Source organism: Plectrocnemia conspersa, unplaced genomic scaffold (assembly GCF_051122295.1).
Source record: "Plectrocnemia conspersa isolate PC_06_02 unplaced genomic scaffold, ASM5112229v1 ptg000002l, whole genome shotgun sequence".
Classification (NCBI taxonomy): domain Eukaryota; kingdom Metazoa; phylum Arthropoda; class Insecta; order Trichoptera; family Polycentropodidae; genus Plectrocnemia; species Plectrocnemia conspersa.
Window position 1 is genome coordinate 616,991 of NW_028277166.1, and position 144,179 is coordinate 761,169.

The following is a 144,179-nucleotide window of genomic DNA, read 5'->3' on the forward strand; positions in this document are numbered from 1 at the left end:
TTACGCAGAGTCCAATTAGAACCTAATCCAGAATTCTCAGGCAAACCTTTGATGTTCTTATTCTGATCTCTCATTCCGTAGATAGGTTCGCGTGGACTTCTGTCGCCGTAGCCCTCGCCGTTTCCGTCCGCGTGAAGGAAATTCGGAGCCGACATCTTACGTTGCTTGGTATACTCGGACGGGAGCATCTTGGTCTGCCTCAAATTGGCAACACTGGCTCCGCTTCCTTTGCTCCTTAAATAATGCGAAGATTGTCGCATCTTTTCGGCGTAAGACGCTTCCGAATAATACTGGCTGTCTCCGTTATAGTCATAGTGGTTTATATCTAAGCTAGATTTAGGCCTGGGCGGTTGTCTACTGGCGTTGCTTGCGTATCTGTTGGATACGTTAGGATCATACACGGGATTCTTCGATTCGTATTCTAAGAAGTCGGCGCTGTGAGGTCTCGGTACCGTATTACTCGGTAATATTGGAGTGGAGTTGTTCTGCGTCAACTTTTTGTGTCGCACATATCCAGATTGCTTTTGATATGATTGATTCTAAAATAAAATAAAATAAAAATATTAGTAAGAGATAAGAGAGATTACATTATACAATAAGACTATTTTTCAGAAATAAAAGTTTAATTTTATATATGAATTTAGTTATATATTTGCAACAATAAAAGTGCAAACTTGAATTAATAAAAATATATTACATCGTTAGTGGACGATGAAAATCTTTGGTGTGGGTTTTGTAGCATTGCTAGTTTTTCTTCGTACGATACGGGGCTCAACGGTCTTCGATACATTACATCGCCGTAATTCTGTTGATCGGCGGTGTTGATCTGCGGATTATTGTAAACGTCTTCATAGTCGCTAGATCTTCCTTTGCTGTAATAACCGGGCATCACGACCGATCGGCCGTAAGTGTCAGGCGTTCGTCTCTCTAGCGTTTGCTTTTCGTTGGTGGGATGCTGCTGATAATTATGCTCGTATTCTCGATCGTTATAATTGTGTTGCACTAATTTTCGATGACTAGATTCGTGGACTGAATTCCTGCCGTCCGTTTGATATTTGTAATTCTGTTGCTCCTCCTGTTGATACTTCAAGCTCTGATTGTCATTGTAAGTCGGGGACTGACTCAACCTATTTTCGGTCTCTTCGTAAGTCTTGTTAATGTTAGTTTGAAAGTTGTAAGGCGATTTACTGTCGGGCCTTTGACTCGGATGGTTTTGTACAGGAAGACGAGCGTTTTGAGTATTATATATAGATTCAGGCGATCTGGGGTTCGATTGGACGTCATAGTTACTGCTTGCGGACTTGCTTTGATATATGTTTTCCATCGGAGATGCTGCGTTATTGTGACTGTTCGATCTCAATTCGATTCTGCTGTTATTCAATACGTCTCTCGTCGATATGTCATATTTTGGATCGTATCTCTCCATTGACTTTTCGGGACTCGGAGAGTTATAGCCTTCGTTCGATCTCCTCGGTTTAGGGGGAGCGTTTTCGTACATCGGTTGGATTCCGCCACATATCTCGGGAGTGATTTCGTCCTTAAAATAAATATATATATATAATAAAAATCAGTTTTATGATTAAATAATCACTTACAATCGAACGTACCTGATCGATGTTATTGTTCATTATTCGATTACTGTTTTCTTCGTTCGGCGGCGATTGGTACACCTTGGATTGGTTATACGCATTACTGAAAGATTATAATGATTTGATAGTAACTTTTAAAAGAAAGTAATATGAATAGAAGTAGCGCTTACTTTCCCTCCTGCATGAGAGCAGACATAGTTAAAGCCTTAACCCATTGATTCATTTGGTCGCGGTCGGGTGCTGCCAAAATATAAGTTCTCATGTTGGTGTGTTCACATTTGAAAGCAAATTTCCTCATAACTTTATCGTCGGCTGAGCATAAAGATACTTGATAAGATGGTAACAAAATTGAACCCAGCAGCTTTTCTTCCTCTTGACCTAAACATATTTTATTAAATTATTAAGTGTCTTAACTACGGGTTGAATAACGGACGCTCTAAGACCCATTGAACATAGAGCTGATTTTTATCGATTAGTTCCCATGGCACAAAAGAGCATTCATTATCCGAACTATAGTCACAGTAAGAACAAAACTAAAGTTTAGCTAACTCACCTTTATAATAGAAGAGACAGTACTCGGTAAGAACGAACCAACGTTTCCTCCAAACTTTCAATCCGTCCGATCCTTGCTTGTATAGCCATCCTGCCATTGTAACCGGAGCAGATAGAGGTCTTTGTGCTATCGGAGAACGCAAAGCTTGCGTCGTGCCAGTGCTGCTTCGTCTGCTTTCTGAGCCGCTGGGGGATTTAGAACTTGGACTGCCGGCTAGTTCTCCGGACGCTTTATTATTGATCGAAGTGGCTACGGTGGTAGGAGATTGTGGCGTATATCTAGAATGGTTTTGCATAGACTTATCCGGACTGAACGCATAATCGCTAGAAGTCGGCGTGATATCGCTCTTGTTCATCAACCTCGAATTGACTTCGTTATTTTGTCCTTCTTTTTGATAGATGTTGACGCTCGAGTCGTATTGGTTCAGATTTTGTTGCGACTGCTGCCTGCTGTGCAAATGTTGGTGTAAGATTTGCCTCTGTGCAAACGTCTGCTGCTGTTGTAGCTGCGCTTGATTCTGATATTGGATCTGTTGTTGGATCTTCATCTGTTGCAGTTCGTTGTATTGCTGTCGCAACAGTTGGGTGTGACTGTGACCGGAGCTCAAGTAAGACGGTTGGTGCATTCTAGTGCTGTACGATTGGTATATCTTGGGTTGACCGGTGGGCGTGTATACGTTTTGGTGGTTTTGATATATTTGATCTAGCTGATGTTGGTTCCTGCGAAGATACGCTTGATGAACTGAAGCGTTGAAACCGAGAGGAACCGGCGCCGATAGGATGGGATCTCGACTGGGACTCGGTATGGAATAGGTGGAGTTCGCGAGGGGGATGGATCTCTGTTGGAGTTGTTCGTTCCTTTGCTCTCTGAGAGCGTAATGCCTGGAGAGATCATCTTGTTGTTTGGTTCCGTACAGTTCTTGGTGGTTTTCTAGAAGAGGAGAACGCAGTCCCGGCGGTTGGGCGTATCCTCTATTCGGCGGAGCTTGATGGACGATCCCGTTCGGCTGATTCTGTTGTTGAATATTGACGCCGGTCTGGGGATAGTGGTTCGACTGGACGTACTGCATCTCCCCCTGGGGAATCTGCTGCTCGCGATGCTGCACATATTGCTGAGCGATCCTATTCTGTTGGTGTTGAGGCGGCGGAGCCATCTTCTTGTCCTCCATCGAAGCGGAGGACGTCAGGACTGGAGGGTCCAACCTGAGAAGACACAAAAAACTCGTTAATACCCTTTCGAAAGAGCCGAGTCGCTCATCGTTAACCTTGCCGACCTTGCGACTCTCACTCTGAGACCTTTCGTTACTTTGCCTTTCACTTCCAATGCGTTTTATAAACACACCTGTGTTCTGCATGATGTGTTAATCGAGGTTCCGAGCGCTCGGAGCTTATCTCATCTGAGATAAGAGGCCGACTAGCTATCGGCCAAGAAAATGTGTTTTTCTCGAAAATTAATACAACACGGACAGAATTAGCTTCGCAGACAGCTGTCGCGAGTTAAAAAGTCTTGTTTGCGCAACGTCGAAATTTTGGCAAAGTGTTGCAGCCACTTTATAGATATGTTGCGGGCTAATAATACCAGAAAAACTAGTTTAGCCAACCGCGACTATGGAGCGCGCTTCGAAATTTGACACGATATCTGAGGTAAAAATCTTTCGGCTTTGGTTAGTCGACACCCGATTGCGCCATAGTTCCTGGAAACTTAAACGCTAAATAATGAATCTTGATATCAGGGACGTCATTTAATGAATCTTAATGAAACATAGATATTAAAAAAACGACTTTTGCTAAGCTAACCCTCAGAGAAAATCTAAAAAAAACAGTCTCAAATCTATTACGAAAATATTTTTTAAGATATGTCATTTCAGTGCAACTATATCGTAATACAATTTCACCGGTAGATACATATTTTTACAGGTGAAAATAAAGTTTATCTGACAGATGCTAATAAACTTATTGTATATGATTTCAATTCTTCCATACGTATCATTTTTAATTTACTTGCGATGTATAAATAGTATAAAGTTATATTTTCACTAGTGAAATCCAAATATATTTTTACTAGTATATATATTTTTACTAGCCAAAATATAATTTAACTGATAGGCGCAAGTGAAATTATATGCTGCTTTAAAATGTATATGAAACTCAATTTGTCAGTTGCGAAACGAGATGTTCAAACCCAAACCTAACCAAACCCAACTTAATATAATGAAAGTTTTAGAACTTTCATTAGGTCAAGTCCAAAATACAAACTAAGCCAACTCAACTCTCAGGGGAAAATAAGCAGAAGATAGTTTGTCCGCTCTTCGATATTACACTATGTTTTAAAAATATGATAGCTATCCTTACCGATATTACTATGGACTTTTGATATGAAAGGATTGATTAAAATGTATTCAAATCGAATTTTGGTGAATAGGAGGGCGCAAAAACAATTATCACTTCTCAGAAGTAAAAAATTCACGTCAAAGACAACAAAATCGTGTCGGAGCCGCCGCCGCCGCAGTGAGGACGCTCGGTAACGAGCGTTCTCACTGCGGATGCACGATTTCATTGCTTTTGAAGTGAATTCTAAACATGGACGTTAATTGAGGGGGGGGATTTGCCCCCCCCTTGAATTTGGACAGAAAAATGCATGTCATTTAACCATTTGAGTATTGAGTTAATTTATACACATTTGTTAATTTGTTAGTATCCACTTGGGAGTGAGTAATACGTATTTTTGTTATTTATTTATTATTATTTTGTATTGCACTTATAGTAAATTATAGAAAAAACAGTGATTCTCAACGTTTTATTGCTTTGATTTATTTTACTACAGTTTTTTTATTAGTATGTTTTAATAATTTTTAATTATTAAATTACAAAAACACTTATAATTATTAAATTTATTTTACATATATATATATATATATATATATATATATATATATATATATATATATATATATATATATATATATATATATATATATATATATATATATATATATATATATATATATATATATATATATATTATTCGGTTTTTGTGGATTTTTTATATCGATTCAGAGGCTCTCAATATTTTTTATAAAATTTATATAAATTGTTTTTTGTTATTACTCTTAAATTTATTGGTATTATTTTATATAAAAATCATTTGCATTAGATAAAATTAAAAAAAAATATTATACAAACATACTGTTTTTAATTTATAATTTTTTCAGTTATATACGTATGTAAATATCATATTTAATCTGTGGTACTTCAAAAAAAGATGAGATCGATCACCGTACATGTACGGCGATACCGTTCAGAGGTTTAATGAAATACCTTGAATCTGACTAAAATCGAAATATTGAAAAAACGACCACTAACTGGCCAATTTTTGTTCTTCTCCTGGAAAAAACTGAAATGACTTCTTTGTATAAGTTTAATAAATTATAATTTCCAAGTACTGCGACGTAATGACCGTTTGCCAATTATGCCACTACGCATATATAGATTAGAAAGTAAATTGCTGGAAAAGAAATCTCGCATAAGGTATGATCGGGCGGAAGAGAACGACCCGCCAAAGGGTTTAATGACGGCGTATAAAACCTCGGATGAACAAAAAGAGTACAAAAGTAAAAAGCACTCTGCTCCATTAGAGAGGGACTGATAAAACATCTTAATCTGTGGGCGTACGTTAAAAATAAACTTTCCAAGCGTAACGTCTTTAACTTTATAGCCGATTTCACTGTGGATGTTTACAATGTTGCTTAGAGTTCAAAGTCAAGGTCGTCAACGTTGAGGATTCGTCGCTTGAAAAATCTCGCCAAAGTGACCGGTGAGTCATTACGATAAAAATATATATATTAGGAATGTTGCATTCTGTGGAAAACCACAAGCACACACGTACAAGCCGAATAATGCCGATTCAGAGTCGATCGAATGCGCTCGGTGTATCGGATTTGCGGTATTGCGATGACTGTCTTGAGAGCAGATTAGAAAGGGCGTTAAAATAGCGCTATTCGTTCGAGAAACGTCCTTGTGAAACTCTTAAATAACTAGAGTACTAGAGAATAGACCCGATTAATGTTAAAGTTTGATTGGCTAATCAAACGCCTTATACAAGATTGTCTTACACTTTGCTATTGTAGCAGCAACACACTGTGAAGAAAGAGACAATAATAATCATTTTCATGTTAACTTTAATATAATACATAACATGTTGAGGATCAGAAAGAAGCTTTCAATAGATACAATAAAGAAAAAATGTAAATAAAAAACAATAATACACGTTGAAGATTAGTCACATTTCTTAGCTATTTGATCACTGATAATATTAGTCGTGGTGTATGTTTAAGCTTTGTTTATCTCAGTGGTATTCAATTTACGACGCAGACTAAAACAATAAATTAATAATCTCAAAAGTTGTAGATACTATAAATGCCTGGTTCATATAAATCCACTGCTTAAACACACTAAACCAGAAAAACCAGTAAAAAAGAACAATGGATGACAGATAAAATCATTAATTTAACGATTGAAAGAAAAACTTTATATTTAATTTTAAAAGCGACACCTGATATGAGGAAATCCATCTAGTAATTAAAAAGGTAAATATGAAGTGGATCTTTATAATGCACTTGACGCCTTCGCCGTACAAAAAAAAAACTTAAAAATTAAACATCACTTGAATTAAAATGTAAAAATTGCAAAAAAATATGATATAGAAATAAAAAACTGAAACGTTTGAAAAGATCTTCGATAATGATCGAGACATTTTTGAAGCAGAATGATAAAAGGACCAGTAACGGATAATGCTATGAAGTTGTTAATTAAAAAACGGAAAATCAGTTATATAGCGCCGTGTCTCCGATGTACGAATGTATGGCGTAAGGATGCTCCGTGAATACTACGACTGTATGATCCTGTAGCTCTAGCGACTAATGCTTTATTCATTTAATTATTCCGTATTTTAAATTAAAACGTATTGACATGATTAATGCGTCTCTATATAATAATAATTTGATATGTATTACACGTGTATGTAATGTATTATATTGAAAAAATACAGAGTATGATACAATATTGAAATAAATCTATAATAAATTTCGTGGCAACTATGTACATTACATTTAATTAAATATCACGAGCGTCTTGAATTTAACATGAAACTGAGATGTACAGAACAGGTCCGATATTAAACGACTAGCTTAAATTCATATTCATTACTCTGTGATGTTAAAAAATCTTTGTATTATTACAATATAAAAAAATAATACATATATCATGAAATACATAATTAAATTATACGAATCGGACCAGCTCCTCGTAGCTGACATTAAATAGAGCAATGTGCAATGCCAGCGTATTAAGGAGCCGAGTGGACATAGCCATAGGCACAGTACTGGTTCTAACGGGCATTAAAAGAGGACGCGATCGTGATTCTCGAAGAAATTCCGGATCTGCGATAACTCAGCGAATCATAACCAAATGTCCTCTTATAAAGATATGTGGAGAATTGTTTCTGATCTTATTCGATTAAGAGAAAGTATTTGTATACCGATTCAAGAATGCTGCGATTAAAAGTGTCATAGAGGACGCGCATAACCGACGGATCGTTAAAGCGAAAAGCGTTCCTCATAACAAAGAAGATTTATGTAGCGAGAACTTCCACTTGCTCTCAAAAGTGTTCTGAGATCTTTAGTGGAAGTTTCTTTAACCAGAACGTTTCCATCGGGATCATAGGAATAATCTAGGTTATATGAGGAATAGAGAAAATTAAGAGGAAGCTGCAAAAGAAAGATACTCGCGTTTATTGAGTATAGAGTAGCTGTTTATCTAAGATAATCTGTCTACGAAGCGTAGGAGAAGAATTCTTCAGTTCTTCAGACAATATAAACGACAAAGAAAGCCATATGCTTAACACCGTTAGAAGTGATCAAATCGTGTCTAGAATAATAGTGAAGAAATTCGGACATACGGTGCTTTTAGATGCCAATTCTTCTTGGACTACCGATTAATTCTGACGTTTAGAAATTTTCTAAGCTATCCTAGTAACCGCGAAGGCGTTCCGTTTTTGGCATTCGCCTCCGGCGATTCATTTGCACTCACTTGAAGAATCTCCGGCACTTCCGAACTGCGGATGCTGCAGAGGGGCGGCGATTATGGATAAACAGCTACTTGAAGCTTCCAAACAAGGACCGCATTAGCGGAAAACAACAGGTGGGCGTGGGTGTGCGCTTTATATAAAAACAACGGGAAGAAAGCGAAAACGCAAAGAATGCGGTCATTTCACACGATTCACGGTTGGCGAGTGTGAGAATAGGCAACCGAGCTGCTTCGAAAGGGAACTTAATCGCTAGAATAAAAGACGTTAATTAAGTCACAAAGATGGTCTCTGCGAATCGAGAACTGGGTCAGTGCGCCGGCTGTCCGAAAGTAGATTCGGGATAGTCTGAATGCTTCGGACCGGCAGAATCCTTGACCTCCAGAGGCGAAGAGAAGACACTGTGCATAATGGAATTCAAACGGTTGGAATTGAAATCCAAACGGCGTGAACGCAAATTCCTTTCCGAGAGTTGGCATAATGCAAGCTCTCATCTCCATAAAATGACGACGGTAGAACAAAGCTTTCGTTTGGTGCATGTGCATGAAAGATGTTTTAAACAGAGAAACCGAAACTGATGAACGTGTCGAAAATAAATGCGAAAATTATGATTAAAACTTTCTAGCTTAGAGTTAACATCATCTTTGTAGTCTTTCTTTATGTCGGTACCACTAACAACTTGCGAACTTAACTGCGAAATTCTAAATAGCTATGTAAATTAATTGAATATTATGTGTTGAGCTACCTAACCTCATTACAATTTATCTTGTGAGCTTAATGATATTTTAATGAGCCAGTTTTCCTAGAAAAAATATAATTATCTTCATCTTTAACCCTTAGTGGACAAAAACTTTTTTCTTATTAAATCCACTGCGGTTCAATTTATTACAAAAATTAAGCTTCTTACCTATTATTTATATATCATTTATTTAGGGTTCTAGATGTTGGGACCACTACCTGAAAAAAAAACACCCAAGAATATAATAATGACAAAAGAACGAATGTTTCGCTCTATCCTTGTAAATAGTATTTAGTTAATTGTTCACTAATTTCGTTCACACACATGGTTCTCAACATATTTTAATCGTACGGATTGTATTGTTGTTTTTTTTATTACTTTGATATATTATTTAATTACCCTCATACTTATATACTTAATGTTTGGTTATATTTGTCTGTCGAATGATATTTCTCAAAGAAATATGAATATATAATTTTTAATTACGTTTATTTTTCTTGTTAAAGTGAATGTGTTTTTTCGGTGAAGTTCAAATACATTTTCACCAGTAGCTATATATTTGTACTAGTGTAAATGGAATTTAAATGATAGGCGCTACTGAAATTATATGCTGTTCTAAAATGCAGTGGCGTAGCTATGGGGGGGGGGGGGGGCGGGCCGCCCCGGGCGGCACTTGCTTGGGGACGGCATATTTGCGATGGGATCGTCTAGTGTGGTTCTTAACCATGAGTGCACTAAAACATATATAAATCCAGGAATAACAAGAACTTAATAATAACCAATTTAATATTTTAAGAAATGCTGATTTTATGACTCTGCAAAAAATGTATGGGGGGGGGGCAATTTTAAGGATCGCCCTGGGCGGCACATACCCTAGCTACGCCACTGCTAAAATGTCTATGAAACAATGACAGTTGCGAGTATGGGTCGAAGTGTATTAAAATCGGTCAATAGCAGGGCGCAAAAATCAATTATCACTTCCCAAAAGTCAAAAATTCACGTCAAAAGCAATAAAATCGTGTCGGCGCTTTTAATATTAAGACTTTTTATAGCAATATTACGACTTATTGAGAATCGAATGAAGCATATCTAAACCAAATTTTGACCAATAGGAGTGCGCAAAAATCAATTATCGCTTCTCAAAAGTCAAAAATCCACGTCAAAAGCAATAAAATCGTGCCGTCGTCCTCGCAGTGATAACGCTCGTTACCGAGCGTACCCACTGCGACGGCGCCGACACGATTTTATTGCTGTTGACGTGAATTTTTGACTTCTGAGAAGTGATAATTGTTTTAACGCCCTCCTATTGACAAAAATTCGATTTTAATACACTTTGACCAATACTCTAATATCAGAAGTCAGTATAAACATCGGTAAAAATAGCTATAATATTTTTAAACAAAGTGTAATATCAAAGAACATAAAAACTATGGAGTAATATGCGAGATGCGACATCTATATGTACCTCTTCTTCCGTTTATTTTCCCCTGAGAGCAATAATTTGGACCTAATGAAAGTTATAAAACTATAATTAGGTTTGGGTTTGAACAGAAAATGGACGTTTCGCAACTGTTTCATAAACATTTTAGAGCAGCATATAATTTCACTAACGCCTATCAGTTAAATTATATTTTCGCTAGTAGAAATCTACTGGTGAATATGTATTTGAACTTCACTAGTGAAAATATTACTTCATGGAAAAAATATACATTCACTGTAACATTTATACATTGATGTCCGACCAAGATGTGAACGCTCATCGACACAGTATTGATAAGAAATACAATAGGGTGACCAGGTGAAATTACACGTTCAATTCATTTTAATTTAATTTGTTGAGGAAAATGTAAAACATAACTTTCTTACTTATTTAGTTTATTTATATACATATTTAACTCAAAAACATGATAGCAGTTTTGGAATCACTTTTCAGGTTGAATATCTGTTTAATACAATATTTAAGAAAATACCAATAGAATATTACAGAAATTGTTTTATTGATTACAAAATTACACAACATGACAATAATTTATAATAAAAATAAAGCATTTAATTCAATTTCCAACATATGGTTACCCTACCCTTAAAACAGCCCTGATTTAGTATTGGTAACGTTCTCCTATCGCGAACCCTTATTTCCAACACAACGATGATGAGCGTTAACATCTTGGATGGACTGTGTATATTATTACGTATGGAAAAGTTGAAATTATATAATTTTACTGGCAAAACAGGTAAAAATATATATATCTACCGGTGAACATGTATTCTGACACGATTTCACTGAAATGACATATTTAAAAAAATATTTTCAGGATCGGAATTAAACAATTCCAGGTATAATGGTTAGGAATTACTAAATATTTTTACCGTTATAAATTGATATCTTTGAGTAACTAATAAAATGGCTTCAAAAAATTAAAAATATATTAGACATGACATAGATGTCTTTGGAGTTATAAAGGTTAAACATAACAAAATGATAAAAAACATTTATTTACAAATTATGAGAAAAATATAAAGTAAATATAAGATAACGAATTATTTTGGTACATTTCCTCTTATTAATCATCAGCGCATTTTTGGGTGATGAATCAGATGGTTGTTTTGTTGATACATGTATCAGAAGAAAAAAACGAGACGCGTCCTCAAATGACATTCTCGATAACTTTCTGTCATCGCAATTTGAAACATTTGAAGATATATAGTATATATATAAAAAATGTTTCAGATGTTAAAATATCATCTCATTATTCATCCGAACAGTTTAGAATCTCACCACAACGTGGAATTCCTGTACTACCTGACCATTATCAACAGTAGATCATGTCTACGCTCAATTATCTCCCAATCAGGTTTTACCCGTTTCCCTGATTGCTCAGAGCGAATGCTAAGGTAATTTCATAAAATCGATGCGGGTACACAAATTATACCATAACTTTTAACACATGAATTCTGAAAAAAACCTTATCAGTGACTGCTTTTAAACCGTTTTTGTTATACAGCGGGTAAAGGTAAAGAATTTTTAGAATAGATAAGAAAAACCCGATAACAATATCTATTTTGTAACAGTAAAAAATGCAGTATGTTGCGAAATGGTACTTCAAAGACTTTTTTTAAATGGCACACCCAAGTTTTTGTGTAAACAAACAATATAAATAAACAATTTTAATTATGTAATGCAGGGCTGTCCAACATACGATTTTGTTATCTTTTTTCTGCTGTTAATATTTTTAGACATTGATTAATTATTTTATCGGATTAGCTTTTTTAGAGAATATAATAAATTGGTTGACAATAATAGTTAGTAAAAAGATTTTTTTATAATGACGACTATGCTTCCTGTGATCTTTTAAACGATAGCTAGAAAGTGTAGAACCGAGTTAATAATATGTTAATTGCACAAATATATCATTTATCGTTAGAATATTTTAAATGACTACACAGTTATGCTTTTGATCTAAAAATGACCTACCTGTAACTGTCATAGCTTAAATCAGATTTGTATAATCTTTTTCTGATTTCGTAAATATCTCTACTAAGTCATGTAAAAAATAAAAAAAGTATTTTGCGGTCAGGACCGGAAGGTGTTTAATTATCAAATATGAGTTCAGGAGGAGATAAAATGTTTCACGAGTTCATCTAACATGCAAACTTGTATTTACAATAGCAAATCCAAATAAAAATGAACCTTCTGAAAAGAGGTTATATATAATAGCTACTTTTTATCAATTTTTTTGATGTACGAACTGCGCGAACCTTTGTGTGACCTTTTTGAAAAAAGGTACTTAATCCAAAAATACGCATAGTCGTAGTGATAAATAAAAATATAAGAGATTTTATTAAGAGGGGATATTTTGATCTATATGAATACTACAAAGCAATGCTTTTTATTATGAAAAATTATAGTTCTGTTTTATGAAACTGTAGAATAATAAGGTAATATGTATTTACGAATAGCTAAGAGCAAAGTTAAATATGTGAAAACAAATAGTGATTTTATGATAAAAATATTTTTGACAGGCGCGAAATTTTGGTTAGTTTCTTAGAATCAGTAAAAGGTAAAGTTACACTAGATGTTCCCCGTTGTTTATTAACCGGAATGCAGAAAATAGTGGTAACTTATTTTTTTATTTCAATCAAAAATGTAAACAAATATTTTGATCATATTTACGAAACGTAGAAAAACGCAATAGACCATTTTAAAAATTTATAAATGACATTTTCTATTAGCTGAAGTAGCTCAATATTAGAAATAATCATAATGATATTAGAAAAATTTGAAAAATACAATGGCTCAAAGGATTATTTGATTTGAACTGCTCTAGCATGATGGTATGAAATAACCCAGTTACACTATTTGTTCTATACTGTAATAAATGTTAAAAATAACAATATTGTAATATTATCACACTAAAAATGCATTTAAGTCAGTATTCATTTGTTGTCAGAAAAAACATTGAATCAATCAAGATTTGTGTAAAAATGTAAATATAATAAACGATGGTTTACGACCCCTGAATCACGTATTATATCCATGTTGTGTTGATATGTAAAACGTATCGCGTTTCGTTCTCTCTCTCGCTCTTATATCGAAATAAAACAATTTGGCCATAACTAGGTGGGAACTTTGAATTATTCGGGCATAGGAGGTGAGGTGCGATTAGGGCGCGCACCTGCGATGGCGATGGGTCGCCCGTCGCCGACCATTTCCCCGCTCACCTGTTCCTCGGCGCCGCATCGTCGCCGACCGCTGCACTGCGCCACTTTTCGGATGTCAGATGCGATTGGAAAACTTCCAAAAGCCTGGTAGGAAAACTTGGAACGGCACTGAACGGACGCGCACAACACACACACACAACCACACCTCGCAGAGCCTCGCGGCCGACTGAGCGGAGGGGTGGGAGGCTGCAGCGCGGAGGTTTGACAACACCCGCTCTGCTGCAGTGCCGTGCGCTTTTATTTCCTATTACTACATTTATTCGCTGCTTGTGCGGTATATGTATTACATTTTCAATGTTTTACAGATAGGCAGATTTGGTTGTCTTTTATCCTATATTAGCGGATTAACAGATAAAAATGTAGATTAGATATAGGTGTCAAGTGCCGCTGATATCAACTTACATTTAACTACTTTTTATACTACATACCTATTTATAAAAACTATTTTAAAACAAATAATTCTATTAAGAAATTTTATATTTTTGTCCAACTACTGAGGCAATGGTTAAAAAATAGACTTGTTCCTTACCCGAATTAACTCATTGAGGTGTGAATTCTAGATTATTTATATCTATGTACAATATTACATAATTTTATAAATAAAGCTGAATGAATAACGTGAAATTCGAGTATATTGTAACGTGAGATGAAATTTAGATGCCTCACGACAGCATCAAGTTTGATAAAAATGTAACAAAAATTACACAATTACACGGTTAATCCATATACTGAGTCTTGGCAAAATCATTATAGCTGTGGCTTTTTGTCAATAAATTCATAAAATGCATTGATAACTGTGTATTTTGAAAACATGCTAAATACTATTCTCTAGCATAGCATACAAATGCACGATCACACATTTCACGATTGACCCACCTAGAGTTGGGTTTAGAAATATTACTTCATTCACTACAATCAACGCGCTTAAACTATTTCTAATAGGTTAAGGTCATTAGCAACCTATCTATTGCCAAAAGCGCATTTCGATATTTTATCAAGTCCAGAACTCCGAAATTAACGTTTGTAATTAATTGAGTCGATTCGTGGTGCTAATTTCGATTGGTACTTATCGAGAAAAGGTATTTTAATGTGAAGGCACTATTTTAAAATATTATAGATTTATTTTATAAAAAAAATATTTATTTTAACTTTTTATTAAAAAAATCGTTCACCGGGCGCGGGCGCCCCTGGTGTGCGAGCGAGACGGGCGTAGAATACCTGCGTTGGCTACCCTGGTGCGTTTGCGGTCGCTTTTCCTGAGAACGCTTTCGGAACTTTACGAACGGAGGCGTTTAAAAAGTTTCTTAGCTCTTCCGTCGTCGTGGGGTTGCCATTGTCTCGGATCGGGTCGTCTTTTGATAGCTTACGACCGCCGCCGCCGCCGGTTTGTAAACAATTAAAAAAACTTATGTCAACCTCATTGTCGACCGGTTAATCAGGGATGCCATTTAAAAACATGCATAAAAATTAAATTTAACAACAAAAAGATATACAATTAAAAAATATATTTTCATTTTTTTAATAATGTTATCTTAACTGATATCATATCGCATTTCAAATATTATACTATAAAATTACATACATAAAATTCATAGCTAGGGTAGATTCTTTGTAACGGTATAGAAAAAGCATGCATTTTTGACACAAAGATGAAAATTTTCAACAATTTTCTTTTGACATTGTATTTTTAAAATATAGTTTAAATTATAATTGTGAACTTAATTATAATACATATTTCATATAACAAATACTAGGTTTTAGAATATTGATTATAATTATATATTACAGTAAATTCTGTATAAAAATTGCTAAAATTTCAAATTTATTTTTGTTATTGTAGTGATTGATTTATTATTTTTTTGCTAAATTCATTTTTATCATATTTAGGGCTACTTTTGATATGTAGCTAATTTATTGCTTTACCTTTTTTAATATACTGTTTTTAAAAACTTGATTCATATAAGATTTTAGCTATTCCATGTTTTTTTCTAAAAGGTATCAGCTGGTGGGGAAAAGGGAGCAGGGGTTATACAAGAACATTAACTATTAAGATTATTCACCATTTTTCGTCATGTCTAAAATTATGTTTTTTTTTATTTATTGTGACACATGTTTTTTACAAAATGATTAAAAAACAATTTAATTTAATAATGTTGACTGATTAATACTATGGTATATTGTGCGTATTTAATTAATTTTAAACTGCTTTTTGTGTTCTAGTATATATTTATCATTTTTAGCTTTCAGATTATAATGTAGAAATAGAAAAAAAAATATACATTCAAAATATTCTCAGTACTTAAAATAAATTTAGATGTTTTTATAATTTATTGCTGTAAAAGGTTTTATCATTATTTTTTATTAGAAAATTTTGGTTTTTGTGTTCGTATGTATCAATATTTCATGCAAGCGTATAGGTTTTTTTTGTTTAAAATCGATTTCATAATAGTTTTACAGTTACTCCTGAAAGGAATTCTGGTTTTCAGCATTTTTATATATTTTATCAGTCATAAAAGAGCAATTAAAAATAATTTTTTACTTTTTAGTTAAATAAAATATATTGAATAACAATATAATTAGCAGAAAATTAAAAAGAAATGCCACCTAATAAGTGTGTAATTATACATATAAATGTAGTTACTCACTTGTGGCAAAAATTTTGTTATAGAGTTCTTTCATTGTATAAGTAAAAGTGTGAAATATACACACAATACAACATTATCTACACAAACATAGATACAACTTCTACCTGCCAGTTTACCGAAACTATCACAAGAAACAGGTTGATCATATTGTGTCGTTCCTCTCTATTTTTTAGATGCACCGTATCGAATTCTTTATGGGGAAGGCTTGTTATAATAAAAAGCGCTTTGCTAAAAACTTTGCTACTAAAAACAGTTATTTTATTCAGGAAATAGTGTATTATTTTTGTTGATTTTATCTAGCGTTAATTAGTCAACATTTCGTCGCACCATAGTTGTAGCTTTGCAAAAAAAATGATCGTTAAGCGAAGCGCGTCGAGTATTTTGGCGCCCGAATTCCGATTGATAACGGACAAGCCACGTGCTACCTACTACTACACCATCGTCGAGAATCTCGAGAACCGGTTAGAGAACTTCGAAAACGCCAGCAAAAAAGCCATCAGCGCAGAGAGCAACGCTCTGAGCTCCAGAGGCTCTCGTCTTCCGCTTAGCGAGAGCTAATGACACCTCTTCTATGCTCCGCGAAACGTGCAGAAGCACCACTGGTTTAGGACCCTATGCAGTGGTGTAGTTTTAAAAAAAGAAGTGCAGGAACGCTACCCCCTTTTGGGTGATTAATAAGATTTTAATCTATGTGAACCTTGAGAGGATTACCAGATTATTTTGTTTGCTGCGTTGTTATAATTAGGTTGGGCAGTATGCTGTTCAAAATTGAAGAGCTTATATGAAAAAGTGCCAATGTCCATATTTAAAAAAAATGTTTTGTGCGGATTTACATATAAATTAACGGCGATCGAAATATTGAACTTATTAAATTAAAATCATTGCGTATTGAAAAAATAAATACCAAAACGTAACACGAACATGCGACGCACACCTGTTTTTGAGATGAGCGTTAAACGATAATAAAGGGTGGGCCTTTGCAACATTTTGTTTCGTTCAACGAACGAATTCTGTGAATTTCGGTCATAGGCGTAAGACGTAAAAGTATTTTTTTTTGAGCAAAAGTGTTTCATTCTCTTGCATTCAGGGACGTCATTTCAGCTTTTTAGGGTGGAGCAAAAAAATAAAAAATTTTCAGTAAAATTAAATATGTTTTAATTAAATGTTAGATTCTTGCAGATTATTTTATGGTTTTAATTTTTCAGAGAAAATTATTATATTTTCAGTGTATATTGTTTACATAAAATTATGAGTGTCTTATGTTTTAACAAATGACACACATGTATATTGCAAAAATTATGGTAAGCAAATGCACCTGACGTCTCTATTCTTAAAACAAATAAATACGGACATTCATAATGTACTTATACAGTTACAAAATTTGAGAAAATATGATGCACGTGTTCCAAGATCCATAATGATAAAGAATGAACCAATCCTATTGTTGGTTTTACTGAAAGTGAACTTTCGCTAATGGCTAATTCTACGAAGTCATATTGAATCTGTGCAAATCGACCATTTCAATTCTCCATGTTTTTATTTCACGATGTGAAAAAAAAACACATTTACTTTTCAATTAAATAAAGTTTGTGAGAAAAAAAAATTACTTAAATATAAATTTTATTCAAATTTATGTTCAATAACTTACTACCTGTTGTATATAATTTTTGAAACAAATTGGATATACATATAGATTGAATTCGTTTCATTGTTTATTTAGGCGGTATTGCATGTAAATTAAATCACCAGAATTAAGATCAGCTGCGATTTAATTAATTCAGCAAAATTTATGGAACATTTTAAATACGTAATTTTATTGAATTTATTGAAAACAGTATAGCTAATAACGTTTGGAAGCAATTTGATCTACATAAATATCGGATTTGTATCGGCGTCTATTTTGTGCGGATTTTCATATAAATTAGATAACTGGAAATAAATTAATTGAGGTAGAACTATTAAACTGATGGAAATAAAATCTTTGCATCTTGAAACAACAAATACAAATAACTTATAACTTAATAAAAATTTGCGACGCACACCTGTTTTTGAGATAAGCGTTAAACGATAATAAAGAGTGAGTCTTTTCAATATTTTGTTATCAAATCTACTTCCGACCCTACTACACCACTGACCCTACTTAAAAAAAATACTCCAACCGCCGAAAAGCTCCATTACAGATTGACTATGACCGCAAATTTAGTCTAATTGCGCAACGTATCTAATTTCTAATACTCACCAATCCCATAACTGCCACAGGCAGTTGAACACGATGCAGCTGCGGTCCATTTTTGGACTTGGAACACCTCTCTACAGCATCTCGAATGTGGGGCGTCTTCTTAGCTCCTATGTATATATCTGTCAACGTAACGAAGAATCCGTTTAACCCCTTCAATTTATCAATATTTTTACTCCATTCCGACACACAGATCATAAATTATAACGTAACTTTCGGATAAGGCGGAAATGAGGCGTATAAACATCAAAGTGAAACGAAAATATACCATAGAGATAAACTTTTCAATCAAAAATATATAAATACATACGTAATATCGGTAACGCTTTACACCAGTGCTACTCAGACTTTCTCGTTTTTGATAGATTCATTCTATTTACAATAATCAAATACGGACTCAAATTAAATTGAAGAACAAATAGAGAGAAAGTCAAAACATAGACACTGATATTATATTAAATATTATCCATTTTAATTTCACACAAAATTCCTACAAGGAGTGCTGAGATATGATTCACTCGAGTTGAGGCGACGAGTGTACTTGGAAAAGCACTTTTTAGTTTCTGGTAGAGAATATTAAAATTTAGTAATTCTGGTAGAACTGAATCATGCAAGAGCAGCAGTATTGGACAATGTAACAATAAGTATTGTTTTTTTTTTCATCCAGTTACTCGCAGTTGTTATGTATTATTTTTTTCTGCACATATATTTAAATAAATATATTTAAAAATTCAATATAGTTACAGCAATTATTTTATGAAGCCAGTATTTTTAACTCTCAACTAAGCAACTCACTAATTAATATAGACAGTACTCTATATTTGTGGATATACATATGTACTGCACTATTTGGGTAGCGCTGCTTTCAAGAGCTCAATAATGAAACTTAACTCGATATTCTGCGAGTTTAAAAGCACACTTTGAAGCATATGAACATTAAATTAAAAGGAACCTTAAGTGTAGAGGTAGAGAGTATGTGAAGGTTGAATAATGAGTTTTTTAATTAAGTCAGAATTTAATATATTTTAAATTACTTGAATTTAATATAAAATTAATATATGCATGTAACTGTAAAAATATAATTTTTTTTTAAAGATAAAACTATACAAATTCGACTGAAAATTCTTAAATACATTCCTCTGGAGCTGTTAAATTTATACTCCTAAAAGACTTATGTGATATTTTGTGGGTTATTATTAACGAGAGCGTTTTCTAAAATTTCTGGATTTTACGTGAGGTCAAAAGTCCCTAAAGAGTTGACAAGTGAGCGGACGATTTGTTCCGTAATTTCGTCTTTAAAATGAGATGAGTTGTCAAGACCTAAAAAAGAGGCATTATTCGATGAGCGAACAAAAGGCTGGTCTCTTTCTTGGACTTAACGAGGCACTGACGATACAATTAGCTCGACGGCAGATCGAAATGTCTAAAACCGAACAAAGCTGTCCCTAATGGGTAATTGCGGAAAATGCGACTTCGAGAGAAATCTTCATCAAAACAGTCATCCGTCGGTTAGGAGCAAAAAAAATAAGATTGCGGTGGCCGCATTTCTCTGAGAAAGTCAAGGTCCGATATGATCCACTTCGATGGTTAGAAATCACGGTTCGTTTTGGGGTCCTTGGTATTCCAGTCACAGGCACGTATGGACATTATGTCTATTGACAACAACATAATCATGAGCACGACTTCCTTGTGCGACAAGAAAATCACTAGTCCTTGATGATCTATTGCAGTGTTACTCAAATAGTGTTATTAAAATTATTGTTTAGAAAGCGCTGGTAATATCTACTCAAATTCCCAGTTTAATTTTATTCGAAATCCTTCGAAAAAAAGCTGTGAAACATCAATAGTAAAAAATTGAAGTGCGACTTTACTTGGCTCTTTTTTGAGCAAAGTTATATGAAATTGTATTTACCACTAAAATACCATTTGCTTCTACATATATTAATAAAACCGGTGAGACAAATGAGACACAAATTTAATGAGAAATGAGACACAAATTTAAAAGAAAAGTATGACAGAGTAATAGTTTATATTACAAGAGAACATATTGTCATTGAATTTTTGATATTTTTAGCTGTTATATTGTTAGCCCAATGCGTTACAACGGGGTCAACACAATCAACACCTGCAATAAATTGACTAAAATCAGTATTGATTTATTTAATTATAAATTATTATTATTTGTATGCGATTCACACCCAGGTCTTTCAGGTATTAGTCACCGACGTGTACTACTGGTCTATTGGGATGATATATTTGTAAGTCAGTGACATATATTTTATTAATTATTAACTATTATTACACCCGCAAGTAAGTAGTGAGTCATGTAATATATTTATTATAGTTTGAAAATTATAGATGACACTCTGCATAACCTATCTTAATTTTATTAAATTATTCAACACGATATTCATCCACGAGCTTTGGATAATCTAGGAAAACTTTATCAGTGATGATCGGTTGGAATTATAAAAATATATAATTTATCTTAACCATTATTTCAAAAAAAATATTCAGGACCCATAGAGTTCAATTTGAAGTACGTAAAAAATACGCTTTTTCTTCCCATACATATTGTATGCAACTCCCATAGATGTATGCCGATGATGTGGACATCATCCCACGATTGAAAATAGGGTTAATTTAAAAACGCGGCTATCAAATACATTAAAGTAGCGTATCTCGCTCCAAGGATCCCAAATGTTAAATACCTTGAATCACTGCTCATGCAGTTATCCAAAATTTTACCGCTGCGTGGCCTGTTATGTTATAGTTGAGTAGCACTGATTCGTTGTATAAAAACTGCCTAATACTCTTGAATTGCATCGGATTGTTGTTTATGGATGCGATCATTTTTGCATGCGGCCTAAATATGGTGATTATGAAAGTGTAGAGAGTTCACAATGGCACAACGGACACAATGGAGAATCACAATGACAGTCGCATTCCACTGAGGGCGTGTTCCTCGTCATCGACATTTTCAACGTTTTTAGGCCAATCCTACACAAGTGTACGTGTGTGCGATACCTGTAAGATCACACCGATGCTATTGTGCTCCAAACAATACCATTAAAAAGTCTTCAAAACAAAGTGTCGAAGCGATAAACCGCAAAAACTGGTCGAGTGGAATTAAATCGACATAAAAATACTCAAAGAGAAATCAAAATAGATTATATGGACATCTGTGCAAGAAAACGATTGGAAAACGAAAAAAAAACCAGGTCTGATTATATAAAATGTTTACATCTGATAAACGTCGAGTGGCAGATTGTAGATCAAGACGAGAATAAATGAATCGAATTTAACACTTCTGGATCGGTTTATATAGTGTTTTGTAACCTTGAACAGATAGTCAGATTAAGATTTAATACAACAAGATTAGTAGTTGTACTTCTAGGGCTGCTTATTGAATAAAAATATATAGAATGTCGGTTTTGCAGTATTTTTTATGTATGTAGAAACAAATATTTATAGTAATAACGTATTAATTAATTTAATAGTATCGTATCTATTAAATCTATGAAGGATGCATGTATACATATATAGTATAAATATGAAAGTAGCATAATAAAATAAAATCACACGATAATAGTATTAAAACCTTGCTTTTTATTAATGTGTATAACTCACAACTATATATTTAACTAAATTATATTTTTAGTGAACTTTAAGCATTTTAAGAAATTAGAATATCTATCAAACAAGTCACGATTCAAGAAGAATCAGATAAGATACGTATAAGAATCATGTCATATGATTAAAAAAAAGAAAAGTCTATCAACGCGACACACATTTTAAATAACTGTTAAAATATCAAAATTTAACAACTAATTTTTGCAACAGGGTAACGATTTTTTTTATATTTTTGAATAGCGACTATTTTCAAAAGATATGATGGATTAAAATAGCTAAGAACTTACTGAGAAGTCATTTGAAGACAAAATTAACAACTAATTAATTAAAACAAAAGAATTCTTGAATTTTTGAAACAAGAGTTAATATTATTTTTATTTTTCGAAAAGCAGCTATTTTAAAACAATATGGCGGATTAAGCGTAAAAACTAGCCGAGATAATTATATGACATATTTTTCAGTATCTTTCGTTCATATGAAATTTAACTGCATTATTTTTTTTAGTCATAAGTCCTTCTGTAATAATATTTCTTAAGAACTTTGCCTAACATACCATTTAATAATTACTGACCGTTCAATAACTCGCAATTTATTAATACCACTGCCCTAATAAGTTCAGACCTAAAAATTGGGCTCATGTTTATTGGGTCAGTATTTTAATATAGATAGTCACTATTTATATTAAACGGTTATTATTATAATACACTGTTCAGTATAAAAAACGATCAATATAAATAATAATTGGTCAGAATATAGAATTAATGATCAGTATTTTAAATTTAATTTTGAAAGATGAACAGTATAAAATTTTTGACATCATTAGGATGACTTATTTAATTGACTGGCAACATTATCGAGTGTTTACATACTTCATGTGTCTGTAAATAAAGGAAAATAAACACATTATTCAAATTACATGATCAAAAGGGTGATAATTGATTGCACTATAATTTAGATCATATTAACTTTATTAAAAACATTTTGCACTAATAACAAATATATTTCACAAAAAATAAAGTAACTTCTATTATAATTAATTAAATTTATTCAACTATAATTATTAATAATTTTTATATTATCATTTATTTATGTAAACGTAATTTTATATTGGGCTGAATTTATTGGGGTAATAATTACATTTTTACACTAAGTAGTTTTAGTAATTATTTATATTGATTTTATAATTTTTGTTTTTAAATTAAACAATAATAGTTAAAAATGTACGAAACACGATGCCCAACACTCATTATTATCTTATTTGTGTTTAAAACCTTATTTTTATTCCCTAAAAACCCTAAAATCGTTTTTTTTAATTCTTACAAAATTTTAATTGTAATTTTTTTAGGGTATTTAATATTTATTCAACTACAAATAAATAACAAAATAAATTTAAAAATAGTATGTTATTTGTACTTATTAAATTAAGTAAATATATATAATATATATCCGGTTTTTATTTTCTTAAAAACGAATTTTCAATTCGAAAAAAAACAAATACACGCAGAATTTGTTGAGAACAGGGCTGAATTAAATAAATGAAGCAGTATTTATTTTAATAAATTATTCCAACTATAACAATTGTGCAAAGAGCTTAGGATAATAATCTAGAAAACAACATAGCAATATTGCCCTGTGTACTTACAGATACCGGTACGGCCCCTCATAGCGACCGACCAATCACAAGGCAGAAATTTAAAATGCGTTGGATGATGTTTTTGTGCACGGACTGTTAAAAATAAGTAAACTAAAATAAAAATATCGATTCGAGAACATATCTTCAAATGCATATATTATAATGTATACTTCTATACTGCAGTGGATTGATATGGATATGGAGATGATTAGACCCATGAGTTAAGTTAGTCAAAAAATACTGTTTATTTTTATGAAATCCACCAATAACATTCGAAAAATATTTTTTTAATGAATTATGTAATATAACTTTAATTAATTAATACTAACTTTGTGTTCTCTCCATTGATATATTTATTTATTATATATTTAACTATTACATAAATTTAAATTCAACTTATACTTTGTAAGCTTTTAGATCGTGAGAAAAAAGCATTTAATAAAAAAAACATTATTATGGATGTAATAACAATATTTTGGAAAAACAACATATACATACATACATAGATTAATAGGATCTCTAAGAAAAGTCCATAATACGTATGTATATACGCTGTTTCGGAATACATTTAATACATTTCTTGATGCTTAAATAATAGTATTAAAAATATTAATTATAAAAATATTAAAATAAATAAAAAAATCACACTTGCTATTGATTTTTCCGTAAAATGTAATCACATTCATGCACAAATTTCACTAAATTCGTTCACTATACGCCTCATTTCGCATCGATCCGATAGTTACTGATTTTTTGTATAGCTCGGACCCGAAAAAAAACATAAAAAAATGTCTCTCAGCGGATGATTGATCACGCTGACCCGATGCCAACAAATCGATTCCGTATGGCCGTATCGCGTGCCGTGGAAATTCACCACAAATAAAAAAGTGAAAAGCGATCCCAATCTACAGCACTATAAACCCTGCGACGCACGCGCCCTTAGAGATAGCACAACCGTACACAACGCATACGCGAATATATCGATACAATCTACGCGTCTTCAGCGCAGATGCTGAAGACACGTGCGAGATGCAGTAAATAGACGCTAATGCGTGTCGGTTTGTTTACAGAGCGGATCGTTAAACGGTTGATTTTTTGGGTCTTGTTAACGATCGATTCGGGATTGGTGTGTCGAACCGTTAGAAAGGGGCGCAGGCTCCCGGGGGCGCCGGGGGGACTCGGACTTCCGTATTGATTGGCGAGGAGGGCGCCAGCGCCGCGGTGGTGCCCCCCCAGTTCCTACGCTACTACTGACAACACCGAGAGATTGCGGTCAGACTGTGGGCAGAAAGGGGCTCGGCACTGTGTTTGTTATTTGGTGATTTCATTTTTGTTCTAATAAGTCGGCACGGTGCAACGTGTGCAAAGAAATCTGGTACCAATTCAGTTACATACCCAACTTAAAGAAAGTCGCTGAACATGTTTACCTTGCTTCAATATTTAAGTTACCAAGGAAGATTACAATTTTAATGAATTCTGACCATCATGTCTTGACAGGTTTCCCCGTTACATCATGATTGACACTATATAAACAATAATTATAACATTAAACATTTAAAAATAAATAACTATGACGCACAACTAAAATAGATGAGCACCATCCCATATATTTTCCCAGATCTCCAGAAACATTCCTTGTGCTTAGCAAGCTCGTTGAGAAGCTTGATGGCTCGTGCAGGAGTGCAGGAGCGTTTACAAGTGGCCGCGACGGCCAAGAAGAAAGAACGCGATCGCGACTCTCTAGGGCCCTAGGTATCATACATATATATTCTTAAAAAAAAACTTTAATGAGGACAGACGTTTTGTTGTGTTCTTATCCTTAAGTTATAGTTAGGTGAAATCCTGTATAGCAATAAGCTAATTGGAGCCCATTGCTTCATAAAAAGATGAGGAAGAATTCATCATGATAGAATTATTTCACTATTTATATGTATATATATACATATATGTAAAAATAAGTCGTGTCTCTATATGTCTGTATGTCCACGATTGATTCGGGAACGGGTTCTATCAAATGTATTTTTCTTACTTATTGTATTGTATATTCGAGAAGGTAGTTAATGTGTTTATGCTATATTTTGATTAAGCAGTACAGGAAACGCAGTGGAGAGTGACAACTGGTGTTTTTTGAGCGTGGCGCCGTTATAACTAACAAGTACCTAATTTGTTATTTACAGAATTGAACCTAATTATTGTTTATGTTTTGAATCAAATTTGTACAATGTATCATATCTAAGTATAATATTATATATCATAATAAGGAATTAATAAGCATTAACTAGAATGATTTTGTAAGTATTTCCTCAAAATAAACGATCAAAGCATCGTGGAATTTTTAGAAATTCGTCGATACTTTTTATGAAATTAAAAAGCGCTGACAATACATTTAAAATCATTTGGAAAATTTATAAAATATTATATAGAAATCGAGTTGTTTTATATTTGTGGTGATGCAAATGCCACCACCTCCCCCCCCCCTCCTCAAATGACGTCCTTGTATACACCCCATTAACATAGCTGTTGTTCTTTTTTTGACCGTCAGGTTAGGACGCAGTAAATTAGTCGTACATTCTTAAAACAATTAGAGAATATTTAAATATGTTGAGCACATATAGCTGAAGCTATCCGATCTATTTTTTTTATTTTCACCAAGGTTCCAACTAAGATGGCAGAGTGGAGCACCAATTCAAAACGGTGCCATCAATCGTTGGCCTAGGTCGCGGTCGAGTAGAGAGTGCGCGCAACAGCGCCACCCCAACCCCAATCCATCGCTACCCCCATAGAAGGGCGAATCTATCCCACACACGACGCTCGTGCGTTAAAAGGATATTTTTCAAAACAGAAACGCAAAACTCGCTTTCACACAAACAATGCGGTTTGATTAATCTCCAAATCGAATCTCGACGTGGCCTAATTAAATTGATTTGTATGCGTAATAGGTGGCGTTGGCGTCGTGCGGTGGACGCCGACGCCATCTTACGGTTGATTGCGGTTTTTAGGTTAACAAAATGGCGCCGAAAATTTTGACGTTTGAATCGATCAAATTGTTAATTACCTAATATAATAAACGTATGCCTAGTACTTTGGAGAATATAAGAGCTGAGCTGGTTTTCATTAAAAAATCGAAGATTATGGCCGGAATAATAATATTTTAAAAATAATTTTCCTAAAAATGTGAAATGACATATTCAATAGGCATTACATATGTATATGGACTACAATATTAAATATATTTTTTTTCTATATTGTTTTTATATAACAAACCAACAATTCACTATATCCTTACTGGCGTCGGCACATTACTTTCATAAAACAATCACAAGGCAAAGAAATAAAAGCTCCTTGAAATTTTCGAGTATTTTACTTTAAATTGCCATTTTATAACTATCGACGAATTGTCGAGAGATGACTACGACGCAGAGTAAACATTTGGGATATTTTACTCATAGCTTTTTTCCTAAATATATACATGCATGTAAATATTTAGGGAAGTGTTTGCGCGGCGCAAAAACTTTAATTTTTCTATTTACTGATGTTCTTATTGAGCATTTCTAGTGATAGTTTCTATATATGTACATAATTTGACAAAAAAATATAAAAATATGAAATTTCTCGCTACACGGCCTGACACATTGTGAGATTTTATCTAAGAAAAGATGTTGATTAAAATAAGTTATTAAAAGTGAACTTTTATCTTACCGTACTTTTTTCAGTTAGACAAGATATTTTCATAGACCGCTGTTATGGTAGCTCTATCTACACAAATCTACCTTTTAGATGCTGAGAACTATCGAATTGTATGCTTAAATTTCACTAATTAATAATGCGTTAGTAATAAAAAAATTATCGCAAAACACCCCCTCTCCATTCCTTTAGCAATATCTGATCCTTTCGCTTATTTTTCGATGACCTTTTTGTACATTTCGGGCGGTATCTTGGAAATAACTTGGCGGATGTTGGTTTGTAGGTATTCCAACGCTTCGGGTTTGTCGGCGTAGACACAACTAACACAAAAATCCACGGCGTTAAATCATATGACCTTGGCGGCCGGTTGACATTACCGAAACGTGAAATAATGCAAACTGAGAATTTTTCACGCAAAACATCCAATGCTGCGCTGTCTTGTTTGAACCACGTTTCTTCCACAATGATATCTTCAATTTCGTACCAATAATAATCGGTTATCATGCATATAGCGCTCACCGTTGACTGTTACAGTTCGACTTTCATTGTTTTCTAAATAGTAGGTTCCAATGACGCCGCCTGACCACAATGTGCACCAAGCAGTCACTTTAGGCATGTAATGTTCTCTCGTGAATCACATGAGGATTTTTCTCGCCTCATATGAGGCAATTTTTCTTATTAACATACACAGACAGGTGTAAATATGCCTCATTAGAGAAGAAGATTTTCATTGAAAAATCAGCATGAACTTCCTGCTGCTCTAACATACATTTTGCGTGAATTATTCGCTGTTCATATTCTCTGGGCTTCAGTTTTTGTATTGATAATTTTTTACGGGTATAGGTGCAAGTCCAGATGCAAAATGCGCCAAAGAGAGCCATAAGAAAAGCCCAAAAAGCTGCGAACGCCGACGAATCTCCCACACTTTCACTTACAGCAGCAATATTCTCGGCTAAACACGTGCCACGATAATGCATAGGCTTACTCTATCTCCAATGTTTGCAATCTATTTAAAATTTTTTTCAACGTTTCGAATTGTTCACTCAGAAAGACGATGAAATTAACCATAAACTTCCCCTAAATGTCGATACACAGTTCGTACAGAATTCTGTAGTGTAAATGAACAATTTTAACACGTTAAGTGGTGGTTAAGCGATCCGTTTCGTAAATGTGTTGTTCCAAAATAACGCGTGATTATTGACAGCTGTCTGATTTACAGTGCTGCCAACATTCGTTATGATTGTTTTTTATAAATAAAAAATATATTAATTTGGTATTTTAAATTAATTTGACCATTCGTCACCAAAACATGTCCCAAAGTTCCGCTACCAAATATATCTCGGTGTTGTACTTAGTGAGAATATTTAAAAAAATTGTATTTAAAGGCCAAATATAATTATTTATTTCGTACATTTTTCGAGTAAAAAATAAGTTTGATAAATTTCATTTTTTTTATTCATGAATATGTATATAATAAAAGTGAATTGCATGCTTTATCGCTGATAAAAATTGAATTTACCATTATACGCCTAATTGCGGAAACAGACAGTAAACGTCAGTTTGTGCTTGTAATGTCAAGTTTCCAAGGCCAGCAAAGTCTTCTCGGGAAATGTCGATTAACAGATTAATGGATATATTTGCATAAAATCATCTCTTTTTGCGATCCTATTAATTGGCTCTGGAAACATTTCTATTAATTTATTTTGAATTTTTGTGTACAGTTGAAAATCGGATGGCCTTGATTTTATTATCGAATTAAATAATCTACTAATCTTATTTAATTATCCCCCCTTTTAGCCGTCACGCGCTTAGGTTGGCAGGCCTGTAGCGTTCAAAGTAATTATGAATTACCCAACGGGTTCGCTACCACTGTCGGATTAGATTGCAAGCCGCAAAATTGCATTGAAATTGATATTCGAAAACATTGAATCGCGATCGTCTCACGGCGCTTATGGCGTCTTCTATTACTGTTATTGCTTCTAGCGGTAAATCATGGCGATTCACCTGACGATGACAAGAACAAACATTTCAAAACAAACCAGCATAATATACACATGTGTCTAAACAGTGACGCATCTGTGTCACGGTTACACTCGTGCACAACGTGACGCTTTTTTCAAAATTGAATTTATTCGAAACGGAAGAACATTGAGAAACGCTGGTTTAATTTTTCACTCTAATCGCATCGATCTGCGTATGAGCAATCGCAGTTATATTGTTGAATTCGGTGGCGATCAGATCGCTGGTTTCCGGTTTGTTAGGCGTTCGCATTGTGTTAAAAGGTGGCGAACCGCTGGATGCAATTCAATTATTACGCTTTACTGCCTTTTCAGTTTTTATTGAAAATTAAAAACTAATAGCCAATTGCCTGTTAATCACATTGCCTGTTATATCACTTATATACACAAATATATAAGTGAAATAAATAAAAGTGGTTCATATTTATCTATTATATGTATGCATATATTTATATATATAAAAATAAACTCTCAAACATTATTTATTCAGCACCCTTAATATTTTGCCATGTGCTATATAAATTTATATATTTTTATAGAAAAGTATTACATATTATTAAAATCCTAATCATTACTTCCTTATATATACTAGGTAAAATAAATACATATTCACAAAATATTTTTTAGCAATGGGCGGTGAAATTATAATCCTAATAAGATTTCGCGTAGCAGTTTACTTTTTGTATTTTGCGCACACAGATGTAAGAGTGAACTTAATAATATTATTGCTTACTGCCTTATGAGTGAGTTTTTTAGTATTGTTCCAAGCTTAAAGAAATAATCCTTAATCCTTAAAATAATATTTAATTTCTTCCTCGAATTGTTTGTTTTTAATTATACATTCAACTGGTTTTTTTTTCAGTTCTACTCGGAAGCTTTCCCAATCTGTCATTTTGTTGGTGAGAGTTTGTCTAATTTCTTTCTTAATTATTCCTTCACTAAAGGTCAAAATCACTGCTAAATGATAGGAACTCAACTCAAGGCTCTCTTCTATGTATATTTAGGTAACTGTTCGCCATCTTTCTGGAAATGAAAAAGTCTTTAAATATTCGAATATTGTGTAAAAAATGGAGGAAGTATTCGAATATACGTAATTCATCCCCAATCTATATTGAGCCACATCAGGGTCACTAACTCGAGAATAAAATACTTAGATAAATAAGTGTATCTCTCCCACCTGTCGGAATGTACTTACTGTTTCACTACCATAATCAAGTTTCGATCGTGGGACAAAGTTTCCGGCGTTTGAGTGCATATCAATTGTAGCACTGTGTCACACCGTGGACCAAAACGAGTTCAGAATACCGTTTTAGGAGTACCTAGGACTTGGTGAACGCACGTATGCGGCAATTGTCGCCGGTGCTATAATTTTCCTTCTACTACCACTTGTGATGCAGTACACAATCGCCGAGACAATGGCATGTAAATGCTTAGACCTTCGAAATTAAAAGTCCGAGGGCGTAGCGGATAGGATATGGGTATTTGTGCTTTAGGGGTGCTTGAACTCGGGGGAGGAAGAGGATGTCGAGGGAATGGGGACTTATTGGCAGCGTTACTTTGCGTGGCGTGGTCGATAATCATGTAATCCTTAAGGACGAGCAGAAACCGGTTATTTTAATGTGCGTTGAGGTAGCCATATCCTGCGCTACACTTCACCATATGTGCAGTGGTATAGTTCTAAAAAATATGTACCAGAACACTACCCCCTTCTAGATAATCAATGAGTTTTAAGATAAAGGTTAATATCTTAAGCTCAATTTTATTTTGAAATGTCGTCCTTTTTAATTTTTGCATATGGCAACCCTACGCCGGGCCCATTACACCACTGCACGTGTGAGGATACATACGTTCAGGGCGAATATTTAAAAATGAGTTGTACATCCTGGAAGTTTACGATTCCACAATAATCCATACATACAATTTAATACATTTGTTTAAAGCAGACACTAAAGTGGTCGATATGACATTTGTAGAGAGCGATTTGAGTTCCGTGGTCGATTTTTAAAATCTTTTTCACTGGATTATATATACTCGTATAAAACTATATTTAACAAAAGTATAAGCCTAAATATATTTGATACTAATTTATTTTTATAAATCAGTTATAACTTTTTTGTGCTCACCTGCCATCGCGTTCGTCGCGTGCAACGAAATGGTCTACAGATTTAAAGAATAAATTGGTTTCGCGTGTTGTTTTTCGACACACAGCCATAATAGGCCAACTATGCTAATTTAGGAAGTTAACATAGTAAACACGAGCGCTTAACAAAATGTCTCAGAAAATTATATTCTTCTAAGAATTATTCGCAAGCTAAAATGTGCATTTTAATAGCAGTATCATCCGTGATCTCATGCTTCTTGATTCTTGACCCTTGAAACCTCACCTGAGTCATTCATTGCGAGCCTGAAAATCTCGTTTGTGACGTGTAGTCTTATAAAAAGTTTTTTTATACTCCTGGGAAAAGTTTTTATATGCTTATATTATAGTGAGTTTGTAATAGTAAACCTCATATACGATGGAGAATTAATTTAAAGTACTGTTTGTTCTTTCTTGAAAGTTGGTTATTCCTGCCATAGTAATATTTAAACAGCCTAATTTAATATTTCATTGGTGCAAATTGTTATATAAAATAAAACGAAGGTAATTAAAATTATTTCAAAATAAGAAAATCATAGTCCATTTTATTTTTTACTTTATTAGTTTACTATGTTTGATCTCAGAGACAGATATCTTTTAAAACTACAAGTAGCTACCAATTTTGATTACTTATAGATTAATTATATAGTAAAACTTCTTAAATGACTAGATTTATTATCTGACTTCGATAGGAATAGATTCAAACATATTATAGATTCATTATAATTATTGTTATTAAAATAAATATTGTCTCTTGTCTTCACGTATTGCAGTAGCACGTAATCGGTCGTTAGCACGTCGCTGTTCAGCTCAACTTTTAATTTTTAGCTTTAAAGATTAAAATAGTAAAGTTGATTTTGAAATAGCAAATAAACTGTGTGATTGTTCATAGTTTGCTAGGAGGTTTTGTGTCAGACAGAGAGCTACATGTATTTTCTGTTTTATAGTATTGATATATCATTATGTTTATTAAATATACGATATGCTTAGTCTCTTGTCTTTATGTGTTGCAGTAGCACGCAATCAGTCGTCAGCTCATCGCTGTTCAGCTCAACTTAAAAGTTGAAAATAGCATAGTTGGGATACACTTTTAAATAAAAGTGCAAAATTGTCAGATGTAGTCTGATTGAAATTTATTTTTATGAAGGATCTTTCACGTAAATTCATAGTATATTAATTACATATAATTATATTGTTATTATTTATTAGTTTATATTTGTTCTAGTATATAAAAATTATGTTTTTGTTTCTTACCGTGTATATTTATTATATTCGCTTTTTAAAACGCGTTCTGTAAATATATAATTTTAATTGATAATAGGAATTAAAAAATAAATAAAGTACTCATTCATTAACATTCTGTAAAGAACTGATACTATGATTACTTAATTATCTACGGCTTTGTAGTAAATTAATGGTTCCTTTCCGGCGTTCCAAATACAATGCTATTGCTTCGAAGTTGCCGATTTCCTATGGCTTCCCCGCAGTGTAATCCGATTCTCTGCTTATATCCAAATTTGCCAAGTCACTTATGTCTGTATTTTTTCCCCGACATTAAACGAATCTAATGGATCAAATTGACACTCGAAGAAAAAGATGAGCGGCGGTCATGGTGGCCGAACCGAAGAAAGGCAACTTGGACACGGATCTGCTAGACCTGGTCTCGGAGACCACGAGCCGTGACCGTTATGCTAGACCTCTCTACACGAACGGCCAGACAGCTTCTTTGCAATGTCTTCCGAGTATTTTCAAGGGGAATCTGTGGAGTAGACAATTGGCGAGAAGCCATAAAAGGTACGTGTAGATCGAATTCAACGAGGGGAGCGAGCAATGGGAATCTTGATATGGTTCAATAAACGGCAAATGGGGGATAATATAACATATCTTTTGGACTGATCAAGACAGGTTATCAAGTCGGTATTTTAAGAAAAACTACATCTCTTTAGATATTCTTATAACTTTTGAGTTCCATTATAATAATCATTTATGCCACAAGTTTTTTCTTGCATCTCTCGACGATTTACGACAACAATTTACTACTAAAGATAGTTTTGTTGTCAATTTTTTCACCACAAAGTACAGATAGTATGATATGTGATGAGTCACCCCTCATCCCATCGTACCGGTTTTTTGAGTGGCATATCTTGCCATTACAAATACTTTTTTTTTTGACAAATATTAAAAAAAAACAAATTTATTTACATGCTTATTGAGTGATTGTCATAGACTATGATTCAAGTTTTAGGCTTCAATATATATTATAAATATTAAATTTATAGATTTTATTATTATTATTAAAGCTAATTTTTAAACCTTTCTCGTAATCAGTTTATTGACATTTTAGATTTTCCAGAGGGGAAAATGTTTCTAAATGACAATTAAATTAAAATATATTGATACGACTGAAATTCACGTTTAGTTCTATATATCAATCCAATTGCTTTATATTTGTGGAAGGAATATTTTAGCTATCAAATATATTTGAAACACTATTGTCTAAATTGTCATTCAGATACAAAAATAAGATCGAGTTATATGAGCCTTCTAGTAACGTCGATACTCTCAGTGCGCAGGCTCCCTGTGTATAGCTTCAACAATACGCTTCCTACCATCTTGATACATTCTGTTCATAAGTAAGTTTACGTTTATATTCTTTCAAGAGGTCGTGCATGTTGATAAACATAACTTTTAAAATATAGCTTTATTTATAAATTCAGTCTTGTTTTCATCTCTACTTCGATTTAATCTATCATATTAAACATTCAATCTAGAGATGATGACAACACAATTCTATTCATCAAATATTTTCCTCATGACGTATTTGCCATAAATGCTAATTAGCATAGGCGAGAGAGTACATCCTTCTACAGTTTGCTTTTGTATGTTTTTATGGAACTTATGAGGTGTTACTATCATTTATAGTAGCATCTTCCACGCACAGTCCAATTTACACATCCAAAACGTTCGAAAATACTTTAAAAGTATAAAATAATGTTATTTGTTTATGAGAACTGAATGAGGTCGGATTTGGGCGTAGGCGCGACAATATAATCCGTTCTGGAGAAAGTGCATTCATCCAAAAAACCTGTTCAAACAAACAAAGTTTTAGGACAAGTGCTCTCATGCCTATAAAACACGACAAAAAACAACACGCGCATGTTGATTTACCTATTTTTTTTAGCACGAAATTGTTTGTAAATATTATTCGGGTAATGAATAGGCAGAAGGTAAATATTCTCACTTCCGGAAGATGTTCTTTTGAAGTATCGCTTCTCACTCCGAGTGAACATATTGCGTGACAAATTGTTTAACGTAAGTGATAAATTGTTTAAGTATAAATAATGCAAGAACGTGAGGTTCAGCGGAGAAGAAAATTATTCGTTTTTTACCTAACGTGTGTTTCAATAATAGTCACGATAATGTATTAATCGGATTAAGTGTTATATAATGATACTAAAATTGAAAATGGTTGTAATTATGTATTAAAATATTGAAAATGTATATGAATTAGTCAAATTAATATTAATTATGTTATTAATCATACAACATAATGAAATTCTTAATATACTAAATTTTGTTCTAATATAAAAGCAAATTTTATCAAAACATTTTAATAATTTAAACAGGCTTCTAATAAAACACCACCAATCTAATAAACATCTGAACTATTTGCCTAACATAGAGGTAGATTAGTTTCAAACCATTATTCATAAAGTTTGTGATTTACTCCAAAGATGTCTATGTTCATAGTTTTATCATAAAAGTAATTTAAAAAAATTGATAATTAATAAAATAATAATAATAAAAATTGATAATTAATAAAATAAAAAGTAACGATATTTAAATTGAAGTCCTCGTGGAAAAATAGAAGAGCACATTTTGTTTTTATCAAATGTGCTGTGAGAGCCTTTTTATTTATTTATTATGGGGAAAATTAGGCGGAACTCTGGTAGCACTGACGTGAAGGCGGCGGAGGGCAGGATATTATTTGGCGGACCTCGACGGGGAGACCACGATTGGTGGTGTCCCGCCCATCGACCACTCATTAATATCATCCATGTAAATACATTGTATTTTTTTAATAAAAATACTACCTACTACAGCGGCTCAATATGTGTGTAATTGCCACCCATAATCACAAAATGTTTTATACTTTTAACGCCTTTGTGACCACCATTTGTGCTATGTAGAAAGAACGAAAAATGTCCAGAGCAAATATTTTTGTAGCAATTATTGACATTCAAACGAAATTGATATCGAGCGGCGTACGAAGAACGGTGGTGGCATACAACATGATATTTTATGAGTATTTTTCTATTCCCCCCTTTATGAGGGCAGAAGGAATTTATCAGGCGTGCAGTGGCAGATTTACTTCGCTAGCGGCCTGAGGCGTTACAAATTTCTGGGGCCCCTTATATAAATATAAATATTCAGAACCCGGTTCTCAACCTACTCCCTTCGCCATTATACATAAAATATTCTATAATTAAGACATATTTGTTATATTGTATTATATATCATTCATAAAATATGATAAAGCTTCTCTTTGTAAGAAATGTTAAATTTAGATTAAGCAATTTTGTATTAACAAATTTATTCGGTAATGATCACGGAAGGTTGGTGCTAGAACATCAGAAATAATAAAAATGTATCATAAAAAATTAACACATAAAAATAAATACTTGTCTCTGAAAAATTAACCATTCGCGAAATTCTTTAGTATCACTAACCTTTAAACGATAAAAAATATTAATTGAAATATTTCTGAAGTATTTCTTATTTTTGTCTTTATATTCTACTTTCAGTGACTTTATATCTCAAATATTGCACAGCTTATTAATTAAAATATGTATTCTACCATTTGATCAAGTACATAGAAAAAATAAGTACAGTGGCCACTTTTAAATGATCCTAAAACAAATTAAATTTTATGCAAAAGAAATTTACTTTATTATAAATATAAAATCCCTAAGACATTTTCACGCAACATTCTCTTATTAACAAAATAAAAATTGCTAATTTCTCCGTTGCCTTTCATGGCTTCTCCATCACTCACCAAATTCTTCCAGATCTACCATTGTTTACAGGTGGGCGATATGGCCCACTTTGAGAACATTGATATTTTATGGTTTAACCTTTCGGTTTATGCGAATTTTGATTTATAAAAGCTTTTTCCATATTTGAAACGTTTTGTCAAAAACATTTTGCTTTCTGGATAAATAAACGAATTTTTCTAGTGTCCCCACCTAGAAAAAGTAATATCTTTATGAGAAGGGGGGGGGGGGAGGTTTAAAATTTAAATATCATATCATATCATTAATTATTTGTAATGATATTTTTTCAACAAGTTAAAAGTACTATTTAATTACATTTTTTTGCTGTAAAATAAAAGAGATAATTTAAAGATCTTTACTAGTACTATTTTAAAAAATAATAGAGATAATTTAAAGATGTTTACTAGTACTATTGAGCGAAGACGATATATTATAAAAAGGTTTTCGGGGATAAAAGTCTTCACAAATAATTATATCGTTGACTTTTGCGGCTTATGCAAATAAACGTTCTCCTATAGATCAATTATAGTTTTTTTATACTAAATCTGCCGATAGGAGGCGTATGAAATACTTTCGACGGCATCGATCGTTTATTCGCCACTCAGAATATTTATGGATTCAAATCTTATAGGCATAGAAAGCTATAATATTAATGAGCTTTATAAATATTCTGAATGACCATTGCCTTCTCGCCTGTTCGCAAGAATATTCACGAGTCGTTTTGTCTCATATCATACTTACATTATATGGATGTTCCGTGTTTTCATTACACTCCGATGAATCTGATATATTTGATTTGAACTATAAATAATGAAAATTTGTTATTAGTAAAATAAAATTTTTGATATTAAAATAAATTTGTTTACTTAATTGAAAAGTCATAATAATTATATTAAGTATTGCCAGCGTACAAGAGTGAAAAAGTCGACCGCAAAGGAACACACTCGACAGCCATATCTTTCAAACGACCGTTCGTTGTCACTTTTGAAAGTAGCGTTCGTTCGCCCGCTCTTCGTTTTCATTCGACGGTTTAATTAGGTGAGATTTTATTCAATGCAAACCGAATAACATCGATCTAATTGTATGAAGTTGAAGTGACGCAGATTTGTTTGCCTTTGTAGAAATGGAGGCCGTTTCTGATCGCGTTGCTCCGTTTATCGAAGACGTTCCTAATAAGTATAAAGAAAAATGCGCCGAAATAACAGAGAAGATGATGTCTCATCCAGCGTACAATAAGGAGTGAGTTTAATTGTATTATATATTTAAATAAGTTGACCAGACGTTCTCTTAAACTAAATATTGTTATTTATTTTTAGTTTGATGTCATTTTTTTATTACTCTTTTTAGATACAGTTGGTCACCTGATGATTTCGATTTGGGTTTCCCAATGGGCAGAGGCAAATTCGGACGCGTTTATTGCGCCAGAGAGAAGCGGTCGGGTCACATTGTCGCTTTGAAGACGCTCTATAAAAAAGAGATTACACAGTATCGCTTAGAGAGGCAGATCTTGAGAGAGATTGAGATTCAATCGCATTTGAAGTAACAATATATTCCTACTACTGTCTTATTGTATTTTTCTAATTGATAATTTTCTAATTAGGCATCCTCATATCTTACGATTGTTGACGTGGTTTCATGACGAAACCAGGATATTCATTGTTTTGGAGTTCGCTCAAGGCGGTGAGCTGTATACGTATCTAAGAAATGCTCCCAACTCGCGCTTTTCAGACAAAATTTCAGCTAAATACACTTATCAGGTAAATGTTTTCTTATATTTTATATGTCACATGTTTTTAATGCATATATTATTACTACATTTAGATCGCTAGCGCGCTTCATTATTGTCATAAGCACAAAGTGATGCACAGAGATTTGAAGCCTGAGAATATTTTAGTGGCCAACGACGGAAACTTGAAGTTAGCCGATTTCGGTTGGTCGGTCCATGCCCCGTCTGACAGGTTATTTTTTAATTCTATTCTACCAAGATTCTATTCTTCCAACAGAAACCTAACATATTTTTGTCATTTTTGCAGACGTAAGACTATGTGCGGCACGGTCGATTATCTGCCTCCAGAAATGGTCCACGGATTAACCTACGATATTTCTGTCGATATTTGGTGTTTAGGCGTCTTGTGCTATGAGTTCCTCGTTGGCAAACCTCCTTTCGAAAGCGAAAATCAATCGCAGACCTACGAAAAGATTAAATCGTTACAAATTACTTATCCTTTGTGCGTTCCCGCCGGAGCTAAAGATTTGATTAGCAAAGTAATAATATTACGCCTCCGTTATAAATATTTCTATATTTTTAATGACTAATTTACGATATTTATTTTAGCTTCTACTGCCGAAAGGTTCGCAGAGATTATCGTTGCCCAAAGTTATGGATCATCCGTGGATCACTAAGTATCGCGACGAACCTATCACTGAAATACAATAACCGAGTATAATTGAGTTATTATGATTAAAAATAAGTATCCCGATATTTCTAATCAATTTAATATGCATTGTATATACATACACGATAACATTTTAATTTTAATTTATTGAAAATAAAATATAATTTATAACGAATAGCCGTATTCTTGTATCCACGATAGGCCATCTTTCGATCCGTTCAAAGGAGTGTATTCCAATCCGACGTATCCTTTATATCCAGACGATTCCAGCAATTCCAGAATGTATTTGTAGTTTATTTCTCCACTCGTGTTCGGCTCGTTTCGGTTTGGAACTTGAGCGATCTTACGAGAGAGCGATGTTATTATGTTCTATTTTTAAAAACGTTCGTTATACAAGAAATATTATGATCGTTACCTGAACGTGGCCAACATACGGGAGAAACTTATTTATGTTGTTAGTGAGATCGCCTTTTATGTGTTGTAGATGGAACAAATCCATCATCAGACGCAGATTAGGACTGTTGATTCGTTTTATTATATCTATAGCTGAAATGTTACAAATTATTGATTGCGAGTCTTGTTACAGACTGTAACGGAGGACAATAATTATGTATTTGCGAGTCTGAATAATTAACGGTTAATCATCTATGTCATGTCCAATATAATTTATATTTTCTGAACCCTTTTTAAGTGACTTTATGATTCAATTTCCACTATTTTATATTATTTTGTTAGTTACTTTTATAAATATGTTACGGTAAATTACTGAAATTCGTTGTAAAATCTGTTAATTCGGCAATGGATTTTAGAAACAATTTTTTGATCCGTCTGCCAGCCACTTGTCGAGTACCCGACTATTGTCAAAGCCCAGACGTGTGAATTATTATCTATTGTATAATACATACATATTTTTTAAAATAAATTAAATAACTTTAATTGCAGCCATCCGTGCTAATAAATAAAATTATATTATATAAAATAATATAATGTTGCGAACGATTTGACAAACTTATTTGACAAAAAACCATTGCCTTATTATGGAAATAATATTTCTGTTAGTGAATATAAACAAGAAACTAAGGCAAGTATTTCCCATAGTGAAAGTGATATTTTGCCTATGAATTTAAATCGTAAACATTTATTTAATGACGACGACGATGATGAATCTGAAAGAAACGTTCATAGATTATTTTAATGCAATTGGGTAAATGTAAATAGTGGCGATGACATTCTGAGATGACAATTTTTCTTAGGGCTATTTAAAAAGCAATATATAAATAGAAACAAAGAGGATTTTTTAAACATGATCGAAAATCATATCTACATATAGAAAATTGCTTCTGAAAAATATCATGCGAAGGACAAATATAACAAAACATCAAGTATGTAAATATGTAAGTAATTATAATGTAAATGCATAAATATAGTTGTGTTTTATATATTGAAGTAATAATAAAAACAGGTGTGCTATTTAACAGGAAATTATTTTGAGAGACATGTACATTTAAATAAATACTTTGTTCCATAAAACGAACTGTTTGTGCATTAATTAGTTGCAGAAAGTTAATCATAAGGTGTTTACTGTTCTGATCAATGCTCACTTGGTACCGCTAGCTCACACCTAATCTGTCCAAAAGTAATGCACAAATTGTTTTATGAAACAATTATTTTATATATTGCTTATTTCAGTTGTTCTCTTAGTTAAATACCAGGTACATCATTTGGAGGGAGGGGGAGGGGGAGGGGGGCATTATGGAAGAAGAAGTAAAGCTTCTCTTACTACCAGCTTAATGCAATTTCTTCATGATTATAAAAGTTTATGAATATTTTGTTAAGAGGCAGAATTTATTGTATCAAAATTAAATATTGAAAAAGTTAAGAGCTCAGGCATTAAAACGTATATTTCCTTATGAAAATAAAGACGAAGGATTAAGCAACGAAGAATATTATTTTAAAATAACTTATTCTTAACTTTAGTACAATGTCTATGCATTTATTTTAATAATTTTTGTTAAAGATGCTGAAATAAATAATGTTTTATAATTACCTTTATCATAAGAATTCATAAAATATTTAGGCACTGTATGATTATTGATTGGTTCGATCAGCCCAATCAAATCGTTCTTCTCGAGTTCGTCGGCGGCGTACTTCAGATTTGATTCGTAAACGCTCCAATGGAGATCGTTAGTAGGTTCGTTAATATTACCAGCCATCACGTGAAGCATCGAGCAGTGTAACGCCTTTGCGTACGTAATGGTTGTACTCAAATTATTCTTGAACTCGTCCTCTTTTCCTGGCACAAACGTGACGCCTAATTCACCTTTGGTCACGTCGCCTAGGAAACAGCTAGTTATAGAAACATACAATAAAAGAAAAAGCTAGTTCATATACCTGTATATAGATTTATCAAGACTTGGTCGATCCCGGCGTTTTCTTTCGCATTAGTGACTTGCTCAACTGTATAACCCGTAGGAAATCCAGTTTCGACTGTTGTAAACCCGGCTTCTTTCGCCAACGCATACCTGTCTATCATGCCAGGCTTCTCCTTGAACATGAAAACGAGATTTGCGCTGAATTTCATGGCGAATCTGTGTATGGCGGTAATAGCGGTGCGACTGTTCAATATGCTTGTCAGAAACATACGAGTGGGTCTGAAACAATAATAAGATAAGTCACATCAAAACCACTCTGAAGTGATAAGTAGACCACAACTTGTGTTTGTTTTGCATTACATAAGTCACTATCTTATCAGTGATGATATTTCATTGTTGAACACTTCAATTTTTAAACTTGACATTTGACGTTTCGATTCGCATGCTCATAAGATAGCAATTGTTGGCCATGACATTTTAAAAATACTGTTCCAATTTTTATTTATTATAGCTTCCTGTTTTTATGACTATTTTTTATTATGACGTTAAAGCATTGAGCAAATAAAACATATATTCATCAGGATTTGACAGTTTTTCTCAAAGTGTCATGATGGAATTTAAAATTATAATTCGAACATTTAATACACATAATAAAAATATATATGTAGTAGTATTATGGCATGCTCATTAAAAATCTGGATTGCTAATGCAAAGGGAGCGTTTGCGATCGCAGACGTCCTAGCCAAAACAGTCAAGAATAGGGGACGCAATTAAGGCTGAAAATCGCCGAGCATCGACGATTTGTTGACCCCAACGCTCTAAAACTTGAAAAAACACTACATCGAGAATGCAATGAATTGTGTTTCAATACTCATAGCAAAACATAACCAAAAATTGACTCGTAATGACTTACTTATTCTTATTCAATGAGACAAAGTGATAAAATTCGGCATTTACTTACGATCCGGAAGTTTTTTTTATATGTGGCAACACTGATGCGAGAAGTTTGTGTGGGGGCGTCATGAGAAAATAAAAACCAATATATAAAACCAAAATCTTATTTTTAAATTTTTTGTCCTTTCTCCAGAGATGGCACTATATTTCCCTCAATTATTTTTTCAAAACGACTTTCTCATAAAATGGTTGACGTCAGTAGACGTCCATAGCACTGGTGGAACATCTTTTAGTTGACGTCAACTGACGTCCGTAACATAGAAAGGGTTAATACAATTCTGATAGAGATTAAATTTTTATTCTAGCCCAAGGCTAATTTAAATTCTAACGATTTAATTCGGTGCCCAGAATTTTTATCTGAATTCTTCACAACAAGGAGTTCTTCACTACGCTGGGATTTTAGATAATCGAAACATATATACGAGATTTTTACTTAAACAAAAAAAATGCCAAACAACTTCAACAAAAGTTAATGAGCGCAATTATGTTGTTTACATTTTTAGCTTTGATTTTTTATTACATTTCACATTAGTAGTTGTTCAAAAGCGAGGAAAGTATTGCGCCTTAATAACATAAGTTACGAAACCAGTTTATTAGAATAAGTAAAAAAACAACAACACAATTCTTACCAATTCCTATTTAATTTTTTCGTATAAAAATAATAATTTAACATGATTAACCTTTCTCATAAATACACACATTATTATATTATGTACAGTCTTAACAATTAACATATTATGTACAAGTTTAATTTAATAATAAACAAAATCAACAACAATACTCTCAGGCAATGAGTAATCTTCAACACCGATCGCGTAGTTTGAGCCTCACTGGAGTTTTTGGTGATAGGATGAATTCGAACTGGATGTCTAATTCACCGTCGAATTCAATGATGAACTCGCGAATTATCTGCATAAATATAAACATATTGATTACATGGTAGAACACGTTGATTTTCAGTTGTATCGTTATTTAATTTAATTTTTGGAAAATTTTTGACAAAATAGTTTCTCCACAGATGTATATATCAGCGCGTTGGTATGCTAACGCGTTTGAAAATATATTCGAACGAATTTCCCCAGAGACGAAATAGCCCGCCAATAAAAAAAATATTATTTATTATGTTCCTGCGTCACATTGTATTTTAAGAATATTTTTTAAAAAGCACTACTTATTGCAATTCTGAAGTGATTATTTATATCAAGCAAGTTACATTTCCTTTGTGATAGATTTGTTTTAAAATGTTTTAGTGGCTTTTAAATTAAGGATAAAAAATATTTAAAATAAGTAGTTTCCTGCTGTGTTTTTACACTTGGATAGATAAGATGTGGGGGAAAAATTTGTGTTTAGATAGATATGCTTTAATAGTACCAGCATATTCTATAGTTATATTGACTTTTTAAAATACCTTCGCTGTTGTCACAACCGTTGCTTGTTCCATGAACCGTTTTCCAGGACACTGCCGTCTGCCGATTCCGAACGGTGCAAAAATACTGGATGTCGTCGCCTGAGTTTCTTTATTCTCGATCCATCGTTCTGGTAGAAACTCTTTGGCTCTGTAGAAGTTCTCGTTATCTTGACAGGCGATTTTAGTGTGACACAATACTTGGGTCTAAAAATTACGATCATATACCATTCATTTTGGTAAAAAATATTATTGCAGAATTATTTACCCCAGCTGGAACGGTGTATCCGCTGAACGTCAAGTCTACTTCGGTCACTCTGCCGATTCCAAACGCCACAGGAATGATTCGGAAGGTCTCCTGCATGCAGGCTTTGGTGTAGGTCATTCTGGATATGTCTAAAGCTGTGATGTGATTAGAATTTGGACAGATCTCCTCTAGTTCCTCGAAAATCTTCTGTTGACACTTCGGGTTTTTGGCTAGCAGGTAAAACATGAACGTGAGACTGTTGCTGAACTGCAAACAAAAAAGAGAATCTGGTCACAAACGATCGCCGAAGATTCGGCAGATAATCGTCGCCAAAAATGCAAAACTACCGTGCTTATTCCGGCGGCGACTAAGTCGATGAGCGTCGATTTTTTTTCCTTTTCGTCCAAATCTGGTTTTTCAACAATCGACATCAAGATGCATTTTAGATCGTCGTGCATGACGTCTGTCGATATTCTCGCATCTTCCACTATTTCTGACATAATACTAAAAAACAAACGTAAATTATTTTCTTGATTCACTTAACTAGAGATATTTTAATGAAGAATTTATAGGGAAAAAGTATAAATATTGATTTAAAATTATTACTAAGATTAAAAAAAAAAACAGTATTAAATCATTCAAATTGCTACAGAGGACGTTGAGGAATCCGTCCTCCACCTTTTTCAGTAAAAGTTTGTGACCATGTTAATGTATAAACAATTATTAAATTTGTTTGTAGTTTCCGTAAGCTTGTAGTACACAGATAGGAACGGCCTTTTGACAAATTTTTCAATACCGAAACACCGATATTTAAGAATTATGAATTTTTGGTGTAGTACAGAAATATTTCAATAAAAAAAATAATACAAAATACTAGCAATAGTATGTTTGTTATAAGCTAATCATTAAAAATAAGTAACTTAAAGCTACACGAAACATAAGAAGGGTATGGTTTATAGACAATGTGCTGTATGTTGTTTTCAAAACGTAAATTATAATAAATAAATACTGAGGGATTAACGCAAAATACCACAAAGAAGCAATTTGGAAGTGTGGTGCTTTGCGGTGTTTTAAAAGTAAAGGTTGTTAATTAACTTTTTATAAAAAAAATGTATAGCACACATTAAAAAGTTACGTTAAGGTTTTATGTATCTCTATTCGCAAACTCATTATTAAATCGCCGCAAAAAAGACTAAAAATATTTGAGAGCTACTACGAAGTTCAATAATGAAAATTATTGAACTTCGCACATATTTTGTATGGAATAATTATTATTAATGTATTTACTCTATTTCATCTACAGCTATGTGTTTTTATGTATTTATTGTCTTATTATTATTTTTATTTTCTATTATCATAAATAAAAGCAATTCCATCCGGAATGGCAGTAAGTATTAGGTAGATTATTGAATATAAAAGTGTGTAATAAGTTTTTAATTTTATACTTTTTTTAAATTTAATATTTATTAAAGATCATTTTTAATCCACTTTTTCTCTACAATTTCTCAAGCGAATTATTTTTTTTATTTAAAAGAAAAACATTTTTTTAATTTAAATTTTATTTGAATTTTTATTACTAATCGTCCGGTAATTTATTAGATTTTTGTAAACAAGCTAGTAAAATATTTTTTAAATCTACTTTTTTATCTAAAATGTAAAAAAAAACATTTTTTTTTAAATTTAATTTTGTTAACCCTATTTCACAATTTTCCTTTTTTCTAAAATTTTTTTAACGGAGCTTCAATATTTTAAATGTTTTGAATAGTCCTCATTTTGAAAAAAGGTGGCGGATCAGACTTTCTAACGAACAATATACTATATTTTTAGAATAAGTTTCATATTATCATTAAAGCTACATTAAGACTAAGACAGTTATTATGTTCTCAAGAACCAACGTAAGCAACCAAATTTATTTCATTTTAATTTATTATTTTAAATGCCTTTTACCTTATCTAAGATTTTTTAGCAAAGATTTTTTAATGGCCGCCATTTTGGAACAAGATGGTTAATCAGGTTTGTTAAAAAACTTAGCCGAGATTTAATTAGTAATATTTAATTATGTATATATAAACATTAAACTTATTCAAAAATATTTTTTTGAAAAAAAATGTTTAAAAATGGCGAATAATTAAAATTAAAAAAATCGTTGCTTCGTTAAACCATAGAAAAAAGTACATAGGTTCTTAATGGAAATTAAAAAATAATAATAATGTTTATTTAAAAATAAAAATATTTTTTTCTAATTTTTAAACCCCTTTACATAAATATATATATTAAAAATCAAAATCCGCAATTCCAACAAGATATTTATTTAAAAAAAAGTTACGCACTTATATATACAGCAATCTATCTAATTCTTGCGACCTTTGTCACACGGAAGTTTTTCGCTGTATTGTATAATTAAAGTAATAATGCAATACCCTTTATTTTTTTAGAATTTATTATTGCGCTGCGCAACGTACAGCTCGAAAAAATATAAGGCAGAACATTTATTAAAACAGCAAGAACTCGAGTACAGTGAGCTCTGTCGTTATGAAATTTTGAGCAGATTTTAATGTCTGAAATTTGTAGATTAATACAACAATTTTAATTATTTATTAGCTATGAAATTTCTGCCTAACATTTTGATATATAAATTAAGTAGTAATGTATTACCGAATTCATCAATTGAAACATTCCCTATTTACAATTAAAAGGATCAATGCACATTACAATCATAAAACAGAGCTAGTTCAACTCGCGATAAAAGCGTTTTAATCGTTAAAGAAAAAATGTTATTTAGTTTTTTATTTTAAAATGAAACACCATAGGAGACTACTAAACGGATTAAGGTGCGCGCTAATAATCATATAGGATTACATATTTTTGCCTTGAGAATGAATAGATTACGCGTTATTTTTGATTTATACTATTATATTATTAAAGTAAGTACGATAAAATTGATTATGGATTACAAGATAAATGACATTGATTGAACAATATTTGAGGATTAAAAGATCAATTAAAATTGGAGATAACCGATTTGAATATTGATAATAGTATCGTATGACGAATCTTAATGATGGCATCAAAGTATGTAATCTAATTTGTACACTGCAAAAGTTTTTCAATATATTTTTTAGATATACTACATTTTGGGAGCAGCTAAAATAGTTAGATTTAGTCGAAAACAAAGACAAAGTAAAAATCAGTTTCATGCGGAGAATAACTATTTCTTATGATCAAATAAATGCGTATATTGTTTATGAGGCATTCGAAATTACTGCCAAAATTACAGAGAATTTGCTGTGTCTATAATTCTTTATGTATTTATATACAGTTTAATGAATATAAAAGTATGTAAATATCAATCGCGTACTGTGAGATACATTTCCTTTCGTTCGCTCGCGTGTTAAGTGACGAGAGTGAGTGAGAGATAAGAGCGTGCGTTACATGCGTTCCGCACGCCCACTTCTTCTCACTCACTCTCGTCACTTAACACGCGAGCGAGCGAAAGGGAATGTATCTCACCGTACGCGCCCGATAATATCTGTTCCTTTATAGCTATCAATCCTTAAGATACAAAGCAATAATAATAATATAATGTTCACCTGTATAGCTGCTCTTCGTTCACAATAAAGTCGTGATATGATTTGGTCTTCATAAAACTCTCCAGATCGCTGGCATAGACACTGTCTCTTTCTGCCTTGAAACGATTGTTCACGGCATGCTCAAGAGCTTGAGCATTGATAGATAATTCGTTATTCATGAATGTCATCCTTTGACCCAATACTAAAGCGCAAGTGGCTGAAAAGTAAAATTAATTTAATAACTAGTTTTAATACCTTTACCTGCAGTTTTTTGTGGTAATCATTTATTTAAGGTTTGATAACTTTTTCTTCATTCATTATCAATTGAATAAAATTAACATACTTCAACTAGCATTCTTTCTTAATTTAAGACTTTATTTAATTTGCTCGTTTTTGAAGGCAATTGGTACAAAGATGAAGAAGGTCGTAAATGTCCTTCTTCAGTTGAAAACAACCACTGAAACATTCAGTAGCTACGATACAGCTACGATAATTCGATTGTATTGTAACGTGCAATAAAAAATAGATTATTTACAAAAGAAAGTGGTCTACATTGAACAAAAATTGAAACACAAAAAAATATACCAAAAATAAGTGATAAACATAACTTACTTTCAAGTCCATATCTTGACGCAAAGTGCTGAAAGAGCTCCACCACGCTGTCTTGATCTCTGTTCATCTTCAGCAGATTCACAAAATCATCTCCGATAATATTTAACTCTGGCAAGAATCTGAGCACAGTCTTAGCGCTATTTAACTCTGAAGTGGTCTTACTTCTTATATTCCACCACATTTCGCCTTGCCTTCATTCCCATAAAGAAAAACATAAGATATTTGAATACTCAACTAAATATTAAGCCAGTTCCATAAGATAAAATCACTCACTCATTGACTATCCCAGCGCTGGCGAACTTTTCCGGTCTTTCCAATCTGTAGTTCTTGATGATATCAGACGCAGGTCTGAAAGGGTAGCGACTTGGGTAGCGAAGAACTTTTTCTATGTCTTCTTTCTTGTATAAACTGATCACTATATGGCCTTTCTGTATCACCTCTCTCACTACGTCTCCATGTCTACGACGTAAATCTGAAAAGCTTGAGCGTTAAAATTTAGGGCGATGGGTACATTTTAGGTAAAGCTGAATAATTATACTAGCTTATATTAGACGTATAGCGTTATATTTGAATGGTGTTGCTGAAGTTCGAAAGAAATCTTATCTGTCGGTAATCTAGTAAAGGATTCGTGGCGGGTCAGATAGTCTTTTACTAGTTCCTACTAGAAGAATGGTAAAAAATAAACTTTCAACTATTTAATTTCATATTTCATAAGTATGGAAAAACTAGGAAAACTATTCAGAAGTGAATGTCATTATACAGTATAAATACCGGCTATTCACATTCTCACGATTTTTTTGTGTGTCAGATAAAGTTTACATATATTAAAGTCTAACTTATTCAATGCTTTTTGTGAACTAATGCATTGCTACATAAAGATTACAAAAATCTTTTGCAATCTTTATGATATCATATTAATAATTTGCTTATAAAAGTAAAATAGTTCTCATTTGAAGCCATATTATTTATGAAAGCATATCCAATACATTTTCACCGGTAGATATATATTTCTACCAGAGAAAATATAGTTGCTCTAAAATGTCTGTGAAACTCATTTGATCTTCTACTGGCAGTAAAATTATATTTATATTAGTGAAAATATAGTTTCACTGAAAAATACACATTCACTGTAACAGTGGCGAGACGCCCTTTTGATATTCAAACATAAACCCTAAACGAGTTAACTAAATTCAACTTGACCTAATGAAAGTTCTAACACTAACAACAGTTTTTGAAAAGTCCAAAATACAAATTAAGTCAACTCATAATAAGCGTGACACTACTTCTGTGCCACGTTTTATCAAGCATTATTAGTCTATAGCATAACCCATTTATCATTTATTGTTTTATTAAAATGCAGGGATCCTTAAACTTATTTTAAAAAAAGAATCAAATATTTTTTTATTAATTTTCAAAACAAGTTGCCGTCTATTGGTATAGCCGTGTAACCACATGGCATGTATAGTGTTAAATTAATTCATTAAGGTTATATTTAATTCATTTGAAATATTATAGTATTTTGTCGAATGATGTTATGTCGCAATTCTGTGAATCTCTAGTCATGTATTATACAATATAAAAACGAGATCATCTATTTGTAAACAAATATAGTTTTATTGATACTAAGCAGTGAAATTGTAATTGTGTTTGATACATTTTAACTGGCGTGGGTTGGTGCAATTATATTTTTACTAGTGATAATATAACTTCAGTGGTAATACATATTCACTGTAGCATATGCATTTTATAAGGATTTTTTTTCAATTTAATTTCATACACAAAAAAATTAAAAATTATTCCAAGTATCGTAAATTACTAAAATGCCTAAAAAATCTTTAGATGTATTAATAATTATATTATCATAAGATTTCACTCGCATTAACCAGCTATAATTTTTACTAAATAGAACAGTTAAATTTGATTTGATATTGATTTTTAAAATATGTAATAACATATTAAGCTGCCCTGAATTGATTACAGAAACACGCGTTGATAAAAAATATTTTGTATTGATAATAGTAATTTCAATTACCGTGTGAATTTCACATTCTCGAGATTACATCGGTTTATGAATCAATACGGTTAGTTGGTTGTAGAAAGATAAAATGAAACTTTTCTCGATTATTTTTTTTTTTATGATAAATATATAATATTTATGTATGCATTATTATAAATACCTAATAATTATATGTTAAATATATTAGTAAAACTTTAAAAATAAATATAATATATTTGTAGTGAAATATCGATCAAGCGTTTTTTAGAAGAAAAAAATAGAAACGACTATCTCTGTCTATCGAAGTGGCACAGAGTCGCTTTTTTTACTGTCTTCGATGTTCTTCGATCTCCTTCTAATATAATATTTAATTGTGATCATTCTTACCTTCGTATACTTCGTGGATCTTTGTGGGTTTATAGCGCCAGATGTAAATCCAATTGGTTCCGATGTAAGGTAACGATATCGGTCCGGGAATTTTCCAGATATCGTTATTCTTGCCTATCTTGGTGATGGAGATGGATTTGATCATCCTCCTGTAGGTGTGCAGTAGGAAGGCGAAAGCTCCCAGCAGCCACAGGGTCATGTTCACCGTCAAGTTGGGCAGCATGTTTTCTAAGGATTTAAAGGGAATATTTGAGTCGGATTATTCCTGGTGATTGTCATTAGGTTGCGTTTTTTATTGTTACCAAGCCGTGTAAGGTCAAGCCTCGAAAAAGCAGACGCGAGTTTAACTTTTTATCATCGGACCGGGTTGCTTTTATAGAACCGGATTTTTTGGTCGATCGTTTTTTCAGAGTGCAAACATATACACGCGGGCACACTCCAGGAAGTGAGTTTTGTATATGAGCGTTTTTTTTCGATTTGTAAATTCCGAGATGTTATCCGAGCTGGTGGTGCGAGGGATTGCAAAGAGCACTGCACTGAGGTACTTGGATGGAGAGTCAAAACAATCTAGATCCAGATTCTTCCCGAAGAATACGAAAAATAAACTTAAGTAACAACATATATAATCCTTCAGATCTATCAAGTTTTACACTGAATTTATAATGAAAAAAATAATGAACTAGATAATTTTTATTCCTGTTGATTAATTAAAAGTGTGGTTAAAATTATTATAAACATTTAAATAATAATTGCAATTGTGTACAAGAGATGTCACTGAATAAAAGTTACTTATTCATTTCATACATATGTATATCTATATATCAATGAAAAAATATTACATCTATCCATTTCTTAAGAAAATTTGTATTCGAGTCTATCTTCAGTAAAGAAGGATTATAAAGAAGATAACACTTTTCAAGGTGTATCATTTTTTAAATATAGATTTCATTGCGAGAAAATTGTTCTTAAATTATTTCATAATTACATTTAATTAATTCTTATAGTTCATTGATATATAGATTAAAATTATGACTTCATAAAGTTGCACAAAAACAGCTACAAAATATAGCTAAAAAGGTTTTTTTACAAAAAATAATAATTAATTGTTTTATTAATTATTATTATTTTTTATGGTAACTTGTGACGCGTAGATAATTATTTTGTTTTAATGACACATACAAATCATCGTTTTTTTCAACTTTTTATTTTACTAAATATAAAAAAAATTAAAAGAATTAATGAATTATATAATACATATTAAAGTTATAAAATGTATTTTTTTTCTTATAAAAAACAGCTACAAAACAATTTTTTTAACAAAATTATAATATTTCATTGCAATAGTTTTTCATAAAAATCGCTACAAAAATATGTTTTAATGTTATCATTTTTTTATTGTAGTAATTATTATTGCATCTAATATTTTTACTACATGTAACGTGTAGCTAATGAGGAAATATTGTCTTTTTAATTTTAACATAAAAATGATTTTATAAAATATTAATATATTTTTATGATGGAGTTGAAGTAAAAGTATTAATGTAGTATATTATATGATTAATATTTTCAATGTATAATGATATTTTTTATTTAATAGTTAAGTATTTTTTATTACTATTGTTGTAGTGAAATAATCAATTGCTATATGTAATTATTTATTTACTAACCTTATTTATAACCACTTTATTATTTTTTAAATATTACTGAGCTTTTGTTGCCATACAGATAAAGTTAAGTTTTTTTCTGTTCAATTTTATAAACATAGTGGGATGTAAATATATCAGAAACAGCAGTTTTAAGGAAATTTATGTATCAAAATATTTATTTATATATCAAAATAATTATTTCATTCAATCATGAAAATGCAAATATAAAGTAATTTTGAGAAAAAATTAAAAAATTGCATATTTCTTTAAAAATAAAATCGCTTATATCTAAAAAAACTTTTATTATATAATATATAAAAAATAATCATTTTATATTTAAATCAATTTATCTTATATTTGATAACATAATAATGTTATCAGAAATGTTGGAGCGAAAACACTTGATTCCATACACTGATTTTTTCCGTCGACGCCCAATCGACCCTAAGCATAGCCATATCGACCATTGTTCTGACTATTAATTTTATTCATAAAATGTTTCACATAATACAAAGACTAATAGCTGGCAATATTCGTCATATTTTTTTTGAACTGAACTCTTGCAACGTCTTAGGCTTAAAAGCTTTAGCCTAGATTCTACACAGACGCGTGCAAAGCGCATCCGCAAAAGTCTATCGGTCAGACCGTTAATTAAAAGTGTGATTCCGCATTCCAACAACTAGGAGTGAAATGGGCACCGACCCTGACACTGGTTCTTTTGCTGTTACATAGAGGGTTTTGCTTTTGCTGCTGTCGCTGACCTCGCGGTAAACACATGTGGCGTGTCGAACGAATTCACTTCTCGTTGCTATTGTTACATAATCGCATCAGCGCGTAATGTGCATATTGTGCAGAGTGTAACATCGACATGTATGTCTTTATCAGCGTTTTTTAGTAGAAAGGATTTTAAGGTCATATCCACAAAAAGTGACTCTGGAAAATATATGTAATCCTAAAATCTTTTTGGAATACAAAAATTTTGGCAATAGTCTGGTCACGTACAAATGGATTATCTTACTCTTAAATATAAATATTATAACAATTAAACTCTATATTGTAATTACAAGTGTGAAACTTCTCGATTAAGTCTTACAAAAAAGGTGTATCGTAATCAGTCAAATTGAATTGCCATTTATTTATTAACGACAATCTAGAGATACAAAATATGTGGCTCGCAACTCTTTTTCATACTTTTTGGTTACATATTATATCATAGATGATTGTTAAGAGGCCGGTGGACGAGACACCACCGGCTGTCGTACTTTGTTTGTCAGTGTCTAGCTCATACCAACCAAATAAATCGACCCCCACAAAATCAACAAACAAAACTGTAAAAAGCGTCTTTGTTAAAATATCTACGATAAAATAGTTTACTGTAAGTAAAATAATCCAAGCCATATTGGCCATTTAATAAAAGCATATTCATGAAATGTGCTAATATTTCTTACGATTGGTTTCAAAATTATTATTGCTAGAATAAGTCATATTTCATTAAAATTCACAGGATGGAAAGCAAAATATAGAACAAGTTTCAGATAAGAAGTCTAGATAAGTATGTATACATCTGATTTCCGGTTGCATTAATAAAAAAAAATATATCCGAAAATATTATTAAATTAAGGGTCTTTCGTTGCTATTTAATTTTTAACAAAGTTCGGGTAAAAGAGTCAAAAAATAAGTAATATTCTTAAAGTTCCAAGATTTTTGCTAGAGATTACAAAATTCCATACAAAGGGCAAGTGTTTATTTGTCATTGTTTATACATTACGCTTCAAAACGTCTGATTGCACTTTTAAAATAATGTCGAAGAATAAATTCGAAGCACTTATTTTGAGCTTTTTTGCACTAATGGCAATCAAATAACGGATGTATTAAATTTGTAACTGAAGAAATTCATAACAACATTCTTAACTCTAACCAAAAATAAATTAAACTTGTCTCGTATTTTATGCAATATTTACATAGAAGTAGATCATGAGAAAGATTTTAGTTTTGTGGTATTTCAATTATGACACAATAAATCAGAAAAAAAAATAATTTGAAGAAGTTTAAGGATATGGGTCATATTTATTTGTACACTACAAACTTCTGCTTCTATCGAAAGTCACCAGCAATGTTTGGTTTTAAGATAAAGTATGTTACTAAATTTGTTTTGCGTTTCTTTTACGTAACAGAAATGATCACATGTTTACGCTTTTAAAAAAGTGGATCCTTTACAATCGAAAGCGGTCTGCACAATAGTTGGTCAAAATGAAGCCCTAAAACATTTCGCAAATCTGAATAACACCATAAAAAAGTTACAATTCACTATATTCTTTTTAATCCTGGCGAAACCATCAAAGGTGAGAGTTAATGGCAATTAACAGAATGCAGCTTCTGGTTCAGTAATGTTGAATAAAAGATATAATACTTAATAATTATTTTCACTCCAAGATATTATACAATATATGTACTATGTAGATATTTGAGTTCGAATCACATTTCACATTGTTTTGAATTGACATTGTGTTACATGAAGCTGTGCATGAAAAATGTGTTATTGTTTGATATTTCTTGTGCCCACAAAGCACATAAATCAGATTTATTGCGTCTGTTATAGCTTTTTTTGCTATTAATTTATTTTATGTGGCAATAGAAGCAAATAAGCCCACAAAACAAAATTCCAATTATGTGTTATCAGCTCTTGCATTGTAATTACAAAATTTATGTCACACTCGATTACAAGACGACAATAACACAATAAAATATGAGGACGAAAGCATTAGCCGGGGAAAATCCCCAATATTTAGGATATGTCCTCGGAAACAAGGACGTCTACTGCACTGTTGTTTATTTTTATGTTATGCTAATTTTTAATATATTTTGCTTAAATAACTTTAAAAGCAATACATACTTGTGCATAATATTTATACAATCTCATTATTTTATCTATAAAATGTTCTTTGAATCATTTAGCAATTATTAACCCTTCAGTTGCCGAATTTTCATATATCATGAAAATTAAATCTTAGTGAAAATTGCCGGATCCGACGTCAATATTAAATAAAGAATTAGATACATTTAGTAATAGGCTATAGGAAGTTTGCTTCTATTGAAGTCATCAAGAAAGTCGCTAGTACTCATTGGGCACCAAAGGTGCCATAAACCTTTGAGCCTAATTATATGGTTATTTAGTGTAATTTAAGGCTGTAAATCACTTGAATTAATTGAACCATAATATTAAAAAAAATATGGCATGAATAGGTGCCCCCCACATATTAAAAATATCAGCCGCGGTGTAATGCCTGCACTACACTCTCTGGAAGTTGTACGAACCGAAGTTACAACTGAAGTTGGCCGAGACCTACGACTTCGATTAAGCGACCACACTGCCGCAAATTTCATATGCCGTCCGGACGGCGGCTTCTGTCACGTACGAAAAATGTGCCAAATAATCGCAATTTTTAAATTGTCATATTATTAAAATTACGCTACTGATAATTATAAAAGTTTGTGTGGGCACTCACCAATACAATATCAGTGAAAACTTTTCGGTCGTAAATATTCAATTTACTCAAAATCTTTGTCGGCTTTTGCGAAATGCCATAAGGCATAAAAATGATACTTGAGAATACGACCACCACATCTGTCACTATCCTAGAATTTGTCGCCATCGATTCTAAATAAGAATTCGTTATGGTGTGACATTTATATAAACCGATCTAGGAAAATACATAAGGATATTCGAAACGATTTTTTTAACAAAATCAAGTATCACTAATTATTTTTTAATTATTTAATTTTATATGAAAAAAAATATAATAACGATATCTGTTAGAAGAATATACAATCAAAAACATAACTAATCCCTTTTGGTGCACTAAAATATTTAAAGATGTCAGTAAAAGTCTGTTAAAGTCCCCGATAAGCATGTGGTATTATAACTTGACCACGTGACCACGATGCAGCGCTCGACATGCGTGTTAACCATATGAAATTGAAGCGAAACTCAGTTTGCGAAACACCATATCATTATCTCTCTCACTCTCGTCACTTAACACGCGAGAGAGCGAAAGGGGAAGTATCTCACCGCTTGCGCTCGAAAGAGCAGCTCTGACTTCGGTCCTTTTGCCGACAATGTTCGGAAGCGCTCGAAGCTGGCCAAGTCGACTGAATTACCCCCACTTTACCTCCCGCTCTCGGTAACCTCGGACAACTTCCGAGAGATTTTAGAGCGGGCTTTTAATAATTTAAAAATAAAATTACTATTTTTCAACACAATGATTTTTTTATTATTTTTTGCGAGAACGTGTAAATAAATTGACAATATAAAATTATATTAAATTTATATTTATCATAATTATGAATTTTAATGTAGAAAAACGTCAAAATTAATAATTATGATAAATGAAATTTTCAGTAAATGTTTACTGTAATACGAATATAATTTTTATGCAGTGATGTAAAAAGTTAATTTTTTTAAATACAATAGCAGACAACATAATATTAAAAATGTATTTTTTTAAGCAAAAGTGAATCAATGAATTTTACTGATTAAAAAAGGACACATACTTAAAATATATGAGACATAAAAAGAAACTCTAAATCAGCAATTGTTTAATTTTTTCCGTTATCTGTTCAATTTTAAACTTAAAAAGTCTCATTCTATCACTAAGATTTATCCCTCAAAAAATTTGTTAAATCAAACTTTAAGTGTTAAGAATCTAAGTTCTTAATTGGAGAAAATATCTATGAAATAAATATAACGTAGATGAAGCTTAGGCATAAGTATTGCTTAGCCTTATGCCACCTAAATTTAAATTCTTGTTAAAAATTAAGGAAGTGTTTAAAAAAAGGCTTGATAAATTTATTCACGCCTTTTGGCAGGTAGGTGCGAGCAATATGCGTTATTTAAATTTAATTTAGGATAATATTATGGATGCCCAGGGGCGACAAGCTGTCTAGGGCCTGGCTTTGCGCCAAGGAAGGAACGCCATAAAATTACACCCTCCTTTGCTTTAATATATGGATGTGTGCGTACATCATTTCACTCTTGGCATTCAAAGCTATCATAAAAAGCGCGCACACACACAAGGTCATTTCTAATTGAATCTAATAAAAAAGGAGCCCTTCGCAACCGGTTCAAGGGGAGAACTAAAGCATCTTACCCCTCTGTCTGGAACGTGGATTTTCCCTGTTTATATTTATGCCACAGACATCAAGGGCATCTCAATAACAATTTTAGGAATGGACGGCAACAATTATTAGTCTTCACGTTTGATCAACAAGATAACCATATCAATAAGATTAGTATAATAAATTTCAATTTCCACATACCAGTTTTAGTATACGATTTGCGATTAATACCATGGAATTTTTTAATACAATAAAAAATAATATCTATGCAAAAATTCGTAAAAAGAATTTTTGTAATATTCTAAATTAGAAAAAAAACGATTGTCTATTACGTAGTTAGATTGTGGATAAATATTGGACCAGATATCTTTATAAAATAAGTCGGTTTCTTCCAAATATATTTATACATATATTAGTCACATAATTGAAAATTATGTATGCCTAGAGTTCAGCTCCTAGACTATAATTGTAACCTTTCTATAAATGTATGACTTTTCATACATTGTTTAAATACTGATTCTGATGTATAAGAGACACATTTTTAGTAATTCATAAACTTCAGAATTGCAACTTGAAATTGAACCGAAAACTCTTACGAAGACTAAAAATACTGTTTGTCAAAATAATATAAAAAATGATTTCAGATATTTGGGTAATGTTCAATGAGTAACAGAAACAACAGGCGCATTGTGCGCAACAAACAAGATAAACGACTTTTCTTGGAAACTAAATTTTGTACTACTTTATATTGTTTCTCGTAAACTGCTCTTCATGTACATAAGATAGCACAATTAAAGCATATTTTAAATATATAGAAGTCGGTTCTGGAAGGTACTGAAAAACTCTTTTTTTCATCGGGTTTCAGGGACATAAAAAGTTTGGATCCACATTGGAAAGTTGATCTTGGGTCGTCGATCAGTGCAAAAAGGACAGCGCACTTTTTATTGGCCTGACGCTGGGAGTTATTTAGGCAATTATGGCAATGAATAATAAATTATTTATTTATATTAAAAAAAATATATAATATGAAGTTGAATAGCTTCAAAGATCAATCAATATATATTCTGCAACAGCAGCTTAATTACTCTATATTTACCTCGATAAAAACGCGACATAAACCTAAGCCAATAATTTACGATGAACCTCAATACGAGAGGAGAGCTTGTTCAGTATCTAAACAGTTCCGATGTGCGGATCCAAAGCTCGATGCGTGCTCCTCGCGAAGCACGCCTTGTGCATTACAATAATTGCGTTGTTATTGTTGGTTCGGTCGGAGCTTTTTCCTTTTTTCAAAAAGCGAAGACCATTGTCGAACCTGGCACACGAGAGTTGGCGACCTAGAAGACTATGTTCCACGTCCGCTGTCGGCAAACGTCGAACGCGAAGAATTCGCATCAAATCTAATATTTATGCGGTATTCCTTGACATTAATTGCAAAAGGAGCACACGGGCGCTCCAAGGCTTCATTCAGTCAATTGTCCGGTCGTAAACGCTTTAGCATATGTCTCTCCCGTCGAATCGCCAAGCCAAATGAGCTAAAAATAAAAATTGTATGGCCGAAAATGCCTCCGAAAAGCCAGCCGCCCACGACGACGGAGTTTACGCCGAACGGACAATCGGACTTTTTACGACAACAGGTTCAACGACCGCCATCTTTGATAGCACTCATCTAATAATAAAAAAGTTGTCTAAATTAAAAATAAAATCTAACCGCTTATCGCCTGCCGCTCGTGCAGATATCAACGGTACCGTGAAGATCAATTAAAAGTAAAGTTCAATTCACCGGGAAAATTTCTTCTTGAAACGTTGGCAATTTCACTGTAAAATTTGCACCGTATTTATCACAAAGATAAGATAGTCTAATTTATATTTAGATTTTAATGTTGATAACAACTGTAACATTAGTTTTTTTTTGTGAAAAACCTATTTTTTAAAAATGGTAAATAATATAATTTTTGAATTTACAGCAAAAAAACTATAAAATAATATTTTTCATTACTGTTTTATGATTGATTATGATAGACAGTATATATTTTATTTATTTTAAGTTAAGTTTCAACTTCTAGATTATAATTATTGATTGTTGAAGGAAAAATAAAAATTATGACTTTTTACAAAAATATAATTTTTTGAATTTTTTTTTGCTAATGTCTTAATCTTAAAGAAGAAAAAGTACAGTTTTATATAAAAATTGTTTACTATGATTGTAGTGATGCAAAAAGTCTACCTTTACGAGTATTTCACGTAGTATTTTTGATCACTTTTTACTGTAGTGAGATAACTAAAGATAAATAAAGATTTTAATTTTTAAAATAATCAAGTTAAAGAAAAATTTGAAAAATTTTCAAAAAAAGATTTTTGGGATTTGATTAAAACCACGGCAGTTTTATATTGCCAAAAATAGCAAAAAAATATTACAAGACAATTTTAACTTTTCTAAGATTTTTAACGGTGTTCTATTTTTTTTGAATGGCCGATAATTTAAAACAAAATCGTGGATCAGACAAATCTAACAAAATAAACCTGGATATTTAAGAGTTTTCTATAAAAAAAAGTTTCAGTTTCATAGCAATATAATTAAAAAACAACGGCAATTATTAGGTACTCAAAAACCGTTATATCCTATTTAAATGGCAAAAAACTTATTTTTTATTATGAAATATTTTTGCCTTTTCTATTATTTTTAACGATTTATTTTGAATAGCAGCTATTTTAAGACAAAATAGCAGATCATAATGACTGACAAACTTAGAATGGCAATATGATTAAAACAACGGCAGTTATCATGTGCTTAAAACCCGTTATATCCCATTTGAATGACTAAAAAATATATTTTTATAAATTTCATTTTTTACATTTTAAAACATTTTTTACTCTTTTTTAAGACTTTTTAACGAAGTTAAATTTTTTTTAATGGCCAATATTTTAATATAAAATGGCTTACAAAACCATGTCTAGATATTTATATTAAATTTTTAAACATTTTTGATCACTTAACCTTTTTTCTAGGAATTTTTGACGCGTAACAATTTTTTAATAGCCGTTATTTTGAAACATGATGGCGGAATAGGCTGGCTAACATACTTAGCCCAGATATTCAAATTTATAAAAATGTTTCATGCCGATATTATATGAAACTATGGCTGTGATCGTGAGCTCAAAAACAGTTATATCCAATTTAACCCTTTGAACGCGGAAATCGACTAAAGTCGCCCAATTGATTTCTTTATTTCTTTACGCAAAAATCAGTAAAAAAATGCTTTTCAAGAAAAAACTTTTTTGTGAAAAAACATAAAATATCATTTTAAATAAATAAAAATTTAAAAAATCAGAACATTTAAACACAGTATCAAGATAAAATTAAAAAAAAAAAAAAAAACAATTAAATATTATTTTTCATTAACGCGTCCAAAGGGTTAAATCACAAAAAAATGATATTTTGTTTTAATATATATAACGATCTTAACCACTCAACATTATTATACTATTTTTAAACAGAACAAGGATCTTTTTTAATAGCTGCCATTATTAAACAAAATGGTGAATCAAGCTGGCTACACTTTGCGAAAATATTTATAAGGGCAATTAAAAAAAAATATAGACCGTTATAAAAACCGTTAAATTCCACATAAATGACAAAAAGTTTATTTATTAAATTTAAAGGATATTTAATAAATTTAAATAAATTAAGACAATGCTTCATAAAACTTTACTTAATTAAATAAAATATTAAATATTTTTTTTTTATGTAGGAAAATATTTACAGAAACTAAAAATATATATCATTATTATATGCTAATAAAAAATAAAGGCCTTCAATAATTTTATTTGATTAGAGTCAGTAATTTGATTAAAACATTTTATTTATATTAAATATTCTATTTTTAATTAAATTATGGTAGCATTATGAAATTGATATAAAAAAATGAACTATAAAAAAATATACGCTAAATCAAATATAATCTATGGAATAATATTATAAATTTAAGTTTAATGTGGTCCAGACTTTAATTACCATTTATCAAAAAGATACTGACCATATATTACTAGTGATTAAACAGCAATATAAAATAAATCACTACAATTACCAAAGAACTCATTGAATGAAAAAATACTGAGCAGTCTCAAAAGTGAAAAAGTAACTTTTTCTACTTGAAAAATGCATAATGCTAAAGAAAAATTCAGCTTTATTTACTATGTGTAATATATTACCATAATCATAAATAAAATCAACAGTGACTTTCAGAGAGAAAACACAAAATCAGCATATATATTTTCTGATTCAGCGCCTATAATATGTTTCATTCACTAGAAGCGGAAGAATCCTGTATTACAAATCAAACTACTTAATTTTGCAGCATTGTATCGTTTCTTATACGTCTGGGCCACGACATCCTCAGCATCTGTCTATAACACAACATTTCAAAGGCCTCGGGCGTTTTCTTGTTTGCCATGAGTACAGTTAAAGTCTCGTATCCGTATTTATATTATACATAACAGTAATATAAAGTAATAGAAAAATCTCATATTATGAGATGCGATGCAACCTGTTTTTACTGTTTTTAAAATAATAATCAAATATAAGCTTTACTATAAAATAAAACGAAATTTTCCATAAGCTGCGATGTAGTCACGTACGCATTTTGCATTTACGGATTCGGGCATTTATAAAAAGGTTGCTTATTGAATTTCAAATATAAAGCTGTTTTTCCTGAACTTTGCGAATGACATCATTCTTAATATCCTCAGATGCCTTCGGTCTGTTGAATAACAACCGACCGACGCATTTATCAATGAAAGTTCTGCAATTTAACAATCACTGCCGAAGAAAGTCAATATCCAACGCATTACATTAATTGATTGATGCAGTTAAGTAGCAATTGGCAATGAAGTCGGATTCAAATTGCAGAGATATGCATCAGGTCGTAAAAAATGATACGTCATGTCGATTCCATTAATTCAAGACACTCGAGTCACGTATTTTTGAATATGAGTCAAATATGCGATACAAATCTTTATTTTATTGTAAATTAATATTAGTAGTATTATTAAAGTGTTCGTTCATTTTTTAATCATCTTAGAATGACATATCAGTATAGTGATACATGACTGTTCCTCTAGAAAGTGTATTAGTGGACTAAAAATGTCTGTAACATACTCGACCATTAAAGTGTAATATGAATATCATAGAAATTGTAAGAACGAAATAAGCAGAAGAAGCAGTTAGAAACCAAGAGAGCCAAAACAAAAAAGCTAATCTTCGACTAAACGAATTCTATGTCTTGAACACCTACTGGCTAGATTTAGCACTCAGGCAAAATATTTTTTTTAAAGTTGCATGAACTTTCTAATCACTAAAACTGGTATTGAACGCCATGGAAACTACGTACAAAAATAATGTCCTTTTATACATTACAAGATATAAATATTTAGCTACATAAAATATATAACTTTCATTCCAGCTTTCTATTAACATTTTATTCATAGTAAAGCTATATAAAAAAAATACTGATCAATTGATAGTCGTTAATTAAGATGCTGCAATTTATCTCATCTCTCGTATAAAAATAAGTTAGTGCGTAAACCAGTCTATAATAATATATAAGAGAAACAAAGATCCATTTAGCAGCCTTAGATGTTTTGTTGTTTTCGATTTTTAATTTTATTTTCAATAGAACTCTTAGCACTAATGCGAAAGCTAATACATAAGCTATATAAAGAAAAAGCGAAAGTTATATAATTTAAGTTATAATTAGCTTTTCATTAAATATTATTTAAAACCAGAGTAAAAAATTATTCTTTTAACAAAAATATGTTTTTTTTTTATTTCTCTAAAAATCCTATTTTATACTGTATTTTTATAAGACTATTTCAGGGTTTATACAATATAACATGCAGGTCTTAGCTTAGAGTCGTAGAGCCTCTCTGGTATCTGGTTTCTCGTGGCAGTTTGAGTGATGCTCGTTAAAAAAATAGTGCGTAATTGAGTGTCGAGCGTGAGTGTATGATAAAAAGTATTTTGATGAAGGGAGAGAATGCTAATTTAGGACCAATAACGTTATCGTTTAGCTTCACCTCCAATACACTTCCGCGAAAACGTAACTTCAAGGGCATTTGTGGATGACCATACGATAATGACAAAGAATACGTGCAACAATAATTTAAAGCATATGAAAATAGCTTTTATATTGTGGCAATTTATTTTAGTAATTGTAACATATGACAGACAAACTATGAAGCATTCAGTTAGGTTCAGGTTTGAACTAGGTATTACAAAATGAAATACCAGTAGTATTGAAAATATTTTATTATAATTTTTTAAAATCCGTATATCAAATTTGTTGAAAATGATATGCTATGAAAATGACGATTCCCATATTACTTGAAAGCAAAAGCGTAGAATAAAATGTATTAACCCAAGTAGTTTTATATATAAGGATATCAATAATATTATATCTATTAGTCCATTAGAGCCGAAATATTGAGCCATCCTACCTATGCGAAAAATTTCATTGGCCGATATTTCGGCGCAAATTTTCATTGAACATGTTTGATAAAAGAAATAAATTTACTCTATTAAAAAACTCCACCGGATTTTGTAAATATATTATATATTTTTTTGGCAGTAACACCTGACGTCATTTATACATTCTATTTTTTTTATTGTAAACTGACAATCCAACTCGGTAAGTCAAACTGTATTATCCACAAAAGCGAAAATCTTGGTATTGGTTACGTAATTAATTATATAATTAATAGATTTCACTTTGCAGTTAAGGTCGGTTATAAAATTGAGTCTAATGTGGGGAGATGAACCTGTGGATTCTGGGCTATTAGATCTGGACTTACGGTTACTCTATTCGAAAATAGGCGATTATTAAAGAATGCGCTCAACAGTTTATGTTGTAGTTACAGTCCGAAATTTATTTAAATTGCATTACGTCGAGCGGCGTAATGTACATATTTCCCCGTATTACATAAAAAAAACCCACGTTGAATTGATAATCCCTTCGATACTTTCAATACAATATGTATACATACATATATGACCTTATTTGCTAAGCTAATCACAGTGCTTTTACTGACAGATTTATATGTTTTAATAGATTTTTTTGTTCTATATTATTGTTTTTAACATAAATATTAAACCATGATTTAGGCTTTATTATTATATAGTTAGTAATCGAAATATTTGAGTTAATACGTTAGTTTTATCTATTGTATATGAAGTATGCATGTTAAAATGAGCAATAAAATATATTTGAAACCGAAATGATTTGTACTACTCGGATAGTCGAGACAATCGAAGGGGTGTATCTCGATTGAGAAAGCTCTAGGTGTGTTCCATTGTTGATTCGAGTTGTTCAGACCGGCTTCGATCGTATCTCAAAAGTTGCAAGATTTAATATAGCTAGCATCATAGAATGCAGAAACGATTCCCAACGGATTGGCAATTAATTTTTGACGCAGTGTCGCCTCGAAAAACCAGTCTTCTTCCAAATTGAACGGAGTCTGCTTACGCAAGAAGAGGAACAAATAAAAAACAACATTGTTTTTAGAGCGCAAATTTACATGCGTGTGTTTGTAGACAAAAAAAATGTGTCGGGGTTTCCTGACCTCATCGCTGCTCTCGAAGCGAGATAACCTTGGATAACCAGGTGATGGTATCGCAATGGTAGCAAATTACCATAATACCAGACGCTATTGAGGTGACCTGTGGCCTAAAGAACGTGACGGAAGACCTGGACTACCCTTTGACTCTACAATGTGGCGATGCGATGCATAACTGGCGCCCAGAATATGATCTTCCTGATCGTAGGTCAAGGTTTTCGGATGCCTTTTACCTTACTGACCTTGGCCTCGAACATATATCTCATGATGTTATTACATAACGATTGGATAATTACTTCCTCGTGATTTTTTGCCGATGGCTTTTGAGAAGCGCCGATCGAAACTAGTATGAGAGCCATGGGGTAAAATAAAATAAAAACTGGAACGCCAAATCGTTCCGAGTCCGTCGTATCGTGTTCCATGTGATTTTTGAACACATCATGACCCACATCGGGGGTATTCAATTTTTCTATAAAATAAATTTATAGAAGCGCCGTTTAAAATATATTACATACTAAATTAGCTTTCATACTAATGGCAGCGCTTTTTTTAAAGCAGGAAAAAATATGCACATGTGTCGAAGATTTATGGCACAATTGTGTGAGAAATCTGACGCGTCTTGATTTTTTAATATATTTTTATGAACTGCAGCGTTTGGGAATCGCTGGCTAGAAGCTGTTGTTGCACTTGAGCAGCGAACAACAGAATTAGATATTAAAATATAGTGCCAATGTAATCGATGGTTTCCTTTATAATTTACGTAATGAAATTCCTTCCGCAGGTCTTTTCTATCATACATAACTAAACAAGCTGATTTTGATGCCAACAACTTTTCGTATTATCCTTGAGGATTAATGTAAATGAGATGCAATTATGTGCACATCAACTAAGTCTAGCTTATTTTTAATGGCATACACTTGAATTGATTGTACAATTATATATCCAAAAATATGCATTAAATATAAATTTACAGCGAAAGAAGCGCGAATGGCATTGACAATCGGGCGTACCATGAAAAACCAGAGTCAGAGACCGTTATGGACCGAACTGCACCCGTCCTAATTGAAATAGCATATTCTATTAATTATTTATTTTTTATTTACTTTTAACTCTCACGTTAGATGCAAATGAATTTGGAAATGAGTAAATATTTTTTATTCGTTTTATTTCGTATTTTTAAAAATATTTTGAGAATTATTACCAATATTTTTATTACGATTGTATATTTTCAGTGAAATCATAATCGAATACATTTTCACTGATATATAAATATTTCTCTAAGCGAAAATATAATTTCACTGATGAGCGCTAGTGAAAATATATGCTGCTCTAAGCTGTCGTTAAAACAGTTGCGAAACATCCATTTGCAGTTAAAATCCAAAATAACCTCAACGAATTAAATACACCCAACTTTTCCCCATTTTAATTAATGTGCAACAATTTTAGATATGTTTAATAAATTAAATAAAATAATAAATAAAAACAGATTCACTAGTTGTAAAAGTATGATTGATGTATTGGAATGGTTAAATGTTCAAGAAATATTGAAGATTACTGTTTTAGTATTTATATATAATATTATACCAGAGTATTTATTAATTAATAAAGATGAACATAGATTTAATACTAGAAATAAAGATAATTTCATTTAATGATAGCTAGGCATAAAAAAATGATTTATTTTTCTGCTCATTTTTTATTTACTATAACCTTCGATTTATTTATCGTTTTTAAAAAATCAACACTAAAGATAAATAGAAAAATATTTAAAATGACATATTTTTAATTTTTCATAAAAATGTGAAGAAGTTTATAAACTTATAGTTGTATGTTAATTCATTGGAGGGTCAATTACAATTAAAATGTTTTATTTTGTATAAGGTTAAAAATATGGTAGATGTGTTTCAAATAAAAAAATTCTAGTATTGATGAAGGCAGCATTGAGAAAATAACTTACAAGCAAGTCATATATTAATTATTTTGAAAAAATATATTTTTATCCATAAGAACGTAACGCGCGGATATATACGTTCGCGGGGAAATTGGTGCATATATGTTTGTACGCCTTAAAACGTATGAAGGTGGAGTGGTTAAGAACAAAATATTCTCAAACCCTTACATTTTAAGTAAAAAAAATAGCAAATATCTGCCGCGTAAGTCATTTTGTCGATAGGTTTTCAAGGTAAGATAAGATATTTTGCATAAGTGACTGCTACTCTTTCCACTAGATAATGTAATAATAATATTACTAGAAATTCTAATTGCGCGGCTAAATAACACACAAAATAAAGTTATTTTATTGAATTGTTTAGAGCTTTTGCGAAAAACCAATTTTGGAGCTTTTGTGCAAAACATATTTTGTATAATTTATTATTACATTTTTAATTAGGATTCTTATGAATATAATTTTTTGAATATTTTTCAAAAAAAAACGCTACACAGCTTAAGAACTCGCAACACAGAATTTTCGTGTGCGGAATATTCCGGTCACCTTGGACCTCATACACTTATATAATTTGATGATCACTGATCTAAATTTATTATTGCATATTCGTGAGATTCTAACAAAAACTATTTTTAATTTAATATTTTTTAACAAAACAAGCCTTGAATTGCTTTCACAATAATTTGGAGTCGTAGTTGGTATATTTTTACCAATTATAAATCCGCAGTTTTAGTTTAAAATAAAATTTTGCGCTATTCGGAAACATTTGCCACTTTGTATACGGAAGACGAGAAGCTTTGATTCGCGACGCTTGTCGGTTAAAAGCGGGAGACGAGGATAAAACTTTTTTTGCACTAAGATGTTGTGATTTCGTTCACATACGCTTCTGATTTCATCACTTTTTACTAATAAAAGCAGAAATCTACTTTAACACACATTTTTATAATAAGATTTAGATTTCATCCCCATGTGTTTGCTTCTATACCGGGACGTCTTTACAGATTATTCCAGAGAGGAGTGGAAAATATTTGCCAGTCAGTGGTCGTTAATTTTAATATGTGATTTTATTACAATTCATTGTATTTGAATACATGACATTCTTTTTTCTGAACAATATTACTAATTGAGAATCAAATGAAGCACATTTAAATCGAATTTTGACCAATAGGAGGGCTCAAAAAGCAATTATCACTTCTCAGAAGTCAAAAATCTACGTCAAAAATGAACGTTTCGCAACTGTTGCGAAACGTTTCATATACATTTTAGAGCTGCATATAATTTCAGGCAGGTGCAGACCGTATGTGACAATATATGGAATTAACTAAAAGCACCACATTACTCATTCAAGATTTTATGGAAGTGTCATCATCATATAACAAATTTCAGTACTTTGTGATACAAAATTTTGAGTTTAGTGGTCCGTGAGGTCCGAAAGGTTTGCGACCGCTGCTTTAACACAATATATTTTCTGATATTTTTAGATTTTCATGCGGATCTTTACGATGAATACAGCAGCATCGAGGTGGTCAGCGGACTAGATAGATAGAAGTGGAATGTGGCCAAGTTGCGTCACACCTGACTACCTGCGCCCGTTGCGCCACGCTCCGGCGGCCTACGATTCGCGGATACTGTGTTGATATTGTCCGCGGACATGCCGACGTGGTTATCCCTGGCCCGCGCAGTTCCTAGAAGGGGGCGCGTCTGCGAGACACAAATTGTGAATTTATGCGTCTCGCGGTGGACCGTCTAGACCGGCGGGCGAACAAAACCGAGCGTGTCATCAAAGGGTCACCCCGGCCTAGGTGACACTTTCGCCCCGACCGGTTTCCTGAACCCTTTGCGCGGCTGCGAGGAGAGCTTTCGCGGCGCTCGTAAAAAGTCAAAATTGAAACTTGCATAATTGAACGTGTCGCGTTGCGAAGAGCGCCCCCGATGGAACAATAACAGAGGGTGACCGTCAGCCCGCCCAGCTGGGTACGCTCCCGAAACCTTAATAAACTCTTCAAAGCCCCTTGAGAAGCTAAACATCTATGAAATCTACCAAGAGTTTAGAAACAAGCTGCTTTCTAACAGCTTTGAAATAAGCAAACATATCTTTGGAAGCTCATAAAAGTTTGAAAACTGTCAAAGTTAAGGTATAGCTTGTGACACTTTATAGCTTTGGACTATTCAAGCAGCATTGGAATATACACAAAAACTTTTTAAAATAGTAGGTATCCCCTTTAAAACTACTAAAATAAATACAGTGTTTGTATATATATATATTGCATAAATAAATTCTTGCGGTACCCAAACTTTAAACACTCTAACAACTTCTTAATAATGTATTTTTAGTTTTTAATTAGGAGTGTTGCAATATATAAATAAATATACATTAATTGATCATATGACTAGAAATTGCTCCTCTGAGTTATCAAAAAATCAAAATATAACTTTACCGTGGCTGAAATATCACGTGATAAAAGATATTCGGCTTCTATTTCTAATAATACATCACGATACTAACGACGGTTAAGTTAATCGCTGACACAACTGGTTCAATAACACATGATAGATTGAGATATTTCCCACAAAGTACCGGCTGATGAACAATACAATTGATAATCATTGAATACCCTGTATTTTTTAAGACTCATATTTTTTTTAACTAAGCCTTAACCTGTTCTGCACATATTTTTAACACCACTGTATATGATACACTTTATCTCAAATTCATTAAAAATAAATAATCAGTAGTTGTTTTATGCATACTATTCATTGAAGTTAATTCTACAGTCATTTCAAACAAAGCGTGAGTATAAATGTTTTGTGAACGATTGAGTGAAGCGAAGGAAAATCGAATAAATTGGCTATTGATGTTACTCACAATGTGCTCAACACTTCTAATAACTGTTCTCACTAAAAGCTGAATAAATTTAAATTAGGCTGCAAAAATCATACACGACTTTAGTTAGAGTCAGTAAATCCAAACATTTTTGCGGCTTTAGTGCATATGTTTTCTATATGCTCTTGAAATAGGACACCCAAATCGGTTACCACTTCTGTGCGATGTAGCATATTGCTAAACATATTATAATAAAATTTAAGTGTTTTTTTTTTGCTCTAGAATGTGTCACGGAATAACATTTTTTTATACTAAATGGAATGACCACGCACAAGATTTTCAACATAACATTTTATTGCAATCCTTGATGAATTCCATTTTAAGAAGTCCCTGAAAGTAATTGTCGAAAAGTATTTGGAAATAAGAATATAAATAATAAATATAATAAACATTATTGAACCGAGATGAGAACCTTGAAGTATTCCTGATGTGGCAATGTATTCAGACTTATGTTACCCATATTATACATATAGACGAATTGAAAAGTATGCTTCAAAAAATAATCATTTTGCGGGAAAATAAAAACTATTTATTTTTGTAATAATTACAGCATGAAAAACTTTAGCAAAAGGCTTCTTTTTTTTAAGTTTCGATAAGATTTCAGTTCAACTAACATATCATACGAAACGCGAAACGACAATAAGTTGTTTTGACACGCTTCGCACAAAACATCCGAGCAAACTTGATCGCATTCTTGCTTAAATTGTCTTCTTGCGTATTGCTCTTTGAAAGAAAATTTAACTATATTAGAGAATTCGATAATTTTAGCAACTAAAATATATTTTTTTTAAATTGGATATCGCCTTAAATTCCATAAAAATCTTAAAAATTAATGACTTTATATAAGTTTTTGCAACTCCTGCAAAAATAATTGAATCCTTTTGAAACTGTAGGATGTATGAAGCATTTTAGAAAGCTAGCAAAATAAATGTATAGTTGCTTATGTATTTAATTTGTATTTATAGATTATGTTTACACAACTATGAGATATGGCAAAAAATAAAATTTCCTAAATATTACTTTGTAAAATATAAACTTAAAGGCTAACTAGCAAAATAAAAAAAGAGCTTTTGCAACTCTTAAAGCATATTAAAAAATTTAAAAACTCTTAAAGCATATTTTCTGGAAGCACCGAAAATATTAGTATAGATTGATTTTTTTTAATTGCTAAGATCCTTTGAAAACTAAAAAAATAAATGTAATTCTTGTGACAACAAAGTTTAAAACATTTTTAGAAATAAATGAAATGTTAAGAGTCTTTGTGATTATAGTGCTTTTAAAACAATTATAGCAGTCTTGTTACATATTACAATTTATTTCTAAATTTAAAGCTAACTTTTGTAACTAAATTGAGTAGAAATACTCACAAATTAGAAATGCTAAAAACTTTAGGAGCTACTAAAATAAAGATATAACCTATAACTATTTTGTTTGAGCAATTCTAATGCAATTTTTCGGGAAACTTTTACAATTAGCTTTGTAATATTACATATAGATAAAGAGAAATATCTAATTTTAGCATAATAAAAAGTTCGAAAGATTATCATAAACTTGCCAAAAGTCTTCCAACAAGCACTAGAAAAGTATTATGATCCTTAAAAATAGAACTTGTGATTATAATGCACAGCTATAGAACAAGGTCTAATACAAATCTAGCGAACTTATATACTAATATTTTTAAAACTGTTTAATACAGGAGTAAATCGCTTTTACAAATTATTTGGGCTCAAGCAAAAATGGCCACTTTCATTCTCAACGTTCACAGCATTTTTTTTAAGAAGAAATACATTTATTTTTAAATAGCAATATTTTAAAACCAGAAAATCCCAATTGAGTCATTTGATGTAATCCAGAAATAAATTTCTACGAACGTTAAGAATGAAACGGACCATTTCTACCTGAATTCTACAACTGCAAAATATTAAAAAATAGAGCAAATATTTTTAACTATACAATTAGTGAATTAAAGCAGCTTTAAAATAATATGTATTAATTGTGACTAAGATGCCTAGTTATAGAGTTCTGGATATTTGTGTTCCTTAACAGTGAATTCTGTGAAATACAGAACTAATCTAATTTCTTTGCATTTCTATGATACGAAAAAGCAGCTGGGTACTCTCAGATAACTCAACGTCACCAGCGTTGTTAAAATTTCAATCTATTTATATGCATACAAATAGATAAGTATTATCAACAAGGTCACGCCAAGACAGCAACAATGCTTCAAAACCGGAAATCGCTCCGGTTATGTAACGAAGCAGCAAAATCAATCAAGTGTGAGTGCTATTATTGTATAATGCAACTTTAATGCTATGATTTAATTGAGAATTTTCTTGGAATCAAATCAGAGTCTAATTAGAGTCGAGGAAAACTTTTAGTTCGAATGTTGTTTGAGCGACAATTATGTATGTATTTGCGACTATTTTTATATTGTAGAATTAGATCTCAAGTACATCTGTCTGATGTATGTATATATATATATATATAAGTTTTCTGGAATTTCTAAATAAAAACATTCAACAGCGCCATTGTCCAATGTCCCAATTCTAGGCCGTTTGAACCAGACGCGCTTTTGTTCGCAGATGAAATCCGACAGGTTTTTCTGGTGGCAGACTCAATGAAAACGTGTGGTCACCCAACAAAGGTCCTACCCGAGTCTGGACTTAAAGCGAAGTAGCGAAACATAAAACTCAAGTCCGATAACCGAGTTGAGTCGCGGGCATTAAAAAAGCTTAGGCGTTGAATTACTGCATTGTGTGAGGTATGTGTGTATATGTGTGTGTGCGATTTTTTTAAGAACCCAGACTTTGGAGGGCACTCGGAGTTCTAACCCAGTTCTAAGACAAAGAGAGGTCCAGGTGGCAGACGGTAGGGGATCGGATGACGAAAAGGCGAGGGAAGACAAAGCCGACGACGATGTGTGTCTAGCTGCATTAGCAAACTAATAAAGAGAGAAAAGAAAACTGTAGAAGACTATCTGAGAGATAAGAGTTTGACCCAATTAAAAATGTTAGATTGCACGTCAAGGTCTTTGACATAAGAATATTGTGAATGAAGGTGAGATCGAAATGCTTGTAGATAAAAAAAAGATACCTGAAATAGTTCGGCGTGTATCGAAAATAAGGAAGACGCAAAAGAGTTAAGTGACAATAATTGAAAGTGACGCAAGTTTCGCGACGCATTAAATTATCAGATATACGCGAGTAGCCATAGAATGCAAAAGAGCAGGAATACCATAAACAAAAGTTATCTTATGTACTTATAGATAGTATATGAATATGTTTGCTTATATTAAAGGTTACGCCAATATTATTCTCGAGTTCGAGATCAAACAATCTATACGACTTGAGATACATATCGATCTGGTTTGCAACTTTCCTTATAGTATAATATAATAATTAATAACATTAAAAAAAATATTACTTTCTAAGTAATTTGCACGTTATATGCTAATCTTCATTTTTAGATAATAAAAAAATGTTTAACATAGATAAAAAGCGAAGCTAATAATAAACAACCAACAGCGCCATTAATAAAAATAAAAGGTCAATTACATAAAAATCAAATCGTCTACATTTTGACAACATCAAAATCGATGAAAACGTACCATAGACATATTATGTTTTTATATTTAACTATTAGATTATTTTTTTCAGTTGGTATATTAAAATTTTAGATAGCTTTAATTATTGTTAATTTGATACAAAATGGATCTAAGTTGTTAGAATTAACATTAAAAGATTGAGACATAATAACGAATAGATCTAAATTAAATATAAGTATATATTAAGTATATACATAAAATTAAATGTATTGGAAAAAAATAATATATTTTACTTTATAATTTCACTATATATAAACATAAACTTATATTTAATAACCGTTTAATTTAAAAGTTACTGACTAATTATTTTATTGTAATTTTTAATTTGGGTTGTTTTAAAATTATTTTTTTCCAATAAGTAACATCATATAAAAATAAAGCAAAACTAGACTATGTATAATAAATTAGCTATAGTAAATAAAAATATTATATAATTAAAAAAAAAACGCAGCATAAATTTTATAGCGATTTTATAAGGAAAAGTAAAATATATACCTAAAATAATACGAAATAATTAATTTCTTAACTTAAATAAATTCAATGTGTACTGTTTATTATATCTATCCTAAATAATAATTAGATTATTTTAAACCTAATTTTTTATATAATGTAAATATAAATATATTTATAGAAACATCATATAAAAGCTACTCAAATTTTTTGAGCTATTCTAAAATTATTTTTCATGGCATTTTATAACTATATTACGACTTACATTAAATGAGAATCAAATGAAGCATCCCAAATTGAATATTTGTTCAATTTGGGATGCTGAGAGAGCTAAAACAGAAGGTCATCTCCTAAATTTTTGTTCATTTTGGATCAATGCCGTTAAGGCTGTATGTTAAGCCTAATTATATCTACCCTAGTCCATAATTAGTATTGAGTATAAATATAAACATGCATATATAATTATTATTGTTCATTTTATTTAAATGCTAATCATTTTTTTTATAAAAGCTGACCTTTTAATTTAATGCTATTTTTATTTTAAGATATTTAAAAAATATTTTTATATTATTATTATAATTATTTTCACATAACACAATAATAAAATAAAAAAACAGATTATATGTATGTATTACATTTCTATAGTTAAATATTATATCATAAAAAAATAAGCACCATAATTTTTGTAGCGATTCCATAACAAAAAGTTAAAAAAATATATAATTGCTGCATTTTAAATAAAAATGATGTAATACTTTAGCATATTTTACTAGATATACTAGATATACATAAACAGTAGACCCCCCAATTAGACGGTAAATTGGGGATGTGCTATTTTATGTGAGCGAACCAAAGGGAGGATATCTCACCATATTGATTCGTAAGTATGTATTGCAAAAAATATTTTCTAGTGCCTCAATTACACACACACTCAAATAGCAATAGCAGGGGGGGGGGTTCTACTGCAAACAAATAAACAAATAATATATGTATGTAATAATATTATTATTTGTTTTATTGAAAAGCTAATATATTTTTTTTTTAAAACCGACTATTTTTATCATGAGCTATTTCTTATTAATCGAGCTATGATACTAAGGTATATTAGGGTTTTTAAATGGCCACCATTTCGAAACAAGCAAGCTGACTAAAAACATATTTATAAGATCTAGTATATAAAAATGTGATCTAAATAAGGGTGGTTTGTGGATTTCCTATTGATAATAGAAGAAACTGTATTTAAATTTACATAATAAACAAAAATTTAATTTATAAAAATAATAAAATATTCAGTTACTATGGATACTAATTATTTTTTGTATAACGGTTAAGAATATTAATAATCAATTGTTTTTTAATCTATATTGAATGGGTACGAAATATTGTTACAAAAACCAACCTAAAGTAGCCTTTAGGTTTGATTATAATCAAATACTTTTAAAAAGCGATCATATTTTTGTTGATCGATGCCGTTAGAAAAAAATATAAAGACGATGAAAATGCACAAAATGACTCACAGGAAAAGCGCGTCTCGGGAAAATGGCGCGAATCGCGAACGAAGGTAACTGCGGACGGTAGCTGTCGCGTGCACCCGCGGACAAACCCGCGCCGCCACTGACCACCGCTCTCAGCTGAAACCACCACCCGCTCCTTGCGTGTAAAAACAACAAACAAATTTTCGATGTTGCACGGAACGGCCGCTGCGCCGTCAGCGCCCAAACAACAACAACGCACACGCAACAACTCACGCCGACGTTTGACGTTTCGCTCTCGCGTGCTTGCGGGGCTAACGCGCATGCGCACAATATAAGGACGCTTTTCAGCTTCGTACCCATAGTGAGAAAATAAGCACGTGCTTGACACCACAAAAAATTAATATCACCGCTGATTTTCACTTCGTACTCGACTAAATTTATTTTATTCGTATTTAAAAACTACTGAAACAGCACTAAGTATAAATATTAGAGTACCATTTAAAAAATGACAAATTGGTGCCGCACAAACCTAATTAAAATATGGAGGTTTCAACCATGAATATTATTTTATTTGTTATATAATACTATTTTTTACAAATCTGACTATTATGGCTTATCTGCATGGACTTCATTTGGGAGCATTTGCCCCCTCCCCTTTGAATTTTGTCATAAAAATGCTTATCATTTGATGCAATAATAAAATTATTCCATATTCTCAATGCAGCCTCTAATAAATCAACTCCCGGGTGCACTTTATAAACAAAACCATCGTGCTCACTTTAAAAATCTATAATATGAACTATGATTGCGTGAAAGCATTTTTAAACTTTAATTTTTGTTGCACTTCCTGAACCCAGATTATTCTAAGATGTAAAATTATAACAAATACATTTTACAAGATAGCGAATATTCTTTTTTTATTATTAAAAGATGACCTATTAGTACAGCTGTTTAAATGTACAATTTTTTAATTACAATTTCGATTGCGTATGAAAATTTTAATCGATTTGATTTTATATTAAAATTCAGATAGCTTATTTTTATGATCAATAAAAACGCTAATACAATATTTAACGACCGTGATTTTCGATTACCGAAATTAAGGTCATCATCAATGAAAAAGTAGATTACACATATTTCATTCCATCTGTAATTGAAGAACCTTTATATGATTTATTTATTTTATATATATTAAGATTTTTCTTATACCCGATGCACTCATATATGAGAGTAGTAAATTAATTGAGGTCAGATACGATATGTGTAAGAATATACGATTGGGATAGTTTTCAAGTTACTATATATTTAGTGAACAATTGTTACATTTTATAGACTAATACAAAACTTTGCTGTTTTAAAAACATAAGCCCAATATCAATGTTTCATACACTGCTAGCACATGTTGATATTACAAATATTCCACTTATAATAATGCTTCATAAAATTGATACTGAGAAAACCATATACATATTAAATTAATTTTGTAATATTGAGCGACTGTCATTAAATAGTTAAAGCATTTTGAGGGAAAAAGTAATAGTTGTTATTCTTAGAATCAATAGTTTCAAGAAATAATATTTTTTTATCACTGCCTAAATGACGCATCCGTTCAATATATTCACAGTTTACCTTGTTCTATTGAATGGTTTTGATGTACGCAAAATCTTCAGCAGCATAATATTGACATTCAAAGTTATTTTCGTGCGGCACCCATTTGTCAAAAAAAAAATATTACATCCTCTGTTTTAAGTAACACAGAATTGTATGATAACTACAGTTTTGAACGAATAAAAGTTAACCTCATTTTTTATTTTATTATTAATCCAATAGTATAGATTAAATGTTGTACAGTAGATATAAGAACTTTCAGGAAATTGTTCCAAAATCTCTTCTTGTATATACCTCAAAAGGAAATGCGACCCACATTCGTTCCAATTCCCACAATTGGGATCAATCGAAGCGATTAATCTGCCCGCTTTCTCGCGTGCAATTCGCATTTGAACCAAAGCGCATCTTTCACTCCGAACATTGGACTGTCCAATAAAACATCGCTGAATGCATCAGAGGGTGCACAAGTGACCGCTGCATTAAATTGATTTACGACCATGCGGGTCCTTATGCAATTCGATTAAGCTTCCAACTTGTCGCTTGCATCTCATCACAAGCGTTCCAAACGATTTTTGAGGTTAACGACGCTTTTGATTGCATCAAATTTATAACAAACATAGCGGTAACTAAACAGCTGTTTTTGAAGTTTGAGGTTAGCGACGCTTTCGACACATGATTGATAACGAACAGCTGTTAGCTGCGATTTTTAATTGCCATTTTGAACTTTAAGATTACAAATTGCGTTGTGAATGAATTGTTACGTATTGAGAGTGTGTTCCAGTTTAAAGGTTATAGGGACAAATTATGTGCAAGGTCTGAATATTATCGATTTTGATTAGGAAATTTTGCATCATCGTTTATGTTGAATATTTGCAAGGAATTTAGGTCAGGATGTGGTTTCAAAAGTGTACTAATTGGAATTATTAGAACGTCTTAGAAATAAAATTAAATAAATTCGTTATTTTTTTTCTTATTTATTGCAAAAAAATAATTCTCACCTCTCCCGTATATATTATATGAATCTACATATATATTATAAACTTTTCCTCTATAAATCAACAGGTTTAAATAAAATTTTCCTCTAGTACTTGATATTATATTTTAGACTAGCTCTCTTTGAAGGGTTAAACCTGAGCGCTTAAATAATCAATAGATGAATGATAACGCTAAAGTATAAAAAGTATTATGTAAGATAAATATGTTCAAAAAACTGCAGCAAATAAAATATGTGTTATGGTCAGTATAGTTTTAGATTACCAGGGTTCGGCAAATTAGGAATATATATTACATTTTTAAGCTCTTTAAAATTTTAAAATATACGCTACAACGAAATGGTCCATCATCGAGTAAAGAAGTTGCGAGATATGACGTATGTGGTGCTCCTATTGCTTCGCATTCTGCTGATATTTTATTCGCATTTTATTACCTGTGGATTAGTGAATTTCGAGTGTCGGGATTTTTGTAATAAAGTGGAGTGTGAATTATTTTGTTATCGAATAAAATGAAAATGCATTTATTTTTATTGTACGGTGGTATTATGTCTTTTCTAAAATAATTCAATATTAATAGACTAAGCACTCGTCACGATATTCACAATTTGCAGAAAAGTTTAAAATAGGTAGATTAAGAAAAATGAGGCTGTAACTAGTCAGTTCACGAGTAGCTCATCTAATAACTCTTAAAATTAATACATTTACTGATAGTGAATTAATAAAGTTGCATATGATTGTCGCGGTCAGTTTTCAGTGAAAACAATTTTTAAGCACATTGTAAGTAACATCTATAGGCAATTTAAGTTTTTTTTGGCTTCTCTCAAAAAAATTAGTTACATTATTTTTGTAAAGAAAAGCTATTATAAGTATTAGAAAAAATATGTATGTATATAAAATGTCAAATTTTATCCATTAGATATTACAATTTATAATATTTTTCTGTTTTATTAAAATATTCAGTCTATATATTATTTTGATAATATTCAGCCTAAATAAAGAATTTATTTTTAATAGCTTTTTTCGAAAATATAAAGTTATTATTGTCATTTATATTAAAAAATTACACAAAATTTTAGCAAAAAATAAAATTTACATAAAAAAATATAATAGATATTCTAATATAAACTGACATAGAATTTAAAACTTTAGTTTAAAAGATGTAGTATTTGTTAAAACGTATTGTAAAAAAAATAAAAATACAGTTAAAACGGATTTTTATGTATTTTTTTAAACCAAGAATAAATTATTTGTAGCAATCTTTATTATTGATAAATGAACTACAGATTGTGACGTATTATATATTGTATTAATTAATAAATCAATTTAGGGCTCGTGATTAAAATTATGAATATTAAAAAAAATATATGTAAGGGTTAATAACTTCATATATTGTACATATGTATATATATTTTTTTTACATTTTCGACCTTAAATATTCATAATTTTAATAACGACCCCAAAATTGATTTATAAATATATGCAATGTATAATATGTCACAATCTGTAGTACATTTATCAGACATTGTTGTTTTAAGAATAGTTTTTATAATAATAAACATTGCTACATACAAAAAAATATTTTTAATTAAAATATAATAATATGATCGAACAAATATTTTCATCTAGATTTTTGATTAAAGTTCAGTTTTTATTATTTTAATTGATACTTTACATAAAAAGCCATAAACATAAATATAAAATAGTACTGAATATTTTTTACAAAAAAAATCTTTTTCTATAATAAAAATACATGATAATAATCTGGAGATTAAAATTAATATATAAATCAATACCATGTATACTATATATAATATTATTATATATATGTAATTATGTATATACAGTATTTTTTATTTTATTTTGCCCAACTTATCAAAAGTTGCAATTTTTTGTAGTGATTTTATATCGAAAATAAATTATAAAATACTTTAATTTTAAATAAATTTAATTTTAATGTACCATATGTACATTAAAATTAAATTTAATGTATTATGTACCATAACCAAATATTGATAAATCAGTTCTGTAAAATAAGCTATTTAATATAAAAAAATATTTATATATTAAATAAGTCGTAAACTAAAAATTTCTAAATACAAAGTTATAACGATAAAATGTGCAATAAAAATAAATTTATTTTAAAATTATATTATTTTCTGGTTTTTTATAAACTAATCTAGATATGTATTTAATTGCTTTATAGCTTTCCTCAAATTGAAAAGTCACGTTTTAAACAAGAAATTTGCATTAATCTAGTTCTACAATACATACAAACAAACGTTTGAAACAAAAAAAGCTCAAACTTTCTCATTGAGCATTTTTTTCTTAGCAAAATTCGACTCAGGCGATCTCTCAATCCTAATTTTAATAGGTAGAGGAAAAAATCCAATTAAAGCCCAAATTGGTTCCATGAAACGACTTGCGATTCTCGAAATGCTATTATTAATTTACAGGACTTAGCATATGCATTTTTTAATTGTCTGTGAGCGACAGGGAATGGCTAAACGAGCAATTTAATTGTGTTGACGATTTTATTTATTCTGATCCTCAATAACATAAATTATTTACATACTTACTTATGGGATTAATTGATTCTAAATACAAAATATATGAAAATACTATATGCACATATTACAGTAATTCTATCCATGATAAATAATTATGTCAATATTCCAAACTAATAAATCACTATTAAAACAAAGAGATCACAAAGGTTATATTTTTATAAATGCATTACGTAATCGATACATGTTATGTTGAGTTATGGATAACGACAGTTTTATTTGTTTTTTAGTAGCAATTAATATTTATAAGAAAGAAAATCTATAACCTTTGACATTGAAGTTATTTACTAATAAATTATTATGTAGTTGTATGTTTACTAATAAAAACAATCTTTACACCTTAAAAATCACATATATTATCATCAGATACGTTGAATCAATAAAGTAATGTGAAACCACTACATCTAGTTCATTTATATGATACGATAATTTGAAATGAGCTTTTATTTTATATACTATCTGATCGTATGAAGTACAATATTATTATTTCAGTTTTTAAAATATATTTAAGGTAAGAATAATATTTTTTTTAATGGAAGTGGAATATATTTTTGAGCAGGTATTATAATAAACCAGATTTTAAGAGAAACGACGAATGTAAAATGCCATATTTTTTATTATTATTATTCATTTTTACATTTGAGCATTTATAACATAAATTTTCATGATACAATAGTTGAAATTACGCCGAGTTAAAGAAATTTTGTTTCCACACCTTTCCGATGCAAAAGTGTCATAAGTTTAAATCGGATTCTTTTATAATATAATCGCATTTTTACAATAAGAAAATTCTTCGAAAAATATGTCATCATCATTGTTCGTGATTGTTGGTCAAACCACAAAGTTATCGAATAACGATAGAGCGTATATAAATCAACCCACGGCATAGTTCACTTTGTGAATTATGGCGTTGTTTACAATAAAATAACATTTTTCTAAACGTACATAACGCAACAAAAATAAACATAACAATTGCACAACATCATTACTACAGATTATGTAAATTAATAATACGTTTGATTTATAGCACTGAAGATGCGATAAGGATATGCATTCGAGTCTAATACTTTTAGACTTATAAAAATAAAGCAATAATATATAACGGTACAGAAAAATAAATTAAAATAACTACTTATTAAATGGAATATTTATCTGAATTCGGATCCTATGAGAGAAGGGAGCTCATTTTTTCTAAGAATATACATGCGGGTGGACAAAATATTATTTTTAGAGACTTTTAAAACGGATATGGTTTTAGTCCCACCCTGTGTACGTAAAGTATAATAAATTTATACCACTCTTAGAATGGTCTTTGCACAAAAATATAATTTTGATCAAATTTTCATTTATAATCTACGCGATATAATAACAACCATTACATATAATAATTTCACGATAGGACATCGATTATTCCTCAAAAGGAGGCAATCCAAATAATTCGGGTTTAAAATCTACAAGCGACGGAATGACCAAAGTAGCCTCGGTGGTGAACGATTTGTCTAGCTGCGGATCTGGAACCATAACAACCTGCATTCCGGCGCTGATCCCAGCTGTTACTCCGTTTGGAGCATCTTCAAACACCAGGCACTGAAAAAATATGTATATTTATTAATAAATAATTGTAAAATGTATCAGAAAAATTAAGTTTTGATGCACAAATGTGTATCTTTATTCCATTAAGGAAAGCTGCTGATTTTTTATTACTACAGATTATAAATATCACGGTAATAAACATTTAAATAATATAGTATTATAATTAAAAAAAAACAGTTACCTGTACACCTAAAATAGATGTGAATTTCGTTAATGATCTTAACGCCATCCTCAATCACTAACAACATTTCTGAATGAGCAATATCCAGCGATTGCAGCACCTTCAGTATACACTCCAACGCATTTCCTCAAATCCAAGCCATGCGCTTGTATATATTCATTAAAAAAACTAAATATCTTTGAACTAGTGGTTCAAAATAAGCAGAAGTATAGACAAAAATCGCATCGCAAATATTGCTCCATAGTTTGTCTGCAATTCGATTTTACACTATGTTTTAAAAATATTATAGCTATCCTTACTGATATTACTATGGACTTCTGATATAAGAAGACTGATCAAAGTATATTCAAACCGAATTTTGGTCAATAGGAGGGCGCAAAAACAATTATCACTTCTCAGAAGTCAAAAATTCACGTCAAAAGCAATAAAATCGTGTCGGCGCCGTCGCAGTGGGAACGCTCGGTAACGAGTTTTTTTAAATTTTATCGCATATTTGAGCAGATCCGAAAAAGGGATACAAAGTCGGTTCCAATACAAAGTTAAATAATCAGTAGAATGTGCTTACAGGTATCTGTACGCTCAACTTGCATTACATCATTGCCTTTATGCAAAGGAAATATTAACTAGATATTTAATAGACAATAATAAATACACCCATACCTCGCTATACGGCCGCTCTTTATACGGCCTTTCGCTATAACGGCCCTCTTCAATTAAGGCACGTTTTCGATTTAGGGCCTAAAATGTTTCGCTATAACGGCAAAAAAACTTTTTTTCGATGTCGATTTTAAAAAAAAATTAAAAATAGATTTAATTTGCATAATTTTAAAATGAAAGGTGAAGCAGCTAGCGCCGATGAGGCCGCATCTAAGGAATATCCCAACATTTTAAAGGGAATTATTGAAAGAGGTGGTTATAAACCTGAACAAGTGTTTAACGGAGACGAAACAGAACTTTATTGGAAGCGAATGCCTGATTACACATACATTTCAAAAACCGAAAAATCTGCGCCTGGTTATAAGGTGTCTAAAGAACGATTAACTTTGCTACTTGGTGCAAATGCCGCGGGTGATTTTAAGCTAAAACCACTTGTAATATATTTGTCCAAAAATCCAAGGCCTCTTAAAGGACTAAATAAAAATCAATTACGTGTCATATGGAGATCCAACAAGAAAGCTTGGATGACTAAAGCTACTTTAGAGGATTGGTTCAAAAATCACTTTTGCACAGAAGTGAAAAAATATTTGCGAGACAATAACTTAAGCAACAAGGCTTTGCTAATTTTGGATAATGCACCAGGGCATCCTACTAATTTATCCGAACTATCTGAAGATGTCATGATTGAGTACCTTCCGAAAAATACAACAGCTCTGATCCAACCAATGGATCAGGGTGCAATAGCCACTTTTAAGGCATATTACCTACGCCGAACTTTCCGACAACTTATAAGGGAAACCGATGGTAAATCTTCAATTAAAACATTTTGGAAAAACTATAACATCAAGGATGCTGTTGACAGCATCAGTGAATCATGGAAGGAATTAAAATTAACAACAATGAACCATGTTTGGAAAAAATATAGCCAGAATGTGTAAAAAGTACTGATGCAGAAGTTAATTGCCTTCCTGAAATTAGGCAAAACATTTTGGATCTAGCACATGATCTCGGCTTTGAAGGTTTGAAGGAACGTGATGTGCTTGATCTACTTGAAGCTGATAGGGAACCCCTTTCATATAAGGAACTCATTCAGTTGCAAGCAGAACCGTCATTTGATGAAGAGACAGAGCCTGTTGTATTCAAACAGCTAACATCAAAAAATTTGTCAAAAGCTTTTTCCTATTTCGAACAAGGAATAAACATCTTCCTTGAAAACGATCCTGACGTCGAACGTAGCGCTAAAGTTTCTCGAGGAATTAACTCAGCCATTAGCTGTTATTAATCAATGAAGAACGAAAGAGACAAAAAGGCAAGACAAACAACGTTGGACAATTTTTTTACGCCAGGCCCATCCTTACCAGCGAAAAATGAGAACGACAGTGATCTGTAGGTTACCATTTCTTCATCGTCTTCAGATTAAAGCCATTTTAAAAAAAAATTATGTATGTATATACACATATTTTATGTAACATGAAGTTGTTTCATTTTTGTTTATGAATTGTTGTTGGTTTTTGGAGTCTGTTATTATTTTATGTACAAATGTATGTACTTATGTATGTATTTTTGATTTAAATGAAATAAAAAGATAAAATGCATTTTAAATGATAAACCCTGTTACATATTTAAAAAATTTGGAACCGATCCCATTGAATTTGTATGAATTTGTATTAGAATAATTGATTCGTTATATGGCTTTTCGCTTTGCGACCAAGTTTCGTGAAACGTATCTAGGCCCTAAAGCGAGGTATGGGTGTAGTCTGTTTCTGTTCGAATCGACGCATTCGCCAGAAGATTGAGAGTAGATAGAACGAAGGACATCCCTTAACTTTGAGAGAGTTGTTCCATAAGTCTGCGTTTTTTAATGTACGGTTTAAATGAGTTAAAAATTAAAATGTGTAATACCATTACTAATTATATATTCCCAATCATTAAAACAATTATTTTATATCTGATTCGAAAAATAATGCATTTTAGAATGCAATAAATTCTTTAACGTCGTTTTTTTATATGCGATTTTGTAAAATATTTTTATCTACTTAAAAACTGTTTCATGGATCTAAATAGATGATAATCGGTTGGAGCAATGTCTGAAGAATACGGTGGGTGAGAAAAGAGTTCCCAAGAAAATTCATTGATTTTTCTATCGTGATACACGAAGGCGAGTGCTGTCTTTGTGTAAAATTACCCTTCTTTAATTTATAAGAGAAGGTCTTTTTATGCTCAGAGTTGCTTTTAAGCAAATTAACTGAGCAGACTACGCGTCTGTCGTAATTATCTGCCTATAATTCAATAACTACAATGAATTATGCCATTCATATTCCACCAAATACATAGCATTATCTTATTGGGATGTAATTCTGTTCTTGTGGTTGGAATTGGGATAGATTAGCGTTCAAAAACTGCTTTTTACTTCACGTGTTAAAGTAAAGGTTTCAATAACAATTCGACTCAAAAATAAATCTTTGTTCTAGAAGCATTAATTATTGGCATATTAAGATTCGCTGCACGAAGTTTTCCTCCGACAATTTATGAGATCTTGTAAGTTATTTTGATGCTGTAGTAATATGGTAATTAAAAAAAAAAAAAAAATATAGCATCTTCCTTACATTCATAAAGCATTCAATATAACAATTTTTTTTCTTTGGTCCCGTGAGCTTCGCTATACTGAGATTTCACTGTATGTACAATGCTATTCGATACACAGTCGTGAGTATTATTTCTAGTCATGTGTTTTAAAGCTTACAAGACGATTTCAGTTAATTTTTATTTGGCAAATCAACGTTGATGTTAGACGCCCATTATTGTAACACGCCAAAAAACAAAATATCAGTTTATCTACTGTTGCCATCAGTGACAAGAATTGTCAATTTTTTTGATATGCTTTATTTATTATTATTTGCTATTTCATCTACATATGAAATTTTCATAGCATATGAATCAGAATGGCGGAAGCAATGAGTGATCATCAAAGGTCATTGATATGTGCGCATAAAAATGTTTCGCTAAAAAATAAAACTCAAATACATACATTTTTGGGATCAGGCTTGTCCGGGAATCTCGAGGCACAAATCAGAAAAATATCCGGCATCGGTTTTCCTCTCTTCACCTCTACATCGGACGTCCCAAAAACTTTATGCGAAAACTTATCGAAGAACTCCATGTGCTTCTCCATTTTCAAGTCTGCGTTGGATTCGCACGAACTCGTCGCTAAGGCGAAAGGTATTTTTTTATCATTTAAATGACGTATGAGTCGATCGGCGCCTGAAAAAACACACATTACATAACATTGTTTAATCAATCATAAAATAAGTACAATCAATGATTTAACATAGACTCATATGAACACAATTCTCGTCTCTATCAACGCAATGACGTCATGGTGTAATAATAATAATATCAATTGAAAGGTAACCTGGCATAAGAGCGACGTCCGGAAATAGCTTTTCGAAGCATTTTCTCGTCTCTGCGATAAACTCGTCCACAGTTATGGGTAGTTCGAGTTTGCTTATGACGATTTCGGCTGATTCTCTTCCCTGTTTGCCCATTAGCTGCACTTTCATATCCCACGTGTATTCTTTGCCGTATTTTCCTACTAGTTCTTTGAAGGCTATCGTATATAAGCGTTCGGAATCTAAAGGTTAGATGAAATTGTGTAAATTATGGGCTTTATGTGTTAATTTTAGGTGGAACAAACCTATTAAGAGACCGTCCATGTCAAATATGACATGGGTGACGGCGTTGAACGCCATGGCGATGACAGTTCGATTGTCAACGTGACAGTTTGTGAGGATTTGGCCAAAGAACGCTCGTTTCGCGCTATTAACGGTGACGTAATAATTTCATCTTACAATGCAATAATCTCAAAAAACAATGATTTTATGTAAAACAAACATAAGAAATATAATATTTGATTTGACTACCTAATAAATTTAAATAATACAATTTTAAGAACAAAAATTATATTTATCTATTTTAGATTCAAACTATTACATTAATGCATTAGTAAAGTTTTTATAATTAAATAATTTATAAAATTATCAATGCTATAGGAATATAAATTCATAAATGCAAATAATATGTTCAGTGCTGTTTTAACCGGTTTTTTTTAGTATTGAGTTTAATCTTTGAAGTTGTTCACAATATCTATCAGTATTGATTATTTGATTACATTGAAATACCTTATATCATACAAAACACAAAGCATTATGTTTTTTATATAATTCGGCTGATGATTATGAAGTTCGGTTTAGTAGTTAATGAGACTTAATCCATTATTTATTGTAATAAGGTATATTTTCTACAGATTACTTTTTTATACTTTTGTTATTTTAAGTTATGGGAGCCGAATTTAGATTTGTTATGGCCAAAACTGGTCGGCGCTGTAGTACCATCCCGTGACCGTTCTCTCTCTCTACCGGCAAGCCCGCAAGGGTTCGGGCGCGTGCCGTCGCGCGCGCGCCCCTTACAATGTAAACAACTGAAACCGTCAATAAATATATTACTGCAGCGGCTCAATCTGTGTCTCATTACCACCCGCCATCAGCAACCACCCCTAAAAAGTAAATGATAATGTGAAAAAATCATGTAAAAGAGGTACAAAGTAAGATAATTACAAATATCATTTACAAATCGCGCCACTGTTGATCAAAATTTATGCCTTGCCGAGATGACATCCTAGATCAGTGGTCGACTAATCAGAGTAAATAACCTTAAATGGGGTAAAAATATTTTTTATATATAATAAGCACTGCTTCATTTAAAAATATACATTTTCCAAAATATTTTTTTAAGACTAAAATCTACAAAAGACACCCCCCTTATTTTTATGTTTCTTATTTTTATCGAACCAATGAATATGTCGATGTTGAAAAAAGTTAAGAGCATTTCTTTCAGATACGTTCATTATTGTCATTGATCAAATTTGCTTTATGACAACACTGAACGGCTATGCCTTAAAGTTAAATTAAACATATAATTAATCTGGTTTATAAAAATCCGTCGCTTTTAAGCGTAAATTACTATTTTATCTATTGTGTAGAATTTACTTGAAATTGTATCGTTTTCAGTAAATAAAATAAAATTTGTTGAAAGTGACACCTCTTGTTCAACTGTGTAATTATTTTTTTCATATTAATTAATATAGTTTTCAATAGATGTCGCTTTAAAATAAAATTATTAAAAGAGCTTGCTTTATAATTAAAAGGATAATAATCATACTTAATTAAAGTCTTAATGTATTCGATGGATTAGCCAAATAAAATGATTAGATTTATATTAAATACAACATTTTAATAATACCTACTATTGATTTAAGTACAATAATAACTTATAAGGATTGAAAATACTAATAATAACAAGGATATGAAATAAAAGATCAGTATTTATATCTAAATCCTTTCTTTATTTAGTTTTTCGTATAATATTTCGCAGGTACAAAAGGCATTTTAACGACTTGACACGATACTGGTGCATTTCTTATTAATACCGACAACTCGGTGTTCGGTTTCTTGAACTCTTCTTTTACGTATCCCATTGCAACGTTACCCCCTAAGGTTGGACTCGGACATCCGCTGGTCACGTCTCCAATGACTATCTTATCGGACGTTATAATTTGAGCTCCTTTACGAGCTGGAGGACCCGAAGTTATGCGTAAGCCGACGCGACGTCTGCTGACACCTTCTTTAATCTGTTTGATGATAACGTTAGCACCCATAAATGCATTTTCGACTCTTCTGTTCTTAGGAATCAGCCATGCTAGATTAGCTTCGATAGGAGTGATAGTATCGTTGATATCGTTACCGTATAAACACAAACCAGCCTCTAAACGTAGTGAATCTCTAGCACCGAGACCGGCAAGTTTAACGTTCTGTGTTTGCATAAGAGCTTCGCATATTTCAGTAGAGTGTTGAGAAGGCATTGATATTTCAAAACCATCTTCGCCTGTATATCCGCATCTCGTCACTCTGCATTTGAATCCGGCGACGTCTATCTCTTTAGAATTCATGAAATATAATTCAGAAAGGTTTTCTTTCACCAATTTTTGAAGATATTCGTGCGACTTTGGACCTTGTAATGCGACTAAAGAGTAGTCTGATATATCTAAAAAGTTAATATGCACATCTTTATTGTTCTTCTTAAACGATTCAACCGTTTCTTGCATATGAGGTATATCATGATCTCTTCTACCGGCGTTTGAGACTATGTATAAGTTATTTGAATCAACTTTAGTGACGATCAGGTCGTCCAGAATGCCTCCTTTTTCATTGCAGAATACAGTTAGAGAGGAAGATCCGTTTTTCATGCCATGCAGGTCGACCGGACAGATGCTTTCCAGCCAAGATAAACAATCCTTTCCGTGCACTTTGGTTTGCAGCATATGAGACACGTCGAAAAGCGATGCATCGTTCCTCGTGTGAGTATGAGAAGCAGATACGGTCAAATCAGCATACTGAACTGGAAGCAGATAACCGGAAAAGTTCACCACTTTGCCGGCGTTCTTGACGTGAAAGTCGTAGAGTGACGTCTTGATTCCATCGTTCGGTGAAGATGACAGAGGCCGTATGAACGATCGCTTGTTGACGACGTCACGGATACACCTTCTCACCAGACACAACATGTTGAACGAAGAATTGACAATGAAATGTGATATACTTATGACGATAATACACACAAATATCTTATGTCAAGGTTCAATGTTTAATGATATTTGCTCGAAGCGGTTCGGTTTTGATAGATTAAAATCACACATAAACAAAACAGATATGTTTATAAAACTATTCACGACTCGGTAGCAAAAAGTTTTATCAGGGAATAAAATATGTTACATATGTATATACGAAAAAATGTAATTAATCAATAATTAATGTTATAAAACATAATTGGAGTAATTATACTACAACAATTAATTTCAGTTTTTTCCACAAAAATATAATAACTCAATTTTTGTAAAATTATACGTTAATTGTTTGTTTTATTTTATAAAAAAATTTATGTTAAAAATTTTATTGTTTTTTATATTTTTTGCATAAAATAATAACAAAGCGCTTTGTTACAATTTTTTTGCAAAAAATAATGAAATAACTATTGCTATAGTTAATTTTATTTTAATTATCTTACATTTCCATGAATATTATAAGACTATGGAAAATAATACATATTCAATTTGTGCTGAACCTGATGGTGCACATGTTTATTTTTATATTTACAAAGTTTTCTGTAAATTATTAGGAAAGATACAACATTGCATATTTTATTCATAAAATAATAAGCTGTGCAGTAAGCAACATTTTTGCAATTATTGCAATATAGGAATAAAGCATATTTTTGGATATTCTACTTTAACTATTTATTTTTGATTCAATTTTTTATTATGTTAGTCTTTAAGCTTTGAGAAATAATATGATTAAATAAAAAATACACACCCAGCCAGTCTTAATTTTAACATTATATATTTTAAGTTATTTCATATTTTAAATTATTTGTATAATAAGTTAACTCCTCTTGGGGAGAAGTCGGGGAATATAAAGACTTAAAATAATAATGTCCTTTATAGGGCAAATTATTTTTTTCTTTAATTAAAAAAATAACATATTTTCTTAAATTTATATATTATTTAAATAAATATTTTAAAATTAAAATTAATAAATATTACTCTGTTGTTTGATAAAATAAGACTTTAAAGTAGTTGATTTATTGAAATCGTGAAGTTTTCAGTGACAAATTAAAAATATGTCGAAGAGGAGCAAGAGGAGATCAGATTGACAGTTCTTTAATATAATGTCAGGACTAAGTCGAATCTTGTGGAGCTATTACATTTAAGCTTCCCAAAACTTCTTATTTGTTTTGGTACTATGACTATCTTGACGTCGTTTTAAACCTATATGGCGCAATTGATAAAATAACTTTTAAAACAGTCATAGATTGTGTCAGAGTGCAGGTTTTGTGAAATAACACAATCATACATTTTACTGAAACATTAATTGGAACGTGTAGTGGTTTTGGCTGCCTTCCATGTAATCAAATACAGGTCACGGCTTACTAAAGTTAAGGCCATTGATTTTTACATGTAAAAACTTTAAATTAGTATTATTTTTATTGCTATTATTCAAACATGAAGAAGATCGTATGTAAAATTGCAACTTTATGACAAAATAATGACACCAGAAATTATATCATGAATCACAGATATTCATACTAAATAAATACAAATAAATCATATTACCTGTTATAAGTTACTTTATATACAGTATTATTGTTTAAAATAGCTTATGTTACATACTAAGGTTTGTTTAGATAGTGTACCAGCAACAGTTTATACAATGCACAGTATGTTTACAATATTGCTAATGTAAAATTATATTTATCCTGCAATTTTAAATAAAGGTTACATCTAACATATAAATCATGTATTAACACGAAATCTATTGTTTATTTAATCACATTTTAACAATTAATTTGTGGGAGAAACAATGTGACATTACCGCAAATATTATAAATTTGTATTACAAATAAGTTTCCGTATAATCTGATGTCATGAATTAACTATTATTATATTGTACTATAAATAGATGATTGTTAAATATACATAAAATGTAAATAACAATAGATCAATCAAAAAATAATATTTTTAAAAGTATATATAAAGGCATAATAAACGCCATTGTTTCATATCTTAGTTTCGGCTTCTCCCAGAAATGACTTTTTTTCATTATTTTCATCATAAAAGTGAGTATTTATAATTAAATTGATTTTGTCAAGTGGTGAGTTTTCATCAAATAACAGATTATATGTAATATGCATTATGAAAACTCGAATTAAAAAATAATATTTTTAATTGATTTATTGAAGTTCTATAGCCACTTAATAAATTCAGTACATATATATTGTATTTATGTCTATGCTATGTATAGATAACTATGTCTTATCATATGCACTTAATTATTATTTTTATAATGAAATTATATTAATATATCTTGATAATTTAAAACTATACAGCAATGTATTGTTGATATTAGTAGGATAATTTTTACCTGATTTTGGTGTTGTCAATTTTTTACAATTTTCATTACCATAATGACGCATTGGGGAAACCTCTCAAGTAATGATGGTCAGATTTGTAATAAAAATAAAATAAAAAATAATTAAAAAAAATAATAAAATCAAATTTAAAGATATGTATATAACTTATAAATTACATATTTAATAAATATATAATAATAATTCGTCATGTGATTATTTCCTGTTGTTATCTGGGTTTTAACGTTGCTAATAGTTTGGGGGAAACGAACGTCCTGTCTTATTATCGGATAGTACTAATATAAAATAGTCCTTGACGCTTTTGCGATAAAATTTTACATGAATGAATATGGCTATTCTAAGAATGTGGGAAAATTTTATAATACAATAGAAATTACATAGTGTATCATTATAAAGTTTATAAATTTATTCTTAGTTTTGAATATCACATATTTTTGGATATGATACATTTGTATATTATAAAAAATATATTTTTGTTGTAATTATTATTTGCTGGTCTATGTATTTTTTTTGTTATGGACGTTTTTAGTTTTTTTACGGCTTAATGTAATTGCAGCTTTGTGTTTAATCAATTAGATTTTTTGCTATAAAATACAGTGATTTTAGTTATATTAAATTTAGTTATTAATTGCCATTAATTATTATTATGTTATATATTATTTAAAAAAAATGTTAACATTAAAACAATAAAAAACTTTACTTCATATACAAATTTTATATCTGAATCTTTGTGGCAAAATAATATTTTAAAGTGTTTTAAGTAAGAAATATTTAGGAAAATAATATGCCATTCATAACAGTCGTGTCAAAACTATAAGACTCTTTCTGTCATAACTTTTTTCGTCGGCACAAACAAACGACATTGCGTATGCGTGCAGACGTCCATTACTAGTCCATTAACAGTAACAAATTATTTACATAAAAACCGCGGATAAGGATCGATGCCGAATATTTACGGTAAACATTATCTCAAACACAGAATCCTTAGATTACTTATTCCATAGAATGGTGACGTTTGTAAATGTAGCGAATTTATACACGTCAAATTATCTAATTAGATATTCTTTATACAATAACAAAGAGTCCCGAATTACCTACATTGAATAAAAGTTTGATGTCTGGGAGGATTTTAGACTTTCCCTAATCATTAAGTGTATATAAGCTTAAAAACATATCTTCAGACATTTAAAAATTTACTCCTATCATTACTTTGTTTCTGACTTGGAATATACGACAGTTCAGCTGAAATCGCACCAAACGGAGCTACGCCGAATTGACCAAAACAACCCTTTTAGGTCCGACAAACAGCCGCTTTCAACTCCAACCGTTCAATTTGTTCGAGCTAAGCAATCACCTGAATCCAAAGAGTATTTTAATTATTCGTTATTCGAATATTTTTCTAACTATTCGTCAAGTAATTGTTCATAATTGTAGTGAAATATTTTTAAAATTATAAATTATAAAAAGCACAATTATATTCTTTGTGTATTTAACAACGTAGGTAGTATTTTTTTTCTCTGATTTACCGCTATTTACAGCGCAATTGTGATTTTATATTTATTTTATTTAAGCAAACAACAATAGTAACTAATAGCCAATAAATAAAATAATGAAAAAAACACTTGTATTTGCCGAAATTATAGCAATTACTCATATTTTCGAGTTAATATTGCGCAGCTGTGGACTTTTTGAATAGCTGGTATTGTTTTTTTAAATAAAAATATTTTCGGGATCTTAACCCTGAGGAGTGTAACTTAGCAGCCAGTAAGACGCATGTGTAAACTAGTGAGAATTTTATTAGTTAAATTTACAATTATTTTCCGAACGGTGGTGGAGAAGCTGGCGGAGGGATGAAGTCATTGAAAGATCCTAAGAGTTCTGATTGGTGTGGCAGCGACAGTATGGCGGAGGTTGATCTCTCTCTGCTGCGGAGTCCTTCTCCAAATTTGAGCGTCCATGACTGTATGTTGTCTGCGGGCGGGCCGAATCTGCTCCTTCGAGTGTCCGTCCGTATTTGCTTGGTCCTCATTGGAGACCAGTCTTATGTATTTAGGGCTGCAAAGCTTGCTGACCAATCGCAATCATGCAGCGATTATCCAGACAATAGTTGCATTCACTTCTTAGAATAACAAAATATGTATACGCCTTTAGAAGGTGACATTTACTTGATGGACATCAACGAGGTCGAATTGTGCAACAAGAATGTTGTGGCCTTACGGTACTTTTTGTCTTCCGGTGATATATTGTTTCCCGTGACCGTTTCGTATCAAAGAAATATTCATTCAATGCACCGGAGAACCCATGCGTGTTATTTATGGACAACCCTTTCTTTCTAGTCGTAACGAGGGCTTTTGTATGATCCTACTATTGTCTAGTTTATCCTTATTGATGAATGATCATTTTTGATCACAGATTTCAACATGAGTTTTAAGAATAGGATCGCCCACAATACTTTTTTTATAAAAAATAGCGCGTACACTGACATGTACTATACTAAGTATATATATGTATATACTATAAATTAAAAATGATTTTTGATCATTTTTCCAAATTGTGAATGTTGAAGTACGAGGGATTTTATTTATTCGATAATCAGTGCATATGCTAATTATCTATGTTATATACAAATAAAATTCGTTGAAACATGTTGTTGATAATTTCAGTTTGGGTAAAATATAAATAGATATCATGATATTTCTGGGAATTAAAATCCCGTGATAAAATTAAGCTGTCCCGTGTGACAAAAATATCTTTTATTGTGGATACAACATATTTTATAAAACAGGAAAAATCCCTTTAAATTTGAAAATAGCGTAAATTAGCTTAGGGTCATCCCCAGATCGACGTCGAAATAACATTGCGATTTGCTTTGGAATGTTTTGCAATTTTTGAACACATTGCAGAATGTATCAGGAATCCCCGCGCGCCGTTATTAATGATCGGAAATGAAGCTCTCAAAGCTTATAAAATAATTATTATATAAAACATTAATAATCATATTAAATATAATATATTATATTTATATAAGCATTAGACTTTTTTTATAAAGGGGAAGTATTCTAAGGTGATCAGATTTAAAAATATCAAAGGAGGGCACTAAAAAAAAAAAAATATTGCTGCGAGAGCACAAAAATATTATTTGTGAAAGTTTTGTTTGAAGAGGAAAAATTAACGAGAGAGCTAAAAAATTGATCGTTACAGAAATTTTTGCATTTTTATCTCGGTCTGTACAAAACATAACAAATAACAATGCATGACATTCCAATGACAAAACATCACATGAGGGACTATCCTGTTCAAACCAGGACGTCTTCACCAAAAATGAACTTGTATAAACAAGATATTTAAAATGGTTTGCTTATTAACTGGGGCAATCCCTTTCAATTTAAAAATGGTACAGAACCAAAATAGCGTTTTGAATATTAAATACCGTCATATTTTGATATGTTTTTTTATTAAAATAATTTAATTTATATATATTTATATATTTTCTTGGTTTTTCATTAAAAATCTAATATTATTTACAATATCGCAAATTAAAAGTTTTTTTTGCCGGACAAATCTAAAATATTTTTTGATCGATTATAAAATCTGGACAACATTGTTGAATTGAGGAGTGTGCCTCGTAAATTTGCTTATTGAGAACATCGATGGTGTCGATCACCTCATGAGACGGCGTCGATGATCTCTAATTGCAATATTATTTCGGCGTCCTCTGATTGACATCTAATTCAAATATTGACCCCAAATTGCAAAATTTATAAGGAATCCCCGCGAGCCGCTAAAAATGATTAAAAATGAATCAAAATAGTGCAAAGCTTTTGACAGACAGGGAGTTCCCAATGGTCCCATTGGAATTTGGAGTGGGAGGACCCTGACCACGTATAAACACACAGCGCGACTGACTAGTCTCAGTGCTTCCATTGCCTTGACGCGGTCGAGTCTAGCGAACGAGTTTGTTGACGTTCAGTAGTTGCATGAAACGAGCTTTGCATCAAAAATCATCATGAGCTGCTTCGGAAGCAAGTGCAAGTGCAATTTATTTCGGAAAATATGGAAGAAGAAGGAAGGAGCGGACGAAACCCCCATGGGGGTACTTCCTAGGCCGCCTTCTATGAAAGAAAGTGAGTTTAAATAAAAAAAAAAAATAACATTTTTAATAAAACAAATCCATTTAAATGAGTATAAACAATCTAGCGAGTCAATTAAAAGTTGATCCAAAATTGTCGCATTAAGACCAAATAAAAAATAAACACGATTTTGACATTTTAATAAAACATGTTATGCTAATTTAAATGTTATCAGATTATTATTATTAAGCGCTTATTTAGCGCATCTATAAGAGCTGGCCATAAATTGTCACTTTAAGACTAAATAAAAAATGAACACGATTTTGACATTTGAACCAAATGGCACACTCTAACCTAACATTTAATGCTAATTGAATTTTTATCAGCTGTATTGACTTGAAATTAAACATGATTCAATATCAAAGAGGTTGCAGCGAAAGTCAACATTTCAATTTAAAAAATCCTAATTTAATAATACTTTTTTTACACCATTTAGATGCATTTAAACAATGGATCGTAAAATGGGACTTTTTTAAATACAAACAATACAATTTAGTTTTCAATTATTGGTACATAATAGCTCTAGATTTTATTGAACATTGTTGCTTCTGTTTGTTTCTGATCGTAAAGTTATTTTTACATTTCATTTATGTTATTTCACGACTTACAATTTATGATTCCATTCGATAACACGTATCTGCATACATATACTATAAACATTAAACTTGAGAAAGAATAATAGTTTTACATTTTTGGCCATAACATTATTAAAAACGACCATTTAAAATTATTACAATTCGAAAGGGAAACTTTTAGAATATTACCCTTTTACAAAAAAAAAATGGAAATAAATTGTTGCGAGCTCCTGATTTAAAATTTAAAAACGCTTCATGTCACAGATGGAACGACGCGGGCGGCAAGTTTCATTGAGAGCCCATTTGACCTTCGTCTTTTTAGTAATCTGGTTACGGACACAAACCTGCGCGTTTCTCAAAACATTTTTATAACTTATATGTATAATTATCTCCCGTGCACCTTTCCTTTTCCTTCAGCGGTCAGCTGTTAATTTTTGATATTGATTTATGGATTATAACCGGTTTTATTTGAATATGCATGACAATACTTATATGGAATCTTCGCAAACATAATAATATTTACATTCGTGCAATAAGACCACGCAATTTCAACGTTCCTAGTTTTTTTGGAAGAGGAAGCTATGTGACGTTCATTGTTATTTCCCTAACCACAATTTAATTCCAGTCATAATTTATCAGCTTATGGTTAAATTAAGCAAACTTGCCATATTTGCACGTACTAATGTAAACGCAAATGGTTAATTACTGTTTATATACTTCTGAATTTTTACACATCTACAGTCGCTATTAATTTATTAGCTCACATTGCGTATTAGATTGATATAATGGGGAGGTCAGTAATTTTCCAACATTTATTATACAAAAAACACACATTTGATTTTATTTTAAAATAATATTAGTTCAATACAATTACATTATACACCCACGTGTTTGCTTTAAATATAAGATACATTGATTCATATGCAAAATTTTACATTGATTTCAGTTGTATTACCATTTTATTTGTTGCTTTAATAAAATATTCGATACACATTAATTAATGTAATGTAATATACTATATAGTACATTACAATTCCCAAAAATTAAGTTTAAATTTTGTATGCAGAAAACGAGAATCTTCGTTTCTTGGCGCTTATCAGTTAAAAACAGGAGACGAGGACGAAACTTTTTTTGTTTCATAAGATGTTGGAATTTCTTTCATCTACGCATATTAGTTGTCGTAAATATATACTTTTTAGTAAGTTAAATATTTATTATTTACATTTTTTCAATTAAAGCAAAGTTGAATGTTACATCTGATTATAATATGTCACATTTTTAGCGTTTTTACTATTTTAAATTCATATATAAATGTCAATTATAGAACCAACCGATAATCTTCCCATTAAGGGCATAAATATAGGTTTCAAAATACTACTGTTTGTGATGTGATCTACATAAATATATGTCTATTATATATATGTAAATTTTTCAGTCGTCGCCACAGTCCTTGTAACTATTTATAATGCATCTTAAGCTTGTTTAGTTTTGTATAAAAACCTTAACTTAGATATCCAAAGGGCCTTTGAGCATCCAACGTCATGTATTCATCAGCTCATATTCGACTGATACTAATCATTTGAATTAGTCAAGCATTTGTATCATATGTCTTATTATGACGTATCATATCTCTAACTCTAATAAACTATATTTGATTGTAAGCATAATAGACTTTTTGGCTTATAACACAAGTAAGTCAGTTTTAAGCATTAGTACAATATATAATTTATAATAGACAATTTATCACTTTGGTTTTGAAGTAATTCGATCATGCGTTCAATAACTTTGAAACTGCATAGCTTTCCCGTTTCGTATAGATTCTATTCTAAACGACTTAGTCATCGCTCGATCGTTAGCAAGCTGTCACAATAGGTATTGAAACTGTGTCGATTGGCATCGGTTCGAAGTTCATGTTATGACAAAAGCGTGTCTGTCTTATCATCTCTCATCACGGGATGCTACATTCCACAACAAGTCGTAAACGCATCGGTGAACTCACACAAATCTGCATTATTTGCAGACCTCGTTTACTCATCTTCTACTTTTTTAACGAAATGCGTCATCTCCTATACATGGAACGCAGCTTGAACTATAAGGGCCCATTCATATTTTTTGCATTTCGTATTATTTATATTGCAATATCTGATTTTAAGTTTTAATATGTTCAGTGTAAAAGTCATGAATTGAAGAATGGTAAGACGAGTCGAAGACTAAATTATATATAAAATTTTATAAAAGTTTTTTTTTAGAAGTATAGATATTTAAAATTAAATAAAACAGATAAAAATCGTGGTAATGGCCATGGTGTTGGCTTTAGTAGAAAGATAATTTTATGCCATTAGTGTTGAAATATGGTTTCGGTTATATTGGCGCCGCGATTAGTTCGAATAAAGCGCAATCTGGAAGTCCAATTTTCGACCACTTTTTCGAGCAGCTGGGGCTGTATATCGGAAATAACGCGGCGAATGTTGGCCTCCATGTCGTCCATTGTTTCTGGTTTATCGGCGTAGACTAGCGATATCACATATCCCCACAGAAAATAATCCAAAGGTGTTAAATCACACGATCTTGGAGGTCAATTCACAGGTCCGTTACGTGAAATTATGCGCTCATCGAATGTTTCCTTCAATAAATTCATTGTGTCGCGCGCTCCGTGGCACGTTGCGCTGTCTTGTTGAAACCAAAGTTCTTCCACATTAATGCCATTCAATTGGAGAACGAAAAATTTGGTAATCGTAGATCTATAGCGCTCTACATTAACTGTAACGTTTCTGGCCGGCATCATTTTAGAAAAAATATGGAGAAATAATTCTACCAGCCCATAAAGCACACCAAACAGTGATTTTTTGTGGATGTAACGGCGTCTCAATAATGGCTTGTGGATTTTATTCACTCCAAATGCCGCAATTTTGCTTGTTGACGTAGCTATTCAACCAAAAATGATCCTCACCGCTGAACAAAATTTTGTGGTGAAAATGAGGATCAAGAGCAATCTCAGGCTTCAATTCTTGCACGATCTGGATCTTTTAAGCTCGTAAACCAAGATCTTTCCGCAAAATAAAATGGATTGCCACAGCTCCAATTGCTGTGCAAGATGGCGAATCGACTCATTCGGGTCTTCCTAAATACTACGCTCCACAGCAGAAACAATTTCTTTGGTGCGCACTGTATGACGTCTCTGCGGATGCGTTTTATCAATTAGAGTATGCGTGGTGCGAAAACGATCAATGGTTATTCTAATTACTTGCTCGGATTGATGTTTATGTCGACCGTAAAATGGACGTAGCGCATGGTAAGTTTCGCGATCTGAACCATGGTTTTCGAAATAAATTTGTAAGTGTTTGTAAAATTTGTAAAGGGCAAACCAAACTGAGCACAAATCAAATTGGCTGTTGCTGGAAAAAATGTTAGCGATTCGAAAAATAAGCCTCTAATAAAACACCTTATATGAGTTGACCACATTGTTATCAGTAAAAAATATATTGCAGTAACTCATGTCTCATTATAATGTTAGTTATGTACGTTATCTGTAATGTAAATATGTTCTCCAGTCAATAAAATTGATACATAAACGACTCATAGGATGTCAGGTCAATGATCTATAGCTATACTTGTATATACTACATATCTATCAATATCACTCTTATCGCTGTTGGATTGTCCAGACAGATGACTAACATTTTTACACCATTTCCGCTTATGGTTTTACAATGGCGTATTTGAGGTTTGCATTTTTCCGTTTTTGCATTATATATAGATAGTAATTAGGATTAATTGATGACCAATTAAAAACCAAGTTTTCCTTGAATACCATTTTATTATTTTAATGTGAATAGAGACGTTTATGGCAATTGACTGATATATACTTTAAATAATTAGTGTCATTTATCAATCTTGTTATTGTGCAAACATGTCTTTGAGGTACTTATTTTTCCAACTGTGGTTTAAATTAGATCTTTACTGAAGGAAAATATTCAGTTTTATAGTTTTGACTTTCAATGTCTTTGAGAAATTAGTTCTTAATAATTTTATCTTGGCGTACTTTAGACATATAATACTATACATACATATTATATTTATCCTATTTCAAACCGGTTAAAACCGAAATTTATAGGAAAACTAAAGCCGGCTTTTTTGCCTCGGTTAACCATTTTTTTTACCAATATTTTAAAATTAAATGAAGTATATTAATTTTTTCTCAAAAATTGATATACTTTATTTAATTTGCCAGAAAACTGTATGTCATTTAATGAAATACTATAAATTTAATGGCCTGCTTTTGCCCCCCCCCCCCCTCTTGGAAAATGCTAAAATGACGTCCCTAATTCTAAGCCATAAATTCTCGGGTTTTTTCTCAAAGAAAATCTAAAAATAAAACAGTCTCGAATCTGTCCCAAAAATATTTTTTTAAATATACCATTTCAGTGAAATACAATTGGAATACATTTTCAACGGTAGATATATAGTTTTACTAGTGAATATATAATTTATCTGGCAGGTGCTAGTATATGTACATATGATTTCAACTTTTCCATACGTAGTAATATATACATTTACATATACATGCGATGTGTGTATTTTTCGGTGAATATATATTTTCACTAGTGAAGTCCAAATAAATTTTCACAAGTGTATATACATATTTCACTACGGCGAAAACATAATTTAACTGATAGGCTCTAATGAAATTATATGCTGCTTGAAAATGTACATGAAACTCAATTTAACGGTTGCAAAACGTCGATTTGCTGTTCAAACCAAAACCCAACCTAATAAAAGATCTAAAACTAATTATATTTTTAGAAATTTTATTAGGTCATCTCAACTCTCAGGGTATATAAGCGGAAGAAGTACAGACAGACGTCGCATCAGACACATATTGTTCTATAGTTTGTCTAAACTTGGATAGTACAGTTTTAAAAATATTGTAGCTATCCTTACCGATATTACTATGAAATGATGTAATGAGAGGGCGGGCGTTCCCGCTGTACGGATGTGAGAAAAAAATTTCGGTGCTACCGGTATTGCATTTTGTAATACCGGTAGTACTGAAGGTCAATTTTTTCCCAATACCGGTATTACCAGTATCGGTACTGCCGTGCGTGCGATACATCTGTATCTATAATTAACAGTGACGCCTTGTTTGTTACGGTTCAATATATATTTATATACGTTTCCTATATACTCATGTTCTTAATGACCCATTTTCAATAGATTGATTATGGATATATTAATACATTTGCAACTGCACTATTCAACACCACTTTTGGATCAGTGCTGTTTGTGGAAAAAGTAATTTTGTTTAATAACACACACACACACACACACTGCAATCGGTAGTTATGGTGCCGGTCAGTAATAATATTAAGTAATCGAATTGATTTAATTTTTTTGCATTAGTGCGTAAAACTGGAATTCGGTCACGCATAGTGATTTTCCTACGAATCGTTGCTTATTTTCGAATAGCTATAGTCGGCCTTCGCTGCAACTGGTAAACACCATCTGTGGGTGGCTCTGGTGGGCCGACTGCACCAGTAGCCTCAACAGTTTCAGTTCTTCGTCAGACTCCAATACGGCTAGTCGCCAAAAGTGGAACATTATACTTGTTGAATCATCAAACGTCTGAAATGTCCAACTATTTATCAAGGACGTGGAACAGCTACTTCCACAGAAGACCACCGAAGCATTTACCATTCAGACCCAGTGAGTTTAAGTTGGTCATTTTCAGAAATAGATCACCTTGATGAATATAAGATAACGTTTTTTCTTAAATAATTTAAAACAAAGCAAATCCATGATTCATGAAATAATTTTATGTTAATTTAACATACTTTGTTTAAACACATTTCGGTTAGTACACACCAAAGTGGCTGAGACCCAACCGATTTTAATGCCGAGAAATTACGAGCAATAAAATTTGGTTGTGCGAATAGTTTCGTTGTGTGAGCTTTTAAAATAAAATTCTCTTTTCAAAACAAAGCAAACGGTGGATTTTAATGGGGTCTAGTTTCAAGATTCCATATTTTCAATCGTCATTAAAATATGGCTAAAGTTTACAGCGTTTTAAATTTTATGGTATTTTATTTATCAATAATGCATATTTTATATTTTAGATAGATATTTTTAACAACTTTTAATACATGTTAAAAATAACTAACTATTGTGATTTTTGTTCCTCGGCCAAAATTGTTCAGTTTTATTATCGGAAATCAATGAAAGTAAACAAAACTAGATCTGAATTATGTATTTTCAGAATATTTTTTTTATTAGTTTGCTTAACTTTAGATCTTTAAGATCATAAAAGCGGTTGAAATAGTAATGATAAAAAACAAATTTTAGCTAAACTTAAATCCTGTAATGATTTATGATATACATATATAATTTTTATTTTTTAGTTTTATTGTAAAAAACTGAAAAATCCGAATTTAAATCGAAAAAATTGACTATAATACATTTATATGCATATGAATTGTTTTGGGCTACTTTTAAATGCACTATTTCATGTTTATATAATACACTAAATTATATTTTTTTATAATTAATTATTTATATAACAATAGTACCGCTGTCCGAAAGACGACGACAAGCAGTGGTATTGTAAGTGAATAGGAGTAGTACTAAAACATATGTTTTCATTACTTAAGAGTTTCTGGAACAATTTTGATGAAATAATTAAATTTAAAATAGCATATAAAAAAATTTAAGCCACTTTTAAATGCGCAGTTTCATACTTATTATTATTTTAGAATATATGTACTTATTAAAAAAACATAATACGAAATTTTGATGAAAAAATGAAGGGTGGCGCGTTTAAAAGTTGCCTATGAAAAGCTTAGAGATAGTTTTAAATGTATTATTTCATGTTTGTAAAATATACTAAATAGCATTTTTATATTAAATAATTATATTTGATAATTATAATAATATTCTCGTTGTCCGAAATACGACGATGTGTAGTTATTTCTTAAACAAACAAGTAATAAAACATATTCTTACTATTTTGACAATTCTGAAATATATAATTGAATTTAAAATAGTATGTGATTTTTTAATATATTATTTAGTTATGCTTATTACATATAATGTGATTTTTAGAAGTTTCTAGTAGAAATTTGATGAAAAAAAGGATTGCACATTTAAAAGTAGCCTATGAATAGTGTCGCGGTTTTTTAACTGCACTATTTAATGTATATATATTATACTAAGGAATAATTATTATTTTAAAACAATATTTAGTTTTTATAAAAATAATAATATTCATGTTGTCCGAACGACGACGACAAGCAGTAATAAAACATATTATTAGTTATGACATAATCATTTAAAAGTAACCTTTGCACAATTTCATGTTTGTTAAAACAATAATACTTGGCTTAATTAATTATTCTTTATTTTTTAATATATTTATGTATATTAAAAATAATATATTATTATGTGATTTTTAGCTGTTTTTAATACAATTTTGATGGAAAAATTAAGGATAGCGTATTTAAAAGCTGTATATGAAAAATTCTGGCTATTTTAAAATGCGCAATATCGAGTTTTATTATATCTAAAATTAAATATAATATAAAAGTTTGAGAACCTTTAATCAGATTTATACAAAATAATGATTAAAAGCAAGAAATATCTATATATAATACATAAAACATTAAATAATTATATGTAATTTAATATTGCCTATATATTTCCATTTTTATTAATAACTTGGAGATAAGTAAAAATTAATTATTTTATTAAAATATTTATTTTAATAAAAACAATAATAGTTTTAAAACTTCTGAACTATATTTAAATGTATGAGAATTCGAACATTTAATTTTAAGGATGAAAAACTAAGCTTAACTTTGATATTTCATTAATTTAACATAATTCTTGAGGTAATATACTATTTATAAACTGATTTTAAATAGTTTTGCTTTTAAAAAATGTTGAGAATCTTTGACCTCGCTAGCGCCAATATTACCAATCGTTACAAGGTGATGTATTATTAATGAAACGTATGTAATGTTTTTCTTCTTCCTACAGTGTTATATTTGACTGAAGTAAATTATATATCGTACGCTGAAGATTTATATAGACTCGAATAAAAAGTTTACTTTAACTCTATTTATAAAATACGAAGTTTGTTTAATGTCGAAGAAAACAAAATATTCCAGAGTGGTTTTTATGTTGTGGGAAAAAAGTCGAACGAGACTGGTTATCCGATTAACTGAATTTGGATCGTCTCAAGGCCTCCGGTATCTGAAACGATTGTATTATACTTCCATATAACATAACGCAGAGGTGTATGGCCATATTTATATGATAAATAATTACATTCAGTCTCATATATACGATAAATTGCTTTTGGAATTGTGTAGGTTTGATGTAAATGTTGATCTCTGTTAATTTTTTCTAAGATTAGTCATACAAATTATGCAACGTTCATTATTAAAAATATAAATTGTTATTAGAATTGATCGAATTTTCAGTTCAAACTGTAAATTGCAGCTAAAAACGTTCCACCAGCAATCCGTTGCATCATTGAATTCAATCAAACAACGCCTACGCTAATTTTAACTTCAATTATGCAGATCATGAATGCAGTGCATTCCAATTTACATACTTATTCATAAAACATGATTTGTCATACGGTACTGTTTTCCTTACAGAGCCAGGGGAAGTATCATCGAAGGTATTGAACATAGAAGGAATCGATTTTTGCATCGCCAAGAATGGAACTTCACACCACACGTCTAAATATGAAGTGATGACAAGGAAAGACAAGCAATCTTTGGTCGTGAGACGTGGACAGCCTTTCATCATAGACTTGAAACTTAGCAGAGCTTATTCTGCTGAAAAAGATGCCATTTCGTTCATATTCACAGTAGCTGGTGAGTTATTTATCCAAAATATTATTTATTGCAGTAGATCTATATTAGGATCGTTGCATCATTCACATATTTGCATGTTTAATACCTTCACAATCAATTGCGTTCCATTGTATAGATTCGGTAGATTCAAGTTTCTCAGCAACATTATAAAGCTACTGACTGAGAACTAATCTATTTTCTACTCTCTGCCTTTCTCTCAAAAAATATACAACTCAAAATATTGTCTGAGCCTTTGCTTATTTATCTAAAGCAAAAACTTGTTTCAATTTGAAACGGGTGAGATATTTATTTATATAGCCCATGTTAATCATAAATGTTTGTTTATAGATTCTGAGAAGCCAAACTATGGACATGGCACACTCGTTGCTGTGCCGCTTCTCAAATCAACCAACAACATCGATTCTTGGTCGGTAGAAGTCGATAAGATAATCGACGATCATCTTTTTGTAAAGATCACAACATCACCGAAATGTATTGTGTCACAATGGAAGATTGACATTGATTTAAAGCTTCAAGGAAACGGAGCCATCAGTTATTCTCATCCGATCGGATTCTACGTGCTGTTTAACGCATGGTGTCCAAAAGACAACGTTTACATTGAAGGTTAGTATTAAATCACTTTTCAAATCAATTTCGATGTTATATAATTGAGAATATGTCCCATTTTAGATGAAGATAAAAGAGAAGAGTACGTTCTTCAAGACACCGGTCTGATTTGGAGAGGAACTCACAACGTTCACCGTCCTTGCATTTGGAAATATGCCCAATATGAAAAAGACGTGTTAGATTGCTCTATCTATCTCATCAAACAAATCGCTAAAGTATTAACCATATATAGATATACATTTAATCTAAATCCAGCAATGTATTAAACTTAATTTTCTTTGTAGTTAAAAGGCAATGCTCGTGGCGATCCGATTCAAGTATCAAGAGCAGCGTCAGCAGCGGTGAACTCATCCGACGATTATGGAGCTTTAATGGGAAACTGGTCAGATGATTTCGGCGGCGGAACTCATCCGACCAAATGGATGGGATCTATGGAAATTTTACAGACGTACTATCAAAAGAAGAAGCCGGTCAAATACGGACAGTGTTGGGTGTTTGCTGGTGTATTGACTACAAGTAATACATATTCTTAACCATACTTTGTAATAATTGACAGTTGTTAATAATGTTTTAATTTATTTATATAGTTTGTCGTGCTATTGGCATTCCTAGTCGTGTCATAACTAACTTTGCTTCGGCTCATGATACCCAGAACTCTTTGACGGTGGACGTTTTTGTAGACGAGAAGTGTAATATGCTGGAAGAATTGAACTCGGATTCCATTTGGAACTTCCACGTATGGAATGAGGTATGATTATATTATTTATCTACTTATTAAGGAACAATTATTATATGTATAAAATATTTTAAGGTTTGGATGCAACGCCCAGATCTTGGAGAAGGTTATGAAGGCTGGCAAGTCATAGATGCTACTCCACAAGAGCTATCTGATGACGTTTATCGCTGTGGACCGACATCTGTCGCTGCGATTAAGAAAGGAGAAGTGCAAAAGCCTTATGATGGCGGATTTCTCTTTTCAGAAGTCAACGCAGATAAGGTAAATATAATTATTAGAATGAACGGCTCTATTTTATGTAGATTAAAACATTACATATTTTATGGTTTCATGGCTCTTTGTGCTATTATGTATACCCCCTGTATAAATTCGTTAGGAAGAGTTTCATTACTTTATAAATTGAGTAGTTTGCTTTTGAGGTTACGTAGTAGGGCAATTTTTTGCCACAATACGCTGATTCCAAAGCTGTCATTAGTTTTTTTTTATATGATGTATAGTTTTTATATTACAGTCAATTTTATCATAAAATTACTTATTACATTAAAACTATACATGCTTTAAAAAATAATGATTTTATATATAAAACATTGTATTTTTGAATAATATATTATCTTATTGAAATACTGCATATATCTAATACTGCATATAGCCATATTTTCAAGCATTCAATTATCAATTCAGATCACCACTTCAAATCCTATATTATATAGTTTAATATTTGATTTATAATCTAAGCACTGCTATTTTAATCCTCAAGTTTTTTATTTGTTAATGATGTCTATGTCATCAGCATATACCAAATAATCTCCAACATACACGTGTAATAATGATTCATTCCAATGTTTTAGGTATATTGGTTATACGCAGGACCTACGCAACCGTTGAAACTGTTACGTAAAGACGTCGAATCTATCGGTAAATTTATTTCAACGAAAGCCGTTGGCAAATGGGAGAGAGAAGTAAGTATAAATCTAAGTTTTACACAACAAATAATTTAAAACACACACTTTATCATCTTTTTTGATAACAGGATGTCACACTGAACTACAAATATCCCGAATCAAGCAACGAAGAAAGAGCCACAATGTTAAAAGCACTTCAAACGTCTGAAAATCTATTCTCTAGATATTACCTCAACGAAGATTTCAACGATATTCGTTTTGATTTCTCATTGAGGGATGACATCAAAATTGGTGAACCCTTCAGTGTGGTAAGTTTTAAACAATATTGATTTAGGTTATGTGAGGATATGATGTAAATTTTGTTGTTTTTTATAGGACGTTATTATTAAAAATACTTCATCGGTGAAGAGTTACACAGTGAAAGGCAACTTAAGGGTGGATACCGTTATTTATACTGGAAAAGTTAAAGATTCAGTCAAGAAGCTCGAGTTCAATAAGAAGATACAACCAAATTCGATTGAAAATATTAAAATGGACGTTTCATTCGTTGAGTACTTCCATAGGCTGGTTGATCAGGTGAATATTTTGTTACTGTGAAATTGATTGTAAATGCATTGAGGAGTACAATTCCTATATCATAAAAATATAAGGAATTTCATACCAAGCTAGAACTGTTCAGTATTAGTAAATACTTTTAGCCAAGTTTAGAACCATTATTAAAATATTTATTATTAAAATATTTCATGCTTTAAACACAGATATGGTTCTTTTTTTATATTGATGTTTACTGTTACTATGAAGTTACATACAAGAAGACAAAGATACTTGATTCTCGTCTAATCTTATATTGAACAGGATAATTTGGTCAATCCTTTTCCACCTGTTTTGTTCATAGAGTTTGAGATCTGTGCCTATTTTCTCTTCTCGTTTGCTTATTGCAACAAAGTTATTTAACATTGAGACAAAGTTATTTAATATTGAGATTGTATATAATCACTAGCTTTTATCTATATTTTTCTCTCATTTATATCACATTGACAATTTATGTTGCAACGGAAGATTTAAAATAATTTGTCATGCATTTCCATACTTTTCCCTTGTTTAACTATGTTTTACTCTTCTTCTCAAAATTGATCTATATTAACCATTCCTTTTTTAATGTTACAGTGTGCATTCAATATCGCGTGCCTTGCAACCGTCGTCGATACAGACTTTGAGTATTTCGCACAAGACGATTTCAGAGTTCGTAAACCCGACGTTAAGATAAGCATAGAAGGAAATCCTACAACAGGAGTGGAGTTTGAAGCTCTAATTAAATTAGAGAATTCATTACCTATTCCGCTAAAGAAAGGAGAATTTCACATTGAAGGCGTAGGATTGGAGAAGAAATTAGTCATTAAACTAAGCGAAGTAAGATTTTCAATAAACGTATAATGTTTGTGATGTTATGATGTGATATTAAAGTTTTGACTGTGTTTACAGAATGTTCCTCCTGGAGAGTTTGCCACCGCCAAAGTGAAGTTTGTTCCTCCATATTCCGGTCGTCACACAATCGCAGCTAAATTCATGTCAAAGGAATTGACGGACGTCGACGGCTTTTTGGCGTTTATGGTAAATCAAAAACCCGAAAGCAACGGTGCATCAAATGGGACGAGTTTGGACTGAATCTCTTGATATATTAAATATGTTTTCAGGTTAGAATTTATAATTTCACATGTATTTGATGTGATTGAATGAACAAAATACCAAAAATTATGTTTAGATGATTTTTATTGTAGTCATACAATTAAAATGATCAGTGTCTACGAGACGTTTTAAATTATCAACTAATGACTAATGACTAAAAATAACTGATGCCTTAAATAATTGTAAAAATATATAAGAGTAATATATCCATTTTATTAAATATATTTGTAATATTTTTAAAATGTCATTATATTCAATACAGTCAAAAGTATATATTCATGTATGTATCAATAATTATTTAATTTTTTACTACCATTAATTGAAAATATAATTTTCAGCATTTATTAAATTATTTTATAAATATTTATAAAAAAAATATGTTATGATTTTATTTATTGATTTGTATATTTATTTTGTGTATTTTTTTGTGTATAACAATATAATTAAATATTATATAAGTACGATATCTTATTTTAATTTAATTTAAACATTCTGTAGTTTCAATCGTTTCATTTTCTGACTGTTACTAAAGTTTTTGAACTAACTGTTAGATATTGAATTAAAATTAAAAATAAAATAAAATGCTTTAATGTTTTAACCGTGGTGGTCTGTTCAAATTGAGTCTATTGCGGTAATATGTCGTGTACATATTATCGTATATATTGTGGTAATATCTTCTAGCAGTTTAACCTTTTGTTTGAATTACGCAATTGTCAAGTTATATTTCGTTATCTTTTTACGTTAGCGAGTGTTGTCAGGAAGTTAATTTTAAATGGATGATAATGGAAAAAAATCGTAACTCCTTTAAAAACTCTTAGAGAAAAAGATGGCTATTTAAAAACTACGTTTCAAAAATCCGAAAGAAAAAAGGAAATAATTGATATTACTATTATAAAAAATAAATTATTTTATGTACATAAATCTACCTATTGCTTGCGGCTTTTGCCAGACTTGATTAACGCAGTATTTTTGTGCAGTATGTGCTTTTATTCCACTGTTAGTTGATTCCACTTAATCGGGACACATTTTGTCCCAAATAAGCGGGTGGCTCTAATAAGCAAAGTTTATTGTATTTAATTAAAAAAATAAAAAATAATATACATTTTTAAACTTTAATAAATTATTGTAAATATTAAGTATACATATGAATATGAAAAATAAAATAATAATCGTAATAAAAAATATCACCAAAAGATAGACATGAATATAATGTACATAATACGTTTTAACTTTAACAAAAAGAATCCTGCAATAATTCATTAATTATAGCCTGTCTTGTATTCAGGAGGCAGGGGAAGGGGTCAAAAGTTGCCCAGTAAGTGGTAATTTTTAAAATTCATAGTATTAGATTTTTTTCTTTTATTACTTAAGCAAATTTTAATTCGGCTGTCAATTGTCAATAACAGCTGTTGCTACTTTACAAAAACAATAGAAAAAACCATTTTGGATTATCGAATAAGAAAAATACCCCTAAATCGTTTTGTATTCTGTGTAATTTCTACTTATCGGAGCGGGGTCTTAGATCATCAAAGCAAAGATAAAGCCACCGGCCGGTTTGAAAAATAGAAAAGTTAGGTTTTGGTTTGAACAGCAAAGGTATATCCTATCAGTTAAATAATATTTTCGCTAGTAGAAATATATATCTACCGGCGAAAATGTAAGTAAATAATAACAAATATCGATGGTTTAAAGTGTAAAATTGCTAATTCCAAGCAAAAAATAAATAGTTAAAAATTTATTAAACAATATCTCTATTTTCTCTACATGAAATTTTGGAGCATGTGTATTATAAACCAGTGGCCCAATTAAGCAGAATCGTCTGTATTTACAAAACATGCTCTTACTTTTTTCTATTTTTAATTCAATACCCCATTTTGAAGCAACAGTAATAATGATATACAAAAACGATGAAATCATATCTTCCTAACAACTTAATTATTATAATGCTTCCTATAATTCATGTTAGCAATTTGGCAAACATTTTATGTTTATCAAAGCATACAAATGAAATTTTTCGCACCGTATGTGTAGGACCATACAATGTTGTTATTATAGCACAACTATTACATTCTGTAACATGTAAATGATAATAATTTATATATTCAAGCAACATTTTGACTTTTTGCCCTTGAGGCGATGACACATGGTCATTTTTTAATCAGTATACAGTAACACTCTTGTAGTAGCAATTTGGATCCAACCGCAAAACTAGTTAAACCGGCTGTATTTATCCATTCATTAAATCTGAAGTGCCCAGCACAATACGTTTCACCTAATTTTTGTGTGAAAAAAAGTATTTTAAGCCAGAAATTTCACGTAAAAGGTGGCAATATAAACTTATTTTTGTCTAGTCTCCCCAAGTAAAAAGTTTGTTAAATTTAATGGTTCATGTTGTATTCGTTATCAACAACTATCTATTTATATATACGTATATTAAATAATACGGGTTTTTCCAATTTTTTTCCACACACATTGCTAATTTTATCAATGTAAATATTTATTTTTCACTCATGCTATTTATAACCCACATTCTTGATACTGGAAGCGTCAGTAGTCGACCAGACGCGACCGAGTCAGTTACATACTTTGCGTTGTTTAAATTCCTCTTTCGCAAGACTATAGGGTCGTCTTGAGTATTGCTATGAGTCACTGTGGGCCACGGAGACACGGCTGCGGGCGTGGTCAAGGAGAAAATGAGGAACATCGCGGACCACCTCGTCACGGATGGGGAGAAGGACATCATCGCGGGCGGCATGGATGTAGACCCGAGCATGGAGAAGGTGGTGAAGGACAGCATCACGGATGGCATCACGGCTTCAGAGGAAGAGGAGAAGGACATCATGGCGGGGGGCACGGATGTAGACGCGATCAAGGAGAATCTGGGAAGGACCATCATCGCGGATGGCACGGCGGTTGTAGACGTGGCCAAGGAGAAGGTGGGGAAGATCATCACCGTAGAGGGTATGGATGTGGACCACATAATCAGGGAGAATGGGGTGAAGGGCGTCATGGCTGTAGACGTGGCCAGTGTGGAAACGGAGATGGCAATCCACCTACGACTGACCGTAAGTTTAATTAAAAAAAATCTATTATGTCCTTTCAGTATCTTCAAAATACGGTTACTGCGGCATCAAAATGTTGTCGTTTTTAGCTAAAATTATAACTGTGAGCTGGTGCATTTATAGGGTGCACAATTTTATCGAATTATGTTTGAAACGAATTTGATATATATACATAAAAATCGGATCCGTATTGACGTTAATTTTGTACAGATTTGCATATAAATGAAATAAAATACTCGCATTCAAATTATTGAACTGATTGAAATATAATCTTCGCGTCTTAAACAACAAATACAAAAACACAAAACAAACTTCATAAAAATTTGCGACGCACACCTGTTTTTGAGATAAGCGTTTAACGTTAATAAAGAGTGCGCCTTTCCAATATTTTCTTTCGATCAACGAACGAATTCTGTGAATTTCGGTGAAAGTAGATACCACTGATAAACACTCCATTAACAAATGTTTTTCGAAGGCGTAAAAGCATTTTTTTATTATGAAGAAGTGTCTCAAATTTTGAAACGAAATAAAGGCGCATCAAGACCATATATTTTTGATAAGAGTATTGGTTAAAGTATATTCAAATTGAATTTTGACAAATAGGAGACCGCAAAAACAATTATCCTTTCTCAGAAGTCAAAAATCCACGTCAAAAGCAATAAAATCATGCCGTCGCCATCGCAGTCAAAATAACCGAGCGTTTCCACTGCGACAATATTTTATTGCTTTTAACGTAGATTTTTGACTTCTGAGCAGTGATAATTATTTCTTGCGCTCTCTTGTTGGTCATAATTCGATTTAGATTTACTTCATTCGATTTTCACTTATTGTTAGTTGTAATATGTATTACTATAGAAAGTTTTAATATGCGTTTAATAAGCGTTTCCTCTGCGACGGCACGATTTTATTGCTTTTGACGTGAATTCCTAACAGGAACACCAGCAAAATGCATGTCATTTAATGAAATACTATGAATCTTAATAAAATGAAATGTTAAATATTAAAATTTTGTTCCCCCCTTGGAAAAAAACTGAAACGATGTCCCTGGAGAACCTTGACATTTAATCGAACTTGACGTGCTTTTTATAGCTTTCATTGAATCAATTAGACTTATGCTTTAACGTATCAACTATTGTTACTTCTCGAGAAAAAATTAAAATCGAGAATTTTTTTATTATATAAAATTAAATATGTACGAATATTTTTAAAATGCTTATAGCCACTGCCCTTTTTATAACGCTGCATAAATTAAGGCTGGTTCATTCTTAATATGAATACTTCTTTGAAAGTTTTATTGCTTAAAAAAATTGTTTTTAAATTTTATAACACTCGAACTCGCCTTATTTTTGTTTAGATAATAAAAGAAGACACTCAGAAAAGAAAGATTTCTCAAGGTGTTCGTGCCAGATGTTTGAACATGCATACTTTCTCGGAAGATCAAAAGTATTTGAATGACTAGCAATTATTTTGCGATTTTCTATTACTCTAACCGGCCGGCGGTTTATCTTTGCTTTGGTGATCTAATAACGCGCTCCTATAAGAATAACTACGCTGAATGGAAAACGATTTATGGCTATTTTTATTTTTCGATAATTCAAAAAGGTTTTTTTGTATTGTTTTTGTAAAGTAGCAACAGCTGTTATTGACAATTGTCTTACGAATATTATTGACAGCCGAAGCGGCCTTAAAATTTTTGTTAAAACAATTGGAAAATGGCAATTCTAAGCTAAGCTCGAAATTTCAACGGGCAATTAAAGATAAATTATATAATCGAAGAAGCCAAAAAAAATAATGACTTCTTTAGTTATTCTTCAAAAGCAGAAATATATAAAATGGGGAAAGAAATTATTCGACTCCATTGAATCATTAGAATACGTTGAAGAAATTAAAAATTTAAGGACGAATAATTTACAGTGGCTATTTTAAGCATTGTTGTCGATTAAACCAACATCAACACAAAACGAGAGGAATTTTTCTACAGTCTATAATATATGCAATTATATTTTATTGTCAAAACGCCCAAAAAAAAGCGATGACTTCGTCCTGATGGAACCATAAGTCCCTCAACAAAGCTTTCTTATTTAGATCTCAAAAAGTCACATAGTGATCGTATGACTCGATCACATTTTTAGCACAAACGGATTTGTTTTCCAGATGCGAAACATTTACAGAAATACTGTAATAAATCTTGTATTTCAAGACGAAATTCTCTTTGTCTCTACACATTATAATTTAACTTTCTGAACTCAATTATCTGTCAGGACATTAAAAATATAAATATTCACCCGAGTTGCAACTATTATATAATAGCTCATAGAGTTACGGTGAATAATATTAATCAATAAACTGGTAATTTTATTAGATCGTTCACGATAAACTTTAGTCGCCGAATTTTATCAAAGACTCCTCATAACATTCACAACACATATCTCAATAATAAAAAAGATGATAAATTATATGTTATTAAGGTATATTTCGTTAAAATACGTTGTAGAGAGCACTTTTGTGTTCCCTTCCTGTGGTTCTTCCCAATTAAAGTTGCTATCCTAGGTTTTTTATCCATAATTCTGCTACATACTTGTCAATACGATGATTATATTAATTGACATTCGTAATAATTTTGATCTTTTCTTATAGGGTCATACTTATTGCTCCACCTTGTATGATACTATCAAATCTAAATTAATTTAATACCACGGAACTATAAAAATATATAAAATAGTTTCACTGTTAATTATAACGCAACACGTGCAGGCGATAACTGTTATATTTAAATAAAACAGTTGATTGGTGAAAAACAGCTGTGTGCTCTCTATCTTTGTGGCTAAAAAAATATACAGTGATTGAGAAATAGCACAAAAGTTAAAGTATCGCCTAATAGATGGCGTTAGTGTATTTCTATAAATATTTTCTCAAAGTTCATTCATCTTATCGATAAGTATTGTTCAAGGTTTAATATTTTAAGTAGGCTACGATAATTTATTTATTTATTATTAAGATAAAGCTGTTTTTATGTAATAAATAAATGTAAGCGATGAGAACAGTACATAAATCAATGAGCAAATAAAATTTTATTTTAAAAGGAAACATTTGCAATGTTTATTTGATGCAATTCTAAACCGTAAGTAAATAAGAGGCTACATTTTTTATGAATAACAATTTTTATGTATGATATCATCTAGTGTTAGCAGATAATACACAATGACAATGTTAATGACTAAGTAAGCAAATAAGCAAATAACAAGAAATTTGCAAATTGCTGTAAGATAAATATACTTCTATTACACATCGGTTTTTATATTTCTATTTTTAAGTCCCCTCTTTCAACAGACATAACAATATATTTACAAGAGATATTTTTATGTCGATATAATTTAAAAAATGGCAGTTATCGTTTCCTCAGAGCGAACACTGGGAAAACAATGATTCCGGGCCTCATTATAAAAATGGCATTTTATATATTTTTTACATCGCAATATAATTTCTTAAATAAACAATAATAGGTACGAGTTAACCTTTTCTATGCTACAAATAAATATAAAAATTAGCCACCGTTGCGACATATTTTCTGAAATCATATTTTATGCAAAATATTTTAATTAGGCATTCAAAATTATTAAAAAATATCTACTCATAATATTAATCTGATAATTAGTCGTGTTTTCTTTGCTGCTCAGTGTTGCCATATAGTGAATTTCCAGTCCAGGTCAGAAGCAAAAAATCGTACCATCGCGGTGAAAACGTTCGATTATCAAGCGTTTATATTAAGACTTTTTATAACAATTATCCCTTCTCAGAAGTCAAAAATCCACGTCAAAAGCAATAAATTTCAATCCTCACGCAAAATATAACACGTGCTGATGATAACTGGATATAATTAATTTAATATATAAAAAATTGGCTAGTTAGTGGTAATATTTCAAGATTCATAGTATTTCATTAAATTACATGCATTTTTCTGGCCAAATTTAAGGGGGCGTCCCTGCTTAGAATCCACGTCAAAAGCTTTTTATAACAATATTATGACTTACAATAACTGAGAATATAATTAAGGAAGCATATCTAAACCGAACTTTGCCCAATAGGAGAGGGCAAAAAACAATTATCTCTTCTCAGAAGTCAAAAATCCACGTCAAAAGCAATAAAATCGTACCGTCGCCGTCGCAGTGGGAACACTCGTTACCGAGCGTTCCCACTGCGACAGCGCCGATACGATTTTATTGCTTTTGCCGTGAATTTTTGCCTTCTGAGAAGTGATAATTGTTTTTGCGCTCTCCTATTGACCAACATTCGATTTAAACATACTTTGATCAGGCCTTTTATATTATAAGTTCATAGTTATATCGGTAAGAATAGCTATCATATTCTTAAAACATAGTGTAATATCGAAATGCAAACAAACTATGGAGCAAAATGTGAGATGCGATATTTGTCTATACTTATTCTTCCGCTTATTTTACTCTGAGAGATGAGGACGATGATTCCTGGGTGCGCCCACCCGCTTCCTCAAGTCGTAGCGACCCTAGCACTTGAGCACATGCTTCCCATCGATAGGGCCGATTGTCCGCTTCCAGTCTCAACCTGGGTCAACGCGGTTGGTTTCCCGGTCCGGAGCTACTGATGGTCTCCCCGCATCACTATCTTTTGTTGGAGACGGAGGAAGGATATAACTGGCTAGGGGAAAGCCAGTAGGCAGGTCGCACCCGCGTGTGTGGAATGATCGCTGCTGAAGGCAGACTGTAAAAATGGTGCTATGAGTTAACTTAGTTTGTATTTTTGATTTGACCTAATAAAAGCTCTAAAACTATGATCAGTTTTAAAACTTTTATTAGGGTTGGTTTGGGTTTGAACAGCAAATGGACGTTTCGCAACTGTGACATTGAGTTTCATAGACATTTTGGAGCAACATATTAGCGCCTATCAGTTAAATTATATTTTCGCTAGTAGAAATATATATCTACTGGTAAAAATGTATATGGATTTTACTAGCGAAAATATAATTTTACGAAAAAATACACAATCATTGTAACATTTATACATCGGATGTAAAATAAGCATGTAAATATATATATTACTACTTAAGGAAAAGTTGAAATCATATAATTTTACTAGCACCTGCCAGATAATTTACATTTTTACTAGTAAAATATATCTACTGGTGAAAATATATTAAGATATGATTTTACTAAAATGAAATATTTAAAAAATATTTTCGGGATAGATTCGAAACTGTTTTTTTCTAGATTTTCTTTTAGGAATATCCACTGAATGTATTATTTATTTATTTTGTTGTATTAAATCTAGCTTACAAATTACTGATAATACAATCTATAAAAACATTAAATTTATATAATTCAGATGGTGCTGTTGATCTGAAAATTCAGATCGAATACCTAAGAAAGAATTTACTGCTACTAATTTACATTCGTTAAATATTTCCTCTCAGGTCTAATATTTTTTAACAGATTAAAAACCGGAGGGGGGGGGGAAACTACAATTTGGATCAATTATCACCGTCATTAAGTAATATATTTAGAAAAAATATATTATTGCGCTTATAGAATCTCTGAGGAATAAAATCATTAAAGAATAGATATGTTTTTTTACCTCCTAATATTTCGTGCAAATTGAAAAAGGTTGCAATGGTTACAAACCAGTTTTTTTTATAATTTAACGGTATGTATGTTTAAATGCAGCTATAATTTATTGAATAAACAATTTTAAAAAAATATCCATTTATAATATAATATAATTTGCACTCACCAAATTTTTCGGCGTCCATTTTCCATGTACCACCTCGAACATATTTATTTTTATAATTACACTTACAAACTGCACTATATTCTTATTTATATTTTTATTATTTACACTTTTTTATTTATTGCACTATTTTTTTTAATGATACGTATAAAACACTCAATATGAATAGGAATTTCACAATTTCCGCACCTGTATGCTGTGCAGAACTAACACGATATTTTCTTCTCACATATTTCTCCCTACTTTTTATTTTTATCGGCTGATGATTTTTCAGCTTATCCGAAAGCTTTTCTGGTGGATCGACAGCACGGGCACGGCAAGATGTGATAGAAACCGGTGAAATGTCTTCAGAATCGATACATTCCACTAAATTCTGCATCCATTCTTGAATCAAATTTTTGAATTTAATTTTGCTGTTACGATTAAGATTTTGATAGACACGAAACGAATTAAACAATGCGCATTGAAATAAATAAAAATACTACATTTTTTGTCTATTCAATTGTTTTTCAAAATATTGAGTAACATACTAGGTATTGGTCATGGGCGATCGATAGCCTTAATATATTTATTATAGTACTGTTCCGACAATTTTTACATATATTTATGCATGGCCGAATAAAAGTGTGTTATGGCCGTGCGTGGTTTTTCTGTGTATAAATAACCTGAAGGCGCTTCGGCTGTCACGGCGTGTGATCGTGCGTCAGCAAGGATTCTGAGGATGTAAACTCTGATAATAAAGCATTGATAATAGTTCGAGGCGTTTAATTCCGTCGAGAGACGGTGGTCCTTCGAGAAGAAAAGACGGCCATCTCCAAAGGGGAGAGGTCGCAACAGTACATTATACACTGAGACTTGAATATTGTAAGGAGGGTAGTTCTGTTTTTTCCCTACGTGTCTATCATATGGCTGTTAGTTCGAGTCGAGCCCCTCAAGAGAACGGGGTCCGTGAATTTGTACCCTCTCCCCCCCAAAATTATTTATTTAATTTTAATAACTATGTTTAAACTTCTTCTTACCACTTTTACCTTTAAATTTTTTCTCTAATTATTTGTACAAAGTTCTCAAAATTCGTTATATCCCACATCAATACATTTTTTTAGTTTTTTAATTTTAACTTATATTTTAAAACGTTTTTGATTTTTTTTTAATCTTTTTTAACTTAGTTTCTTAACGTTTTAAATAGCCGTCATTTTTAATCAATGTGGCGTTTTGAGCTAGTTAACATAACATAACCAAGATATTTATAAAAGCTATTTTTAGGCCAATAGGATTAAAATTACACGTTTTTTGTAATCCTTATTTTATTTTTATTAAAAAAAATCTCTCTTTTCTTTCTTTATTAAAATTGAAAATACCTGACATAATAAAAATAGCACGGATCTTGTTTGAAAACGCATAGCTATTTGGCCAGCTCGTCCTTGGCCAGCACGCCCATCGAAGACTTCGCTCTATTTACGGCTCACAGTGAAATACAAACGATTCTTATATTATTCTGTATTTTTGCGTCCAAACTTTTCTTAGTTAATTTAAAATAAAGAATCGAAAACTTGCCTGAAGGACGAAGGAAGGTCGCATCTATTGACGAATGATGTTTTCTTTTTAAATGTTTAAATTTATTGATCATTATATTATGTTTGAATAATTAATAAAATATATTTACAGCAACGACGACGCCTCCCGGACCGACTGATCCAAATCCTGTTCTACCAACTGAAGGCACAGGTCCGATTGTCCCGACAGATCCACCTGGACCGACTGATTCAACTGGGGATCCAAATCCACTTCCATCAGACGAAGGGACAACTGATCCGCCTGGACCGACTGGTTCAATTGGGGATTCAAATCCTCTTCCACCTGGTGAAGATACAACTGAACCACCTGAAGATACCGAAGCATCTGGGGATGCAAACCCATTGCCAGAAGATGGTTAGTATGATCCCAGTTTTTATATTACTTACAATTTCGTTTAATTTATTTATATTTGCTTGCTTTGGCAGCAAGTGAAGATGGAAGAATCATTTTCCCGGATGACGAAGAAACGGAATCTGGACTGCCGGAGTTTGAGCTAGATACCAGGATGAGACGATTAGAATTTAATTAAAGTATGTATTATTTGATTTTGTTAAAAATATTTCTATTGACATTGCTTCATTACAGAGTCTAGATAATCAATGAGTATCTTATTAGCACTAATAAAAGTGAGTTTGATCCTTACACTTACTTAACTTAACTAAGCTTCGACGAATAGGAGATAAAGTAAATTTAGAACTAATCACATTTGTATTAAGCTCCACCTCTAAATCCAAACCTTTGGGAAAGTTTTAAGGTGGCCGTCGGATAACTTTAAAATATAGTTTAAGAAATGATTATTTGATGTAAGGGCATTAATGTTTTTAGAGACGTTTTGAAGCTTATGAAAAAATGGTTTCAAGAGTTTCTGTGGTAATTGATGGCTCTCAAAAGTTTGCGTGGTTATTGTACAATTCATAAACGTCGATTTCTATAGGTTATTGTTAAACCAAATCATTCTCATTGTTGAAAATCCTACATTTTATTAAGTACCATTACTCATTGTACCCGTAATTATTAAAAAATAACAGAAAATATACAAACATGATTAAAAGTCAATTAAATTTATTGGTTGGGATGTATTATATTTTTTTATGTTTTACAGAATCTTCCTGAATCGTTGCAAGCAAAAGTACTAAGTTGGATTCTTGTCACACTACCTAACGAAAAGAATCGACTGCTTTAATCGTTATTTTAACTAATATTTTTTATATTTTTTTATATGCATATTGATAATCTACCAATTATAGGCGTTAACATTATATGTTAAAATTATTGTGTATATGATAGTTTCAATCGCTAGATGTCTCTATGCAGTTCGTGTTAATTGTTATATTATCGAATAAAAATTGATTCTACCACTGGAACCATCGCGTTATTAGCCCTGGACTCTCATGTTGTGTATACAAATTAAATTGATTATAAAAATATGAGCCAGTTTGATGTTTGTAAATACAGAATATTAGGCTAATTTATGTTTAAATATTTTGAAATTATGAAATTATTTTCTGACCATTAAGCAGATTTTAAACATGCCTGTTTTTAACATATACAACAATATTTTCGAGTAGTCTTATATGTATTGTTAATTAATTATAATATATTATTAACAAAAAACTGTCGGTTAATTTATACTGATTCTATACACAATGCTTCCTGTTTATTTATCGACGGAAATGATACTGGTAGCAAAATAATCAGCTATAATTGCCAGTAGATTATAATTAATTAAATTAAATATATAATTAAGTTATCAATGTATCACACTAAGATATTATAATCTACCACAAATAATGATAAAAAATGAGTCACTTTGTTAACGTTATTATAAGTATAAATTTGCTCATTATTTTTTTAATCACTAAATATATTTTTAGCTTTTATTTAGAGGGAAAAAGTAAATTATGACTATTTTTTGTGGTTTGATAAGAGTAACTGATGTATTTTTTTAAATAAAACGGTTACATTCATAATATATTTTACAATAAGATCATTTGAGTTCAATTAAAAAATGGCTATGAAGTCAGTAAAGTCTTTATCTATATATCAATATTAAAAATAGTAACGTCAAGGTTGGTTTCAATATTTTTGTAATAAGCATTTAATAGCTCTTTTTCTAGAAACATCTGAAGAAAACATATGCAGAATCTAAACATATCTATGAATAATTAAAATAAATAAATAAAACCATATAAAATATATATTAAAAACCTCAGTTTCTATGATTATTAAAATAGAAATGTCATCTAAAAAAATTTGTCTTAAATTGATTAAATATAATGTACTTTACTATTATAAAATTGTATTTTAAAGGAACAGTATCTATGGAATTATAGTGATTTGATTGTGGTATAGATTATTGGTTGTATCATATTCTATATGATAAAAGAATATGTTTTATAAATTATATTTATGTAAATGGAAATCAAAATTCTAGATGGGTAAAAGATATATTTTTTGAATACTCTAATTCTTAAATTTACAATTCTGCTCTACAAACTATAAAAACTAAACTAACATAAACTTTTATTTTTCAACTAAAAAAATGTTTTTGAAGAATTTTTAAACGAAAGTTTTTCTAGCAAAATTTGCATTTATAATAATATTTTTTCAGGTTCTTTAGCTTATAAAATTGGATACCAAAAATAAAGATATACTATCACTAAGAACAAAATTTTTCGAAAAAAATGCAAAAGGATGATTCTTAGTTTTTCGAGATACATTAATAAGGTTTCTCAAGAATTGTAATAAAATTCAATTTATATTAAAATATTTAAAAGACGCAAAACCATTGCAATTTTGAAAACAAAGATTAGTTCAGATTCGCTAAATTTACAGCTGCATTCATAGCAGGTAGTGAAAAATGAGACAGTGATTTCTGATAAGCATTTCGAAAACATTGTTTGATAATAGCCATTTTATGACCGACTTGAAATACGATTAGCAAATATTTCGTATCGACTTTTATATATAAGTATAAAAATATAATTATATTAAAAAATATATATTCACTGTAACATAAATACTGTATACTCTAAGACTAATTCCCTTTTTGAATATGCTTAAAACATAATTTATGTTTTGTGTACGCGTGTGGACAATGATGAGTGTAAAATATCACTTATAAGAAGCGTGTTTTTTGTGGTTATCAGAGCGATTGGAGGTAAGGATCGAGGCGAGGGGGCACCCCGCCGTCTCAGTTTACTTAGGCTTTCGCTACAGGGGGCGCCCCTGGGGGAGCGAATTTATCAATCCAAAGGTCAACAACGGCCAAGAAGCGAAAGGCTGCAAACAAACATTTTATATTCGAGAAACACAATAATTACATAGATTTCAAACACATAAAAAAATAAAAAAAAAACATAAAATAATCCCTTTTTTGCTAATAGCTTCCCCACATATTATAAAGAGAAGATTTGATTGAAGCAGTGTAACAGCTTGCAGGTATAAACATATATTTTATAAGTTATTCAAACATTAGATATGAATGTTTCTACAATAAAATTAATAGCATTTGCCAATAAATTTTAAAATAATTTTATAAAATATTACATAAACATATTTTTTTATTATTATCAATTAAACGATAAAAAAATTTCAACATACTACTTTACTTTAAATATTTAAAATAAATCAATGATTTTCTCATATTTTTTTTATGTTCTCATTAAATTAATAAATACATCCTTTATATTAGGTAGAAAATATATTTTTTAAATATTGTAAGCAATAAAAATTATATTATACAATTAAAATCATAAATATAATTAAGAGACATCATTTCAGATTTTTCTAGAGAAGGGGGGGAGGGGCGCAAAATTTGGCCAGCCAGTGGTTGTTTTTTTCATATTTTTAGTATTTCATTAAATCGTAAGCATTTTTCTGGCGGTATTTAATGGGGTCCCCGTTTAGAATCAACGTCAAAAGCAATAAAATCGTGCCGTCGCAGTGGAAACGCTTGGTTATAATATTTTATGGACTTTATATACATTGTAATATACAATAACCTAACCTAAACTAATATTATTTGTATGGACTTTATATACGCTGATTTTGAAGAGGCGTTTGATAAAGTAAATTACGATTTACTTGCACAATTTTTCTCATCTATAGTTCAATATAATACGTCTATTGTATTTTATTGAGCAAGAATATACTTATTTTTTATTTAGTTTAAAACTTGGTGGACTGTATACATTCCGTCTACCTCTTCGCATCACTGTACGCGGCCAGAAATTGTATAATTTGTTAATTTATCTCGGCGACTTTGACAGTGTTGTTTTTTTGTTCACTCATTTCTCGGTCGAAGCTCATTTTTTTCGTTCTTAATCAGATAGTTGACCGCGCATGCGCGTTTCTTTCTATATCAAGAGACGAAGCGCGTCAACAGGCCCCCCGCAATAATTCATATTTTAATAAAACATTGTTGTCCATTAATTAAAAACGCAAGGTGGCGGCATGTGAGACCGTGGCTAATAGAAAAAGCGATTATTTGTGAAATTATGACGAGAGAAAAAACAAACATGGCCTCTGAGAGTAATTAGCCACACACAAACCCGAGATGGTTATCGGAAGCCATAAGTATAATAGTCAATAAAAAGTATAAGTCCCATGGAATTGTATGTAGGTATTTAAGTATATTAAAACATATTTATCACTGTTTGATTTTGATTTTTGACCCTTAAAGTATACTTTAGTGTCGGAAAGTACGGTGTCATTATCTGAATCCCGTTTGCCATCAGATTGGCTAGAAAAACTTACACTGATTTTTTTAAATTAACTATGTGACGTCGGGTTTGTGTTTCTTTACAGAAATCACACATTCAATCATTTTTACAAGCCAAAGAAAAACCTTTCCCTGAATAAGATGATTACATGGTTAAGTAGATTTATTTTTCAGGTCCTATGAAAATAACCAAATATGTAATATTAAAAGAGAAAAAAGGTAAGGTACTTTTTGGTAAATTCCAAACATTTAAAATTTCCTCATAAATTAACCAACATATAGTATGTATATATTTGACAAACCCTATCAACACAGCACCATTAGATATATTAAGTGATTCGTAGATTTAAAAATAATTTAAATATAAAAATAAATATTTCGCACAAATTAAATAAAAATAATCATATTTATGTAATATCACAGTAACTGGTTGTTAACTACTAACGTGTGATTGTGTTAGTCCAGCGTGCGCGTGTTTTGTATAAAAAGTGGAAGCTTTGACGTTCATTGTATTAAACCCATATCTGAACAAGTGGCACCGTGTTGATGCTGACAATTTTTATAATAGTGGTTTACTCGCAAAATATGTATTTTTACGTAAAGCAGGACTCTGTGTAACAATTCAGAAAAATAGGGGTCTGCCAGAATCCCTCAACAATATAAAACTGGCACACCAGAAAATGTGAAACGCTCATCCAAAATTTGGAAAATAAATAAGAAATGATACTTACTTTTCATAACAGCCAGATGATAGACACAAAAAAATATAAGCCTCAATGTATAATGGACTATATTAAATATATAACAGGTGTTGCTTGCTCCGATCAATACCAAACATTTCGTTGCTAAGCAATATTTCGAAAAGCAACGGAATAAACAAAAGAGATTGTTTATTTAATATTTATTTCAAAGTGCGTTGTTTAATTCGTTCCGTGTCTATAAAAATCTGAATCATAACAGAAAAATTGGTTTCAAAGAGTTTCTTTTGAATTAGACTAAAAGATGGATGCAGGACTTAGTGGAATCTATCGATTCTAAAGATATTTCACCTGTTTCTATCACATCTTTCCGTGCCCGTGGCGTCGATCCACCAGAAAAGCTTTCGGATAAGCAGAAAAATATCAGCCAATAAAATTAAAAAGTGTAGTGAAATATGTGAAATGAAAATGTCGTGATTGTTCTGCATATGGTGTAAGTAGAGATACAGCATACATGTGCGGATGTTGTGAAATTCATATTGAGTGTTTTATACGTATCATTAAAAAAAATAGTGCAATAAATAAAAAAGTGTAAATAATAAAAATGTAGTGTAGTGTATAAGTGTAATTGTGAAAATAAATGTGTTTGTGACAGCTATGCACAGACAATGGATGCTGATAAATTTGGTGAGTGCAAATTATATTATATTATAAATAGATTTTTTTATGAACTGTTTGTACAATATCTGTAGAAGCTTTTAAACATACTTATTACTAAATTATAAGGTACTGGTTTTTAACCATTGCATCCATTTTCAATTTACGCGAAATATTAGGAATGAAAAAAACATATTTATTCAGATGCTTTTAAGCGCAATAATATATTTTTTCAATTATTTTACTTAATGACGGAAATAAACTATTATCCGAATTGTAGCTCTTTTCCAAGGTTTCTTAATCTGTGAATCATTGCGCTTTTCTAAATGGAGAGGAAATATCAAAATAACAAACATCCGGTAAAATGTTCATAAGTTAGTGGATGCTATTTCTTGGAAGTTTTTTGATTACTGTGTTATCTAATTTATCTACATAAACCGTAACGTTTTTACTTTTTAATTTTGCAACAATAAACAGAATTTTAGGTGGAAAAACTTTGTTAATTGATGTGCTATCAACCGTGGATGTTTCAATTTCTTTTGATTAGATTGATTTTATGTTTAATTAACTGAACAGTTTTGCCCCCAAATTTTTTTTTTGTTCAAGGAGTATAACATAAAATATTATTTTTTAGATGAAATTTTGGTTCATACATTAACACGAGTTTAGTAGGCTAGTATGGTTTCGAAAAATATTTTCTGGTATGAAAAGTTTTCTTTAATTGTTGGTATATGCATTTTTTAAAGACGTATAAAAATGTGTATTATATATTATATTTATAGCTTTATTTTGAATGATTTGCAATTAAGAAAAAAAATACAGGCATGCGTATGTTAAAGTAGGTCTAATTAATTGTTTATAAATTAAAATTTTATTTTTTATAGTTACTGCACTCTTTCTATTAAATATCGGTCCAAAATATGTTTATTCAATTTTAGCTTTGAGTTCCGGTTTAAGCCCATGTATTTAACGTTGGTTTTCTAATTTACGTTACTACCCTTTTCATTTTGGAGAGGTGATGGCAGAGTTTTTCTACGTTTTGGGAAAATAATTGCTTCTCTTTTAATTATGTTGATTTTAGTTTTCTACCTCTCAAAATATTTCTTAGTGATTTTTGTAAAATTTTCGCGATTGGTTTTAGAGCCTAAGCACTTGTTGAAATAGCTGTATTGTCGGCGTATTTTTTATTTTTTGGAATATCGTTTGGAATATCTTATAAAATATAAAGAACCGGCACGAGCAAACTTCCTCGAGGTGCTCTATCTGGAATTTTAAGCTAATTAGTGAAACAACATAGCTTTTAATTTTCAGGTATAAGTGTATTAAGCGTAATAGATAGTAAGGGGTTTTGTTTTTGTATGGTTTGTGAATCAAACCGTCATGCTTTACTGTGTCGAAAGCTTTTTCTATATCTAAGATTCAACAGACCCGTAAGAATTATTTTTTCAAATATTCCACTAATTTATTGTAGTAACATGATAGACCGGTAACTAATTGGAATTGTAGGATCCTTATAGGATGTTTAGCAGTTTTCTAAATGGTAATTAAAATCCTTGTTCTATCCAATGTCAGTTACGTAAAGCTGACCCGGTTCATATCATTTTTTTTTAATATTATTTTTTTGTTATTGCTTCTCTCTTATCATAAACTATTGTTATTTTGTGTTTATTGTAATACTGTATCACTGTAGTATTGTTTATTTTTTTACCATGCTTTACCATGTGATGTTTTGGGAGTAATCTGATAAGTCAATATGGTCTTAATTTAATTAAATTAAATAAATAAATATAAATATAAATTAAAATTCTAAATAATCTTTTAAATTTCAACGCAGTGGCGTAGCTATGGTGGGGCGGAGGGGGCGGGCCGCCCCGGGCGGCACTTGCTTGGGGGCGGCATATTCACGATAGGATCGTCTAGTGTGGTTCTTAACCCTGAATGCACTAAAACATATATAAACTCACGAATAACAAGATCCTAATAATAACCAATTTATTATTTTAAGAAGTGCTGATTTAATGACCCTGCAAAAAATGTATGGGGGGGGGGCGGCAATTTTATGGATCGCCCTGGGCGGCACATGCCCTAGCTACGCCACTGTTTCAACGTTTCACAAGATTTAATCTTACAATATTTACTAGCTAGAAATATTTATATCAGCTATCTATATTGAAATTGAACGCTCCGTAACGAACATTCCCACTTCGACAGCGTCGGCACAATTTTATTGCTTTTGATGTGGATTTTTGACTTCTGAGAAGGGATAATTGATTTTTGCGCCTTCGCGGTTCGGTTTAGATATGCTTCCTTAATTATATTCTCAGTTATTGCGCTAATATGCTGCTCCATAATGTCTATGAAACTCAATGTGACAGTTGCGAAACGTCCATTTGCTGTTCAAACCCAAACCTAATCTAATGAAAGTTCTAAAACTGATTATAGTTTTAGAATTTTTATTAGGTCAAATCCAAAATACAAACTAAGCCAACATCGCATCTCACATATTGCTCTATAGTTTGTCTGCATTTCGATATTACACTATGCTTTAAGAATATGATAGCTATCCTTACCGATATAATTATGAACTTATAATTATTATTAATCAAAGTATATTAAAATCGAATTTTGGTCAATAGGAGAGCACAAAAAACAATTATCACTTCTCAGAAGGCAAAAATTCACGTCAAAAGCAATAAAATCGTGTCAGCGCTGTCGCAGTGGGAACGCTCGGTAACGAGCGTTCCCACTGCGACAGCTTGTTTTTTGCGCTCTCCTATTGGGCAATTGGGCAGGATAATTGTTTTTTGCGCTCTCCTATTGGGCAAAGTTCGGTTTAGATATGCTTCCTTAATTATAATATCAGTTATTATAAGTCATAATATTGTTATAAAAAGTCTTTTGACGTGGATTCCAAACAGGGATTAACCCAAACAGGGATTTGGCCACAAAAATGCATTACTGAAATATATTAATCTTAATTAAATCAAAATAATAATAAAACGACCACTGATTAGCCAGTTTTTGCCCCCCCCCCTTCCTAAAAAAAATCTGAAATGACGTCACTGTTTTATAAATTTAATTAAATATATCCGGTTATCATCAGCACATGTTATATTTTGCGTGGGGATTAAAATTTATTGATTTTGACGTGAATTTTTGACTTCTGAGAAGGGATATTTGTTTTTTGCCCTCACCTGTTGCTCAAAATTCGGTTTAGATGTGCTTTATTTGATTTTCACTCATAATAGTGTTATAAAAAGTCTTAATATAAACGCTTGATAATCGAGATTTTGACCTGACTTGGATATTCACTATATGGCAGCACTGAGCAGCAAAGAAAACACGACTATTTATCAGGTTAATATTATTAGTATTTTTATTGCCTATTGAAAATATTTCGCAACGGTGGCTAATTTTTATATTTATTTGGAGCATAGAAAAGGTTAACTTACCTATTATTATTTAATCAAGAAATAATATTTCGATGTTAAAAAATATATATAATTACATTTTTGTCATGAGGTTCAGACTCATTGTTTTCCCAGGGCCCGGGTTCGCTCTCTGCGACCCTGAACACTAATATTGTTTTCTTTCTTACTTATAAATACTACAAAAAAGTGCTTTACTTGCATCTTTTAAATTTAACCACTATAACATTTCATTCGTTAATATGATAGAACTAAAGTTTTTAAATGTATGTTATTTTTAACTATTTGTATATCGAATAGTAAACGAAAAAATATTAAAATATTGGTATATCTTTGTATGCTTTTAAAGAATCGTAAATTAAAAAAAAATTTGTATAAACACAAATTTATATTTGGACAATGCCCATTTAGCAAGAGACAATTTTTTACAGAAAGAATATTTTAAAAAATTCTAATTTTCATTCACATTTTTTTTGTGAGGATATTTAAAAGGGCGATAACTTATAAAATAAACCTCATTTTTAACAACAATATACGTAGTTATAAATAGTGATTTAAAATATATGATTCCTTTATATTCACTGCTATTTTAAATATTATGTGAAAAATTATTAAAAAAATAAATTCGATGAAAATTATTTGATTTTTAAATTGTAAAGTTACTTTTGGCCTAATTGATAAGATTTATATCAACTAACAAATTTGTTTAAAATTGGGTTTGTGTGTTGATTATTTTTTTTTGATTAGCTAAGATATTAAGAAACAGCAACTAAATTATAAGCAAAATATCTTTAAGTTAGTTAGACACAATTAAAACAGTATTTAGATATAATAGTTATAATAATTGCTAACGTTACATTTATTCATAACACTGTGTCATTGAAACGCATAAATTAAAGGTGTTGAGTCCGAAACAAAACTAACTAGTTTTTTTTCATTAACACTTGGGTCATTAGAAACGATTTCAATACTACTATAAAATTTTGTACGGTTCTCTTAATTTAAAATGCGTTTCGATACACCTTTAGGATGCGTCAGAGTGTTTTTTTGTTGTTGTCGGGGTCCAGTGTTTTAGCCTCCTCACCTATTAGAGGATATTAGTGAACGCTGCGGAAAGAAACCAATAACTTATCAGAGCGAACAACCCAAGGGACGGCTTTAGAATCAATTAAAAACGTATTTTAAACTCATAGTGCAATATTTAAAAAATAAAATAAATCAGTATAGTTTAGGGCATTTTCTTCGATATTAAGTACTCTTTGTTGTTGGAGAGAATTCAAAGAAAATTTAAGTGATATATTGTAAAGTTCTCTGGCAATCGTCCAACTGCTCAATATTGTATATCGAAATGTTGATATTTTCTTTTGTACATACATATATGAAAGGGTTCAGTTGGTATGTGACAATGTACACTTTTTGACGTGATTTGTGTCACTACTCTATATTTTAAAATGCATTGGATTAACCTGTCAGGTTACAATGGTCTTACTTTTAATAAATAAATAAGTAAACACAGTTCATAGCTGTTGAAATTGTTGAAAGCTGTTATATAAAATTGAAAGCAAATTAACGATGTGTTTATCAGTAACAATGAAAAGCATTCCACTCATTTCTTCATCATAACATCACGAATTCAAACGTTCATGTCGAACATCCGAGATAGATTTTGTCCAAGAACTCGTGAGTTCGTCCGAGAAAATAATTCGTGAGGTGAATAACTGACAAATCCTTTATATTGATCCTTCGATGAAAATTTTAAGAGTAGGAGAGAAAGCTAATTTGGAACCAAGCGCGTTATTGTTTAGTTGCACCTCCGTTACGTAACTAGTTGGTAATTTGTAGCTGATGGTCTGATAATTACAGGATGCGTACAATAATGCTTATTTGTAGTGAGGCCAATACTATTTTTTTTAGATGTTGTCGCAAAGCTATTGTGCGAAATTCTTGTATGTTTCGAAGTTAAGGTTTCACTAGTGTTATGTGTAACCAAACATTTTTTTGTTGATTTACAAAGGGTCATTGTTGAAACCATCGCAAATTAAAAAAATACTTTTACCACAAAGATAAAATAATTTATTCAATATTTATTAGCACTCTATAGAGAGTATTCCTTGGTTTCATCCGCATTCTTTAGATTATTATTTGTTCTAAATAGAATATATATTTTTTGATAAATTAAAAGCTGTAAAAAAAAATACATTCTTTTAATAGAAAAAATATTTTCAATTTGCATACACGTTTTTTTAATAATGGCGGCCTCAATTTCAAGCCATTTTGAATGAATATATTAATTAAATAATTTAATGATCATTAAATATAATTCAAAGTTTGGTAACCATTGGTGGTGTGTGACTTCGTAGCCAGGTGAAAACTAGTGAGAATTTTATTAGATTATATTACACATTGTGACAGACTATGAATTGCGAGATGTTTTCTCCAAGCACTGGTGGAGAAGTTGGCGGAGGGATAATGTGGGCGGATCCTCAGGAGTCTTGTAGGTGGCGTGGCAGCGGGTTAAGCAATTAAAGATCGCAAATTATATTTTTTCTCTAATCGGATAATACTGCACAAAATTATTTGTAGAATGTCATTAAAAATCAATCCTTCACTTGGGCAAGTTCAATAATATATCTTTATACTTAATTTGAAATAGCTGCTCGCAATTTTCCGCGCCACATTTATGCTGATGATATTTCTTAATCTAAATAGGCGCATATTTTATAGCCGTGCCGCGACGGTGGCGCACAGGTGAGCAATTTTCACGAACGGAAGATAGATGGCCGACAAAGGGCGGCCGCCCCGCCCACGGCCCGGAGCCCCCGTCGCCCCCGCCACCCCGCCCCTCCCCGTCCCTGTCATTAACCTCACAAAAAATGATTGATTTCGCCCAATTCGACCGCTAGGTGTAACACCACCGACCGACGCATTCAATTATCGCACTCACACTTTAAAAAGATCTTTGGCGATGCCACAATGTGCAAAATATTTCATCTTCTCCATCCGATAGATCCCTTTTCCTAGAAACCATTAGTTCAACGTCGATATAATGAATATTTAAGAAAAATGAAATCGAAAAAATAGCATCGTTCGAATGTCATGACTACTCTATATACAATTTTAATTCTCATTATATTTATTAACAGTATTTCTTAAATAAAATGTAACGATATTTGCATATTTTTACAAAATATTATATGTTGTTCACAATTCAGATAAAAACATGAGATGATTTGGTTCAATTCCCCCTGATGTTTTGCAGGGTTATTACATATATTTTGAGTTTTAGTATTTCATTCGCTATTATTTAAATATTTTCTTGTGGTAACATTGTTGCACATTCCAGGTTCCAAATTTTAAGTACAATCGTTTATCCAGATTTCGTTTGTCTAGGTCAAGGGTCGGAAAACTCTTGGACTAAAGTGCCATATATGAGTAGCACAAAGGTTTAGAGCTATACATACTTTTTTACAGATAATATAAAATAGAGTTAGAAATTTAACTGGCCACATACGCACGGATCTGCCCGCCGGATTTGTCCGGAATGAATGTCCGGCGGACAAATCCGACCGTGTGTGGTGTTAAAAACCACGGATGGATCTGTCTGCCGTCTGTCCGTCGGCAATACAAATTCTGTCCTGGGTTTCCTCACTATATTTAAATTCTTGGTATCTTCGCATAAAATATCACTTCGTATTTAATATTGCTATGCTGAAATAATCAGTGCTAATGATTTTTGGCGATATTATAATATTAATTATTGATTCCAAATCTTTAGCGAAACGTAACAATTTATTTTAGAATGAGATTAGTTCTTTGAGCATCATGTTTCCCTTTTCTTGTAATTTATTAATTGTGATATAATATTTTTTGCAACCACTGATCTGTTAATTTTGAATATTAAACATATTTTTTTCGAGGAATTTTCTAATTAAGTTTAGAGAAAAGGCAATAAGTTTTGAAATTTCACCTCTTGAAAACCACCGCATTTTGTTCTGAAGGTAAAGGTCTTAATATTCGCTATTTATTTCATTTAAAAACGTTTTAAATTGATGATGGTGGAGCGCTTTTGCTATAATTATGGTAATCTTAATTAGCAATTCCATAGCTTATACAATTTCTTGCGGATATGTCTGCGTGAAAAGTGCTTAAAGATAAAAATAAAAGTCTCCCTAGATTATTGAAAAAACGAGATTTAAGTTCACCGACAGACAAATTTTATAGCGTAACTCAGTGAAAAGCCCCCATACAATTTTGCAATCTGCAGATTCTTACACAAAGCGGTTTCTTCTTATCTGATGTTAAATGTAGTATTATAAAAAAATTAAAGATGAGGCCGATTAGAGTAGACAATTTTTCCATTCGAATACTTTAAACATTTATTAAGAACACAACATTTTATACTATTTTTTTAAATGCTGCAAAGTCACAACTACTCAATATCAGGCTTTCAAATGTCTTCCCTAGAATTTGGTTATATAGACACCATAAAGAATCACATTCAATTATCGCATCGATATATATACACGCACACACACACACCGTTCATTATTTTCGCGATAAGGGCGTGATGATCCCGCGGCGGGCCGGGGGAATGCAGGGCCGGATTTACGACCTCGGCCGCCGATAATTACACGTTGAGACTAATTAACCGAGCGGCCCTGCGGCGGCTCGTGGGCCGGAACGTGAACCTTCTTTTTTTACTTCTCCTTCTTCTCTATCTCCTCCTAGTGAAAACTAATTAAAATTGAGCTCCCGTAAAGATATAAATTTTGTTGTTTTTTTCTCTCTACGGTTTTTTGTCGCTGCCGCGGGTCTATCCGCTTATTAATTTCGACAATCAATTTTAGATGTCGCTACGTTTGGATGTCAACAAATTACCTTACGGACAGTGAAAAAATGACCGCCCGTGGCTCAGTTTCGAATCAATTGTTTTTACCTTTACTGTACATGAGTGTAATATAATTTTTATTATAAATAACGATAGAGGTAATCGCAAAAAAATGCAGCTAAAGACAGCTTCAAGGATCGAAAATATCATAGAAAGCAATGTTTTTGACATAAACTTTCTGCTTCTATATTTTAGTAATATTCTATTATATAATTAACTATGTCGATGTTCAAAGTACACCGTTCAACAATAGCTATTCTTAATCTGTTAGTACCACACATAATCCCTGCGACAAGATTAGTTGCAAAAGACTTGACAAAAAGTAATAGATTTGTGTTATTGGTATTCACTATAAATCATAGTTTTTCGTCAGCAAACAAACAAATATGCGTATCATAGCAGACATCCATGAACAGTTTAGAAGTACTTGCATTAAAATCATTGGTTTAAATATTTTCGTTGAGCAGGCATAGCATCCTCAAAGTGCATATTCTATTAAATGACGACGTCGTCAAATGTGCCGATTTTAAATTCAACACCAAAGAGTCTAATAAAATCTGTATCAAATAAAAATAAACTTTGTTCAACCTCAAATCAACAACCAAGGTCAAAGGATCAAGGACTGACAGGACGATGAATTTTTCCTTATTATTCAAGGATGTATAAATCAGACCATTATTGTATAAATTTTTCTCCTATGTATTTTTTTAATGCTGCGAACGTTGAGAATGAAACAAACAATTTCTGCCTGAATTTCATAAGACGTTCAACGCTAAAACTGAACATTGTTCCGGTTTGAAAAACATATAAAATAAATATATTTTTCCCGATATAAAAACTGATTCTCTCATATTTTTTTTTTGTTTTTTAATGCCGAGAATGTTGAGAATGAAGTTACAAAAAAAAAATTTCTGCCTTAATTTTATAAGTTGATTAATGATAAAACTAAATATTGTGCTAAAAAAATACGTTTTGTAAATAAATAAGTGCAATTTTTTACGATATATATGCTGCGAATGTTAGGAATAAAACGGAACATTTCTGCCTTAAATTATATAGTTGTTCAACACTAAAAGTAAACATTATATTGGTTTAAAAATGTGTTTTATAATTAAATTTCTTGCATTTTCTCCCATAATAAATTGCTTTTGTAAATATTTTTTGAAATGATGCAAACGTTAAAAATACAATGTAGCATTTTTGCCTGAATTTTATAAGCATTTTAACGCTAAAATTGAACACTGTTCTTGTTAAAAAAAGTTCAATAATTACATTTTTAGAATGTTTTCCTGATATAAAACTGTATTTTAATATAGTTTACACTTTTTTATAATGCTGCAAACGTCGATAATGAAGCGTACCATTATTGGCTTAATTTTATAATTTGTTTTCGCTGAAACTTTTTCTTACGGTATAAAACCGACCTTCTGACTATTTTTTGATATGCTGCAAACATAGAGAATGCAACTAAGCATTTTTGCTGAAATTTTATGGGTCGTTTAACGCTAAAAGTAAACGTAATTTTAGTTTGCAAAAATGATTTTAAATTAAAGTAGTGGATTTTTTATTGTTATAACACTGATTTAATATAATTTTATACTATTTTTTAAATGTTGCAAACGTTAACTTAATTTAAAAAAAAATGCTTTTTTTGCTACCTAGCAAGCGTGAGTCTAATGCATTACAACGGGGTAAATCTGTATCAAATATGTAAGCCAAGCAGACATATGACAGACTTATAAGGGAATATTAACCACCAGACCGAGAGTTTGGGAATCAGTGACATGTATATAATTAATTATGAATTAACATGTGCCTTATAATACAATCAATAGATGTCACATTCAGTGGCGTAGCTAGGGTATGTGGTGCCCGGGGCAATGCTTAAAATTGCCGCCCCCTCCCTATATATTTTTTGCATGGTCATTTTTAAAAATAATTAATTGGTTAAGCTCTTGCTATTCGTGGATATATATTTTAGTGCATTTAGGGTTAAGTACCACACTAGATGATCCCATCGCAAATATGCCGCCCCCAAGCAAGTGCCGCCCAGGGCAGCCCGCCCCCCTCGCCCCACCATACCACTGGTCACATTGCAGCTGGGGTCGAGTTTTATTATTAGCGCATTTAAATAAATAAAAATGTGTCTTGAACTCCAGTCTAGATATTATAGACTACGCTATTCCGACTTTATTATTATTATATATATTAGGTAATCCCGGAATTAATGTCGTTTTTTTAATAGGCAACTTTGGCTTAGTATTTTTGGGTCCGATGAGCAGTGAAGACGTGCGTTGTAATTTTTTTCTTCTCTGTGATCCTTTGCCTTTCTTTTAAACAAAAAAAAACTTTTCTACCCCATTTACAAACAATGGCAGAGACGTGTCCTTCGGAAACACATTTAAGAAACTGTATGCTGTTTTCGTTTCATTCAAAAAAAACTGCGACAGAAGCAACAGAATGCATTTATGACATTTACGATGATATACTGGACAAAAGAAAGTGCCAAAGTGGGTTCAAAAAATTTCCAACGGGCAATCTCGATTTGAAGGACGAGCTTCGAAGTGCACGGCCCAGTCTAGTGGATAGTCCAGCTCTAAAGGCGGAAATCGAAGCAAATCCGATTATGACCATTGATGAATTATCGAAGAAAGTCGGCACATCACGGTCGAACACCCATCGTTATCTTGAGAAACTGCGAAAAGTTAAAAAATAAGGTATCTCGGTTCCTCACGCGCTCACCGACGCAACAAAGCTCAACGCCTCAACACATGCAAAATACTGCAAGAAAAGCAACATTTTACCCCGTTTCTCCATGACTTTATCACCAGAGACGAAAAATGGGTTCTTTATCATGATATAAAAAAATAGAAACAATGGTTAAATCGAGGTCAAACCCCAATTCCAACACCAAAACCAGGACTACATCCTCGGAAAGCATTATTGTGTGTGTGGTGGGATTCGAAAGGTGTAATTTATTATGATGTTTTAAAACAAGGGCAAACTGTTACTGCAGCCCTCTATTGTGAACAGATGGACAAATTAAATACGACGTTACAAAAAATTAGACCTGCTCTTGTAAATAAAAGTAATGTCATTCTTCAACATGATAACGCCCAGCCGCATGTTGCCGATATTACCCGTAAAAAAATCCAGGACCTTAGCTGGGATGTTTTATTGCATCCACCCTATTCTCTGGACTTGGTACCGAGCAACTTTCACTTATTTCGCTTTTTAGAAACGCAATTAGGGAACAAAAAATTCGACAATTCGACAAAAACTGAAATCGGGTCTTTCGGAGTTCTTCGAATCTAAACCAAAAGCCTTTTATGAATAAGGAATTTTAGATCTAGTAACAAGATGGCAAAGAGTCGTAGATAACACTAGAAATTACTTTGTATTAAAAAAATATTAAATAATTGAAAAAAAAAATAAGTTTGAGTTTTAATAAAAAACGACATTAATTTCGGGATTACCTAATACTATTATTTTAGCTATAATATTGTTATTAATACAAATATTTTTAAGTTCAATTGATAATTTTCGGACATTCTGAAAAATACTTTTGATTTTTCGTGCTTAAGATTTTTGATTAACACCGTATATAATTTACAATATCTCACATAAAATTATTATTTATTTATTAGTTTTGAAAACTTAATTTATTCATAATATTGATCAATTTAAAAAAAAAATTCTAAATATTTATCAACTATAGGAATATTTTTGAAAACTGTTTGAAATTCAAACAATTGAATAAAATAATTGATTTTCATTTTAAATCCAATATTATTGTGTAAAGTTTTATATATATGTATATACGCTTGTAGGTTTTTATTTATTTTACTTAGGTATTGCTTCTTTTATATATATATATATTTTGAATTAGATTACTCAAGTTGCTTCATAAGCTTTAGAAGTATAATAATAATATATTTAAGTTCGATTTAAGTACCTCCAACTAACCTATTCATATATTTTCAATTTCTGGTTAGAAAGATAAGTAAATAAGCAAGTAATTGTTTAGCACTCAAAGGGTTAAATAATCTTTAAAGTATCCGCTCTGTGTTTTCGTTAAATGCCAATCGTCGATATTATCCCACGAGCCCCACCATAATTTGTTTTTGATATTAGTGTGTATGATTTTTTTGGTGTTGCGGCGTTATAAATCGATCCACGAGCCGCCTTTGGGTTTTTTCTCCGAGGTGTGAAGCTGAGAGGCGCCGCCATGTTATTATCCCCGCTAATGGTGACCACCTTTCCCGCCTTCTTCATCTTCTACTGCCGAGCTTTGTTCCACCGATGGCAATAAAACCAGACTGGCCAACAATTAAAATCGCGTTACGCCGAGGTTAGCTGTGACCGATCGAATCATCGCTTCGATTTATGTATTATCTCTCTACCTTATGCCCTTAGAGATTCGATCCAATTTCCTAGTAGGAACTAAGTAGAAGAACGAATCGCAACCGAGTTAGTGTACAGCAAAATCTCAACAATTTTTATTTAATTATATATTTTTTGAGTAAAAAATAATTAATAACGATTTTGTGTAGACGAATATTAAATTTTCAGTCGTTATGTTAATATATATCCATATTTTCAAGACACTATTTGTTTATGAAGATCTCTCTATAACAAGATAATACAGTGTTTCTAATCAGATGAGTAGGCGCTGTTTAACAGCGTTTCACTGTACATTACTATAAAGGCTTGGGATTGTATTCGGTAATTAAAATTCGCTACAGAGCCATTAAAGTTTGAAACACAAAGAGCGTCTAATACCGCTGTATCATTACGCTTGAGTGCTAAAACTATTTTTTCTGCTTTCGTTTGATGCTTTAATTACACATGATGGTTTTCAACACCTCAACGTTTACAAGGAGATGCATAGGTGCAGTATTGTGATGGTTTCTTGAAATGTGTGTCCGACGAGGAGATTTTTCATTTAATTACACGTTGCGAATCGTCTATTGTGTTGGTTCCGTCAACTAATTAAGCCGTAGCCTAAATAAGGGGTACCCAACTATTGATAAATATTATAGAAAACGAATTGTATTTGAGCAACAAGTCTCTGATTATTAAAAGTCCTGGGTTTGAATCTCACACGTATCTCGGAATTTGTGATTTTTATATAAATATAATTCTAATCGACCATCACAGATTAGGTTTACCTAGATTTTCTTAATCTCACGGATGAACATCGTATATAATATTTCATATCTTGTATCTATTCTACAATAAAAATCGTTTATTTAAATTTTTTCCATAAAGGTGTATGTATCAGAATACCAATTCTCATGACTATTTATGTCAATAATGAATGACAATCGGCTGGCATAAGTTAAACACTTTCCACGATCGCTCAAATAACTTGGGAATAGTCGAGTTAGATCATCTGAACATCCGATGTCTGTCAATGTTTTTACCAATAACCCAGGACAAACTTTGTCAAAGGCTTTATCAATGTCAGTATATACAACATCTATTTGTATTCCTGCATCACTGTTTTGGAGAAAGACAGGAGGTTCTGATATGACAATATCTAATAAAAATTAGAGTGCCTCACATTTTTTTTGTGAATATGTTAAAGATTAGAGGTTAAACCATACATATCTTTTTCAATTTAACACTACATGAATTGGAAATTTTGTCATTGCTGATTCTTTTTTGCAAACGACGAGTTGGCAATCCCTGTCTGGGTACCTGCAGAGGTGAGAACCGGTGAGAGGATCGTTGTCGATGGGCCATCATCGGATCGGAGCCGCTAATGATAGAGTGCGGCCCATATTAGCCGGACTAATGCAGCGTTTAAGATCAAGGATCGGCCGCCGCATGATCTACAGCCAAAGATGAATTATTCCATACCCCGCAAATGGACCGCCGCAACGGATACGCCCGCTGATCGAAAACACTATACCGAGACGTATATTTTAAATGTGTCTCTTTGTATTATAAATATTCAGCAAAAGTAACCTGAATTATTTTTATAATATCTAAATAAAAGTATACTAGCAGATGTCTATCTCAGGAGAAAAACTTGGTAAAAACAAATGTACTCGTCGACGCGACTCGAGGAAATCATATCCCAGAATTCATAAGAAACCTATTTTGGACCTTTTTTGGACGAACTAACAGACTTCTCTAAGCGTGTCTTTCACTTGAAAAGATGATATACTTGGGATTTATATTAATATTTGGCAGCATTTGCAATAAATTTTGACGATGGAAAGTGACGAGCTTCGAATCTTAGTTTTATGAAATATTATCCCAAAAACAGTAATTACATTATTTTCATAAGTAAAGCTTACTAGAGACATATATTTAAAACAATTTGTGATATATGCCATAATTCATTATAGATTCGAATAGATAAATATATTTTTTTCCATTTTGTTGCTCTTTTTATGAATGGGAGTTACATGTCACAGTAAAAATAAATCGTAATAAAAATTATATAGCTCTAGTATCCATTATTATTATAATAAAAGGCAGAACACTATGTAATTTATTCCTCAGCTAGTTCATTAATTAATTGTTGCAGTCGTATTACACAATATGATTACTATATCATTACTTTTCTTCGGCATTATCTTAATCTTAGCTTAAAAAATATTTTCAGTCTTTTTATTTATCATAAAAAGTCTACCATAATCAAGGTATACAACTACCATTTTTTGCAGATTGCCGTATATGCTGATTTATTTTTTCAGCTGAATATTGCAAGCGTCGCGCGGTGGGTTTGTCTTCTTCATTCCAGTGGTCAAAAGCGGCAAACGTAATTACAGGGCCGGACTCTCGTGCATTGAGCCAGGATACAAAACTCTATTATTTTATAAATAATCATATATTTTTAAAGCGATTTTATTACGCTAGCGAACTTTCGTATTATCAAAAGGTACGCTTTTGCGGTCGCGTTAAAATATTTTATGTAGATTTTTTAAGGGTGGGACGTGATATTGTTAACTAAATTAAATGCTTAAATTTGGTCAGGTTTAATTTTTTTACATTTAATAATACAATATTATGAACAGGTGGAACGACGATACGGTTATTAAGTATAAAGTAAAAATGTATTATTACCTCTTGTTTTTAATGGAATTTTATTTCCAGGTTAACTTATTTTTAAGCAATGTAATGGTTAACTTATTTTTAAGCAATAATTCATATAAACAAGATCGTTTTTTATCTTGTTATTCTGTTCATTTTGAGATTGTTTTGATATATAATATAAATCAGCACGAGTGTTATAAGTCAATCATAAAAAAAACACTAGTGACTTTTTAACTTCTGGAGGATGAATGATTATTATATAAATATAATTTTGATCCAATAACACAGATTTTTCTTAGATTTTTTAATCTTACAGATAAATATCGTAATAAATAATTAAAATAAAATCATGTAAGGTGTATAGTGGCATCTTTTGATTGTAAGTTTTAATAATAGTTATGATTAATGTATAATATATATTTTGCTCTCTCTCTGGTCTCTTACTATTTATTTCATGGTTGTAACTACGCATTCTGATTTCTCGATAATTTTTATTTCTCGACGACTGAGAATTCTCGACTTCAATAATTTTTTTGATGAATTTAAAAATGTATGTAAAACAGTAAAGTATTGCAGATATATTAATTTAATATATATAATACATATATGTATGTTAAATATATTTACAGTTATTATTTTTTCGATTAAGAAATATACCTACATTTACATATTATCATTAATTTATTATTAATGTATGAATTAATACTATATATACTATTACATATTATTCTTAAAATAATTCTTAAAAAAACACATGCAATCCAAAGTAGAATCTGACGTTTTCGTTCTTTCTCTAATAAAAAAATTTGGTCCGTGAAAGTTCCTCTCATTTTATGTTTATGGTTAAATCGACAAATAGGCACTGTAAAATATTTGTTCTCTTGACAGTAGATTCTAATATTTATAATTATTTCTGTAAGATGTTAGTTTTCTTAAAATATTTTTTTTTCGTTAATTTTTGAGTCAATTACAACTTCAGTCACGAGGATCATTAGAATTCATCGAGACAATAAATAATCTGCAAATAAATTAATTTCTCAAATTCAAAATCAAAAATTTTCCCAAAAATCAAAATTTCCGGCGTATATAAAACAAGATAATATTTTTTTATTATAAAATTTAAGATGCTGTTTTGTGCAATGTGTAATATTTATTCTTAATTTAAGAAAAAAAATAAGGATTAGATTTACGTGAGTCCCTCTTTAGACCGATTAATTTTATTATATAAGTGCTTTTTAAAAGCCTTTAAAATTCTGTCAAAGCTATAATTTAGCTTTTTAGGCTTAGTTTTCACTTGCTCGTTCCATCGCAACTTTGTGTCTAAGATCATGAAAAAGTATAGGGTACAACTTCTTATTTGATCTTGTTGCCTACTGATTGATAATTTTATTTGTAAAATTTGTATTTGGTACGCATTGCATTTTATTAGTAGATTCTTCTCATTTTTGATTAAGGTGATTGCCGTTTAAGTACCAGTCCTAGAACACTACCTTGAGGTAATCCAGCTGATATTTTTCTAAGAGATATATGTGTATTATTGATTAACTATAAAGCATGTTTCTGTTAAATTAAAATTTGATACTAAACTATATGGTTTATGTAGTATTTTTTTATTCGATGTGTCACACCATATCAAAGGCTTGTGATACGATAAATTTATTTGATAGTTTAGTTAAGCTGGCGAGAAAACCGATTTGAGACGCTGAGTTTCGGTCATAAATTTCAAGGATTTAGCTCAATGCATCACTTTTTGCATATACTGTATATTAACAAATATATTAACAAAGGACAAAGCATAATATGATTTGAAACAAAAGTCGCTAAGTTGCCACACCGTAACTTACAAAAAAGTATAATACAAAAAAGATACTGTAAAAAATATTAATAATAAAAATACCCTAAATATGTATGATTGATAGTTGTAGCAGATGGGGCAAGCGCAAAAAAAATCACAAGCGGACCATGTGTATAAAAACGGATATACAGCGCTTAAATCATACACTTTTGACGACAACACATGCAAAAGATCGTACTGACTATCTAGACCAGGCCTATTAAATTCGATCACTGGTATGGGCCAAAAATATAAAATTTAATTTCACGTGGGCCACAAAAAATAAATAAATAAAGCTCCCCTCAAACATTTTTGTTCGATTAGAAATGTTGGTGATGAGAATGACAGGCTTGATTTAAGCGAAGAAGTTCATCCATGAAAGCAATCGCTTCTCTCTTCGCGTCAATTCTGGTCCAATTAAGACTAAATAAATCTATGCATAAAAATTGCAATGTAGAATGCCTAATCTTTTTAATACGTTTGTTTAAATATATATTTTATGCGCTTAGTATCCTGCCTCTGTCTCACGTTGCGCCGTCGGTATTCTACGGAAAATGATCTTTTTCTTCTCACCTCTCGCTCGCCAGGTTATTACTTAGGTTAATTCATAAATTTTAACGTCTGCTTAAACGTTCGCCGAGCAAGAATCATAAAAATTGCCGATTTTTTCTCCACATATATGCGCTCTTCGCCACCAGCGCTTCCCAACATGTTTTCGCAATATAAAAAAAATCAAACCCATTCACACAAGAAACCCTACTTAAGTCAACAACCGAAATTAGTACAAAAAAAAGAAAGCTTTATTTTAAATTAAGAATCTCTGTCAATCAAATGGCATAAATTAAATTTAAAGCGTGGCGATCGGAAACTAAAAGTTTGAAGACAAATTTTTATTTTGTGTCGATGATGAATTGTGCGGGATACGCCCCACGCGTTATTGGCATCTCGTGTTCCCATCTCATTCCGTCGT

At 31.3% G+C, this 144,179-nt stretch overlaps 8 protein-coding genes and 2 long non-coding RNA genes across 27 annotated transcripts in view; 4 read left to right on the top strand and 6 right to left on the bottom strand.

Annotated features, from left to right (window-relative positions):
* Positions 1-4,631, top strand: part of LOC148237250 (uncharacterized) — a 26,623-nt gene extending 21,992 nt beyond the window's left edge. The window contains exon 2 of the long non-coding RNA XR_015812377.1: positions 4,378-4,631. This is a non-coding gene — a long non-coding RNA (uncharacterized LOC148237250). The remainder of the gene's footprint in view (positions 1-4,377) is intronic.
* The window catches only part of kmr (pleckstrin homology domain-containing family A member kramer), a 42,032-nt gene extending 16,943 nt beyond the window's left edge, over positions 1-25,089 (bottom strand). For 7 of the 17 annotated variants that reach the window (XR_015812362.1, XR_015812353.1, XR_015812352.1 and 4 more), the window contains exons 1-7: positions 24,969-25,089; positions 18,569-18,687; positions 2,143-3,344; positions 1,760-1,967; positions 1,608-1,692; positions 698-1,537; positions 1-539 (exon numbers count right to left, since the gene is read on the bottom strand). The exon at positions 1-539 is cut by the window's left edge and continues 202 nt beyond it. Coding sequence is in view for 13 of the 17 variants with exons in the window: in XM_088204612.1 (XP_088060738.1) it covers positions 1-539; positions 698-1,537; positions 1,608-1,692; positions 1,760-1,967; positions 2,143-3,344; positions 18,569-18,618 (2,924 nt within the window). In the remaining 4 variants the exon portion in view is untranslated. Of the gene's footprint in view, positions 540-697; positions 1,538-1,607; positions 1,693-1,759; positions 1,968-2,142; positions 3,345-3,483; positions 3,597-13,684; positions 13,853-18,568; positions 18,688-24,968 lie in introns of those variants that run through there. The other 10 variants (XR_015812372.1, XM_088204645.1, XM_088204602.1 and 7 more) reach the window with 4 other exon arrangements.
* A 12,551-nt stretch (positions 25,090-37,640) lies between these two features.
* Positions 37,641-39,295, top strand: LOC148237252 (aurora kinase B-like). Its single transcript, XM_088206099.1, has 7 exons — positions 37,641-37,762; positions 37,846-37,963; positions 38,072-38,263; positions 38,325-38,481; positions 38,546-38,682; positions 38,758-38,989; positions 39,060-39,295. The coding sequence occupies exons 2-7, from the start codon at positions 37,848-37,850 to the stop codon at positions 39,159-39,161; spliced, it is 936 nt and encodes a 311-aa protein (XP_088062225.1). The 5' UTR covers positions 37,641-37,762; positions 37,846-37,847; the 3' UTR covers positions 39,162-39,295.
* On the bottom strand, positions 39,199-41,958 carry Gip (hydroxypyruvate isomerase-like protein Gip). The gene is made up of 5 exons (XM_088206100.1): positions 41,853-41,958; positions 41,512-41,771; positions 41,168-41,455; positions 39,536-39,666; positions 39,199-39,462 (listed from the first exon to the last, which is right to left on the bottom strand). Exons 2-5 carry the CDS (start codon positions 41,759-41,761, stop codon positions 39,286-39,288), a joined length of 846 nt encoding a protein of 281 aa, XP_088062226.1. The 5' UTR covers positions 41,762-41,771; positions 41,853-41,958; the 3' UTR covers positions 39,199-39,285.
* A 1,110-nt stretch (positions 41,959-43,068) lies between these two features.
* Positions 43,069-75,533, bottom strand: shd (cytochrome P450 family 24 subfamily A member shade). The gene is made up of 9 exons (XM_088203421.1): positions 75,435-75,533; positions 50,663-50,890; positions 48,553-48,751; positions 48,280-48,470; positions 47,689-47,884; positions 44,446-44,602; positions 44,120-44,365; positions 43,855-44,058; positions 43,069-43,355 (listed from the first exon to the last, which is right to left on the bottom strand). The coding sequence occupies exons 2-9, from the start codon at positions 50,883-50,885 to the stop codon at positions 43,248-43,250; spliced, it is 1,524 nt and encodes a 507-aa protein (XP_088059547.1). The 5' UTR covers positions 50,886-50,890; positions 75,435-75,533; the 3' UTR covers positions 43,069-43,247.
* Positions 75,534-81,154: 5,621 nt separating this feature from the next.
* On the bottom strand, positions 81,155-86,772 carry LOC148237255 (pseudouridine-5'-phosphatase-like). The gene is made up of 4 exons (XM_088203435.1): positions 86,682-86,772; positions 86,400-86,618; positions 86,016-86,248; positions 81,155-82,143 (listed from the first exon to the last, which is right to left on the bottom strand). Exons 1-4 carry the CDS (start codon positions 86,734-86,736, stop codon positions 81,964-81,966), a joined length of 687 nt encoding a protein of 228 aa, XP_088059561.1. The 5' UTR covers positions 86,737-86,772; the 3' UTR covers positions 81,155-81,963.
* Positions 86,773-88,367: 1,595 nt separating this feature from the next.
* Positions 88,368-90,450, bottom strand: LOC148237256 (uncharacterized). The gene has a single exon (XM_088206173.1). It carries the CDS (start codon positions 89,601-89,603, stop codon positions 88,392-88,394), a length of 1,212 nt encoding a protein of 403 aa, XP_088062299.1. The 5' UTR covers positions 89,604-90,450; the 3' UTR covers positions 88,368-88,391.
* Positions 90,451-95,921: 5,471 nt separating this feature from the next.
* On the top strand, positions 95,922-109,695 carry Tg (Transglutaminase). 2 transcript variants are annotated; one of them, XM_088206161.1, is made up of 12 exons: positions 95,922-96,147; positions 105,383-105,604; positions 105,932-106,207; positions 106,274-106,425; positions 106,495-106,726; positions 106,798-106,958; positions 107,022-107,207; positions 107,795-107,905; positions 107,977-108,156; positions 108,224-108,424; positions 109,016-109,258; positions 109,331-109,695. In XM_088206161.1, the coding sequence occupies exons 1-12, from the start codon at positions 96,030-96,032 to the stop codon at positions 109,511-109,513; spliced, it is 2,265 nt and encodes a 754-aa protein (XP_088062287.1). In that variant the 5' UTR covers positions 95,922-96,029; the 3' UTR covers positions 109,514-109,695. The 2 variants fall into 2 exon arrangements, with proteins under 2 accessions (XP_088062287.1, XP_088062288.1); XM_088206162.1 differs by lacking the exon at positions 95,922-96,147 and adding an exon at positions 102,274-102,431.
* On the bottom strand, positions 95,937-99,015 carry LOC148237258 (uncharacterized). The gene is made up of 2 exons (XR_015812759.1): positions 97,855-99,015; positions 95,937-97,805 (listed from the first exon to the last, which is right to left on the bottom strand). It is a non-coding gene; the product is annotated as an uncharacterized LOC148237258 (long non-coding RNA).
* A 2,370-nt stretch (positions 109,696-112,065) lies between the features above and the next one.
* Positions 112,066-121,295, top strand: LOC148237259 (uncharacterized). Its single transcript, XM_088205504.1, has 4 exons — positions 112,066-112,599; positions 120,022-120,285; positions 120,357-120,461; positions 121,034-121,295. Exons 1-3 carry the CDS (start codon positions 112,176-112,178, stop codon positions 120,458-120,460), a joined length of 792 nt encoding a protein of 263 aa, XP_088061630.1. The 5' UTR covers positions 112,066-112,175; the 3' UTR covers position 120,461; positions 121,034-121,295.
* Positions 121,296-144,179: the final 22,884 nt, after the last annotated feature.

Bases quoted from the DNA above. Each gene is read 5' to 3' on its own strand.
- LOC148237252 (XM_088206099.1), top strand. From the start codon at position 37,848: ATGGAGGCCGTTTCTGATCGCGTTGCTCCGTTTATCGAAGACGTTCCT. The intron at 38,264-38,324 runs GTAACAATATAT...TTTTCTAATTAG, and splicing joins GAGATTCAATCGCATTTGAA to GCATCCTCATATCTTACGAT. The intron at 38,482-38,545 runs GTAAATGTTTTC...TACTACATTTAG, and splicing joins CAGCTAAATACACTTATCAG to ATCGCTAGCGCGCTTCATTA.
- Gip (XM_088206100.1), bottom strand. From the start codon at position 41,761: ATGTTTCTGACAAGCATATTGAACAGTCGCACCGCTATTACCGCCATA. The intron at 41,456-41,511 runs GTATATGAACTA...GCTGTTTCCTAG, and splicing joins CTTGATAAATCTATATACAG to GCGACGTGACCAAAGGTGAA. The intron at 39,463-39,535 runs GTAACGATCATA...CTCTCTCGTAAG, and splicing joins CGTATGTTGGCCACGTTCAG to ATCGCTCAAGTTCCAAACCG.
- shd (XM_088203421.1), bottom strand. From the start codon at position 50,885: ATGCTGCCCAACTTGACGGTGAACATGACCCTGTGGCTGCTGGGAGCT. The intron at 44,603-47,688 runs GTGAACATTATA...TTTGTTTTTTAG, and splicing joins AACGAAGAGCAGCTATACAG to TATTATGTCAGAAATAGTGG. The intron at 43,356-43,854 runs GTATTTTAAAAA...ATATTTATGCAG, and splicing joins CGGTTGTGACAACAGCGAAG to ATAATTCGCGAGTTCATCAT.
- LOC148237255 (XM_088203435.1), bottom strand. From the start codon at position 86,736: ATGGCGTTCAACGCCGTCACCCATGTCATATTTGACATGGACGGTCTC. The intron at 86,619-86,681 runs GTTTGTTCCACC...TCTAACCTTTAG, and splicing joins CATGGACGGTCTCTTAATAG to ATTCCGAACGCTTATATACG. The intron at 86,249-86,399 runs GTTACCTTTCAA...GTGTTTTTTCAG, and splicing joins GGACGTCGCTCTTATGCCAG to GCGCCGATCGACTCATACGT.
- LOC148237256 (XM_088206173.1), bottom strand. From the start codon at position 89,603: ATGTTGTGTCTGGTGAGAAGGTGTATCCGTGACGTCGTCAACAAGCGA.
- Tg (XM_088206161.1), top strand. From the start codon at position 96,030: ATGAGCTGCTTCGGAAGCAAGTGCAAGTGCAATTTATTTCGGAAAATA. The intron at 106,208-106,273 runs GTTAGTATTAAA...GTCCCATTTTAG, and splicing joins AGACAACGTTTACATTGAAG to ATGAAGATAAAAGAGAAGAG. The intron at 107,906-107,976 runs GTAAGTATAAAT...TTTTGATAACAG, and splicing joins TTGGCAAATGGGAGAGAGAA to GATGTCACACTGAACTACAA.
- LOC148237259 (XM_088205504.1), top strand. From the start codon at position 112,176: ATGAGTCACTGTGGGCCACGGAGACACGGCTGCGGGCGTGGTCAAGGA. The intron at 112,600-120,021 runs GTAAGTTTAATT...ATATATTTACAG, and splicing joins CAATCCACCTACGACTGACC to CAACGACGACGCCTCCCGGA. The intron at 120,286-120,356 runs GTTAGTATGATC...TTGCTTTGGCAG, and splicing joins AAACCCATTGCCAGAAGATG to CAAGTGAAGATGGAAGAATC.